General features: G+C 52.0%; 6 protein-coding genes and 1 long non-coding RNA gene across 10 annotated transcripts; 4 read left to right on the top strand and 3 right to left on the bottom strand.

Annotated features, from left to right (window-relative positions):
• Nucleotides 1-12219: 12219 nt before the first annotated feature.
• On the bottom strand, nt 12220-16416 carry LOC122187047 (green-sensitive opsin). The gene is made up of 5 exons (XM_042884240.1): nt 16056-16416; nt 14242-14410; nt 12900-13065; nt 12534-12773; nt 12220-12351 (listed from the first exon to the last, which is right to left on the bottom strand). The coding sequence occupies exons 1-5, from the start codon at nt 16414-16416 to the stop codon at nt 12220-12222; spliced, it is 1068 nt and encodes a 355-aa protein (XP_042740174.1).
• Nucleotides 16417-29689: 13273 nt separating this feature from the next.
• MLN (motilin) lies at nt 29690-33719 on the top strand. The gene is made up of 4 exons (XM_042884369.1): nt 29690-29807; nt 31252-31362; nt 32761-32869; nt 33636-33719. Exons 1-4 carry the CDS (start codon nt 29691-29693, stop codon nt 33641-33643), a joined length of 345 nt encoding a protein of 114 aa, XP_042740303.1. The 5' UTR covers nt 29690; the 3' UTR covers nt 33644-33719.
• Nucleotides 30282-35033, bottom strand: LOC122187113. Its single transcript, XR_006181239.1, has 3 exons — nt 34874-35033; nt 33428-33558; nt 30282-31302 (listed from the first exon to the last, which is right to left on the bottom strand). It is a non-coding gene; the product is annotated as an uncharacterized LOC122187113 (long non-coding RNA).
• Nucleotides 35034-38377: 3344 nt separating this feature from the next.
• Nucleotides 38378-50474, top strand: LEMD2 (LEM domain nuclear envelope protein 2). Its single transcript, XM_042884451.1, has 9 exons — nt 38378-39553; nt 40529-40569; nt 41278-41353; nt 42562-42638; nt 43279-43358; nt 45664-45809; nt 46807-46908; nt 46999-47101; nt 48260-50474. The coding sequence occupies exons 1-9, from the start codon at nt 38476-38478 to the stop codon at nt 48408-48410; spliced, it is 1854 nt and encodes a 617-aa protein (XP_042740385.1). The 5' UTR covers nt 38378-38475; the 3' UTR covers nt 48411-50474.
• Nucleotides 50475-53730: 3256 nt separating this feature from the next.
• IP6K3 (inositol hexakisphosphate kinase 3) lies at nt 53731-66528 on the top strand. The gene is made up of 6 exons (XM_042884452.1): nt 53731-54185; nt 57531-57800; nt 61636-61840; nt 62874-63046; nt 63626-63801; nt 65012-66528. Exons 2-6 carry the CDS (start codon nt 57617-57619, stop codon nt 65474-65476), a joined length of 1203 nt encoding a protein of 400 aa, XP_042740386.1. The 5' UTR covers nt 53731-54185; nt 57531-57616; the 3' UTR covers nt 65477-66528.
• Nucleotides 66529-68474: 1946 nt separating this feature from the next.
• Nucleotides 68475-73773, top strand: LOC122187066 (ubiquinol-cytochrome-c reductase complex assembly factor 2). The gene is made up of 4 exons (XM_042884289.1): nt 68475-68626; nt 72387-72461; nt 72807-72876; nt 73597-73773. Exons 1-4 carry the CDS (start codon nt 68489-68491, stop codon nt 73689-73691), a joined length of 378 nt encoding a protein of 125 aa, XP_042740223.1. The 5' UTR covers nt 68475-68488; the 3' UTR covers nt 73692-73773.
• Nucleotides 73774-74823: 1050 nt separating this feature from the next.
• ITPR3 (inositol 1,4,5-trisphosphate receptor type 3) lies at nt 74824-112978 on the bottom strand. Of its 4 annotated transcripts, XM_042884102.1 has the most exons (59): nt 112883-112977; nt 112349-112770; nt 106041-106111; nt 102618-102739; nt 100804-100890; nt 100494-100652; nt 100272-100370; nt 100068-100151; nt 99032-99178; nt 98749-98844; nt 97559-97609; nt 96865-97007; nt 96633-96732; nt 96200-96360; nt 95353-95494; nt 94990-95151; nt 94670-94842; nt 94425-94544; nt 94086-94268; nt 93747-93998; nt 93448-93592; nt 93136-93283; nt 92642-92838; nt 92390-92519; nt 92090-92147; nt 91715-91880; nt 91434-91598; nt 91196-91264; nt 90650-90775; nt 90393-90515; nt 90028-90228; nt 89435-89686; nt 89215-89340; nt 88823-88948; nt 88586-88706; nt 87677-87861; nt 87441-87589; nt 87141-87249; nt 86928-87018; nt 86541-86710; nt 85684-85858; nt 85418-85602; nt 84891-85091; nt 84383-84493; nt 84017-84112; nt 83703-83804; nt 83394-83480; nt 82682-82792; nt 82087-82279; nt 81097-81222; nt 80428-80600; nt 80147-80311; nt 79494-79686; nt 78484-78579; nt 77953-78077; nt 77584-77749; nt 76697-76857; nt 76050-76211; nt 74824-75703 (listed from the first exon to the last, which is right to left on the bottom strand). In XM_042884102.1, the coding sequence occupies exons 2-59, from the start codon at nt 112435-112437 to the stop codon at nt 75635-75637; spliced, it is 7995 nt and encodes a 2664-aa protein (XP_042740036.1). In that variant the 5' UTR covers nt 112438-112770; nt 112883-112977; the 3' UTR covers nt 74824-75634. The 4 variants fall into 4 exon arrangements, with proteins under 4 accessions (XP_042740036.1, XP_042740033.1, XP_042740035.1 ...); XM_042884099.1 differs by having other exon boundaries at nt 85418-85858; nt 112883-112978; XM_042884101.1 differs by lacking the exon at nt 97559-97609 and having other exon boundaries at nt 85418-85858; nt 112883-112978.
• Between the last annotated feature and the right edge of the window lie 12973 nt (nt 112979-125951).

Genomic DNA, 125951 nt, shown 5'->3' with positions numbered 1-125951 from the left:
CCTTCCCTTCCCTTCCCTTCCCTTCCCTTCCCTTCCCTTCCCTTCCCCGCTTTCCTCTTTCCTCCTCTCTCAACCCAACCTCAGGGTTAGGAGGGAGCATCCATCTCATCATGCTCAGTCCCTCTGCCACCCTCAATGGCCACAGCTTTGCTGTTTCTTTCCTTCCCTCTCACTTTGCAGCCCCTAACCACCTCTCTTGCTCTCTCTGGGCTCTTTCCAAGCACTTGACATCTTTCAGCCTCATGAAGATTCATTTTGCTGCCTGGCCTGCAGGTACATTGGGAAGAACGGGGCTGCTGCTGTATTTTAAGCCGCCTGGTTTGAAAGCTGTGAAAGCAGAACGGAGGATTTAATGGCACGTTAAATATACGACTGATTGTTAGGTCCAATTCTGATTCCAAGGCAAATATGGCTCTGGGAATTAAGGATGAAGATGAGTGTCACTACGAGGTAAATAAAAATTAACTGATGTTGGTATAAACATACCTGCATATTAGAAATGGGAACGCATCTTTGAAATACGCTCAATTAGAGAAGTGAGAGATGTTTGGTGATTTTTTTTATTATTAAAACCTTCATAAACATGGCAAAATTTCAGTGCCTTACAAACAATAAAACCACCCCCATCTCCAGCTCTGCCTCCGGAGCTTTACAGCTGCTGAGTGCTCCTCGCCTATCACAAAAGCGCCACCACAAATTACAGCATTTCCTCCACAGTGGGTGTCCAGGACCTGTGTCCATGGGGTGGTGGCAAGGAGTGACGTCCCCAGGGCTGGTGGCTGGTTCCACTGGATCATTTTCCCTTTGGTTTTGGGAATGTTGGCTCTTGGAGGTGATGGAGGGAGACCTGCCTCAGCTTTCGGTACCACAGTGGGAGTTGAGTCCTCCAAAAGTGGCCCCAGCAGTTTGGTTTGAGGCTCATGGGGTGTTGTTGAAAGCCCTCTCCAGAAGAAATCCCTAACGTGAGGCAGAAGAGAAGGAGAGAAAAAGAAAAACCCCTGTTTCAGGCAGGGGTTGCCTCCAGTGGTTACAAAACTTTTTGCAAACACAGAACAACAAAGAAACGAAACGCGGGAATAATTAAGGATGTAATTGTACACAGGCAACTGCTTAATTAAGCTTTTCCACTTTAAACCTGACAGGATCCACGTGCAAAGGGCGGCTGCCCATCTGTAGGGCCATCTGTGGAGCCGGCGGGGCGAATGATGGAGCAGGCACTGAGCCTGGAGGAGGAGGACAACCTGCACTGGGTTTGGGGCTGGGACAGATGGAGGAGAGGAGCTCAGAGAAGCATGGAGCCATGCCCATGGGTGATGGTTGGACCATGGAACTGCCCCAGCTCCCAGCCCTGCAGCATCCTTCATGGGAGGTGGGTGGTGAGAACAAGCAGAGAGCAAATGCTGCCAAGTGGAAGAATACAGGAGGGGACACCCAACACAAACCCCTTCTTTTGCATATTCAAATTAAGTCATAATGTTGCTAAGGATGTGATTCAGCTTGCGAGCACATTGTTTGTGTTTATTTATCCCCACAGCCATCAAGACTTCTTGAAAACAATAAGCATTGACACTGCCAAAGCTGGAGCTCAGTTTTGATGCTACATAACGAAAATCGCACGCGTTGGCTCTGCTTCACCGATGAGGTGCACTGAAGCAAGCAGCCTGCAGTCTGCACAGCACCTTCAGGTCACCCTGCAGCCAGCACGGTGCGTGGCCGTGGCACAGGGTGGCTGAAACCCCAACCCATGCTCATGCTACCCCCGCCCCACTCAGTGCAGGATCTGGCTGTGGCTATGCCAGACGCTGCTGCCTTTTCTCTCTCTCGTATAGTAGTTATATTAACTCTTTTCTTTATCCTTAACACGGCCTATAACACAACAGAACGCTTTTATAGGTCTAGGAAAATTTATTATGTCCAGGGCCAGGTTACATGGCTCCTGTGCACACGCTCTCCCCACTGGGGTGATTTCTGCTGGAAGTGGCCCCCCAGGGACAGCCCCTCTGCCCCTCAGGATGGAGAGGGGCTGAGCTGCTTTCTCCAGCACAGGATACTCTCAATCAAGCTGCTCAGTTTTTATAAATCCCCATCCATCAGCAGGGCAGATAGCATTTTTCCAGCTTAGGGCTATCTGTTTCTTTCATCACAGCTTTTAGAAGTGTGCCTCTTGCCACAGCTCAGCCCCTGTGCCTTGTCCCCGTGCTTGAGAAGCCCGGCAGAGTGCCCAGGAATGATGCCAGGAGCCAACCTGGGTACCGCAGGGACAGAGCATCACGAGTCACCATGCTGTGCGTGGAGAAGTCAGAGGCATCCAGGGAGAAATTCAATCAGGTGTCCAACAAGGCAAGTATTTCTACTTGACAGGCTGAGGCTGCACTGGGGACACGTTCAGAGAGGCAGAGCCTCTTACAATGGAGCCCAAATCCTGGGAATGGGCATCTTGAGCATTGGTAAGTGACAGTGGAGTGACATGCCTCCATAACTGCATGGAAATGCAGCGTGAAGCTGCCAGGTGGTGGGAAAGAGAGCTGGAAAGGGAATGAGACCCAGCTGGGGATGTGTGCAGCCTCCTTGCCTTTAATAAAGGGCTGCTTGGGCCACGGGAAGGCTCTGTAGGAGTCCTGTGGCTGGTGGGATGTACTCTGGGCTTTAGCAGAGCCAATTTGTTATCTGTGCTGATCTCTAAGTTGGGGTAGGCACCCGAACAGCAGCGATGAGGAGTGATCTCAGCTTAAAAGCCACCATCAAAATTTGCAAAGCCAGCATTGGGACAGGCCGTTGTGTTGGATGTTCTGGCACAAGGTTTTGGGGTGGTATTTTGGAGCTGAGCTCTGCTCCAGAAGTCGGCTTAATTACACGCCCTGCTTGGTGCCATCCCTGCGCGCAGCGCTGTCGGCAGAGCCATCGCTCATCTCGCCCAGGTTTGCTGCGTCCCCCTCTTGCTCTGGCTCTTATCTCCCTGTTTATTGCTGTAAATTATTGAAGTCAGAAAGGCTGACTCAGCAACGGAGGCTGGAGGAAATTTCTACCCATCTATCAAAGTGACGAGTCCCACTCCCGTCTGCGCTCAGCGTGAGCCGTGTCACCTTGCGGCACGCTCGCCTTTGGGCTGGCACTGGTGGCAGCACATGCGCCTTGTGCCTGTCCCACCTGCTCAAAACAGACCGTGAGCATGGCACAGAGCTGGTATCAGGTGCCAGATCCCAGTGTGCTGTGTAGGAAGCTGGGTGTGATGGATCTGGGCAGGTGGTGGTCCCCTGCTGTGCCAGGGGCTACCAGCAGTGATGGGATGGTGAGCTGGGGTCACTGATAAATGCGTTATCTAAACAAGAATGCATCCGTATGCACAGGGAGCTCTGCTGGAGCACCCTGCATGACTTGCTTTGGGGCTGCAAAATTGGAGGTACCCACTGACCTGGGGAGATGGGGCTTGTCCCCTGCCCCATAGTGCCACTCTGTCACCCACCCCAGTGGCCTTCCCATCCCCATGGTGAAAGTGCCATGGTGGCTGAGCACTCAGGGAGGAGAAAGCTTTGTTTGTATGTTTATCCCTCATTAATTTATTGAAGTGGCACAAGGACCTGCTAATGAAGTCTCAAAGATGGATCATGGCTGGGTTGTGTTACGTGGGGCTCGTAGGATAGTTAATTACCTTGGGAAGCTAGAATGCAATGAATACTTCATAAAGCCAAAGCCAACAGTGAATTATTCATTATCCATTTATCAGGGGTGGCTATGATAAACCCTCTGGGGCCAGGGGCTGCACGTGGGCTCTCCTTTCTGGCTCTCAGCAGACGCAGACACCGAATTTCTCCCTGGCTGAGATCCATCCTGATCTCTGAGTCATGCTGATGGAGTGAACCCTGGGGGAAAGGAGCCACGAGATGGAAAACTCACCAGACCGTGGGCAGAACGAAGGACTGGACTGCCGTTAAATACCGCTGCAGTGCGTGGCTCGATGGTGATGGAGCAGCGACGGGGCTGTCACATCCTGGCTGCTGCAAGAAACAGGCTTTGCTGCCATCTACCTCTGCTGGGCTCCCCCGCAGCTGGCTCAGCTCCGTGGGGATGCTGTGTTCTGGGGGCTGCCCCACAGCTCCTGGGAGCCCCAGCACCTCCTGACTGGGGACTGAAGTCTGGATGGAGTCTTGTAATGGCAGCACTTGGGCTTCTTGGTCATCCCCTCTGTTTCTGTTCTTCTGCTCTCCTTTGGTCACCTGGCAGTGGCTCTTGCACCGTGGTCATCAGGCAGCACCACCCCAAAGGCTGCCTGCTCCTCTCCAGTGCATGAGGTTGATGCACTCTAACTTCTGTGCCTCAGGGGGGTAAACCATCCCCCAGACATCCTGCTTTACCCAGCATCTGCCACCAAACCAGGTGTTGTTCCAGCAGGGCATCCAAGGGCAGCGGGTGGTTCCCTCTGTGCTCCCCATTTCACTGTTTTTTGTCTGGCAGACCTGGCAGAGCACATCTAGGTTGGTTTTTCTCCTATACCCGCAACCAAACCAGCTCCCAGCTCTCAATCCTGCCCATGGCACAGGGGTTAGAAGTCCTTTAAGATCCCTTCCAACCGCAGCTATTCCCCGGTCCCTGCTGGGTGGCAATACAGCAGCAGTGGGGTGGCCCTGTCTTTTCCCTCCCACAGCTCTGCCCTCCTGCTGCCCCTATCCTACTGCTGTTTTGCAGCCACCAGCTGACAGCAGTGCTGAGTTCAGGCCACTTCCCTCCCACCTCATCTGCCCAATTTGCAGTTTTGTGTTATCCCCTGAAATCCGTGCTCCCACCGATGTTCTCTGCACCTTAAGGAATATTTAACCACCTGTTAAATTATTTATCTCTCCGAGGTTCCGTGCACCCGGGGCGGCTCGCAGGGCTCCTGGAGAATTAACGAGAGCCATAAATCAAAGAGACGTTTGAGAAATTTCCCATTGCTCGTGCTGATGGCAACCTGGCCCCCAAAATGCCACTTGCAGGTTGAGAGCTGGGCACTGCCACTTGCTGCTATTACTTGTTTAGGAGCTTGTTAGATTTAGAAGTTAAATACACTCCAGGAAAAGGATGCAATACGCCAAGGGCTGGAATTGGGTGGCTGCCACCCCCTAACGCTGCTGCTCACAGTGAGGGTTATCAGGCTTTGCAAAGCACTGACATTGATTCAGTCTGAGGGTGACAGCAGCTGAGAGCAGCTCGTGGGTGGCTGTGCTGTGGGACAAGGGGACAGCAGCATTCCTGGCTGCAACGTACTTGGGTCTGAATGGATCTGGAGGTCGATGCTTGCTCCTGCAGCTCCCAAACCACAGCTGGGGCCAGAAGTGATGGTGAGCTCTCCTGCTCCTTTTCCAGTGCATGGGTGAAGAAGAGAGCAGAGCAGGTGATGGTGCTCCCCTGACGTTCCCCAAAGGAGGCTCTGTCCTATGCTGAAAAGACCCGAATTAAAGCACAGCAAGCTTGCATCAGAGAACTCGAAGCACCATTTCCTGCTTGCACTTTTCATCTGCATTAGGGTGGCACAAGGAGCAGTGCCAGTAATGAGGATGTGTATTGATCTCTGAGGTCACAGCCAGCCCGAAGCAGTGCTTTACTAAAATCCCCTCTGCAGCCAGTGGGCAGCAGCTTTGCCTGGTGTTTGCTGCTCTGACCACGTTTGCCTGTTCCCTACAGACCAGCAGGGACAGGGATGGGGTGAGGTGAGGTCTCTGTTCTGCTGCAGTGCTCAGGTCTGCGATGGCAGCAGCTCTCCTGACTTCTCCCCCTGCAGAATTGGGATCTGTGGGAGCTCAAGGCAGCCCAGCATGGGAGGAGGGTTGCAGAGTGACAAATCCCTGTGCCCTGCACAGTCCAGTGGAGCTGGACATGGCTGCTCCAGTGCAGATCCAGCTCATCATTTGTAGCCCCTATACCAAGAATGCCTCTCCTTTGAGTCCCCCAGTTTTTCCTCATGCTGGGAGCCTTCTGCAGGGGTGGCAGAGGATTCCATCTTTCCCAACACACCACGATTTTCTGCCATCAGCCCTTTTTCCAGCAGGAGCCACCTGCACCACGTCTGCTCCCGAGCAGAGAGGCAGCACCAGAAGCCTGCTGCTCGCTGCTGACCGAAGAGCAAATCACTTCAGCGAGGGGTTTCCCACTGCTGCCCAACCTTTCTGCTCCCACTGCAACATCTTGGTGAGGCTGTGCATGGTTTGATTCCCTCCATTAGCTCTTATACCTGCCATAAGGTGTATGGGGTGCTTGGGACAAGAACTACAGCATCAGGGCACCCTCAGACCCAGGTGGATTTCTGGAGAAAGGACAAATCCCAGTCCCATTTTCCATACACATTGAACCACTGGGCTCCCTGCGATGCAGACACCCAAGGGAAGGGTTTCCTCCTGCCCTGAGCCTTTTGCATCCTTCCTGCTTCCCACCATAGAAATTTGAGTTTCAGTGCATCACATCTGCCTGGCGGGCAGTGAGCCCACAGCAGCCAGCAGAGAGCTGGGGAAAGCACGAAGTAATAGAGGTATTTATTAAAGGAGGGAGGAAATTTATATGCCATTTTTGCTTCTTCAGCTCTCAGTCATTGCCGAGGGGAGAGGAGGAGTGGGCAGCCTGCTCAGGAAATAGCCAGGAGTCTGTTTTCTGCCCATTTGTCAGTCTGATGAACAAGAAAAATATAGGCGGCCTTGATAAAGGGGAAATAAAGAGTCTGGAGGAGGCTGGCGTGTGTCTGCAGGGCTGCTCAAAGCTGAGAACAGCCCTGGATCCATGGGGAAGGCATTCTGCAGAGGGGCTGGTGCCATCCCATGGGGTCAGGCAGAAGGAGAGCCCACGGAGGGGATGGGGATGATGATGAGGATGGAGATGAGGAAAGGGGATGGGGATGGGGACCAAGAAGGGGATGAGGATGGAGATGGGAATGAAGAAAGGGATAGGGATGGGGATGAGATTGGAGATGACAGTGAGGATGAGGATGGGATGGGGATGAGATTGGAGAGGAGGATGGGGATGGGAATGAGGAAAGGGATAGGGTTGGGGTTGAAATTGGGAATGACAATGAGGATGAGGACAGGGATGGGGATGAGAAAGGGGATGGGGATGGGGATGGTGAAGGCAATGGGGATAGGGATGAGGATGAGGATGGAGATGGGGATTGTGTTGGTGCCTGGAGCTGTCGCCATGAAGCTGCCACTGCCTCTTTGCAGAGCTGAGCCAGCCTCCCTGCCTGTTAGCTTATCTGAAGTGCCTGGCATCTACCAGAGAAAAGCACTAGGGAGTAAAAAACCCACCAAGTATTAAGTGCTAATAATTCCCTGCTTTTATTTGCGGTTATCCACCTACATGAAAGAGGCTGGATTTTTGCTGACACTTTCTTGCTGGCAATTGAATGCTGCCTGAATCATCCATCCAGGGCCATTTGTTCATAAAAGTAAGGAATTGCTGCTCGAATCCTTTTATTGCTGCTAACATGACACATGCAGCAGCGATGGATCTGGAGAGGCTTCGTGCAGGCAGGGATGTCCATGCAGGCATGCAGCAGCAATGTGGGTGCTCATGCACCTCCTTTGGGCTCAGCCTTGGGAAGGAGAGGCTGCAGGGCTGTACACAAGCAGGGGGAAATCTGGACCTTACCAAGCTCCACTATCTGCAGCTATTCCAAAAACGCTGTTTGAAGTGGTGTGGCTGCAACTTCTCCCCATGGGGATTGGGGTCTATGCCACCAGGAGTGGGGTGGGGGTGCGATCTGAACCCCCCCTGAATGGGACAGTGCAGAGGGAAGGAGGGATTCTTATTCTTGCAGCCTCCAGAGCTGCTGGCTCATCTGGACAAGGAGATGCTTTCCTCTGGCAGAGACAAATGGATGAGGCCATACCCTCTGACATCCCAGCTTCTGCTTCTGCACTCCGATGTGATAAATCCATCCTGGGAGGAGCCCAAGTCAGCCCTAGGGTAGGACGGGACCTGGATGGGTCCTGCTCTCACACCCCACAGCCTCACATCTGTCCTCACTGCTGCTGGAACCTCCCTCAGCCATGAGGATGCCTCCAAATTAGGGATGTTATTAACTACAAGCTGCTTCTCCCCTGGCTGCTGCTTGCACAAACGATAACCGATTTCAAATGAATTGAGCCAATTACTGCAGTTTTCCTAAAACAGATGACGGCAATACTCTGGTAAGGAGGAGCAATCCCAGCTGCAGCGTGGATAAGAGTTAAGATGCTGAAATGCCCTTTGGGCCCAAATTTCCAGCTGTCACAGTTTTCTGGTCTGTGTCTGGCTGCTTTTCTCAATTGCGTGTGGATTCAGGCAGCAGTAGCCAGGGGCTGAGCCACCGCGGGCTGCAGGAGGTGTCTGCTCCGCAAGCGATTATTTGCTGTCAGTGAGGGAGACTACAACAATCCTTGCTGTTTGCAAGCAAGCAGGGCCTGAAAGTATAGATGCATTTATGGAAAAGGAGAAAGAAATAAATTGTAAGTGATTTTTTGGGGGTTGGGGCTGGCAGCTCCCTGGGACGTGTGGGGAGGAGGCAGCTCCTGCCCCAGCTGTTTAACCACGTGCTGATTCCATGGCTACGCCAGCCCAGTGTGCTGGTTTCAGATACGATCTGCACATGAGGTTCATCAGACTTCAAAGGACAAAAAGTCTGCCACTGGATGCCTTGTCCTTGCAATGGGAGGCACTTCAGTGAAAAGGAAACCTAATGAAGATGAATTAAGCTGAGGTGCGTGAAAATGAGTTAAGGAATCTTGAAATCAGCTTCCCATTTGTCTGCCTTCCCAAATCCTCAGAAATACTCATGTACTTACATCAGCAAACCACAGTTCCAGCATGAGAAGCTCCCATCCAGAGGAATGGGGCCACCCTGCACTGCTGTTCTGCCCCATGCTTGGAGCTGCCTCCAGTTCTCTGGGGCTTTTGCTGGACTCTCAGACCCCAGGATGGTCCCCATCCATGCAACCCATGCACAGCCTCTGGAATTCAGGCTGGAGCTGCTGCACCATCAGTTAGTGACAACCCCCTCAGGGCAATGCATGCAAGTGCACCATTTTGTCATGCTGCCACCTGAGCAGCAAAAATACATAGATACACATCCGAACCAATCTGAAACACGGGGTCAGGAATGTGGGCTACTGCTGCTTCTCCTTATAATCTCCTCTTAAGTGTTCCATCTTCTGATTGCTTTTGTCAGCTCTCTAAATTTAATAAGTGAACTAACCATCTTCTCCTATTGTTCACATATAAATAAGTGCTGGATCAATAAAGAACATCTCTAAGAGCCCCTGGATCTGATGAATGAGGGGAGCGTGGCTGCGGGAAAATTATGAGTTCACACCTCCAATGGTGTTTAAAACAAAGTGTGGGGAAGGAGAAATGGAGACCTGCTCTCATTTGGATGCTTTCAGGCACTGAGATTGGATCCACGAAGGCTATAGGGGAGGCCTTGCTTTCTTGGGGCAGGCTGTGTGGTTGCTGCACTCCGAGCCAAATTGCCATGCCCTGTGAAAGCAGAGCTGCAGGCTGGATGCTTGGAGTGTTCGCAGGGATTTTCTGAGGGAGAGCTGAGCAGTGGGCTGGGTGCACTAAGGAGGCACAGCTATTGCTAAGGAGATCTGCCACTGCCAAGCACCTCTTTGGTTGCAGGGATGGGCCACGTGCTTGTGACCTCCGCTGGCTTTGCAGGGTTTGAAAACAAAACAAAACTACAAAGTGAAAACCTAACTTTTTGCAAAGCTTTTGCCCATCTGGCAAAGCAGCTGGCGAGAGGAGGCATTGCTGCAAGCATCTGCTGCTGCCCGGCCAGCTGCAGCACCGTGAGCAGAACCACTGCAGGGTGATCCGTTCTTCCCCTTCTGCACACCCTCAGACCACCACAGCAGTGTCCCTGCTCCATGGGCTGCTCTCCCTCCCCAGTTCCCATCCTCCCAGCATCACTGCGCAAAGAAACGGTCACCGATAGATGCAATGTTTTATACAAAGCAAGACATGAGAGCCCAGGAGCAAAGGGCTGTGTGCCTACAGAGGGCTGTGTTACCAAGCACGTCGCTTGCAGAAATCCACAGGTGGGATGATGCCAAGTGGGCTTCCTTTGCATGCCACGTGTAAAACAGTTGCCGTGCTTCTACCCCTCCTCCCTCACCTCACAGAAGAAAACGGTGCTGTGGTGGTGCAATGAAAGAGAGTCCCAACAGCCAGGACAGAGGGATGAGCCATTCAGCACAGCTATCAGTGCTGAGACCCACTGCTGCAGCGTTCCCTGTGCTGCGTCCTGGATGCTGGGCTGATGCAGACAGGGTCCTGCTGGGTGCAGGGGGAGCTGGGGCTGGGGGCACAGCTGTGCTCAGAGCTTCTATTCCTGCCCAGGGGACAAGCTTTGGGCTTCCCATGGGTTTGGGTTAATTTGGACCAAAGGAATAGGAAAAACGCGTGGGAAGGGGCATGATGAAAGGAGGGGGTGGGTGTGGGCAGCGGGAGCAGTTGGCATCACCCTTGGTTACAAATTCCCTGACAAAGGGAACACTTTCTCCCTGTCTGCCCATTTGTTAATGCTGCTGACTCTAAGAGCCCTGAGGAGAGGGGAACTCAAACTCTGCAGAAAGCACCCCAATGAGGCTTTATTTAAAGGCTATGTGGGGGATGCTTAAACACGAAAGGGAAAAAAATGATGGCTGTTGCTGGACTGGGCAGTGAGCAGCTCTGCCCCCAGCTGTGATACAGCTGCTCTCTGCCCTCCCCACACCCCTCATTGCCTCCAACTCTTTTGGTGCTAATAGAACCATTACATTAGTGGGGATGATCACTGGTCTCAGCTCTGTGACCTGGGCTCAGTACCCCACAGATCCCCATTTCCTGGCTTTTGGGAGAGCTCCAGGCTCATTTCCAGCAGCAGCACAGCGACTTGCTGGCCAGACATCAACATCTCATCAGTGCAGCCCAAAGAGAAAAGACGAGGACTGAGCATCTTTATTTTTCTCCGTGCTGCTTCTGTTTATTTCCTATTTTTTTTAATCCCTACTTCTCAGCTGTAGAAGTCCTTGTGCTGACACGATGTTATTTATTTATAAAATATGTACAGGAAAGCAGTTGGGGATTGGTGCCACCCTCCAAGGCTGGCGGTGCGTGTCCAGCTGCAGCCAAGGTGAGAGACAGTTTCTGTGCCTCAGAGCTGGGAGAAGGAAAGGGCCAAGAAAGATAGAGACTTCAAAGGATGCGAGCAAATATTTACAGGTTCCAAGACAAAAATATATATATCTACAGTGTTGTCTTGGGGATACAGGGAGTTGGGCTTGAAGCAGAGCCCTCTCACAGCTCCATTTGTTATATTGATTTATAAAGACCGCGGGTATCGATCGCTGCCGGCGGTGCCGTCAGTGGGATGTGCAGCCCCGCAGGGATGGATCCTCTGGTGCTGGGATGGGGCAGCTGGGAGCACTTTGGGCACAGAGTCGTGCTGCTGGGGTTTGCGGTGGTGCTGTCTTCGTATGCTTTGTATTTTTTGGAAATGAGACTCTCCCTTGGGCACCAGGGGAAGGGGGACGCTAACAGGGGAGCAGGGGGGAGAACATTCAAGTTCAGGTTTTCCCACTGCTGTTGCAGTGTGATGTGAACAAGCAGGGATCTCTGCTGGCACTTGGGGTGGGTAGGGACTATCCCCAAATGCGGAGCAGCTCCCAGGAGCTGGAGAAGGGATCTGGCTGGGTTTTGGTGCTGCAGAGATGCTATAGAGGGTGAAGAACATGGGATGGATGTGGCACCCTGGTGGGAGAAGTATTGCTCCTCCTTGCTGCCCACCCTGCAGCTCTGCATGTGCGAGTGGGAACCCTGGGAGAGGTGTTTGCATACACAGCCTGGGCCAGAGACTCAGTTCTCCCCTCTGGACCAGCAGGTGCTACAAAGGCACTCCCCGTTCTCCCCATAACAACCTGGGATTTCTCTTTCCTCCCTTCCCATGTTCTTGTGCCAGGATGGGTTTAGCACAGTGTCAATGAGCAGGGTGTGCAGTGCTCAGGGGAAGGGCTGTGGGAGAGCTCAAAGGGCCATGTTTGCACCAGGGGGACAACACAGGTGGGGACAAGAGATGTAGCAGCAGCAGCGCATGCACAGCTGCTTTGCCAGGCAGGAGCATGCAGGACAGCGGGGGAGGGCTGCAGCGTACAGGGGAGAGACTGAGTGGGACGTGGTTGTGGGTGTGGGGATGTCTCGGTCCCTGAGCTCGGCCGTCACCCAGTTCAAACTGTCCATGGTCTATGCAGGTGAAACTTGGCTGGAGGAGACGGAGGAGACCTCAGTCTTGCTCTGGGATACAGTGGAGGAGACATCTTCGTCACCAAAAGGGTTCTTGCCACAGCAGATGGTGGTGATCATGCAATTACGGAACTGGGAAGATAGAAGGAGAATGTCAGCACTCGAGGATTGTGAGGGTGTGCTGTGGGGCTGAGAACTGCCAGCGGCCCTGAGCTCTGCTGCTCCCCAGGCTGCGATGCAGCTGGTGGGGATCGAGGTGCCCATGGGCACAAGAGCCCAGGGCAGGGGAGGGGCCATGCCCCAGCACATCTCACCTGCTTGTTCATGAGGACGTAGATGATGGGGTTGTAGAGAGAGGAGCTCTTGGAGAAGAAGGCAGGCACTGCCATCAGCGTGGCGGTGAAGTCTGCTCCCTTGTTGGTGAAGATCCAAAATGCCACTACAGCATAGGGCGTCCAGGCCAGCATGAAGCCCAGCACCATCAGGATCACCATCCGCGTCACCTCCTTCTCTGCCTTCTGGGTGGTGGCTGACTCCTGCTGCTGTGCAGCTGCCTGCAGGTGTGGGGCAGAGAGGGGCAGCCCTCCGGTTTACTCCCCCATGGCTCCACACAACCATCCCTGCTCGCTCTGCCCACCCTCTCCCCATCCACCTCTCTGCCCCCCGGCTCCGGGTTTTACCTCTCGGACTTTGCAAATGAGGCGCCCATAGGAGAAGAAGATGACCACGACTGGGATGATGAAGTGGATGACAAACATGTAGATGACATAGGACTCGTTGTGGTAGTCAGGGTTGTGGGTGTAATAGTCGGGGCCACAGGAGCACTGCATCCCCTCCGGCATGTACCTGCCAGCAAGAAATGTTCAGACCATCACCAGGATCCTCCCTGGGGACAACAAAAGGTTTCTACCCTGGGACCACCTGCCCCAGGGATGAGGTTGCTCCCAGAATGGCGCATGTGGGAGCTGCTCCCTGGCTTCTTCTCTGCACCCTGCTCGTTGTCCCATGCTCCTGCCCTTGCTGGCTTTGCAGCACAGATCCCATGGCTTGAACCACGCTGACACACTGCGCTTGGGTGCGCAGCATCGTTTTGTTGTGACACTGCTTCCTCCCACAGGCAGCAGGCTATTTATTTCCTTCCTACGTGGCTGAGCACTTGCCTGCCAGGAGCCACCTGCTCGCTCCCTCTGCAGATGGAGGGATGCTGAGCAGGGATGGGAGCTGCTGGCTCACTGGGGTGAGCTCTCAGGAGCTCAATCCCTGCAGTTGTGTTGGGCTCATGTCATTGTAGCCCTGGCTTAAGGGTACACTGCAATTCAGCCAAGGACCTGCCTGGCCAGGGATGCCGACGCAAGGCTGGATAGGGGCTGCCTGCCTCTGTCCCATCATAGGCTGGTGGTGGTGGGACTTTGCTGCCCCAAAGCTACCTCCTGCCCACGCGCAAGGAAGTGGAAGGGGCTCACTATGTCCCGCAGGGAGCTCTGCTGTAGAGTACTGGTTGGTGCTGGAGCTGCAGCATTAGAGAAATCACCTCCAACTTATTCCTCCCCTGTGCACTGAGTGATGCATCCTGGCAGGGGATGTGGGTGCCTGAAGGAGCCAGGTGTGTGCAAGTGTGAGTGAAATTCACTGCATTGCTGGGAGAAGGATGGATGAGATGCAGGGAAAGCACAGCAGAAATAATGAGAAAAGTCCTGTGGAGCTCCCAGCAGCAATGCTGGGGCAGCAGGATGAATCAGGTTTGCTCAGAGCTGTCTTGTCCACTGGGCTGGTCACTCAAACACCCTTTAGGATCCGCATGGAGAAATGGACACTTCACAGCATGGGTGGGATGAGCAGTGCCTAGAGAAGCCCTTCAGGGCAGGGCATGGGGGGCTGCTGCAGCTGGAGATTCCGAGCCCTCATGAGTCTTACATCTGAGCTCACACTTCCCTGTCACACTCCATTGCCGTTTGAGTGAAGCCCGGGAAGTCCATAAGCACACCTCCTGTCCCACCAAGGTGGTTGTGTATCCCGACTCACCTGGACCAGCCAAAGAGGGGTGGAGCAGCACAGGAGAAGGCCATGACCCAGGTGAAAGCGATGCCCATCATGGCATGGGTGGCAGAGAAGCGGAAGTTTCCCATGGGCTTGCAGACAACGATGTAACGCTCTATGGCCAAGACCACCAGGGACCAGAGGGCAACCTGGCCTGCAGGAGGGGTGGAAAGAGAGAGGGCTTGGTGATGGTGAGAGCTCCTCCAGCCTTGGTCTTCCCTTCACAGGCACAGCAAAGAGAGGAGGAGATTGGGATCAGATAACCAGCATCCTATTAGATAACTAAGAATCTATTGCAAACGTGCAGAAGGTTGGGAGCTGAGAGGAGTATCTGCTCCTCAGTGGGATGCTGGTGATGGAGGAAGGGATCACTGTGGTGTTTTAATCATTTAAAAAAATCAACAGAGAGAATTCCACCTGGGTGTAAGGAAGTGTAATTTCCGGTAAAGGCACCAGATGTGTCCAAACCTGTTGGTGCCTTTCGATGTGTATTTCATGAGTCTTCCACCAGTGCTGAACCGGGGGGTGGTTGTGTGGGTGGGCATGCATGCACATGTATTTATAAGGGATAATTAAACTTCAGGGGATTGGAAGCGTTTAGTCGGTGCTGTAAGCCTGCTAATGCCCCCAGCTGTGATAATCTGCTGATAACTACACCCTGTGCTAGGATTCGCTGGAGACCTGCTGCTCAGCGACTGCTTCCCATCAAGCTTTCCTCCCTGTGCTCAGGAGCCTCCTCTTTACTAGCTAGGAAAATTGTAAGTGTAAGTAATGCAGGATTTCACAACTGGAGATGGTGCAGACCCATATGGTCTCCTGCATTCAAGACAAACCACTCCCTGATCCTTGGCTTTGATCAGGACGCCTTGCTTTGTTTTGCCTAACAGAATATCCATCTTTTGTTCAGACCAGCATCGTTGCAGGAAATATCCCATTTAGGGGAAAAAAAAGTTAAGGCTGTGAGTCTCTGCACAAAGATTTGCAGCTGTCAGATAAATTAGAAGGTGTTGTGTGGGCCCGGATGGCTGTGTGGGCTGGGGGTGCAAAGTGAATCTTTTCTGTTTTGCAGAGGGGCTTTCTGAAGGAAGAAGCTGTAGCTACACTTGTGTCCCTGAGGGAACAAGGAAGCTCCCAAGAGCAACTAAATCAAACGCAAGTGGGGCTGAGCTGAGCAGCTGTTGCTAAACCTGGAATCCTCCTTGCCCTCTGTGCTGCTGCTCTCCTCTTCTGGTAGGGGCTGCCTCAGCTTCTTTTTGCCCTGAGATGAACTGTCAGCACTCTCCTTGTCCTGCAGTCCTGCTCTCCACACCCATTCCCTTTCTGTGTGGTCCCTTTCCCACTCTGGGATATCTCTTTCCCCTTGGAATCCTACCACATGCTTCGCCTTGGAACAAGGCGGTAAAGATGCACGATGTTGACTCCAGGACATTGGCTGGTCATCCCCAGCAGGTCTTTGCTAGCTGTGCAACTTAGATCCAAGACCCCTGGATTCATGCTGGGCAGCTTGGCCAAACAACCCCAGCTTCAATTCTGCAAACCAGGACCCCTCCCATTTCCTTGCAGTGATCGTGCCATAGTGATGAGATAGGTGCTTCTCGACATCAAGATCAAGCTTGCATGAATCTTTTCCATCTTCTAGCCATAGGGAAGAAGCAGCTTGCATGAGGAGCTCTGCCCCATGCAGCCAAGGCCATCTCATCAGCCCCACGAGGTACGGGATTGGGTTTCTAAAGCCCTATAAAGAAGCAAGACCACCCTTTGCCCAGCCTCACTCCCACATCCCACTCTGCAGCCATTACCTCCCAGCGTGGCGAAGAAGCCTTCCACGGCACAGCCAACGGGACCGAAGACAAAATATCCATTCCAGGCTGTGTAGAAAGTGACGGTGAAGCCAAAGCAGGCCATGAAGAGGTCGGCCACCGCCAGGTTGACCAGGATGTAGTTGAGAGGCTGCCGGAGCTTCTTGTGTTTGAAGGTGACCAGGAGGGTGAGGAGGTTGATGGGCAGACCAGTGGAGATGAGGAAGAAGATGTAGCAGCACACAAGGCGGTATTTCCAGGGCTCGGCAAGGTAATACTGGGGGTACTCAAAGGGGCTTCGCACCACCCCTGTCTTGTTGGACATAGGCACGTAAAAATTGATACCTTCTGTCCCATTCATCCTGCCAGTATTATGGCAGCTGCTTTGCTTTTAAAGGTATTTTTTTAATCAGGTGCTCTATGGTAATGAATTTTGTTTCAACCCCAATTACCGGAGGAAAAAAAAAAAAGGGAGAAAAAAAAAAAAAAAAAGGGAGGGAATCCCCAAACTAATGGTAATAATTAAATAAATAAACACCCCACCAAAAGATCCCTCCCCGAGCTCCGAAATTTAATTAATGACTAAGAACACCAGTAAATCCCAGGGGAAGGAGAGGTGGTGCGTTGGCCCCGCGCCGTGCTGGGGGCCGTTGGTGCCGCGTGCCCAGGGAGGTTTTATACCTTTGGGCCTCCTCGAGGGAGGAGGGGGGAGGCCGGATTAGGGGCTAGGCTAAGTTTGTATGACAAGGGCAACAGGATTGAGAGGGGCTGATGGTTTAAGCACCCTCTAAGTAGCCAGTTGGCCCCAAAACCTGCATTAAAGCGTATTAATTGGCAATAAGTGTTTAACGTTGTTTAAGGAGTTGTGGGGAGGAAGGGAAGGGCTTGGGGAGACCCTGAGGGGCAATGGCAGGAGGAGAGGTGGCGAGTTGGGGAGCAGGTCCTTTGGATGACTGATGGGAGAAATGGGTCTCTGCTTGAGTCCATGTTGGATCACAGCCTTTGGGGCATCCCTGGGTGGCTGAAGGACTCCATAGAAGTGTTTGGGGCCTGAGAGGTACCCAGCTCTGCTTCACTGCCCTTGGGAAAGTTGCTGGGGGGAAGAGCAGAGAGAGATTGGCCACACCGTGCTTCAGGTGCCTGGTACAGTGTGAGCACGACGTGGTTTAGGTACGTCTCCATCACAGCTGGGCTCTGCCTATGTGGGTAAGGGCTCCCTACATGCAAGCAGTGGGCAAAGGCAGGAGGGAAAGCTGTGCCAGCCCAAAGGCTGCCATCTTGGTTAACAGAACATCTGGGGGGCAGTTTGGCTGTGCTGCACCCTGCTTGCACTAGAGTGCAAAGGGCTGGATACCCTCTTCTGTCTTCCTCCTAGTCCTGAGGAGGTGGGGATGATCATCTCCCACCTGCACCTCCTCCCCACCCCAGGTAGCTGGGCAGCTGTCTTACTTGGATTGGCAGGGCTTGGGAAGGGTTGGCCACAACACTAAAAGTAGCCTGGCAAGGTACTGCAGTTTGCTGGAGAAGCAGAGTATGAATGCAGTGGAGGAAGGAAAGGAAACCTTGGCGATGTCCTGAATTCCTTCCAGAGATGGTGCAGAGAGAGCAGCACCAGCTTGTAGGCACATTGGGGTGGAAATAAACTTCTCCTGGTCTCTAAGCACTTATCTTATAGTGTGGGATTCCCATTCCAGAGCACACAGGATCATGAAACCTTCTCAGCAGGGTCAGCCGTAGCTTAGAGCACCAATGCTCCATCCTGCCCAAGCTCTTCCCCATTTCTTCCTTCTGGGTCATGGGTGCTCCTTCTCCATGAGACCTGCCTAAGGCGCCTTAGTGAAGCTCTGCCATTAATCTCTGACATCTGGTGGCGTTAATGGCCCTGATCTGTTAATGCGGTAAGCTGCTAGCCTCCTTCCCACTGCTGCCCTCCACCAAGGCAACGTCGATGGAAAAAGTCAACAGTGTCTTGCTGGAGGAATGAGATCTGCAAGACTGGAATGGCTTGGAATCAGAGGGCAGGAGCAAAAGGCTGAGGGGTGTGGGTAGGATGGATGATGCCCTAATCGCTGGCCCACTGATCCATCTGCATGGGTCAGAGGAGCAGAAGTAGGACATGGCAAGAGTAAGTGGGTCACAGCAGCCTCAGGTGCCCTGAGGTAAGTGATCCCATGGGATGTCTGTGCCTCTCAGGAGCATTTCCCTGCTCATCCCATGGAACTGCCAGCCGTGAAATTCCCAGTCTGGGTCTCTTTTAGACTTTCCATGAGATCATCCCCGAGGGAAAGAGGTTTGTGTGGAGCAGTCCTGTGGCTCTACTTCTCAAAGCTTTCACCTCTTTCATGCCTTTTCTGACTCCAGTCAGGATTCTGACTCAGTTGAGCATGTTTTTGCATATAAAAAAGCACGTGCAGATGTGAATCTCAATTCCAGTGCGCCACTCCCAACTTCTATGCTAGAAGGCAACTCTTCAGATAGAAAATATCAGTGATTGTTCATCTTCAAAAGACGTGGACTTTGCTGTCTGTGCCAGGAGCACATGAAAGATCTGTTTTTTTCTCCAAAGCTTTATATAAAAACATGGTTATCTCACAGGGGAGTTCGTTTTCACCTCCCAATGTTTCTTTGTGAGACTTTCTGCCACATTTTATAGTGCCTCATATTCTTCTAAAGGGTAATATAGTTGTACAAAGGAAGCAGGTCTGAGGGAGGAGGAGGTAAAATGAAAGTCTATTTTGGATTGTGAACTGATGCTGTGGGAAAAGATCAGTAGGATTATTATTGGTATAATCGCCATCACCATCATTTATTGATTTCTTTATTTTTTAAGTTCTTTGACCAGAACAAACCTGCTTTCTGCATTCCAGCTAATGCATGGTACGACTTTGGCTTCATGCGTGGCACCCAGACACCTTCCACATGCAGGATTGCCAACAGTGGGACCAAGACAAATTTCACTTGGACTTCTCCCACTTTGAGGAGCTGAACATGGAGCAGGTAAGGAGCCACACGTGTCCTGCTGGAGGGTCTGAACGTGGCTCTGTCCCTTCTCAGCCGTCCTCGAGGACCCAGCTTTCTCCCTCACAGGCTGAGGTTGCTGTTTTGGCTGATCCCCCGAGGTCGGTGTCGATGTGGATTTAGAGCTCTCTGCAGGTCAGCGGCCAGCGCAGCAATGCTGAAGGCCTCGAATCAACTCTGCAGAAGAAAATGACACCAGGGAGGTTAGCTGGTTCCTCCAGGACGTGTCCTGAATGCAACCTCGCTTCCTTCGGTGTCCCTGTCACAGAAATGGAAAGTGATGGCTTTAATTTGGTGTCTCTTAGCAGGGAAACTTTACGGGCTGTCTCCCAGAGAGCTCTCAATTGCTTTCTGTGCCGAATCTATGACAAAGAAAGCAACAGCAAAATCCAGGCCCTGTTTAATGCAGGAGGAGAGGCTTGTTTCTTTGTGTTTGTCCTTAAGAAAAGGAAGGGTTTTCTTCCCTCATGCAGGCTTTTCTGCTTTGCTAAGCTCTTTGAGATGAGATTCTCTTATTCATTGTTTGTCAGCACATTGCGTGAAGGAGCCCTGAGCTTCTCTGGGCTTTCATGTTCCGTGTAAAGCAAGAAATGATAATTATAATCAAATAACCGAGCTGATACGGTTGGTTCATCGGGTTTCAGTAACACAGCCATGGGAGGGGGTGGCTGGGAGCCCTCTGCTGTCTCTGTCCTTGTGCAAGGCAGCACGCTGCTCGCTGCTGCTTGGGCAAAAGCAAAGGAGCAACTTGCCCAGCGAAACATGCAATGATCTGCAGAGCAAGGGGAATGTGAAAGCAACAGAAGTCAGTCCTGAGGCAAGCAGTTGGGCTTAAATTCCATTGATAAACTAATGCACAGCACTTTAAACCTTGGCCACGAGCACCAGATACAAACACTGAATACAAAATGATGCGTTTGCTTCTGTGCTTTTGGATGGTTCTGCAGTGCACTGCTTTGCATCGCTCCACTGGAGGGGCTCCTTCCTCCTCATGGGCATTTGCCCCTGGAAGACCTCACCTCCCCATATCAGATAGCAGCCACGTGCAGCCGCTGAGCTGAGCTGCTTACGCCAGGCTGTGAGCTCCCTTACCAGGAAAGGGGTTAAAGCGAGATAAAGCCAGAGTGTTATGGAGACCATATGGAGGGGAAGAAAACCCTTTATCCTGTAATTGGATTCATTCCCAGCAGCTCCTGGTGGAGGTGAGGCTGAGTGGAGCTGACAGGACGTGATGGGTGAGGCGCTGCCAGCTGCCCCGTCCAAAGCAGGATGTGTGCACACAAACTTGGAGATCAATCCAGGAGATCAAATAGATTTAGATGTGTGGCAGAGAGAAGGAGGGCAGAGATGTGTTTGCAGTGTGGTTTGGTCGGCTGCTCCTTGCCCAGCATGGGTTAACTCAGCTGTGGCTGCTTGCTGCTCCTTTGGACTGGCACAGCTGCATCCACCCAGGACAAGGACCTAGTGGTGCAGAGAGGCTCTGTGCCATGCCCTCGCTTCCTTCCTCAAAACTAAGAATGCACAGAAGCCTGTCTCTTGCATTGCTTTCTGCACCAGGAGCTTTGTGCAGAAGGACCCCATCTCCAGGGTTCCATGCAGGTTCCTTTCACACCCCATCTCCAGGCTCTCACCAGTACAGCTGTACAGGAAATGGATGCACCAGGGCTAGAAGACAGCTAGAAAGCAGGGAGAGCTTCATCACAGCCACCCATACCTCACGTGTGCAGTGCTGGCAAGCGAGCGGGGCGCCACAACCTCCCCCGCTTTTCCTCCTGCTGCTGATCCAGGTAACATCCCTGCAAGAACCACAGGATTTCCTTGGAGAGATGGGAATTCCTTGGGCACTAACATTTCCTTGCCAAGGAGCTGAGCAATCCCGGTTCAATTGCAAACCTGCACTACTCAGCATGGTGCTGTCGACACCTTTAACTAAGTGCTAAACAAGGGCTGTAGCAGAGTGGGCAGGTTTTCAAGACAGCCTCACCAGCCCTGCAGCACCAGGATGGGCAGCCAGCACTGCCCAGCAAACCAAAGCAGCACCACCACTGCTCTGCATGTCAGCAGCTGTGCCAGGGAGCAAGCTGCACGCTGATAAGGGTGATGAGCAATGCAAGTGAGAAGTTGCTGCCTGCTGCTGTGAGATCCTTGCCTTGCAAACTGAAAAATAAAAATCAAATCCTTGCTTGGTTTTGTTCTGTTTTATGGGCTCTTCACCACAAGCAGGAGTTAGAGAGGGGTTGCAGGGAAAGCTAGGGCTCTGCTCTTCAGGCTCTTCCAGGGGCAGACACTGAACTGCAATGTCTGAGAGGCAAAAGGAAGGTTTTCCGTTTAACACCGAAGGTTTGCAGGAGTGCAGCTCCACCACCTTTGTTCTGCAGCACTTTTCCACGGCTTTGAGAAGGGCTGAGCAGTCAGAAAAATGGGGCTTAGGCAAACAGGAATAATCTTTTATTTTTTAATTTGTAAATCCCATTCGAAGTTGAACTCTGTTATTCCTCGGGGCCTTATTGTGGATGCTTGCAGCCCTCTGCAGCGATGCTTTATACACGCTGTTTTGTTTTGTCATAACTGGGTCATTTTTTATTTTTTTTTTCCATTTCCAGTGCACAGCCCTTGGTTCTCTCTGCAGAAATTTGGAGACTGCCGTGAGAGGGCCAGATGGGAGTAATCTTTTGGGGAAAAAGCATGGAGGAAATGTGTGCAGATGGCTTACTTGCTGCTTTTGGAGGAGCCATTCCTGGTGCTCGGTGGGGCCACCTCTGTGCTCCATCAGCTCTATGGATCCGTGAGCAGCCAGGTGGGTGCTCCCAGAAAAGACACTTTGGGTCTTCTGAGGAGAAGCCCTCACACGGCTGCCTTGGCCACCAGCAGAGCTCTATTCCCTGCCTTATGCCCTACTTTGGGGCTCTTATTTCTCTTGGCTGCGATTGAGGCTGGGCACCTCGCACTGGAATTCATTTTTGTCCTTTTCTTGCTTTAAAGCCTTCTAGAGATTTGCTCCAGTCCGAATGTGTCCCTTCCCTCCCTTTGCCCTTCATCCCATAATTGGATTCATTGCTCCCATCCAGCCCAGCCCAGCTCTCCCCATCCCTTTACATAACAGTGCTGGCTCCAGGCTGTGCCTGGCTGAGCTAAGCCTGGTGCTGTGCTTGGCCTCAGGCCATCAAAACCAGCGGAGGGTTTGCACCAATTCCTGTTGCAGGCTGAATCCTGTGCTAGTAAAGCGGCTCTTTTCTTTTACAGTTCCTATTCCCTTCCCATTTATTGCCTCATTTTCCTTCCCACATGCAATCTGTGGTCTCGTGCTGTGGCACATCCCAGCGCTCCCACCAGGACCCAGGGCACGTGCTCAAGAAAGGAGGTGAATGCAGCAGCCCTGCACAGCTGAGCAATGTAACGGCAATATCACCTGGAAAAAATGATTAATTTCCCACTCCTTTCATTAATATTTATTCTCCTTAATTCTCAATCTTTACTGTTCAGCTCTCTAAAGCTTTTGTGGTTGAGAGGCTTTCACTGAGGTTGCTATTCATCACCTAAGCAAAAGATGCACAGATTAAGCAGGCGGTTCATCAAATCTGAGTCCTGTGCTGGAACCATCACCTGCCCCTGCAGATCATTCTGCTTCTGCCTGACTTTTGCAGGGAGTGTTCCCATGGCCTGCAGTGTTTTGCTAGGCTCTGGGTTTCTCTCAGTGTGCTCAGTGTGCACATTATCTTGCCGTGTGCAGCCTTTTTCACCCTGAAGACATCTGACCCTGTTTCCTTGCTGCCTTGCAGAATGAATTGCTGTCATGAACGTCTGAAAGGAGATAAAGCAGCAGCAAACTCTTCTCCCCTGTTGCAGATAAACCACTATTAACGGCTGAGGGTTTCTGGAATGAAAAGGGTGACTCTCCATTGAAAGCAGCGATAAATCCTGGCCATCCAGCATAATCCAGTCCACCGTATCGGGAAATCTCATGGGAGCTGGCAGCACTGAGAGCAGCAAGGTCTTTTCATGCTACAGTTCTCCCGTGGATGGATAATCTCCATGGCATACAACTGCAAATGCTGGAGGTTGGATCCTGAATGCTGTTACCTTTGCTTTTACTCCCCTTCCCTCCTCAGCAAAACCACTGCTGCCTTCTGCAGGAGGACAGGGTGTACCTGCAAACTTTGCCTGCAAAGGGGATCACAGGGCTGCATTCTGTATCCTGCGTGAGCAAGAAAATCATACATCATCTTCCTGCTGATCTGGCAGTGCAAGCAGCCCTGCAAAGCAGCAATTTAATGCACTTCTCAGTGCTTGAGCTTTTCGTCTTGCTATGCTTAACCTGATATATTGTTATTTGATGCAGAACAGTAGGGGCAGGTACAAAGAGGTAGCATGAAAATAAAAGGTCAGCAGGTGCCTGGTGCATGTAAAGGCTAAATTGGTCTTTCATCAAATCTAATAAATATTCCTTGCGAGTGGGGTGGGAAACTCCTTTCCTGAAATGCTGAACGGCTTCCCTTCCTCCAGAGCCTCAGGGCTGCTGGATGAATCCAGGATGGGGCTGCTCGGCGCAAGGGGACTGCAGAGACAGCCAAGGGAAGAGCCAGGCTCAGCCCCCACTGCGCATGAGGCTGCATTTTCCAATGTTCCTAAAAATATTCCCGAGCCTTTAAGTGCAAAACTGGTGGTTTGGATTTGGAAACCCAAAATGGAAACAGATGAGCTGCATCCCATCTTGTTTTCTCACCTCCTCTCTTTGCTCTCTTCACTCGTTCCAGATTGGGGAGAAGAAGGCAAAGGAATGACCAAAAATGAAGAAAAACAAAACAAGGAATCATTTCCCCCCCCTCCCCCCCTCCCTTTTTTTTTTTCCCTGTGTGAGAGGCTATGATGTTTTTATAAGCATAGAAATCTGGGTGTGCTTTATTTCTTTTTCTTAAATGAAATGTAATGATTAGGAAATGGGGTACTTTGGCCCCTGATTTTCCTCTACCTCTTGTGGAGAAGTGAAATCCATCCAGGCTGTGTCCAGAAGCATTTCATGTTATAACCTTTGCAGGTCTGGAGAAGTGGAGGCAGCAGGCAAAACTTCCAGGTGCCTCCACTTCTGGGATGTCCATTCCTGATCAGCACAGGCTTGGTTTGCAGAGAGGCTTTGCAGCACAGATGTGCCAGCCTCCAAACGATGGATGGAGGCCCTCAGGGTTGTCTGCGTGTCCAGAGGAGCTCAATAAGGTGCAGGGATGTAAGCCAGGGCCACCCATGGCTCTGCTGTGGTGGTGCTGCTCCATCTGGAGATGCTGGTGTTGAGTTTTGTGCTTGCAGGTACACGAGTTTGTCTGGGAGGTGGTGTTGGGATGCTCCTCGTCTGCCACACATCCAAAGCCTCCACTTCCTCCCCTATATCTGCACCTGGCAGCACAAGGAACCTTTGGCCATAGGAACCAGGCAGCAGAGTGAGAGGAGAGAGGAACAACACGAGACAAATTCCCCATTAATTCAAGAGATTATTATTAGCTGCTAGAACCAGGAGGGTGAGCTGTTCTGGGGCGTCAGCAGGAGTTAAATCCTTGCTATTGATTCTGTCCCTGCATTACCATGAATTAGGCCACCGAGGAGAAATGGAAGTGGACGTGAAGCAAAAGTGGGGACAGGAGGGGAATGTTTGCATGCTTAAAATATTTATGCTGCAAATTAACATGTGTTTTAAGCCTGTGATCCTTCAGACATTTATCCAGCATGAATATTTTGAAAACTGCATTAAAATTTGCCACTGGTGCTTTATTCATTAGGAGTGTTCAGCAGCCACAGACAGCAGTGCCTGCTAAATCTGTAATGCATCCATGCAGAGACAGCAGCTGGAGGATGTTGCCTGGGCTGTGAGAAAGAGCTTTCTGCTCCTACTTCCAAAGCAGGGAGCCTGGAATGAGTTCCTTACCCACATCGACTTCAGTCGTGACTGCAGATGTCACATTCAGCAGCACATGCGTCTGGTTTTTGACCCAAGCAAAAATAATCTGATGGGAGTGGGGTGAGACCAGCGCTCCCATGGGGAAAGGAGAGTTAGGGACTGGGGGAGGCAGACCCATGCAATCCTGCTGTGGGTCTGGTGGAACTGTGGGAGCAAACCAGGCTCTGCCGAGCACGAAGGTAAGATGTTCCTTCTTGTATATGCCAGCCCCATGCACAGAGGTTCTATAGTGGGGAACAGGGGGCAGCTCACCCCATAGCAGCTATCAGGGCTATTGCTATGGCTTGATATCCAACATTACGGCCTTCATTGGGGGGCACCAAAATCCCTGCCCAGGTGCAGGGCAGAGCAGAATATGGGATTTCAGCTGCTCACTGCTCTGTGCCTGCTGCTGTTGCCTGGGACTGGAGCTCAGTGCTGGCTCCTAGAGCTGCTTTTCATGCAGCCTCCTTGCCAAAAAAACCCCGAGCACACTGCGACTTGGAGGGAAAAGTGCAGGACATGGAGACAAATGCTCGCTGCTGCTGGCACAGGGAACTCACTTTCCCCGGATTCCTTGACATTGCTACTGATACATGGCTTTACAGACTTCGCTGCCACTGCCCGGTTCCTGTTAAATTACTCCCAATTATGGCAGACGTTTAACTTCACAGAACTGCGAGCAACTCCATTTTGCACATCCGTTTTTTGTGAAGCTTCTCACCTCTGCTGCAATATTGCTTCATAAAACCGGGAGAGCTTCCAGGAGCCTGAAGACTGCAAGTCGTTAATGGGGCTGCAGCAGGACAGACTTCTCCCGTTACGATGCTGGGGGTCAGAATTCCAGCTGTGACTTTTATTTTCATGTATCCTCATTCTGCGTCTGCAATGATGTGCCAAGCCTGTCCTTACGGGCAAACGTAAAGGGAAAATGTGGAGGGTGGGAGTCAGGCCCTTATTTTCAGTTCTGTTTCCTTTCCCTTTTGAGCACGCTTGCATAATGAAGAGGCAAACCTGGCCGACAGCACCCAGCTAATTCACATATGATTAATTCCCATTTTCTCTTTTTATTTTAAAGGCTGCTCTCTCCGATGAAGTGGAGAGCTTCATCACAGATGGATGGGAAAGCTGCCAGCCAGACACATTTTTGAGGTAAAAGGGGAAAAGACATGGGAAAGTTTAGTGCTTTGCAGAAGTGACCTTTCCTGGTGATTTGTCACTTCCCAACACCATCTGCTGACTTGTCAGCTGCATCCATCATGACTATAAAAGAGATACTGAAAAAAGTCAATTAAAACAAGGACTGGTGTCAAATGGGCATTGCACAAAATCTGTAGCAAAGGTGGGTAAGGAACAAACCAAGTCAACAACTATTGGTCATCCCCTTTTCATCAGCACACATAGCCACGGTCCCAGGGAGAAAAACTATGCTCACCACTCCAGAAGTTTTATCTCCAAGCCTGCTTTGCTGCGATAAGCTGCAATAAATGCACGGGGATCTTAGTGACTGCCATGTGTCTTAAGGAAGAATTTGGCCCAAATTGAGCAGTATTGATTGCAGTGGCAGTTGCAGAGGCCATTGCGAGGCCCAGAGCTTGGTGTGTGTGTACACATCATATCAACCAGCTGCAACCAAAATGGGTGAGAAAAGACATTTTAAAGGCCTGGGCCATAGCTCTTTTCCTCTTGTCTCCAGCAAATGTTGCTCACAGCTCAAGCATCCACGCAGAGCACCGCTGTGCTCCCCTGCCACATGGAGCTGTTTGATGCAGGAGGCTTTCATTGCTTCCCCAGCTCATTTTTTCCTCTTGCATCTCCCCTACTTGAGGCTGCTGGCTCTTGGGATTCCTCGTGCAGAGCCACCGATTTGCGAGCAGCACCTGGACCTGATCCCAAATCCTCCAGCATCAGCATCTGCCTGATGGTTTTGTGGGACCAAAGGCAACCCTATGAGATCTTAGACAAATCTCTGTGCCTCATCTGTACCGAGAGAGGTGCTGGTGGACAGTTGTGTCCCTGAGGGGTGTTGTGTTCAGGACTGTGAGATGCTGTTATTAAGGGAATGGGCCACAGGAGGACTCAGAATGGACAGATAAATCCCTCATACTGCCTTGGCATCTCCCCACTGTTCCACTCATTTTATAAAGCTTTTGGTATAGCTTTAGCATGGATAGCTTTCTTTATTATATTAATATTTAGATCCTGCAAGGGTGGTTATTCACTGCCTTTAATCAGTGCTTTTGCAATGCCAGGGAGTCAGGCATCATTCTGCCTTGCGCTGATTTTAGTGGCTTTGTTGTTACTGTGATTTGTTAACATTACAGGACAAAGACAATGAAGAATGACATCACTGGACTGCTGACATACCCACACAACAAAAGCTTTATCCTGGGGGGCTCACAATCTAAACAGACAAGTTAGGGGAGGGGAAGTTCTCCAGCTTATAGATGGGGAAACTGAGGCAGAGTGTGATCTGCTCTCAGGGCCTTTTGTGGCTGTGGGCCATACAGAGAATAGCTGCCACCAAAAGACAGCAGCCTGGGGAGGCAGGGATGGGGATCACCCTGGAAACTAGAAACTCTTAAAAGCCTGATGCAGATAAAGGTGCTGCCCATCTGGTGCACCCGTTTCCATGCATGCCAGGCAGCTGCTCTGTAGTGCTGGGGAGTGTGGGCACTGTGCAGGCATGTGATTGTGTGTGGGTATATAAGGGCAGGATCCCAGCCCGTGTGACACGGAACAAGAAGAGGTCTGAGCCGGGCAGCGCTCTCCAGGTGAGTGTTTGTGTCTGTGCTCCATTTCCAGGCTCAGCGGGGTGAGCTGTGTGCTCTCACGTAGGTGCTGGTGTTGGTGTTGGCTTCAGCAGCTGCTGCTGAACATGAGAGAGCTCTGACAAGGAGAGGAAACGAAATCAATGTTTAAGCAAGGGGAAAGGTGCCTTCTGCTCTTCTCCCACGGTGGGAGCATTGATTCCATCAACTCCTGCTCACTGTGAGCACCCATCAGGCACAGTGAGACCTGGGTGCCCTCTTGGGAAGCTGCTTTGAACAGTTCGAACTGAAGTCACAGAGTTCCTACATACAGCAACAGTTCAAATTTTTGGAAGGCATTGCATCAGCTGAGCTCCATCTTGTCACTGTTCTCACACCAGAATCAGGCGGATGTTCACCATCCTGCCTCCAAATAGACATTTCACCCCAAGTTATGCAGCCATAAGGAGAGCTGGGCACTGGTTCACCCAGCCTCATGTGACAGCAGCACTTTGTTGTGCTGATTCTGAACTTGGGATCCTTCTGCTTTGTGCTTTCTCTTTGTAGCTGTGAAGCAAATTCACAAACAACAAGGTACGTATCTGCCTGGAGAGGCACTGAGCTGATGATCTCAGGTCTGGAAGACATGTCCTGCTTACAAACTAAGGAAGGGACATGCATAAAAGATATTTTTTTGACTAGAGTAATGTGCGGGGGTGTTTCTCTGGGGGAAGAGTGAGAATCAATTCGCAGAGGGCTAGTCAATAAGAGATGAAGGAGGTGACTGAGTTTATCTCTTTGTATATGGCAGTATTTTATTGCAATCTTGGAATAAATGAAGCCACACAAGAGATTGATGACACTGAGATAACACCGTGTTATCAGCACATATGCATATCAACATGTTGTATTACAAGGGGGAGAGCCTGAGAAAATCCCCTTTTGATCACTGCAGCAACTCCTGGTTTGACAGCTGGGATGTTGCAGGCAGGGAGGAGCTGCCCTTGCCTGGTTGCTGCATCCAAACCCGCTCCCAACACCCTCCCTGGCCTGGCACGCAGCGATGGATGGGACTGGGAAGTGAGGCAGAGGGGAATACTTATTAACTTCCACTGCCTTCAGTTCAATACTAGCTGATATTTATGTGAAATCTAATTTAGGGGTCAAATTTGAGCTAACAATGTCTTTTTAATGGTGTCCAAACAGAGAGGTTTTTGAAACTAATTAAGGATCAGGTTCCAATCAGGTAGAGTGGTTAAGCTGCGGGACCAGACTTCATTAAATGCATCCAGAGAGAATATTTTAATATTTAAAGAGAGCATTTAATGTTTATATAAGTTCTCTTCCCATCTGAAGTCACTGTTAAATCACTTCAGAAGGTAGCTTTTAAAGCCCTTTATACTTGTCTTTTATGGAGCAAGGCTGGCAAACGCCCTTCGCAGCTCTCTTGGACCCAATGAGGCTTATTAAAAGATTGAGCCCATCAATGCAGGTTTTCAGGGGTAAGAGATACGAAAACAAAATTTAACAACGCAGCTGTAGTACGTTCTTTCTCTCCTGCAGCATCACTCTCTGCCTTGCTGTCAGAGGGATTGACGGGAGTGTTTTGCTCTGGATGTATGCAGGTCTTAAACCACTACAGCTGGAGGGCTAAAGCTTGCAGAACAGAGGAGTCTTTAACAGTACTGAAGGGCTGGGCTTTCAGTCTCTGGAGATATTGCTCAAGAACAAATCTGTTTACAAGAAACGGTTTGAGAGAGAATTGTCAGTCAAGATGCTTCTATTCTCAGCTCAGGAGCATCTGGAAGAGTAAATATACCTTTAGTTAGCCGGTGGCTAAATTAGATTGCAACTGATGAAAAGCCAAAGGGATTTCTCATTAAATGGCCCTCTCTATTATTACCCTGGCATCCTCCTTCCCGCGTTGTGCAGACTCTCGCAATGGTTTTGAAGAAGGCGGCGGCCGCTTTGCTCCTGGTGTACGTGATGTCAATGCTGGCAGAACAGGCTGAAGGCTTTGTGCCCTTCTTCACCCAGAGCGACATCCAGAAAATGCAGGTAATCCATGAGACAGGCACTGGAGAATGACACAGAGGTTTCTTCCTCCTCAGCTGTGCCATGTGTACCTTGCCACTGCCATTCCCTTCATCCCCCTTTCTGTTGGAACAGGAGATGAGACTTCGGCAGTCCCTCGCTCGTTCCAAAGCTGAGGGCTACGGGAGATGGCAGAGACAATTTGTAAGGTGTGAGAGTAGAAAGGAAAATCCGGGACTCCTTTACATAAGAAATAGAAAACCTGTGTAGGATATCATCTGCTGGTAGCAGGTCTCGTTTTTCTTTCTTCTGTGCTAGTGGCTGTAATTTCTGTAAAGGAGCTGCAGCCTCCCATCACCACGTTGATGGGTCTTTTTGTTGTAACAAATAATTAACCATCCTCCAGATGGTTGTCACCTCTGGGATGTGCAGAGAGAATGTTTTCCTTTTGATGTGAAACTAATACTGTTGAAAGCTATCAGGCAGGCAGCCTCAGAGACTGCATCTTCTCCTTAAACACAGCCAAAGGGAGCTTCCCCCGCACTCTGCAATCCATTGATACAGGGCTGAAATCTTTTTTCCAATACCTATTTGCTTGCTGGATAGTGATTTCTTCTTGTGGGAAGCACAGACATCCTTCAGCCTCCTTGAAGGAGAGGACACGGACCCACGCACAGTCCCCAGATGGTTCATACATCGTTACCCTTTTAGCTATGAGTCTGCTGGTGATTGAGGGGCTTCCAGAGGTACGTGGGTGAAATCAGTCTTAGCTTTCTGAGCACACGTTCGAAACAAAGCGAGAGCACAGCAAGCAGTCATGGCACTGAGCACAGACAGTGATGCATTTTTCGTGTCCTGTCGTGTTGGTCTTATCCCAAAGCAACTTTATTTTGTTCTGTTTGGGTTAGGAAGAAAGAGAGGGTCCTGAAGCAAAGCTTAGCCCCATAAATGTGATAGGATGACCTTGCAGACTTCTAAGAAAGGCTGGCAATATGTAATGTATCCACAGAACTCTCCATTTGCAATGAGGGTGTGCAGGCTTCCATTAAACTTCATGCCACTGCGACAGAAGAGAACCAGAAGTGGGCCAGCGGAATAGCTCTGTAAGATCAGTAAATCTCTTCCTGCTGGCAGTGTTGTCCTGCACAGATCAAAGCAGTCATCCAGTACTGTCATGTTTGCTACAGATCACTGCCTGCAATCCTGTAACTCATTCTTTGAGCACTGCAGCCCTTCCTGCATATCAGAATTACGGTCCCCAAGGCCGTGATGACTGCAGCTGATGGGTCTGTTCCCAGACACCCACCCAGGGAACCATGCTGCTCCAGGCATCAGTAAGACCACCAGCTGTTTGGGTTTTGTGTCCTGTTCAAGGCATACGGCATCACTGGGATGCCATAGAGCGTGCTTGCTGCTCCCACGATGCTGTATATCACTGCCTTGTTTGCTCTCTGCTGTGGGGTTGCAGGAAAAGGAGAGGAACAAAGGGCAGAAGAAATCCCTGACCTCTCTGCAGCAGCTGGAAGAGGAAGGCTTCTCTGAGCAATCTGCAGATATCGAAGGAATGAAGACTATCCAGGTATGTCGAATCGTGTGGCTCTAAGGATCCTTTGAGGACATGCAGTGGGGACAAACAGCCCAAGAGATGTCCTGTGGGTCCTGGCTGCAATGAGCACTTGGAGGTGCCACATGAGAAGACAGTGGGTGGTGTTATGGAGCTCACAGTCATGGAAAGCAATATCACCCATTTCCTACCAGTTCTGCCAGGCAACCCAGCAAGATTTCATCAAAGAAGAACTTTACCTCCATACCATAAATTATCTTAGACACTGAGCAGCCTGGACACCCCTCAGACCCACCTAGCCTCTACCTTCGCACAGGAAGATGGAAACAACATGAGGTCTTTCTTTGCCATTCAGGGAATGCCAGCCAACTGCAAGGCAGTAATTTGTAGCTCGGCAGGTCTGATTTTAACTTGTCACTCTTTCAGGCAGCTCTGCATCAGCTGTCTGGTGTTGCTCACCTCCTATCTCACAGCCCTCTGCACTGGCAGGATCTTACTTATAAACTGGGGCTCATACAGCTGCACCCCCCAAAGGCTGTATACAGAGCAGAAAATTGCCAATTTTAGGGATTTAAGTGCCAGTCTAAGCCCTCAAAGGCATGCTTACTTGGTTAGCTAAGTCTGAAAATTGTGCTTTTCCACTTGAATGCAGGGAGCTCTTTGTCCGGTCAGTGCAGCCATTCCTGTGGTCAGCACAACTGGCCTCTGCCAACAAAAGGAGTGTGAAGGTCCAGCCCAAACCACAGGACAGGCAGAGAGGCCACGGAATTCAGCCAACATGCAGGTCAATGTGCAACTGCTTTCCCAAACGTGGTGCACCAGCAGTCAATAATAGGATTTAAACAGCAAGGATTCACAGCTCAAAGCATTAAATAACTGGCACTTCCCAGTACCCAGCGCTCATGCAGCCACGAGCCCTCCTGTGCCTCCAGCCATGACTGGAACAACTCTATTTACTGTGGGTACATCTGAGCCATGGCTCACAGCTGGTCAGGCTGCAGGCAGGGAGATGTCTCATCCTACACCTTTTCTTATGCAGGGTGCTTCACCAGCATCAGTAAAGCTGATGTTTTGAAGGGTCAAAATGTGAGATAGTGGAGGATTATAAGGTGTAGAAATGATTTTTCTTCTTTACAGTCTCTGTTGCCAGTAGTGCCTTTATTTCTGAGTCAGACTAGAGATGATCCAACACATGAAAACTCTGGCACTTTGAACAGAACACAATTGCATCAGCAGTAGATGGGGCTGAGTCCAAAACACTGTTTTTTTTCCCCTGATAAAATGATCATCCTATTCCTCTCACACCAACCCCAAACCCTCAGCTGCCTTGAGCAAAGTGGGGTTGAAGTACCCTGACCTGCCTGCCCATGCTCTGCTTTGCTCCTCCTTCTGATGCTCTTCTTTCCTCTGCAGCTAGCTGTTCCTGTCAGAGCTGGGATGCGGCTCATACTGAGGCAGCTGGAAAAATACCAAGGTGTCCTGGAGAAACTGCTCACAGAGGTGTTACAGGACACCCCAAACGGTACTGGCAGGGGGTTGATTTCTGCCTTGGGAATTCTGCCTTTCTCTCCTCCCACCAGCTCATCATCATGGAGATATTTATATTCCTTAGAAGGGTTTTTGTGTCATGTTTGCTCACTTTACAGAGTCCTCAGATACCCCACTCTCTCTCATACACACACTTCTCTTCTGGGAAGGTTATATGTTCTCTTAGAGAGCTATCTGTGTCCTAGAGCTGATGTTGGCTGTTGGCAGCATTGCAACAATTTCCAGCAGCACTGCTTCCTACCTCCCCACTCCTCCTTCTCAAAAGTCCTTAGTCTTTAGGATGCAATTTCCAGCTGAGCTTATAAGGAAACCTGCACAGGTGAGGCACCTCAGCACCTGCAGCTGTCTATGAGCACCTTGATCCCTACACAGGGGCTTATCATGAGTGAATTAGCTGCAACTAAAGGTGTTGAGTGCTAACAACTCCAGCCCTGGAATCTGCTCCTAGCATATGGGAATTGCAAAAAGAAAAATCCAGGGGCATGATGGATGCAGCTATTCCAGATTTGGAGGGTAATGGGAGCGTTCTTACCTGTGTTCTCTCCAGACCTTGGTCTGATCTGGGCTTAAACGCCCCAACAAGAAGGTCCTTTCATCTCTGTGGGAGCTACTGTTCTGCTTTGTGCTGATTTCAGTTTGCTTCCTTGCTCTTTAGGTGAGGAGCTGAGGAGGAGGAAATGATATATAAAGCATAATGACAAATTCTAAGGACACTTGTTCTTTCCTCTCTTCTCTTTCAGCTGACTGATACCAGCAGCGTCAGAAGAGAAAACGATGCAGCTTGCTGAAACTAAAAGGCTCCACTTATGTACACGAAATCTGTAAAAGAGATTAACAACAAAATCTGAGGTGAGATAATAAAATGCGCAGTGTAATTAAACGAAGGATTTGTGCCTTTTTTCAGCCAGATGGCAAGCAGCAAGTGTGGGAAAGATAAGAAGGAGGGTTTCCAGTTCTAGAGAAATCATCGTCCTTCTGATGAGTGCAAAGCTTGCTGAAGAGCCTGAGTAATTAACCTTTGCAAACTAATAGGTTTTAGGCCTCCCTTTTGGCAAGGAGAGAAACTGAGGCATGATTACAGGGCTACCAAGGTACACTGGTGCCAGGTTAGGACTGGGAGTGCTGGGAGCCTGGTGGGAGTCCTTACCCGGCTCTGCTCACAGGTCACCCCCACACAGCCAGCAGAAAGCAGCTGTGCTCTTCCTACCTGCAGTCTTCACCCCGTCTTGCTCATCCAGGCTACATGAATCTGAACAGCATCACCAGGAACGCTCATAGCCATGATGTGATCGAGACACAGTGTGAAGCAACACGGAGCTCCAACATGATTTCTGGCTCTCACACAAATCTAGATGTGACATCGTAATTCCGCTTGAACATATTGCTCTCCATTTAACATACCTTTGGCTTATTTTAGAGCTGCTTCTCTATACTGGCAGCAGGAAATCTAACATATGTAAAGTAAGGACTGATGAGATCAATGGCATGTACTTGAATATATCCAATTTCAATCCAATTTTATCCTCCTGATCTAACACAAATTCTGTTCTTACTGCGGCTCGTTCGAATAGCTGTGTTTGTGCTAGAACAACATAGACACACTTCTACTTCCTCAGTGTGCTCTCTGCTGCAAGCCATCCCTTGGAGAAATGAAATTTCTCAATGTATAATGCAACATCCAGCACAGAATGGATTCCAGTTTTAATATTTGATTCGAAGGCATACTCCTATTGCACAGATAGATCAGCTCAGTGTAACTGGAAGTTTGCAGGGATTACTGCTGAGGCAGGTGGAGCTATGAAATCACTGTAAAAGAGTCAGAGCGGGTGGAAAATAATACATTCCATTAGGGTAAAAATGAAAGCAACTGCACGTCCTGCTGGGCTAGGAGCTCAGCCAGTGCAAATTAATCTGTGGTAGACTGATACCCAAGGGAGGTCTGGCAGGGAAAGTGCAGGCAGAGTTGTACCATGCTTACCTTGTCCAGCAAGATCAGAGAGCAAGCTGTTGGCTTCCAAGGGGCACTTAGTAAAAGACCCAGATCCTTACCCCAGGCTTAATTTTGCCTTGCCATAGGAAAACAAGAAGAGTTTCCACCTGCAGTGCAAACTGCAGAAGCTTCACTGCAGGCCAGAGCCTTCTCTACTGCATCCCATTTTGCCCTTCGCTTTCACTGAAGAGGATTCTTGGCTGACCTGTGGCACTGAGGAAGGAATACTGCCTAGTGACAGTAAATAGGAAAGTAAACATGAGCCTTTGGGATTTGCTTCTTGGACCATTTCCCACAAGAATGATGTTACAGAACACTTCTATAAGCAGATCCATTAACGTGACTTTACTGAGATGTCTGCCTTTGCTCCGTCACTCCGACGCAGACAAGCCACTCCTGGACTGCAGCAGCACTGTCTGCTTTCAACTCAGTCCTTGGTTGTGTGCTCTTCCCAGTTGGCCCAGCTCTAAATGAACCGTGGGATGCATGGCTGGTTATGACAGTAACCATATGAAGCCCCTTTCTGGAACAGTAACTGAACAGCCCAAATATGCACCAAGTACAAAGGAACCTTCAGCTTTTGGAAGAAAACCCTCTCCAACCTCAGACTTTTGAGTAAAGAGAATGAAGTAGATATTCACCCAATCATCTCATCTCAGGCATGACTGCTGCAGTCAGGGCAACTTCTTTGGTTAACAAGCAGAAAGGACTCTGAGTTACAGGATGCATGTGTACACCCAGTGCTCTAGCAGGTTGCTTTGGTGCAGCTTGTTCAGCAGTACTGAAGTCCATGGCTGCAAGTAGGTGAGGAAGATCTTGCTTGCTCCAAAAACAGATAAATAGTTTCATGGTAGGATGAGCTACTGAACAACTGAGGGAGAGAGGCAGGAAAGGAGGAGGAGGAGGAAGAAAACAGATAGAAAAGACTGAAAGTGGCACCAACTTTCTAACCTAATAAGAGGCTCAGTAGGCTGAGGATATGACATATGATCAAGGGATAAGAATTGGTGTTCTTGGGTCGCACCTGTGCAGCGGCTGTGAGTGACAGGGTGTTAAATCAGCACAGTCGGCTCTCAAGAAAGATTTGACACTTCCCCCAGTGACATATGCAGGACTGTCGGCCAAATGCCAGGGGGTAAGCAATGGGGGTGGGATGGTAGTTTCTCTAGCAGCCCTCCATCAGGGATGGGAAGGTGCATCTACTGCCATGCTTTTTGGAGGATGCAGCATGCTCCCCTCTTCAGGCACCTTGTGCAGAGCTATTTCTACCCCTCTGCTTATACCAGTCCTGCCTTAGTACTTTAGGAAGGAGAAGCAGGCGGCACTGCACGCCTGCTCTTCCCATATGACAGCTGAGTCACTGCCAGCAGGCCTAAGGCAGCTTCCGGGCTAGCAGAAAAGGTGGAGGCTGTCCCCTCTTTGCTGTCCCATCTTCCTACAGCCATCTCAGGGTATTTACAGCCAAGATATTCCAGCCGTGGGCTGGAAACTGGCTTTCCACAGCCAAGGATCTCTGAGCATCACAGCCCATCTGTGGCATCGGCAGGGCTGTGCTCGCCTGGCAGCCTTTGCTGCTGCTCAGGGCTGCGTGGATGATGCCCCTTCTTCTGCACAAAGCAGAAGCTCTGCCATCGGCTTCAACATCAGCACTGTTGGCAAGCTAATGGGAGCAAAAAGATGCTTTTCCATGGGGCTACTGGGCTCTGTCATCTCTGAGTGGCTTTCTGCTTTCTTCTCCATGATAATCAGGTACCTTCAGGGTAGTGATGCTCCCTAAGCTTGTCTTGCTAGGGAGGAAGTGAGAGAGGCAGTAGATTTCTCTCCACAATCTGTTCCAGCTGCCAATCTCCCTCCTGTAAAGGAATCACAGCTTTTCTGCAGTCCTCCAGCCCTCAAATCCCACTCCCATGTTCATCGCAATAAAGGTCATGCAATGCTGGGACAAACTCTGTTTTGGTGCAGCTTCCCTGACCTCCACAGGCAAAAGAAGTTGAAAAGAATCCTTTTTATTTATCCATTCCTTTTTCTTTCTTTCTTTTTTCCCTTTTCGTTATTACTCATTTTCTCCTAAGCAAGAAGAGCCGAGGCAGAGCTTCTCCAAACTGTCTGAAAGCCGCGAGTTTACAGAAACTTCTACTAAGAGCACATTTTATGTCTGTATTTACATTCAACACCACCCCAAACTATTAGCTGTCCGTTGTGCCTCCCAGACAGCAAGCAGGGCAGGCTCAGCTTCGCACATTCACACCTCCATCGGAGCTGAGCATGCCTGGCTTCTCCACAGCATACATTTGTTGTTGCTAACCAGATTAACAAATCTCGGTATCTGGTCGCTCAGGAAGAGCGAGGCGAGCCCTGTCTGCTGCCCTGAATGAAAAGGCCATGACAGCAAAGCAAGCATGAAAAGAAGGAAAGGTGGAACGAAGCCTGGGTGATTTGCCTTGCGTTAAAGGCAATCTGTCCCTAAGGATGCTGCTGCTCTGGGGGACCAGGCGGAGCTCTGGCACAGCCCCACGGGTCGGCATCGTCCGTCCATTACATTGATGGCGATGCGCAGGCAGCCTGCATGCATCCGTCACCACTTTCTCAATTATTTTTAATTAAAGTCTGATACTAAGCCACAGTATTCCAGCCGCTTTCATTACTTTCTTTACAGGTGGGAGAAGGGGGGGAAAAAAAGCAATTACTGCACATCACGGCCGTGCCAAAATAAATTTTCTAGTTGACATTTGGTTTTGCCTTTTGAAGCTGCGGGTCTGTAAGGAAGATCCCACAGATCCCCCCCAGGCCCAGCTCAGTCCTGCCCAGCCCGCAGTGCCACTCACTGGGCAGCGAGGGGGGGATGAGGAAAAGGCCTGCAGCAGGCAGGGAAAGACACTTCCCCAGAAGCGTCAAAAATCACTTTAGGTTGGAGTGAGAGCAGCTCGGCTACTCGCTTGCTTCTGAGTGCTGTGGCTCCCTGCTGAGGCTGCTTTCGCACTTCGCTTTCTGCATTTCTCTCTCTCCTGAGGTGGGCAGCAGCTTGCGCTCGGAGCCCTACCCGCCCTGAGGAGGTTCTCGACCTCCCCAACATGGCGGAGCCACCGACCTGCCTTCACAAGATGTCGGCGCATTCACTCGCCCTTCCCAATATGGCGCCCACCCCGCACTTCCCGTATAAACATGGGACCGGGCGGGGGCAGCATGCGCCCTCCTCAAGATGGCCGCGAGAAGGTTGCTGCTGGCCCTCCTCAAGATGGCGGCCGCCCTTCCTTGCTGACAGAGTGCTTCCGGTTAGGCCTGGCGTCAGCGCCGCGGCCATGGCGGAGCTGACAGACGCGGAGCTCCGGAAGGAGCTGCTGGCGCTGGGCTACCGACCTGGGCCCATCACCGAGACCACCCGCAAGGTCTACATCAAGAAGCTAAGCTGCCTGCGGGCTGAGGTGGCGGCAGCGAAGCGCAGGGGCCGCGGCGCTCCGCCCAGCCCGGGCCGCAGCTCCGGCAGGCCTCAGCAGGCCTCACCCTCGCGGCCGCGCCTCGGCTTCAGCCTCAGCCCCGGCAGGGCCGGCCGCGACGGAGAGGAGGAGGATGAGGAGGATGAGGAGGACGGGATGGAGGAGGACGAAGAGGAGGAAAGAGGACGAGCGCCCGTGTCCCGCTGGGAGGCTGCTGAGGGAGGCAGGCTGTCCTGGGGAGACCCACGAGGGTCACCGCCCGGGCGCAGCGGGGGGCTCGGCGGTAGGAACGAGGGTGGGACATCCCGGGATGGGCTCCGGGGGCTGAGCGCACCCTCCTCGTGGAGCTCCTCCCTGGAGAGGAGCGGGGGGCTCAGGGCTGGGATGGGCTCGTCTCTGGATGATGGCTATCGGGCCTCGAGCTCCTTTCAGTGGAGCACATCTGCAGAGGGGAGTGAGGGGCTCAGCGGCGGGCCGAGGGCGTCCCTGGATGGGTTTGGGGGGCCGAGCCCGTCCCAGTGGAACACGTCTATAAGTAGAGGTGAGGGGCTCAGTGCAAGGGCTGGGCTAGGGTCGTCCGTGGATGGGGTGGGAGGGCTGAGCTCCGTGTCCTCCTGGGGTGCGTCTGCGGGCAGAAGTGGAAGGCTCAGCTCTATGCCCTTTTCCAGTGATGAAAGCGAAGGTCTGACATCCAGGGGCCATTGGGACACATCAATAGGGCGGACTGCAGGGCAGAACTCCCCAGCGCAGTGGGAGACAGCAGGGGGAAGGAAGACAGAAAGGAAGGGGCTTTTCTCCAACAGCTGGTGGGGACGGGAGAGCAGGGTGGCACCCAGCACTCATTGGGAAACCTCAGCAGGATGTAGTGGCTTGAGTTACCCATTCGAGAGGAGAGAGGAGAGCTTGGCGCCCAGCGTTCGAAGGGAGGCAGACAGAGAGCCAAAAACCAGCAGCTGGGGAGAGGGATTGAGCCGACGGCTGCCGTGGAGGGCTGTGAGTGGCACAGGGCTGGGCTCGGGCAGCCGGTGGGATGCATCTGCTGCAGTGGTGACACCCCGCACTCAGCTCCTGCGGTCAGCCCCCAGGCAGCAGATGGAAGGAAAGCGCAAAGGCCTTGAGTTCTACCTCTCCCAGTTCCTTTTCCTCGCCAGCTTGGTGCTGCTGCTGATTTTTCTGGGTATCCTCATGGTGAAGATGATTGGGTCAGGCTGGCTTGAACAGACAGAGGAGAGCTGTACGTGTACCGGTTTAATTGTGTTTTGTTTTTTTTTTAACTTTATTTGCTTTTATTTTCTGATTTCCCTCTATTACTTCCATTGCTATCAGATACATCATTCTCTCACTTGGCATCTCCGTCTCCCTCTCCCATTGCCTTTGGGAAGTTTCATTCATCACTGAAAATAAGTCAAGTGTGTGTTCTTTTTTATTTTTACTTTTGCCTTCAGTTCTTCAAAACCCTGTTGGGTTTTGCCCATAAAAGGAAGCCAGGCCAAGGAGGTGTTTTATGGTTATTGGCTGTGTAGTATAACACCTGTGTAGCTGTCCTGTGTTTTAACATTAGCCTCTGCAAAGCACAGCCCTGCGATGGTCCCTGTGTTGCATTTAAAGCACATATCCCAGCTAGATGGAATTAATGCCACTTCAGGGCTTGGAACTGAAAGAAGAGGTTTGGGTTGGAAGGTACTGGTCCTTAATTTGGGGACACTGCACGTAGATGTATGACCCGTGGCCAGCCTGTATCCAGTTGTTGGGACGGGAGTCAGCTCTTAAACCAGAGGCCACAATCTTTGGAACTAACTGTTCATGCTGAAGTATATCCCCTGTGTTTGCCTTCAGGGACTTGATTTAAACTCTTGTTATTGCCATGGTATTTCAGGTGACCATGGTATGCAGCACTTGAGAATGATCAGTGGAAATTTCCATCTCCTGCCATCTACTTCAGCTGTTAAAACATTCTGGCCACAATTTTTACTTTCCAGCAGAACAGAGTTCATCATTTACAGCCTGGTACAAAACTAGTTTTGTTTCTTTTGCTGCCTTCCAAGGCAGTGCTTTGAATGTGCTGTTTGTGTAGCAAGGTACCGTGTAGAGTAAGATTAAAAACAGCAGAATCAGACTTGATGGTAGAGTCTTTAAAAAAAAAAAAAAAGTTATTTTCTTGATCAGAGCTCTTGTTTTGCAGCCAGCTAACTCTCTTTCTCTCCCATAGTTAATCTCTTGCCTGTGGATTGTGACAAAAGAACAGATGATGTAAGCATATATTTATTTATCTTTAAATATTGTGGATGGGATTCTCATAGAAGAGTAATTATTCTGGGAAGCTTCCACCAGTATCACATCACTGTGAAATTATTAGTTTTATCTTCGTGATTTGATGAGTTGGAATTAATGAGCTCGATTAAGTTAGGATTGTGTGCAAGACTCCAAAAGATAAAACTTTAAATTCCCATTTATGTGAATCAATTTCTTCAATAGTGGTAACAGAAGCGATAAGGATTTGCTGAAGAGGCTGTACCTGCGTTCAGCTTTAGCAATGCAGGATTTAATCCAGCTCGTTCCCTCAACTCCATTGTAAAGTGTTTGCACAGCCCTGTTATTATTTTTTAATCATGGTGCATCACTTGGAAAAAGAAAATTTTGGATTTGGAGTTATGGTTGGTCCCTTGTGACACCTGGGACACACAGAGGTGATGGATGCAGCCTGTCTGAGGGGATGGCTGGTGGTGCAGTGTGAGCTGGGCTCTCAGTGGCACTTTCACGTGATGTGCCAGCTCCACTCGGCCTCAGAACCTGTAGCTGTGTTGCAGCTTTGCTGCAGGTGTGTTCAGTTTGAACTGGTGATGCATAGCTGAGCTAAAACCCCTCTGCTGGCATTTTGCTGTGACGGTGCTGGCTAGTCTGACTGCTGCCCCGTAGCTGCTGGGCTGTTCATGTGTGTTACCTGTTTCTGACTTTCAGTTCTGCAAAGCCAAAGAGAAGGACGTTGTGATGAACATGCTGCACGAGTTGTATAACTACTTGTCTGTACAAGCTGGTGAGTTCCATTTGTCGTTGTAAAACACTCTCTCAGCTATCTGGACATTTTCAACCTTAATTTGAAGAGAGGGATTTATGGAACAGTCAGTTCCACTCATAGAGCTCTGAGAAAGTCAGGTAACAGCAAAACAGAACGAGGTGTGTTTATTTTTGATCTCAGTAGTGCTTAGCTAATGCTATCACCGTGCTCTTGTGGAGTGGTCCTTCTTTGCACTTGATATATTGGGAACTTGAGGTGCAAATCTTCAGCTTTGTGGTTCTTTTGTAACAGCATCTTGAAATTGTCTTCAAGATACTCAGAGGCAGGTAAGTGTAAATCAGGGCGTTCTTACACATGGAGTCGGAGTGACTTAAGAAGTTGTCATCTCTCTGCTGAAATGTGACAGCGGATTATGGGATTTCTTTTAAGTTTTCTGTGCTGAGCAAGGCAGGCTTACTTGGCTAAGGAGCCAACTGACTGCAGGAGTTGAACGCTCTGTACTACGTGTGTGCCAATCCGATCCATAACAAGTGCTGTTTGACAGAGAAAGCTGCTCTAGCAGCAGTTCAGCAGACAGGTGAGAACTTTTCTTTCAGCAAGATGCATAATAATGTTAATCATAACAGTGCCTAAGTTCCATTTTCAAGATTTCAGACCCCAACACTTTTGAATCCTTTGGATTCTTGAGTTTCACACGATTTCTAAAGCTTCAGTACCAATTTTGCCTGGTCTCTCAGCACACTTGTGTGGCCAGCTTTGTGAAGGATGATTTAGAAGCCCAAGTTCCTGGCCAGTATTCCTCTGCCTGGGCAAAGGGTAGAGCTGGGATATAGGCTTCTTAGAAGCATTTTGTGTTGATCACACTTCAACACTGCAGTCTCTGTTGCATAGTGGAAAGCCCCTCTGCCTGCCGTTATGTCAGAGAGGTGGTTATGTATTCTGTGGAAGAGAAATGGTATTTTCCCTCCCTGTCTTTGCTGAGTAGCTCATGCTCTCAAGCATGAGGTTTTCTTGCCCTTCCCCAACCTCTGTCCAGTGGCTGAGCACTTTATTAATAGTCACAATCTTAACCTGCCTACCATATAAATCTCACCTTGCAGTGGTTTTGCCCAGAGCTGTAGCTGCGTTTAAAGGATGTTGTTTCTGGACAGCTGAGTGTATTTCTGAACTGTCAGGGGTTGTTTTTTTCTAAACATTATTTCTGTTTGACTTTTTTTTTTTACCAGGTAATTTTGAATGCGGAAACCCTGAGAATCTAAAAAGCAAATGCATTTGGGTTAGTGAAGCAAGGGACCACGTGGTGGTGAGTAGGCTGTGAGCAGCTGTTGTTGTAACGTGGTGCTATGCCTCTTACAAGGCAATAAATAATAGATACTAAAGCAATTTGCCATTTGTTTTACTTCCCCATCCTGTTCTGATTCTTTCCCATACCTCTGGTTTCCCCTTTGGTTCTCAGCAGTTCGTTTGAAAATAATCTTCCCCTACATCTCTGATTCAAGCCCTGTAAATCTAACTTAATGGTTTGTTTTTTTGCCATGGCCATCAGTCTTTTGTAACCAGAAATTTCCCAGGATTGAGGCCTGGGCAGAAGAAAAATCTTTCTATACCCCAAAGTGTCAGAAGACAGACTGCCTTGATCCAGCATTCCATTTCTTTCATGGTAAACTGTCAGTAAGATTATGTTGTATTTAGTGGTTAGCCTTAACAGTCTGGGAGAGTGTTATTTTACAGAGTGCTTCACGCATCATCTACCAGAGTCAGAAGATTTCAGTCCAGACTGACTTTCAGATTTAGTTTTCCTCCCTCCAGTTTGCAGAATTATGATAAGAATTAACCTAGGGACAGACTGCTTAGAATAAGTTCTCTCATAACTGTTATGAAATAACGTTATTCAGTATTTTAAATGAATGGGAGACTGACATTCTAATGGATTCTTCTCACAGAATATAACTGGTGGTTCCCCACAGAAGTTTGAAGCTGCCCTGAAGTGGATACTGAACAGTAACAAGGATTTAGGAATATGGTAAGTGGAAGCCTGCTGTTCCAAAATGATCTTTCTCGGCGTCGGCTGATGTGTAATTTGACATCCTGTGTGGTGTGCACAAAAAGCTCCATCAGATTTCAAAGATAATCAGAGACACGCTTTGTCAGTGCTTCCAAATAAAACGTATGGTCCTAGAACAGATTGGCAGCTGCAGACGTTCCTTCTCAGTGTGTTTCCCAACCCTTGCAGTGGGGGACATCGTGTTCACGAACACACTGCTCTGCAATGAAGTTCAAGCCTGATGTTGTGCCTGTTCACTGTGACGTTGTGCTTACAGCAGGGCTTAGAAGCGGTGGTTCTGGTGTCTTGGGAAGGCAGCTCGCTTGTTAAACTTGCCTGTGTCCTCGCTGTTCCCCAGACAACTCTTTTATTCAGTACTCTTAGCAAAAACAGAGCTTTGGTATTGCATGGGCACCCTTTCAGCAAAGGGGTTGGGTTGTACAGGTCAGCAGAGCGTTGTCTTCAGGAGGTAACAACCCACGTGCCCTGGGATCTCTTGGGGCAAGTAAGTCTGTGAGGAGGGGAGGGAAACAGACTGTTGAATGGTATCTTTTCTTTAGTGTCAGTTCTCTTTCCGGCAGAATGCACAGTAGATGTCAAAACCAACAGACTGTGACTGCATAGCAGCTTGGTCAGTCACCAGTGGGGCTTTTTGTCTTGGGTTTCTTGGCTGCCACTTGTTTCTGTACATGTGGAATGGCACAAGTGCTGGTTTCTTCAGCTGAGAAATACAATGTTCGGGCCATAATCTGATGAGAGGCTGTTATGCAGTTTCCACAGACATAATTATCTGCCTCTGGGAAGTGTCAGCTGCCTCCACTCCATGTTAACTCTGAAGCCTAACATTTGTTTGCATTTTAATATTGCATAAATTGTATAATATTGCATAATACTGCATAAATAAAATGTATCTCTGATTAAACGAATTGCAACGGTAGTAATACTAGAGCTTCATGGGTATAGTTTGTGTTGATTTCCACTGCTTGATTTCTTGTCCTAAAAAGAATTCTGCAGCTGCTGCTGTGGCTGAATGATCAGACAGTGCCTGCTGCTTTATTCTTGGCGTGTGGCAAATTCCCAGGACAAGACACTGTTTTCTTATTGGCAGGTTTGGATTTGCTTTTTGGGCCGTATTTTTGTACAGGGGCAGTGCTTGTGTCAGGAGCCTTGTAGTGTAATATATTCTCTTTTAATTTTCATAATTAGCAGTTTTCTGGGCTGTTTGCCAAGTGGATCTACTTTCACCAAGTCTGCATGGTGTGCAGAGTGAGTGTTCAGCAGGCTTACCAACCTGAGGGTGGCATTTCTACATGAGATTGGCGTTCTGGGTGCCAATCTGAGAAGCAGAACTGGAAATGAGCTCTGCTCAGTGATTCTGCTGCATGTTTAAAGTATGGAGTGTGGATTGTCAGTAAGATGAGGGGTGGGAAACAGCTGTGTCTGCTGCTGCTGTAGAATCCAGCAACCAAACACAGGCTGTCAGCACTTGGTGAGATCTGCACTAATAAATTGAGAGAATGACATTGTCTAGTAAGTCATTCATTGCAAACCTGGAATGAATTAGCTTGAAAAAAAATGAAATCCCCGTTGGTCTCATTGCTCTGAATCTGGCTCTCGCTAGGATTGCTTGATGCCTGTTGGCTTAGAGGATCTAACAAGGAAACCACATCAGCGTAGGTCTGTATAGAAAGAAGTGAGCTAAAAGCATCTCGGCTGGCACAGCAGGTGTGTGCAAGTGATTTTGCAGGAGGATGTGTTATCGATTTTGCTGTGAATGCTTTTGAGGGTGTGTCCATTTCTCACTGCAGACACAGCTGATGTGTTGTCACTTTCCTAGCTAAACTGTTTATGCTCATCAGCACTGAGGGAAACGGCGCAACCTCTACGGACATTTGCAGTCTCCCTCAACTGCTCTCTCTGCAATTGCTGATGAGTGACTCAGTAAACATTTCCATTTCTCTGTGCTGGGAGGTGGGAATCCAATTTAAAGTTTAATCTTCTGCTCGCTGAGAGGTGCTGTCAGAGAGTCTGCAGAGGGAGATTTCAGTTTAGCAGTGGGAGTTCCAGCCCTGCTGCCTTTTCTGAAGCCATATCCAGTCCTTGCTAAGCAGCCGGTCCCAAAATGTTCTGGAAAGAGGAGGTGCAAAGATGTTGGTGCATTTTCTGTGTGGCGCACAGAACGAGTTACTGCATCTGCAGCCTGCTTCCTCTCCCTCTTTTGATTAAAGACTGCAGTTGGAGCGTTTGCGTTCTTCAGTGAAGATTTTCTGCCTCTTCCCATCAGGTTGAAAGGCGGAGACCCCTCCGAACCCGTCAGCAGAGTGGAGGAGGTGGTCTGTCTGGAATCGGCCCACCCTCAGATGGGGCTCAGCTGCCGTTTCCGTCGGGCGGTGATCACTGCTGTCATGAACCTGTTCCTGTTTTTCTGGTGTAAGTTGTCAGTGTTTCTGATCGACTTCTCCCCTTGCTGGCTGTAGAGATGAACACGCGTGCACCCATGTATTTTTCCAGCCATATGAAACTACTGGCAGAGGTGAAATAAATCTGCCAACGAGTTAATTTCTAATTAACCTTTTTCTGGCAGCAGAAAGAGACCTGTAGCCCTGCTCTTGTGCTGAGTGCTTAACACTTACTTTAAATCAGCAAGCTGATTAGCTCCCTGAGTATTCCTCAAGTACCCATTACTGCGGTCTGCAAAATAAGTATGTTAACCTACCTAAAAGATTCATTTGTTCTTTCTTCTCTTGCACTAAACTACAAAATCTTCTGGACTCTCCTGTAATGACTTGTAGCATTTCAAGTATTATAGGTTTTATGGGAAGAGTCTGTCACGCCCCAGCTGAGACAGAGGTCTTACTGAGCGAGGTGATAATGAGAGATGAGTGCTGGCTGGAGGAGTTTATAATCTGGCCAGATGAGGTGAGGGTGAAAGGGGATAGTTATGTTTATTGTAGAGACTGAGATGCTAAAGTTAGCTCCTGTCGTAACGGGGACATTTGTCAGTGCTAAACCTTCAATTTAGATCTCCTGAATTTTAGGCTGGCACTGGAGCCCCGGGCTTTATCTCCTTATCAAGTAGCTATCTGCAGAGCAGTGGAGCTTGACAGTCTTCCTAAGTGATTATTGTAGGGGAGGCTTCTAGCAAAGAGGTAGCTCTGGGATTTAGAGAATTAGAGCCCCGTGGTCATGCTGATGTTTTGGGGGGGGAGGAAGGTCTTTGATGTGGCCTTCTGGCCACCTCTGCTCACATGCACACCTGCTCTTCTGCTGCAGGAACAAAATGTACTGCTCGGATGCAGTTCCAAGCAGGCCTGGGAAGCAGGGAGGAGGAAAGCTGCCTCCAGAGAGTTGTAAAAAAAGAAACCTGCTGGCACTGAGGAAGTACATGTATGTCCCTACTGAATTCTGTTTGTTTTTATTCCTCTAGGTCTGGTAACTCTGTGGGGGATCCTGATCTTCCTTCGGTATCGCTGGCGGAAGATGGAGGAAGAGGAGCAAGCCATGTATGATATGGTGAAGAAGATCATAGGTAGAGTCCAGTATCTCTGTAAACCAATTAACACTCTCCTCCTCTGTGCAGTGTTGAACTCTCTCCTTCTTTTTCCCTTCTGCCCTGCAGCTGTTGTCCAGGACCACTACAAGGAATGGGAACGGAACCTGGAGCGCTACCCCTACGTGGGCATTCTCCACGTTCGAGACAGCCTCATCCCTCCTCAGAGCAGGTGAGCTTTGCTCTTTTAGAGGGATGTCAGCATGGCATGACTCAACTCAACTCAAAACCGTAGTTACTGGATGACAGACCACGAGCAGACAATTGATGGGAAGCAAGCAGAGTCTGTCTGGCCTTTCACTTCATAAAGGATGTTGATAAAACCCAGGCTATATATTAACCTGCTGCAGATTAATGTGACAGTCCAGGGGGCTGATATTTTTTGCAGTCACACTGGTGTATTGTCATTGTTCTATCACACAGTAATTGGATTTTGTTTTTCCTGGGCCTGGAGCATCTTTTTTTATTTTTTTTTTTTCTCCTTTGTCTAATCTATGTAGGATGCCATCCTGTTTCTCAGCCATCGTGCCTTGTTCTCCAGGCAGGTGCTGCAATCTCACAGAACAAACCTTCCCATGAGCTGAATGGGGCTTTGGGGAGGCTCTTCTGAAGGGATTTTGTACACTGTCTGCCTGCAAAGTTTCCTGTTCAGATGAGGCAGCTCTGAACGGGAGGCAGAGCGAGCTGTCTGATTCTGATGCCTTTTCAGAACGGAAGCACAGTTGGTTACGCCGCAGTTGGTGGGGCAGGAGGAGCAGCCTGGGTTGTGATGCTTCATCTTTGCAAAACGTTTTTTGTTTTTTTAACATTTTGCTTAGACTCAGCTGCTTTGTTCTCCAGACAGCACAGAACGCTGCACGTGCTGCAAAGTCTCAAACATCCTCCCTCTTTATCAGTCGTGATACAACCAGGAGTTATTTCAGCTGGCTTTGATTGATAGCTGTGTAGTACCTAGAATTACTAGACTGGTGCAAAACTGGATGGAGCTCCAGTTTGTGCTCCCTTGTCTGAGAGTTCCCTGTGCTTTGAAGGTGGGGGCAGTTTGCTGATGGAATCCCTCTGCAATGTGAATTGAGCTTGACATTCAGGGCAGTCATCAATTGTTTGTGCTGCCAGAGGGTCTCCTCTTCCCCACTGGTAGGATTTGTGCTTTCATGTCCTGGGCTTGAAATCACCTCTCAACTTGAATTCTGGTTTAATCTCCTTTACTGTCTGCACGGGAAGCTGGCAGTGGCTTGATCAACAGCTACAATTACTGTAAGCAGGAAGGCACTTTGAGAATATAATTATTTTTCTTTTTCATTGCTGGTTTTTTTTTTTTTTTTTGCAGGAAAAAAATGAAGCGCGTCTGGAAGAGAGCTGTGGAGTTTCTGGCCTCAAATGAGTCACGGATTCAGACAGAGTCACACAGAGTAGCAGGAGAGGACATGCTCGTATGGAGATGGACTCAGCCATCTTATGTCTCAGATTCAGAGCACTAAAGAGGAGCAGAAGCAGAACAACTGTTGAAAAGGACCTCTGCAAGGGAGCAGTCCCTTCTCTGGTGGTGGGAAAGAGCAGGTCACGGTCCCAACCTCCTTGGGTTGGGGATTGCACGTATCTGTTTGCTCTTCTTTCTTAAAATCTTCACGTACAAACAAAAAAAAAACAACCAGGGCAATAATGTTGGCTTAGAAAGAAGATGGGCTTGAGCTGGTGGGAAGCTAGAATCACACCAAAGTTAACCTTCCAGCAGATATCTGGCTTCTGTAGGCAAGCAAGCCTAAAGCAGCGTGTTAAAATAACGCGTCCTTAAATGTTGAAGGACCTGAGATCTCTCTGACAATGGTTCTTAAAATTTGACCTCAATTCTGCAAAAGCCAACTGGAGGCAGCATCCAGCATGGAATGTGTTTAAAGGAGGTTGGCATTTCCCATGGAAACTTTAGGGTGGCAGCTGAGATGTATTTTGCTAGCGTTTGTTTTTTAGCAGTGCAGAGACAGCGATGAGAGCACTTGCTGCTCCCCAGCAGGGAGAATGTTTGTGTCTGTTTCACCCTTCAGAAGTGGGGGGGAAAAATAATAGGAAAAAAATAAAATAAAATGAGGCAAAGGTAGTCATAGAGGGAGGGCAGTCTGACGTGCCTTGATGGTTTGGGCTGGGCTGGGGGTGTGGAGGGAAACATTTGTGATCCTGTTCCACTTTTTAAGTCTGCAAATTCTGTGCTTTATGTTTTCTTGGGGGGCGGGGGGAATTTGGGTGGGAAGTGAAGGATATAGGAAGCTTCAGGAAGCGCTTTCTTGTGGCTACAAGGGGTTGCTTCGTGGGCTATTAAATAGCAGCTTTGGAATGTCTATTGGGGCTGAATGTACTTGTTTATCTTGGGCAGCTGCAATGTGTGTGCTGTGGGTCAGAGCAGAGGTGTACAATGCATGGGGTCGTGCATTGTCAGGGGGTGCCAAATCCATGTTCCTGCAGCCTCACGACAGGTGGAAGGAGCAGCAGCCCGTCCTCTGTTGGTGCTGCAGGCATTGTGTTTTGTATCTGCAGTCATCTAGCTAGTTAAGTTTGTTTCTGTGTCCTGCGTAGGACTGTTGTTGTTTTGGGGGGTGTTTTGTTTTCTTCAAAGAAAATATCTCCAGAGTGTGGCAGCTTAGTCTGGGCAAAAATACTGTTAATCTGTTCTTCCCTGTGTCATCAAACCGCTGACAGGACACCGCTGGGACAGCGAGGACCAAATTCATTTCTGGCCTAAGCTAACAAAACCTGCAGAGAGAAGCCAGTGGCAGCGTGTGTCGGCGGTGGGTTTAGCAGCTTCATGAGCAGAGTGTGGATTTTTGCATTCAGCTCTGATGCTGAGTGCATGGAGAGCTTCCCTTCCATGCTCTGCTGGGCACAGGATGGCAGCCAGAGCCCTCCTGCAAGGTTTGCAGATCGGCGATGCCACCCGCAGGGTGGGCGCCCTGCCCGCATCCCAGGATGAAGTCTGCATCTCCTCCCTCCCCCCCCCAGGGTGTTTGGTGGGGCATTCCACCTGTGCCTCCTGCTGCAGAAGGGTGGCAGGGGCTCCTGGCAATACCTGGTGCTGCTCATCAGCCAGGGGGAGTGGGGAGAGCAGCTTTCTGCAGGGAGGCCTGAGGAGTCACACGAGAGCTGTTCTGTGGGGGGTTCACTCCTAGCCCATAGGTTGCTTTTGGTCGCACGTGTAAGGTGTTTGAACAAGAGAGGAGACTCAGGAATGGCCTTCTAGTCGTTTACCACTAAATAGGGAATCAACTGAAGGCAGCCTTGATTCTTCTAAAACATTGTGGTGAGATCTCCACTGTTGTTACAGAAGCTTTCCCAAACACCAGTGCCTATGTAATTAAGCCTTTTTTAACTGTTTGCAGGTTTTGAGTTACGATTGTTTTTAACCATCCAAACACAGAGTGAGGAGTTAAGCATTGCAGTCATGTTTTTTGTATTAAATTTGTTTTGTAGAACAAATCTCACTGGCTTGGTGCTGTTTATTATCCGTTCAGTTTAGCTCTGTAAACCAATATATAAAATAAATTTATTACGAATGATTTGTTACCTTTTATTTCTGTGGAAGAGTTGCAGGCTGTTCCAATTGCTTTTGCTCACGCAGATCAAATAGATCCTGCTCCAAGGAGACGGTGGGTTCTAAGTATAACCCTGAAAATGGCATGGGACTGCATGACAGCCTAATGAGACAGCATGGATCCTTGTGACGCTTGCTGATCTCAATAGCCAGCAGGCTCAAGTGTTGAGTTGCAAATTCAATCTGTGTTCTGGGAATAGGTGGCATTAAGGAGTGCGTGGAAGGCAGTTGTCTCGTTTAGCTGCATTTTGAAGAGATTGACAGCTTTGAGGATTGGGGTACTGCAATTATTAGCTCAGTGGGTTGATGGGTTTTCCTGTGGTCCTTCGTAAAGCGTTGGTTCAAGATGGGGAATGGCACAGAGCTGTAAGGCTGTGGGAACAGGGAGCATCATGAAGTTTCCCACGTTTTTTGCAGGCAGATCTCTTGTGCATTGGCTGTGCAACATCAGCAGCCTCTGCATGAAGTTTGGTTCTCCTCGAAGTTGCTGCATGTCCTGAGCACTGCTGCATCCTCGGGTCGTGGTCCTGAGGATCCTGAGGTCCTTTTCTGGGGATGTGATGTGAAGTAGCAGGTGTCATATAGGAGAGGTGGGGTGGACACACATCCCTTCCTGCCCTTGGCCCCGGGCTGGTGCCTGTCCCTGGGCACAGCACTTCCCTCCTGGTGTCCCAAGGGCTAAGGCTCTTCAAGCAAAGCCATCACACAGTGCTATGAAAGGGAGGATTTTGATATCGAGGATGAAGGCTAGAAGTCGTTTCAGATAATTCACCAGGTACCCAAGGTTTCCAAGGTTGCCTGGTGAGTAGAGCACACGTGGGCAATCCTTGGTGAGTCCTTGGAGTTGTCCTTGGGCTCTGCTTTCAATTCCTCTCTCACCTGAGTGTCACTGACTCACAATACATGCACTGTGGGTCTCCACTTCTTCAAAGTCTGCCCGTGAGACAGCGACAGAGCTCTGAATCATCACTGTGTGACGGGCAGGGCTGACTCACTGCTGTTGGGTGGAAGAAGCGTTTATTAATCTCACCGTGTAGGTCTGGATGACAGAGGGGCAGTTTCCCAGCAGTGAGAGGTGCTGGCTGTGTGACGGCCCTGCTCGTCCAACCTCCTTGCTGGTACTGAGCTGTTGCTAAGGTATGGGACTAAAGGGAGCGTGGGGCTCCAGCTCTCCTCAGTACCTGCATTCCTCCTTGGTGCTTTCACCCAACACGGGTTGCTAAGTTACAACTGAAACATATTTGAGGTTAGGAAAGAATCTTCTGTTTGGTGTGATGGCACATGCTGGGGGCTGTTTGCTGTGGCAGCCCACCTCGTGTCCATGGGCAGCAAGGAAGGTGGCTTTGTGCTGCTCTCACTGCCGCGTTCCTGCCCGCTCCTTGCAGCCTGTGCTGATAGTTTCTATGGCACCAGCAATTTTCCCAGCTTCCCAATCCACTCAGGGAAGAGGGGACAGTGGGTTCATCCCTTCCCTGCTCTGCTTCCAACCTGCATTCGCTCCCACTTTCTTGCAAAGCGTGAGGGTTCCATAAATAGGTTCTCGAGCAGTGGGCCGATAAAGCCATCGCATCCTCTCACTGTCAGGAAGGAAAATATGTACCAACAAGGAATCTAAAATAAAATTTGCCCTTTATCTTTTCATTTCCTGCTTCCATTTAAAGCCTTTCACATTAAATGTTTTGTCTCCTGCTGACATGACAGCTGATGCTGAGCCTTATTTATGGGATGCGGAGTCGGGGCGCTGTGCCAGTTCTCCTGGAAAGATCAGCGTGGACTGGAGAAGCAGAAGCACAGACAGGGAGCTCTGCCCCAGGGCGCCTCCCTCCAGCCCTGCCCCCATCTCAGGCAATCTCTCCCAGGGCTTGTGCTGGAATCTCCACCGTGGTTTTGTTCAACTTCTCAAGAGCAGCCCTCGTGCTTGGGCTGGGATCCGGGTGGCTGTGGGCTCTGCACCTCTGCTGCCCCTGTGTTCCTCAGCTCCTGTGGGCAGGACAACCCTCGGTCTCTGTGACCTCCCCTCTGATGGAGAACAGCATCTGCCCTGCATTTCTTCACAGCACTCCCTTAAGGCTGGGCTCGTGCTGTTTACGTCGCTGCTCCAAAACAGTTCCAAGTGTCCAAGCTGAAGCAACACAGGAAAACATTCAGCGGGTGGCCGGGTCACGTTGGGCCGAGGTCCTTCTGCGGTGTGGACGTTACCAAGGAACCCACTCCTAAGTGAAGCCTGGAATGCACGAGGTTCAGCTGTAGTGGCATCCCAGTGTGAGCTGGGGGGCATTCACTCTTAGGATCACGTCTCCATCTGATGGAGGCTGCGGCTTTCAAGCTGGCCGGGGTAATAATATCCTTGTGTGCCTGTAATTAGTTCCTAATTAGCATAGTTTTAATATGAGGTGGGCTTGCTTTCCCCTTAGAGTGCTCTGTGTTGTACAAGGGGCTGAGTAATTGCCTCTGCAGCTGTGGTGGGGGCACCTCCTGGGATGCAGCAGCCTCGAGCTGTGCTGGTTTGAACGGAGCAGCCACTGCAGTGCTCCTGACATCAAAATGAGATCACTGCAATTAATATAACCATTAAAAATACATATGGCATCCAGCAGGGCAGGCTCTGTACAGGGAGGTGTGTGTGCCAGCACCATGCAGGGCTCCCAGGGCGAAGTTGGGCTCGGTCCTGTCTGCTCCCCTCCAATTAGCGGCAATTACTGCATCCACTGATTGGTTCCTCAGCAGCAGAGTTCCTTCCCACCCTTCCCAGTGCCATCCCTGTTGCAGGCACTGATTTGTTGATGCCCTTGAATTATCACTGCGACTGATGGGGGACGGGGTGGGGGTGAGCATGAGGTGCTCAGACTGCATGTACCCCAAAATAGCAGTGGGTCTTGTCGGGATGCGCCAGGTTGGCTGCAGCATGCAAGGATCCCACAGGGCTGTTTGGGTTCCTGGCAGGTGCACAGCGTGGGGCACGCGCTGTCCCCGCAGAGCTGGCAGGAAATGCTCTGGGACTTTTCCACTCTGCTCCCGGCCTTGGTTTCCTGCATGAGGCTGCTGGCAGGGCCGGGCGCTGTGCCCCAATTCTCTCAGCTGCTGCATTGCATTGGACACAGCACGGCTCACCCCTTCCCAAAAATACCTCTTCCATTCTCAGCCCCATTAGCTCATCGACTCATTTGATCCCCAGCGTCCCCGCTCATTCTGCTGCCTCTTCCCGGCGCTCACAGCTCCTTTGCTCCATCGTTCCCTGCATCATCCCAACCCATTTCCCACAGCAAGCAGCTGCAGAATTGGTTTGCACCTATCCTCATCCCAGCTGCACAGCAGGCTCCAGCCTGCTCCCTTACACCACCATCGCTTCTTTGCATGCACCAGAATAAAGCTGCAGTTATTTCCCTCTGGAGCCATTGCACATGGGAGGCAGAGTGTGGCCATGCTTCATACAGCCCCACACGTGGCTTCCTCAGCCCCAACCTCACCCCATGGCTTTGTTTTCCTTTAACACCAGGGGCTGTTTTCTCCCCCTCCCAACCTCAGCTGTCAGCTGGACATACCGGAGTGCTGCCAGAAATGTTGCAGTGTCAGCTGATGGCCCAAATGTCTGCAGGCTCCCCCTGCTCCTTCATTTCCCATCCTCGAGCAACACCGAGCAGCACTGAGATCCCAGAGCCAGCAGCTGAGCCAGCAGGTGAGGGATGGGGACGGGGGATGGCGGAACACTTGGAGGCACCAGGAGTGGTGCTAGAAGTGCTCCAAGCATGGCCACAGCTTGTGGGAAGGGATGAGGGAGCGAGGGGAAGGCAGCAAGCTGGGGTGTGTGCAAAGTGAGCGTTGTGGCTTCAGGTTTGGCTGCATTGCATTGCTTTGCTTTGGGTTAGCTACAGGGTTGAGCTAAGGTTTAAGGTTGGCTTTGAGTTCTCCGAAGGGTTCTTAGCATTGCTGGAAAGCACAGGGTGGGTTGGTGGGGGGCAGAAGGGGGTTGGGTGCAAGGCTGAGGCTGGACGGGGCTGTGCTGGAATGGGCTCAACAGTACTGTGGGGCTAAGGAGTGTGGAGGAGTGGAGGGAGGTTCTGAGCCAAGTCTGTGTGCACAGCTCCCAGAATTAATGGCTGGAAGGTCAGGGGGGGACAGGCAGGTCAGAGCCCAGAGCTAGGATAGAGTTTGGGTGCTTATATAGCTCTGATTTGTGCCCGAGCAACTGAACGGTGCAGAATTGTTTCTTGGAAACAACTGATGGTGGTGGAAAAGCTGATTATTTTCAGGGCTCAGGAGCAGCTCGGTGCGTGCATCCCAGAGCTGTGCGGATGTGGGGAGGTGACGTCCCCATCCCTCTGCCCATTTGTGGGTACAGTGGGTGCTGCAGACCATGGGGCACTGTGCATCCCCACGCCCAGATCCCAGCATGGGGTTGGGTGCTTTTGCAGCCATTCCATCCAGGATAATTCTGCTCTCATCCCCCCTACCCATGAGGGGTGCTTAGAGCTGGGTTTCATGCCAAGAGCCGAACATTTCGCTGCCGGCGCAGTGCTGACTTTGGCTGTGGTTGAGGAGCCCATTGCTGTGAGCCCTGTTTGGGAACACACAGAGCTGGGAGCACTCGGATGTTCCTTGTGGCCAATGCTTCGAGGTGCTCAGAGGCACAAGGCCAGAAACTGGGCAGAAATGGGGTAATTGGGCTTCGCAAAGCGCTCCTGCAGGCTGTGCTGGTGTTGGGTGCAGGAGCTGGACAGGAATCCCGGTCAACCTGAGAGCTGCAGGCATGAGGATCTCCACAAATTAACAGCCAAGTTCATTTCTTGCCTTTTAATTAAAGCAAAATAAAACAAAATAAAAACCATCAACCCAAGCCAGCAGCACCGTGCAGTGCACAGAGCCTGACTGTGCAGCACAGCACCTTGAGGTGCCCCGGAGTGCCGGCACTGAGCTGGGGCTGTGCTGATGGGCACTTGTTTTCATGGTGATTTTCTTCTTTTTTAATATTCCAAAGCCTTTCTGGCAATGAGACCCTGGGGCAGAGCTGCTCCCAGGACCAGGCTGTGCTTCACCCCGTTGTGAGTAGGGTGGGATGGGGCGGGCGCTTGGAGAACGCCATCTGCTTGGTTCCATCGGGCTGCATTAAAGCTGTGCTGTAAGTAGAGTTCTTTGCACGGCGCCTTCTGATACCAGGCCCCAGAACAGAGCCTGGCATGCTGTGTCCCCAGGAGCTCTGCCCAGTGAGCACTGCAGACCCCCAAATATTCAGCCCCATCTCCACCCACAGCGCCTGCGCAGCTGTCTCACTTTTGCTAGAGGACAAAATCACCCAGGGTTTTGGGTTTTATTGTCAGGGACACAGATTAATCTGCAATTCAGTATATTTTTAGGGCTGTGGATATCTGTTGGCATTCATGACCACTCGAGCTGTAGATGGGAGCTACTCCCAGTGTCCCATTTCAGAGGAGCTTGAGGTCTGCAAGGAGCGAGCTGCTTGCCTTCTGCTTTTCTCAACAACAAAAATCCAGCAAACCTTCATCTTTGAAGGGAGAATCCTCCTTAAAAGCTGCTTCAACTGAATGCAATGCTAAATGCTTTTATTTACTTCTAGAAAGTCTATGAAGTGCTGCTTTCTTCCTGGGCTGCAAAGCATTCATCTGAGGGGGTCGGCTTTGTTCCCTGAGCTGGTGCTGCTAATTGTAGAGCAGAGATTCCACTCTGAGGTGTTCAGTGATGAAAGAATAGGGAAGAGAGGGTGAAAAACCACCTCGGGGGGTGTTGAAGGAGTGAGCTGTGCTGGGAGGAGCGTTCCTTCTCCCCTTGTGCCACCAGCCCACTGCATCCAACTCCTCCAGGTGCAGAACCTTTGCTGTCTGTTAGCTACTGAACTAGGCTATGGAAGGTGGTGATGCTCACGGACAGCCCTGTGAGCTCTGGTGCACGGAAACAAGCTTTCAGAGGTGTCACATTTACTGCACAGGGCTCCTTCAAGCACAAATAGGATGCCAAGCTCCCCAGGCTAGAGGAGTGGGGGAAAGCCTCCCATGTCAGCACTCTGCCTTGGGAGGGCTGCAGGAACGCTGAGCTGCCCTCAAAGGAAGGATAATGCACAGTCTTTTTTTTTCCCCATCAGTTACATTTTGGGATCTGGAATGTCTTATTCTGATTTTAGAACATTGATGGCATGGAACCCTCACAAATGTTAGCTCTGCCATCTTTCTGTCTGTCTCAGTGGCTACAGGAGTCCTCTGCAGAGCAAGAGCATCCTCAGCCCCTTGCAAAGAGTAAAGCAAAGAGGGGAGAGGGTTTGCTGGGTGCAAAGCAAAGCTGAGGTGCTGCTGCTCTGCTTCTGTGCCTTTCCCATCTTACTTCTCCCCCTCTTATACCAGCTCCTTTCTCCTGCCACAGCCACAGGAGGATTCCTCCCTGGGGATGGAATTGAGACCCAAATCCATGTGTTCAGATGGGAGCTGTGGGTGCTGCTGTGATGCATCCTCACACCATGCTTGTGCAGGAAGCATTCCCAGTGCAACGGTGTTAATTGGTTGGGAACATCCCCTCCTGATGGTGCTCTCGAAGGTGTAGAGAATGTTGCTGCCCCCCCGGTAGCATTGAGAGGTGGGGAGCTGTGCAAGGATGGGGGTTTTGCAGAGGCTTTATTAAGAAACCTCATTCACAGGGAATGTTCTGGCTTGGGGAAAGGCTAAGACCATCATTAGCACTGTCTCATCAGGCAAACTGAGGCTGTTTCACAGCAGGGCTGTTATTAATACAGCATATTAATACCCCAGCACTGCTGGCCCAAGGAACGCCCTGATCCAAGCTGGTTTCACAAGGCTGCCGCGTTAATTTGATAGCTCTTCTCAGTCATCCCCTTCTGTTTCCTTTGCCCCCAACAGGTCTAAATCGGGGCTTTTGGGGACATGTCACACCAGGGCTCCCTGCCAGCACCGTGTTGTACACGAGGCCAGGCTGCTCCCAGCCCACTGCAGGCGGTGGCTTTGCAGTGATCCATCCCCCCACCCCTGCCTTCACGCTCTCCCATATCCTCTGCTTGCAGACACCACGTCGAGGAGCTGCACGGGCACGGAATGACCCACACTGCGACCTCCCCACGCTGCTGACCCACAGCCTTGGCCGAGCAGCATGGTGGGGCAGAGCGAAGGCAGGAGGGCAGTGCTCCTGGAGCCCTTCGTGCACCAGGTGGGCGGCCACATGAGCATGATGAAGTACGACGAGCACACGGTCTGCAAACCCCTGGTCTCACAGGAGCTGAGCTTCTACGAGTCGCTGCCCCTGGCCATGAGGCAGTTCACCCCTCAGTACAAAGGTACGGTGGGGAACAGCTTGGTTGGGCTGGGTCTGAGCTGGGAGCCCCTCGAGGAGAGCAGAGCAGGTTGTGCTTGGCGAGGCTGCTGGCAGGGCGCACAGTGGCTGCCTCCTCCACCAGGGCTTGCTTTGGGGACCTTGCTGGATGATGCCACGGGTTTGGGAAGGCTGAAAAGCAACGACACAGAGCGTGGCCAATGCCAAACTGCCCCGTGCTGCTGTGCCAACTCCAAGGGCTGCAGCCAGGCAGACGTGCTGCCTATTTCTGTTATGGCGGGTCAAAGCAGGCTGCATGTGCAGGATACCTTTCATTCCTTTGTGGGTGCTAGCCCTCAAATAGACCTCTTTTTCCATGCCGTTAACATTCCATTAACCCCAATTAGGAAGCCTGCTCCTGCTCAGCACTGTGATGACCTTTTCCTAAGGAGATGCTGTGGGTTCCAGCTCAGGAGCTGCCCGTGCACTTGGGACCACACAGTACAGAGCAGAGCTGCTCTGAAATCGCGGCGTGTGAGAAGGAAGGGCCGGCAGCTGGAGCAGGGGTCAGGGGTGCCTCTGCCCCGTGGCCTTTGGTGTTAGAGGAGGTGAAGGTTTGCGTCAGAAAGGAGGAGAGCAAGGGAAGGGGCAGGGCTCACAGCCGGGATAGAGCCGCTCCTCTGAGCCGGGGTGACATACCAAGGCAAAAATAGCCCGGGGGGACGGAGCATCTCTTTGACGGCTGCTCCACCAGGTGCTGCTTGTGGTGCTCCTGGAAGCACTGATCCTGGAAAAGCAGAGACAAAACTCAAGTCTGTGTGTCTCAGATTTAGCTACTGAAATGCAGAAGCGCAGTGCAAGAGGGTCCAAGTGCATTCCTCCTAATTCTTTTTCTTTTAAGATGCCCCCCCTTCCTTCCTCCCTCCCTTTTGCTGCTCCTGACCCTGGGTTTGGTGAGAGTCGAGAAGCTCAGCTGTCACATAAAAGCTTAAAATATCTCTTGGTCCTTCAGCAGTACAGAAAGGAGCTTCAAGTGTCAGCTGAGGTCTCCCATCCAATCTCTCCCTTCCCCACCAAGTCAGGGGCCTCCGTAGATTTATGGGGCAATATTAAAAAGATGCTTAAGAAAGAAAACCAGGCTTCCTCTGAGCGATTTCCTATAGCAGGTGCTGGGGTTCAGTGCCAGAGAGCTGAGTCCTGCTCTGTTCCTGTTATAAAGACATTAAGCAATCCCAGCTTATCAGTTCGGAGCTTATTAATACCTTTTTATCCTCTCTTTCTATTGCAAGTCCCAGCACAGTAGGGGTAATTAAACACCGATTCTCCTCCAATTTGGCATCAGGGAGACACACGTTATTCTGTGCTTCCGCCGTCCCAGCCCCGAACGCCCGGCACATTAAAGACGTGGAACGTCTGCCAAGGGCCAACATTTTCCCATGGGGGTGATGAGCATCAGAGGGAACAACCCCGAGGTCTCCACCCCCACCCATAGGCATCCACACTCCTCACCTCTATTCTTAGGCTGGGGGATTGCTCAGGGCTCATTGTGTGCTGCTGATGTGACGCACGGCGTTGATCAAATGTCACCATTCAAACCTCACACCCGAGCTGCCCTTGACCCCTTCCAACCCAATGGGATTGCACTGTGGGTGACAATGCAAGCCAAGGACCTACGGACATCTTTGCTCCCAGATAGGTGTTTTCTTCTTGCAACAGAAGAGAAAGTGTTGAGTGCTCATATGCAAAACTGCTCACCCCTTAAGGAAGCACATGGGGAAACAAAGGTCATTTTAAGGCAGAGATGTGGGTTTACAAAGGCAGTTCCCAGGTGGAAGGAGGTGATCTCATTTCCTTGCCTTTGACAACATCCCCATTAATTTTCATGTTAATGTGAGGTATTTAAGAACTTGTTTCATGCTGTATAGAATGTTTTTAGGGCCAGACTGTCAGCACTGCGTAAATGAGCACAGCTCCGTTGACTTGCAGGCATGGAACTGGGGCAGATTTTAAGGTTACACACTGCTGTAGTGCACAGTGCTGTGCTTGGAATTGAGGGCTCCGTTCGCTTTTATTCAGGCAAAAAATATATTTCTTTTCTTCATGTCCACCTCCCCTGAAATCCCAAAGCAAGCATTGGAGCGGGCAGGACTTCTGTTTGCTCTTTTAATCTGCAATATGGATTCCTACGAGCGGGGCGCTGCTAGAGACCATGTGGGTGATGCTGGGGGTTGGAAGCACAGCTCCTGAACTCGTGATAACTGCGAGCAAAGGACCGAGAGAGCTGAAAACATTACTCACCCTCTAATTAAGCTTTCCAGCCCTATAGCTCACGGGCAGAGCAGCCTGCGTGTACTCCTCACTCATTTCAGCTCAGATCTGACCCAACCTCTATGGCACGCCAGTTGGAGTGATGCTGATTTTTACAGTGAGGGAAAGGAATGGCTGTGGGCTGCATGTGGGCTGTGGGGCAGAGGGACCTGCAGGTCCGTGAGGTGTGGGACTGGGGAAGGAATGGGCGCCCCAAAGAATCTTCCCTCAGTCAGCAAAACCCAGTAGCCATGGCCCTGCAAATCCTCCCATCTGTGTTTGCTCACTGTAATCTCGCTTCAAACAGAGAGAAGGCAGTTTGTGTATTTATTTGCTTTGGCAAATTGGCTCGGGCAAAGAGAGCTGCCTTGTTTGTAAGCTGCAGAGACGCATTTCCCTGCAATGACTAACAGACTGCATGAGGATACCCTGGGGACAGCTGGACCCAACCCAGCTCCATGTGCTGTGAACGGGGCCTCCTTCCAGCGCTGAGTTCTGTTGGTCCAACATCCCTGACCGTCCTGTCAGGATCTGCCTTGCTGCAGCCAGACCTGAAAGCATTGGGGCGGGATGATTCACGTGGCTGCATCCCCTCTGCGAGCAAAAGGGCGATGTTCTAAAAGTGCCTGCGCTGCCTTGAGAGGCTCAGACAGCCCTGACAGAGGCTGTGGGAGCAGCACTGCCCCGAGCAAAGGACTGCTGTTATCAGCCTTTCCCAGAAAGGTCAGAGCCGTCTGTTGTGCCAGGCATGGCCATTCCTGTGCTGTCATTTGACACGCGGAGGCAGCGCTTCTGATGCCAGGGATGGGCCAAGATGGGCTAAATACGTGATGGGCTGAGTGGCATTTGTGCCCCGTGATCCTCATTAGAGTCAGGGAAAATCGCGTGGCTAAAATACACAATGGTGTTTTCGAGCACGGAGAGTGGAAATTAATAATCACCAGTCTTGGTCAAGTTCTTCCACATGCGGGTCCAGTCCCTGCCATCATCCTGGTCTTTGCTGCTGGGGGAAGGATGCATCCATGACAACATATGGCATCGCCTTCATTTGCCAGCCCACATGCATACCTCTGCCCTTGCTCCTGTGGGTTCTGCCATTAAATGAAGCAGTTGGCATGCTGGTTGTCTTTGTAAAATTCCTGTTCCCCAGCTCTCCCTTTGCTTTCTACTAATGCAAAGCATTTTCAACCTTGCCCTGTGCTCAAAAGTGCAACTTAAATCCCTCGTCATAAATAAGGCAGGAGCTCCTGGTCCAAGGCAGGGGGTCTGTGCTGGGTCAGCTGCTGCATAACGGAGCCTGAAGGAATGGAGAATGAAGGAACACGGTGTTCAGAGCAGGCAGGTTTCGCAGAAAGAGGGGAGGGAACATTAGAAAAGCTCATGGCTATTTTCCAGAGCCTCAGACTGATAGTGTTTATTGGGTCTCAAATCAGCCTGGGCTCAGCGTGAGGCCACTAAAGTATGAGGCAACAGCTGAGCCCAGGAGGACTCATAGCACCCATGGTGTCACAGGGTTAACCCCGTTCCGGTTTGCTTTGCCTCCTTCCCTTCAGGAGTCGTTTCAGTGCACCTCAAGAAGGACAGCTTTGGCAACCTGACCCTGCTCGCCAGCCCCAACCTGCAGCCCGAGGGCTGCGGCCGCCTGGACAACACCAGCAGTGACATATGGCACAAATACAAGTGGGCTGCCAGCGCCAGCAGTGGCACTGAGCTCGTCAAGAGGTGCCACACGCAGCTCACCAAGACCTTCAAGGACAGGTGAGGGTGTGCCGAGGGCAGGCCGCTCCCTGCTGATGTTCTCCCAGTCCTTGCCTGGAACTGTCCCGGTCCCGGTAGGGTGTGAGGGCAGGAGGGGTTTGGTGGCACAACTGGTTTAAAGCAAAGTCCAGCCTCGGAGAGCAAAAAGTTGCATCCAGCACTTTGGCCTCATGGCTCACCTCCCCCTGTGGGTAGAGCAGAGAAGATTCAGCTATGGCTGAGATGCTGTCGCTCAAATTTATGTTTCAAACTCTGCTTTAAAGCTGCTGCCTCCAAACCCACCAAGCTCCAAAATGAGAGGAGGCCCCATGAGATGAGATGCTGAGCACAGTGGCCCCATTGCTGCCAAGCAGGCAGAGCTCAGCCACACAACTGCACATCGAGGGGGATTCCATCCTGTCCCCATCCCTGGCTGGCTCTGATGGGCATCGCAGTGCTTGCAAGCACAGCCTGACCTCAGGCCTTGCGGAGGCTTTCCAGCAGACATCTTTCATCTCAAATTGGTTCAGAAAAAGCTTAGGTCAGCTGTGACTGAAGGGTGCAATATTGCTCCCGTGAAAGCACAGCCCCCAGCGTGAGCACTTAAGGATTGTGGATGGGCAAGGCCGACAGATGACCCTGCAAGGAAAGCAAATATCCTGCTTGCTCCCCCCCTTCCTTCCCCAAAGCCAGCCCCTCCAAACTGGGAAGCATTCCCATTGTTGGACAATTGCCTGTGTTGTGCCTGTTCGGTAGATAGAGATCCCTGGGCACTGATGCTATGAATGGTGCTTTTCATAGGAGCCAAGCACACTTTGAAATTATAATGAAAGAAAATATTGGCATCCAGCAATAGCTGCCTTTCCGAAAATTACTTTTATGGAGTAACAAAAGATCTCCGCAGGTTGGACATGATGAATAAGTTCCCTCTGAGAGCCCCAGAAAATTTACCTCGTCAAGTTTGAGGTTCTACAAAAGGGAGGAGGGGGAAGAGAGGGACTATTCTCTTCTGGGGCTCATAAACCAAACACATTCCTTTGTGTGTTCTGCCTAGCTGCCCGGGCAGGATGCGACTGAGGACAGACCTTCAGTACTGCACAGATTCACTTTTGGAAGATGCAAACAGAAACCAGACAGAAAAAAACAGCTCCAACCCCTGGGGACTGCACTGTCACAGACAGCACCTGAACCGCATGTCCTCCAAGTATAATGAGAACAAACTGCATCGTATCCTTTTTCCCCTCTCTCCTCCAGCATTGCCTTGGCTGCAGATAAGAGCTCATAATTGAGGTCTGGTTTATTGCAGCAGCACGCACCCCTCTTTTCCACTGTCTGAATAAGAAGGGGGAAAAAAAGCATTTCCCATAAGAGAGCATCCAAGCTTAAGTCAAAGATCCCCTTCGCATACGTTTGAAAAACACAACTATATGGGAATTAGCAGCTGCCTCGCCTTTTATTTTCCTATTACACTTCATTACCCACCAGTCATGTGAGTAATAGTTCAACAACTTCCCCCACACCCATTGGAGTAAGTGCAGTGCTGAGGAGAGGTGCTGGATCAACAGCCCGGGGCTGCGGTGTCACTGGAGAATGGAGCTGTTGCTGCTTTAATTGGTAGGACTGTACTACAGTAAATTAACTGCAATCGGCAGCAAGGGGCCCATAGCAATGACATGTTGGTAAAATTGGCTCAGAAAGTCTCATTACAGTTGTGAGCTATTATGAAGAGCGTCAGCAGTTGCTCTGATTTAAGACCTCTTTCAATTAGAATTTAAAAGTATTGGGTTTCCCTTAACTCATGTTTAGAGTTTCTATTGCTTGAAAACGTGGTGTCGAAATACAGCTACCCCTGCATCCTGGACTTAAAGATGGGAACCCGGCAGCATGGGGACGACGCCTCGGAGGAGAAGAAAGCACGGCACATCAAGAAGTGTGAACAGAGCACCTCTGCATCGCTGGGCGTCCGCATCTGTGGGATGCAGGTGAGGGCAGCCCTGCTCCTCCGGCTGTTCGCCCAACGCACAGCTCGAAACCACACTGCAGATCTGAAGGGATTCTCCCCTTTGTTGGTGTAAATTGAACTCGTTTCATTGGTTTCTGCCAACAAACACAGAGTGCGAGAGCCACCCACGTGGTTGTGCATCCCATCCTTAAACAGGATGCTTCAGGGACAGCATAGGATACGGCACAGGGAGGGCAAACCTTTCCCCGTGCTCTGTTTGACTTCTGGAGATGGGATTACTTACACAGGTGGTGGTTGTCTGTAGGAGCAGCTGAGGATCAGCTTGTACACAGCAGCAGCATCTGCTATTGTGTGCTCAGCTCGTGACACGAGGAAAAGCAGCAGGCATCCCTTGCCCTGCACATGCCTTCACTGAGCTGCCTCATCCTATTGCTGCAAGAAGGAAGGGTTTCTTTCCTGCTAAATATTATGGTTCCTCTCGATTAAAATTGCTGCCCTCCCTCCCAGAAACTGAAACCAGAAACTGAAACCACACATTTTTTCCATTCAACAGTTTTCAAACGGGTTTCACAATGTTCTGCTGCGCCTGAAGGATAATTATGACAACGATGATTACAAAGAACATGCACAGCAATGTAAACAGCGTCGAATGCTGTGTCCCTTCCTGGCCTCTGCCATCCTTCTGTTGATCAGATTATCCTTTAAAATACAACTGGTGTGTGAGCTAATTCTGAATTCACTCTTCCAGTTCTTACTCAGGATTACCAATGCCTCACATACATACAAATTTCTGTCTACATCTTCTTGTCTCTCTGTTTAAGAGAACAGCATTATTGCTGCTTGTACTGAGAGCAGGAACACGGCTGGGGCACTGCTGTACTACTGCAGGCTCCTAACGTAGCCAGAGGGAAAATGCCATAAATCAGTAACGACACGGCAATAACTTACAGCTCTACAGGTTTCACAGAGGAGTAATTTATTGGAATGCAAAAAGAATCTGCACCAGTGGCTTAAATTGAATAGTTTAAATCTCCAGAAAAGACAGGGGGTGGGATACAGTAAGGAAGGAGCCTGCAGTGTGCTGCCAGCATTGCTCCATCGCAGGGGATCCGTGCCCCATTTCTCAGCCTGGGTCCCAAATGTTTAAATTAGGATGAAATCCAGAGCATGTGAAAAAACTGAACAGCAAGGCAGCCACTGAATCTGCATTGTTGCTCTCTTTCCCCAAGGTTTACCAAGCGGATGCTGGCCATTTTCTCTGCAAGGATAAATACTATGGAAGGAAACTCTCACCCGAGGGATTCAGGCAAACCCTGCAGCAGTTCCTGTGCAATGGAAACCATCTCAGAACGGACGTCCTGGAGCCCCTCATCCAGAAGCTGAAAGCTCTGCTCTCCGTCATTAAGAAGCAGAGCTCTTACAGGTTCTACTCCAGCTCACTTCTCATCATTTACGATGGACTGGAGCACAAGGAGAGCACGGCGCCTTTGGATAATCACCTCCAGGGGCACTTCCAAAAAACAAACTGCATCACGTCGCACTCCAGAGTCGACGTCCGCATGATAGACTTTGCCCACACCACTTTTAAAGGCTCCAAATGCAACCACACCACTTACGACGGGCCGGACCACGGCTATATTTTCGGTTTAGAGAACCTCATCAAAATCCTGCAGAACATTTCAGAAGGAAAATGACACGTCCTGTGAGTTGGCCCTGAGAAGCACCGCACTGGGTCCGTAGGATCCTCCCAGCTGCAGAATGTCACGTGCATGGTTTGGAATGAGAGCACGGACAGCTTGCTAGGAAAGTGCAAAAACTGCTACGTGCCATTACTGAACTCAACCGTAAAAAGCAAAGAGCTGAAAGAATCTGTTCTGTCTGCAATCAATCAGAAGATTTATTTTCCTTTCTTGTTTTACTGCTGTCCTTGATTTATTTGTAAGCCAAAAGAAAGCATTACTTGAAAGAGTCTTAATGATAAAATAGGACCTGCTCACCTCCACCACGCTCACAAAGCCGAGCGAGCTGAGAAGATATTGTGCATTTAAGTGAGACTATTAAAATGAGCTGGCAGGTCTTAACAGATGGCAGCATTACTTTCAACTCATGCTCAGCGCTATAGGCTGAGCACAAAGACAGAAGTGGAAGAAAAATGCACACCCTGACATTCACGCTCCACCTGCACAAAGCTGTTCTTGCAAAGCACTTCTCCACACAGCGCAGGTGCACGGTGCTTTGTTCAAGTACAGATATGCCAGATGCTGCAGAGCTCCTGGTTCTGTCCTGCTGAAGGTGTACAAGCAGGTAGATCTCCGACCAAAAGTGGACCCTGCAAAGGGTTTAATACCCCCCGTGGGTCATAACAGAGCATGTTTCCAGAACTTTCTCAGCAAGAAGCTCCTGAGGGGCTGAAGTATGATGATTCTGTCAGTAGTCAAAAAGTCATTCGCATCAAGGTATTTATGCTTCGAATTCAAGAAAAAAAAATGTCAGGGACTGGATATTAAAGGTTACCTAAAAATTCTTTGGTACCAATATAATGTGTGTGTTTGGAGGAAACGGTAACAAAAAAAAAACCTGATTCAATGTTTACAGCTTTTGTTGACAGACTTTATTATGGAACAAAATAATTCCTTCCTGCATGGTGTGGGAAGCTTGAAGGGGAAGTCCTTACACAAGGAACAGGGGTACAGAACCCAGTTACTGGGGAGTGGGAATACAAATAAAGTTGTCTAAGCAACTCTCACCTGTTGTCCATCTCGTTTTCACCCCCAGAGCATCCTCAAATCATGCTATCTTTTCTTTAGGGCTGCATGTTTTCAAAAGAGCCATTATTCCCACAAGTTTAAATACCAGATCTGAAGGCAGAGCCCTTCACTTGTATTTTACTGCATACAGCTGGAGAATTGCTGCAATTTATAGCTGGAAAATTTAAGTCATCTGGCCCAGCTGCATATTTTACTTGGCCTGAAGTGCATCTGGGAATATCTCATTATTTACTGAATATTTCATAGTATTGCATATTTCTTGCCCACAAGCACTGCTGACTATTTAAAAAGCCACAAACATTGCTTCAGCAGTGAAAAGCCTGCATCACCCACTGCCTTGGCTCACACTCACGTGCTGTGGTCAGTGCTGGTTGTGGCCCACACCTCACAGCTTTTGTGCTCATGCAGACCTACCTCAGCCCTTACACTGCTGCTGAGCCTCTGGGGACATGGGATCTGCAAGCAGGGAAGGATGAGGAAGGCTCTAAGCAAGGTGCCAGCAGCTGGGCTGTGTGTGATCCCCAGCCATCCCTCATTTCTCCTGCAGAAATGGAGGCATCCCAGCTGCTTGCACAGGCATCACCCCGCTCCCTTTTTCCTCCCTTACATACCAGCACAGTTTCTGAGTATTTAACCACTGTGAGCAAAACCTCATGTGCTCCGTGGAGATGGCAGAAAAAGGAATTCCTTACTGTGAGGTGGTGGGGCACTGCACACACTGCCCAGTGAGCCTGTGGGTCACTCAGGGCCAGGCTGGGTTAGGCTGTGAGCAACCTGAGTAGGAGGAAAAAGTCCCTGCCTATAATAAGGAATGGAATGAGGTGACCTAAAAGGTCCCTTCCCCCTCCCAACCCTAACTCCAACCATCCCACAGCTCTGTGAACACCAGCCAGGTCTCCCTAGGTTGTGAAGCAGGCAGAAACTGTTGGAAATACCCAAATAATGTATCAGGACGGTATCTCTGATAAAGCAGGTTTTATTCACAGTTGCAGTGGTGGGCCTCCTGCAGGCAGGAGAGCACCCAGAAAACAGCATTCCATCTTTTATGCCCTATTACTCGACGCTTATCTCCTTCTCCCCTAGTTCCTCATTGGCCGAGTGCTTCAGGATCACGATCTTCCTAATGCTCAGCTGAACACACGGATACTGGCAGATTCTACAGATACATCAATTGTTGCAGCTGAGCATGTATTGCTAATTAGTAACTTCTCACATTTGCTCACTCAACACTCGGTCGCTGTTTCTGCACATCTGCTCGTCCTTGCATACAGATAAGCTTGGAAGGAGGACAGAGGGCCTTGATGCCTGCCTGCTGCACCCCAACCTGCCCAGAGCAAGGCAAGCCAGCCAGTGTGCAGCCCTGCCTGCTTTGATGTTTGATAAGTCTGTTTTTCTTTTGCTGAGGGTCTCTTATCCAAACAGAACAGCCCTGCAACATGCTCTCTAGTCCATCACACTATACCTACACTATTTGCAACATTTAAAAACTACTGCATTTTGCAAGCAAGAATTGATCACGTAATCCAGCAGCTGTATTCCTAAAGCATGTTACCAACATAGATGGCATTTCTACCTTTTCACACTACATTTCTAAGGACAAGTTACAAAATACAAACACACTGTGCTCTACTTCAGATCAATCCCTCCCCTTTTTTTTTCATATCTAACACAGAAACAACATTCCATTCCATTCCATTCCACTCCATTCCTACAAAACCAAGCATCAAAGCAGCTATCTCACGCCACGCTGCTGGCCAACGGGCTCCGCGCAGCCCAGCAGCGAGGCGCCTTTTCCGGCCCAATGTCGCACACGGAGAAACACCGCCGAGCCGCACAACACCCGCTAACGAACCACGCTGCGCGGCACTGCGCGCACCCATCCTCGGGCGGCACTGCGCATGCGCGGCTCCGCCCCGCCGCCCCGGTCACGTGACCGTCATGGCGGCCACCAGGTACCGGCGCTTCCTGAGGCTCTGCGAGGAGTGGCCGGTGGAGGAGACGAAGCGGCAGCGCGATTTGGGCGTCTTCATTCGGCAACGCGTGGCTCAAGCCTTCCGCGAGGGGGAGAACACGCAGGTGAGAGCGGGGAGATGCACCGGGAGGGCGGCGAAGGCCTAAGCGGGAACGGGAAGGGGGAGAGCAGAAGGGCGGGACCGCGCATGCGCATTGCGGCGCTCCTCGCGGTGGGGGCGGGGCGGGGCGGGGCGTGGTGCAGAATTGGAACTGAAATGAATGGAAATGGAGAGTGAGGCTGCAGTGCTTTACAGCGTGGGGAGTGGTGCTGGGGAACGGCAGGATCGTGGGGCATCCTGAGTTGGAAGGGAAGCGGGAGGAATCATAGAGTCCTTAGTGATGGAAAGGGCCATTAATGAGCACTGCTCTTGTGAGGCCCCATCTGCAGTGCTGTGTCCAGGTCTGGAGCCCCCAGTACCAGAAGGACAGAGAGCTGTTGGAGAGGGTCCAGAGGAGCCACAAAGATGATCAGGGGGCTGCAGCACCTCCCTACAAGGACAGGCTGAGGGAGCTGGGCTTGTTCAGCCTGGAGAAAAGAAGGCTGCGGGGTGACCTCATTGCAGCCTATCAGTAGCCTAAAGGGAGCCTACAAACAGGAGGGGAATCAACTCTTTGGAAGGGGAGATAACAGCAGGACAAGGGGAAATGGTTTGAAGTTGAGGGAGGGAAGATTGAGGTTGGATGTCAAGGGGAAGTTCTTTGCTATGAGAGTGGTGAGGTGCTGGAACAGCTGCCCAGAGAGGCTGTGGATGCCCCATGCATCCCTGGAGGTGTTCAAGGCCAGGTTGGATGGGGCCCTGGGCAGCCTGGGCTGGTATGAAATGTGGAGGTTGGTGGCCCTGCGTGTGGCAGGGGGTTGGAGCTTCATGATCCTTGAGGTCCCTTTAAAGCTGGGCCATTCTGTGATTCTGTCACCTTACACTGAACAGGGGCATCTACAGCTTGATCAGGCTTCTCTTTGCCAGGTCTATCCTGACGATAAATGTCTCCAGGGATGGGCTTCCACCACCTCTCTGGGCAATCTGTGCCAGTGCTTCACCACCTTCATTCACTGTAAAAGACTTTTTCTTTATATCCACTCTAAATCTCCCCTCTTTGAGTTTGAAGTCATTTCCCCTTGTCTTATCATCACTGTCTGCTGAAGAGTCTGTCCCGTTCTTACAGCCCTGCTTTAGTTTCTGAAAGGCTGTTATCACATCTCCCACAAAGCCATCTCTCCTCCACACTGAATAGCCTCAGCTCTCTCAGTCCATGCTCATAACATCAAGTCCAGATCCACCCAAAAATCAGGGCATGTGCATGTTGTCCAGATGCTACTTGAGCTCTGGCAGGCTCAGAACCATGAACACTGCCCTGGGGAACCTGTGCCATGTCCACCACCCTCTGGTGCAAAACCTTCACCTCACACCCCCTGACCTCCCCCATCACAGCTCCAAGCCGTTCCCTCACGTTCTCTGGTCGATCAGCAGAGCTCAGCACTGTCCATCTGCTCTCCCTGAGGAGTTGCAGGGCTGTGAGGCCTCCCCCCCTCAGCTCATCTGTTGGATAACCCAGGGGACCTCAGCTGCTCCTTATACATCTTTCCTTCCAGACCCTTCACCTTTTGTAGACTTCCTTTGAACGCTCTCTGGTAGCTTTATGTCTTTTTTTGTACTGTGGAGCACACGACAGCCCTCAGTGCTCAAGGTGAGGCCGTATTGATGCAGTGCGTGGTGGGGCAGTCCCTTCCCTCAACCAGCTAGCAGTGCTGTGCTCAGTGCACCCAGGGTAGAGTTGACCTTCCTGACCATCTGGCCACACTTCTGGCTCACATTTAACCTGCTTTCAACCAAGACTCCCATGTCCCTTTCAGTAGGGCTGCTCTCCAGAGTCTCATCCCCCCTGTGTATGTACAGCCAGGGTTGCCTCTTCCCAGGTGCAGAATCCAGCACTTGCCCTTGGTGAACTTCATTTGGTTTTCGATTGCCCACCTCTCTAATTTGCCTGAATCTCTCTGGAAGTCACCTTCAGCTGTGTCATCAGCTCCTCCCAGCTCAGTATCATCAGCAAACTTATTCAAAATACCTTCTAGTCCTACATCCAAATCATTTATGAAGGCACTGAAGAGAACTAGCCTAAAAATGGAGCCCTGGGGGAGTGCCAGTGACCAACCAGCCTGATGTGTCCCCTTTGGGCCCGACCCATCAGCCAAATGCTCACCCACCGTAGGTTGTTCTTGTCTAGCTTTGTGCTGGACATTTTGTCCAGAAGGATACTGTGAGAAACAGTATCAAAAGCTTTACCAAAATCCAAAAAGACAGCATCAGCTGGCTTTCCTTCCTCAACTGGATGGGTGACCTTGTCATAAAAGGAAATGAAGTCAGTTAAACAGAACCTTCCCCTCACTGGGTATCTGATGTGCCCTTTCTTAGCATAGAAGCGCTGTTCCAGATGTGCTGCTTCTACTACAGTGTGCCATTACAGGCTCCTAATTCCATATTGGTCACCAGGATAATCTGCAGCAGACACTGCAGGAAGTGCTTATTGCTTTTCCACACGCTCAGGACAGCTGAATGCGCTGCACCGATTGGTCACAAGATCCCCAAGCTGCCACCGGTCTTGAAAACCTAAATTGATGCCTGCAGCAGTGATGTCAATTTGTATGTATAAAGACTTAATACAGCGAAAGGAAATGTACTGGCAGTCAGCAGGAGGAATGTATGAGAGAAGCGCTCGAGCCTTACAGGATACTCTGTCAGCCAAATGTCTGTTTTATTCACGTGGAGGAAGACTTGCTGATTTTTTTTCCAGGCAGTACTATTTAATGGCTATTTCTGCTGTCATTATGAAAACATCAGCAGGGTCACTTGAAAAGTGGCTGTAAAATATGCGAAGCTGAAAATCACCTGCAGTTTGGTGGCGCTTGGCAGCCCGTCTGGCCCTTATCCCCTCTTCTCCAGTAGCCATTGCATGCTGTAGCAGGAGAGCCTTTTCCTGGGTTCCAAGCAGGTACGGAGGAGGCATTACCCTTCTTGTGTTGAACCCATGCCAGCACCCCAAGGACAGACGAGCTGTGTCATTTTATCCCGCCTTGTTATGGCTGATGCTATTCTTATTCATGTATCCATTTTAATCGTTGGCGTTTGATGTCATTGGCCAGCAGTGCAGAGTTCTGGTCAAGTTGGTCCCCACTATAAATTAGAAAAACAAGACGACCTGCCATACATGGTGCTGAACAGACTCTGTGAGGCAGAGGCACCTGTCGGATGCACCGAGGAGTGTTTTAGGTATTAGCAAAATCTTTCCAACTTACTGGACCAAAATAGAAATCCATTTACCCTACGCAAGCTGCTCAGTGCTGCTTTTCCCTAATCAATTATAAACTATTTTTAGCCTGCACCAGGATTTTCTCTACCTTCCATCCTGGTACCTCATCCCGTTTGATCCTTAGAATGAAACAGGAGGCAAAACCTGCCTCTGAGCAGAGAAAGCTCAGATTTCACAGTGCTGGCCAATAAGCACAAGAGGAAAACCATCCAGCTATCTTCACATTCACTGTGCACTCGCAGTTGAGCTGCCATATCTTTGTGAGCAGAACTCAAGGTCCCTTCTGGAACTTACGTGCCTCATTATTCTTGTAGGCCAAGCTGGCCAGAAGTGGAGGAGAAAGAAAATGCTCTGCCTTCGGGAGCACCATAATAGGGGTCACCAGCATCCAGCATTGCAGTGGAAGCTCGCTGAGCTTCTCTTCTGCTGTCCTTCTCGCAGACTTTCAGCTCAAATGACGTCTTTTGCTCTGCAGGTTTTGAAGTAAGACTTGTGTGATATTTCTGTCGCTTTCCAGATTGCTGATCCTGAGACCTGTGACCAAATGTATGAGAGCTTAGTCAGAATCCACAACAACTACTACAAAAACAAGGTAAGGTTTGTTGTTAGCCATTGCCAGCCCTTTAGTGAGCCAGTCACCACCTGCTGCAGTGCATTGCCTCTTCCCAGCAGGGGCTCTGAGCATACAGCAGGTGAATGAGAAGTCAGATGGATGCTGCACTGCCTGTGCCTTTGGTCTCCCTGGTTTTACTGCTGGCCTTCATGGCATGTCTGAACAGTGCTGATGGTGGTTTTTGCTATGGATGAACACAATTCTTAGTTCTTGACTGAAAATGAGTAGGGCTCTGTTATTTGGTGGCATATTACCTCTTTTGTGCACTGCAAGTAACGCCTTGTTCTGTCTCTCCTTCTCACACCTACTTGCTTGTTTGTGAAGTATCCACGCCTGAAAGACACAAGCTTCACTGGAGTGACAGTGCAAGATTGCAAGATGATCCTAGCAACAGGTACTAATACTGTGACTTGGGAGTAAATCAGTGCAGGAGATAAATTACATTCTGTTCTTTGTGGTGTTCACTTCATCACTTCTACTAAACACTTGTGACTAAAGGACTGATTGGGACTGCCATGCAGGTATATTAGGATGGTTAAAAAGGTGTAAAGTTCAGGCATAATTGAGGAGAGTCTCAGTAATCGATTGGGACAAAAAGTCAATTGTGTTTTTTGCAGTGGGCAGGAATGGCAGAGGGTTTGTGAAGCTCTTTGAGACAGAATGGCAGGAGCTGCATGAAAGCAATCCACGTTTGCTAGATGGCTCAAAAAACTCTTGGCTTCCATTTCATCATATTCAAATTCCCTTCAGTGCTTCTTATCTCGTGTTAGACTTAGAGAAAGCAGGGTACCACAATGCAGAAAGACTCTCAGCCAAATCATTTATTAAGCACGGTGCAGGAAGCCAATGCCGTTTTGTTCTGCTCCACTTCCTAACTTTGACTGTGATGCGTCGCAACTGAATATTAGTTGTTAGAGATAAGGGACTCCCTGCACAATTGATTGAAAGGGAAAACAAACTTGCCTCAGGCCCTGAAATAGAAATTCATTAAGACAAAAAGTCAAAAAAAGAAAACATTTAAGGCAAAGCTCTTATAAGAGGGCCGTCAGCCCTTTGCTTTCCTGCCTTTCTTCCTCTTTCCCCATCTCTCTCTCTCCCCCTTCTCCTTTTGCAGACATTCTGAAACAGATGGAAGACATGAAAAAAGGGACGTGGAGAAAATTGCGAGAAAGGTTTTACGCCAAGAAATCTGAAGAGGACTCGAAGTGATAGGCTGACTCCCAGATTCTCCTCTGTATATATTCCTATAGCTCTGTGTTGCCATGATGAATAAAACCATTCATTCCTCTTAGCAACAGCGTTGGTTTTTTTTTTGTTCAGACTTTATACCCTTCATTTGTAATGTCTGCTCTTTTCTTTTTGGGAATGTAGGACCTACCGTAACACATCTGCAATGAAGGCATATGGGAGCGGTGTAAAAGTTTGAAAGGAAAGAGCTCTGTGTTGTTAGACCAGATCATTTGTATTATAAGACACAGACCATCAGGAAGTGCACAGCAAGGAGGTACAACCATGTAAGCTTTACATCTGCTCGTGAAGACAGCACACAGTAGTGCTGGCAGGTAGCTGTGCTTATCTGTGTTTGCACTGTTAACAGTGAAATGGAGGGAGAGAGAACTTAATGATCACGTTTGTGGTGCTTTTGAGAAGTAGCCTGGGAAGGCACAAGAAAGCACTGAGGTGACTGTTTACCATGGTGACAGCAGAGCAGTGTAAGAAGAGTGCAGATGAGATTTCAGCTGCACACCTTGTCTGCAGTGCTGCATTGCTGTGGTGCTGGCTCAGCTAACAATGCAGATTGCCCCCAGCGGGAAGAGGAGGCTCTGTGTTGGTTACTGCAGATCTGAGGGATGAAGATAGGTTGTCATGATGTGTTGCTCTATAGGGCCGTGAATTAATTTCAGGTGTGATTAGTCCATCGCTGTGGCCTATTTTTATTGCTTTTTAAATCTTTGATGCTTGCCTCAACCTCTGTTCTTGGGAGGCAGAGGCGCAGGATTGTAGCTGGGATGGCTGCAGCACTGCTTGGCTGGGGAATGATGAGTGTCTAGAACACAGCTATGCCAGGACTCTGCTTGGCTCCAGGCAGCTCGAACAGCTGCTCCTTTCTGTATGTTCAAACTCTGTTTTCCTGGCAAGTAGTGAAAGAATTGGAAACTTTGCAGGATGCTCTGATTGAACGCTTCAGAATGCAAGGCTGGTATTCCAGGTAGTTCTTCACAGTAATGTTGTTGGCAGTGGGCTGTGGTACCTTTGGTAAAACAGCCCTGCATTGGTTCACGTATCTGAATTGCTCTTTATTCACAACAGCCCCCCTGCGTCCCAGAGGAAGGGAGGTTTCTTTACCATGTTTAAGTTTTTATTATAACTTCATTTTGTCTTTAATTTAGTTAAGGCAATTTACACTTTAGTTCTTAAGTAACAACAACAACAACAACAAAGTAAAACATTACACCAGAGATGAATCTAAACCACAGGACACCCCTTCACAGTGAACTCCTGTAAACCTGCAGTTTCCTACTACTACTCCCCAGATATTCTTTGTCCACAGAAGGCAAAAGGCCAGTTCTCATAGTACTACCTTAGATTCTCATCCTCATTTGGTGAGCTAAATTATCAAATCCATCTCCTGAGGTTAGCTCCTCTTTTACTGCACCAAAGTGATGAACAGAATTCTTTAAATGGACAGGAAGCAGCATGGAGCAGGTACAGCAAATACGATGGCTGGTCTGCAAAGTTCCACGTTTACTAGCGATGCTCCTGGAATAAGTTAAATACTGCAGCCCTACAGCTAGTTACACTACACCTGGGTGGAGGCCACCAGATGTAGCACATGGAGATAAAGATACAACCCCCCACATTTGCAAAATAAAGAGTTATTGCAATGAGGAATAAAAGTCTTGTATAATTTATCTTCCTCTAAGGGCATGGAGTAACATGTGGGTCCAGGAATCGTGAGGAATCCTCGCCAGCCATTGGTTCCTGAATTGCTTATAAGCAATCTAAGGAGAATATTGACTTGGAAGCCCCTCCACGTGGTCCTGCTTTCTCTGACAGTGATGTCCATGCGTGGGACCCAGGGATAAGCAGCCTCATCATCTGATAGGTGTGTTTAGTCCTTCAGGGGGTGAAGCTGATCCTTTTTCTGTGTCTTAGTGGTTCATGGTATTCTGGACATCCACAAACCCCATCCTTTGTCTGCGCTTCCTCTGCTCTGTCATCTGGAGTTCAAACAAGGACACAAGTGAGGTAGGAAACCAGGCTGTTATTCTGTTCATTAGTGTGCTTCTCAGGTGTGTGACTGACTGGGCTGCTCTAAGCATCTGCCAGAACACGCCATGAGTCGGGCTCCAGCTGATGAGGAGGTATCAAAAAGCACATGACCTGAGTATTCTCAACTCCCTGCAGAAGAGCTAAAAGAGCCCTCTGAATTGTATCCATAGTTAAATAGGAGTGGGCTGGTTCTGCCTCCTGCTCTTGTTGGGTGTCTATTCTGGTAAGGGCAGAGGGTTTTTTGATACAGTGGGGTGTTAATTGGAGCGTTCCTGTTTTTATAACATTTAGTACCTGTTCCTTCAGCTCATTCAGCTGGGAGGTGAGATGGGACACCAGCTTCATCGTTGAGTTGAGTTTGTCTTGAAGATTTCGGATCTCGTTCTGTTCCCCTTCCCCTTCATTGCTGACCAGAGACATGGCTCGCATCCGGGGGAACCAGTCTAGGTTCTTGTTCTGGGACCATGGAGAATGGGAGAGGGTGAGAAGGAGACAAAAGACCCAGTGGGATTTCCATGGAGGTCTGCCTATGCTTAGGGACTAAAGGAATTCTCAAAGGCTTCTCTGCATCTCTGCACATTTCCCACCACCTACCCTTTTAACCTTTTTTCCCCCCAGTCTGGGTCCAGGTTCAGAAGGTTTTTTTCCTAAATTTCCTTGCCTTCCCTTTTTGCCTCGAAATCACCTTGCAATCACAGTCCGTACTGCCTGGCACAATCCTTCTATCCACAGCACACAACATCAAACAGACAGCACGTCGTTGGCTGAGATTGCACAGGGGAATTAACCAGCTAAGAACGAACTACGGAACAGCAACTTTCTTAAATATTTTCCAAAAGTTCCTTCTCAAAACTCGTTGGGTTTTTTTGGCAAACCCAGTGTTCTCAAACATCCCTCTGGGGCAGGCAGGGTGCAACAGGGCTGCTCAGAAAGGACGCTACCTTTATCATCTGAGCCACGTAGCTCTCAGGACCTGTGTAGTCTGTCTTGTTCTTCACTCGCACCAGCACTATGAAGTACAAGTAGTTCCACATGTTGTGCTCGTACTTAATATGCTCCTCAAAGGACACTGTCTTGTTGTCAAACTTGTCCCGTTCGAGTCCTGGGAAAGGCAGTCAAGTGTGGAGAAGGTGGAGAAAGGAGAAAAGGAGGAGAGGCCAAGGTAAGAAGTGAACAAGCAAACAAATGTGAAAGGAAGTACAGATAATTGCCTCCTGTCCCAGGTGTGACTTTCAAGAAGTGCTTTTAATAATTAGTTGGCATTTAGCACATTACAAGAATCCAAAGCAGAGGGAAAATAACCCAGTTGTGTATTCAGGAGGCTTCTATTTAAAGTTCTACTAGCTATGCTTCCTGCCTATATAATCTAAAAGAACAAAATGCACCTACTGGATCTTACAAGAAAAAAAGAAGCTATATTTATGGTTGGGTTGGTTTTTTGGATGCCTTCCTATGACCGAAAGCATTCTGGAACATTTTCCTCTATTCTATTTCCTTAGCAATATGCTTTTTTTCCAGTTGATAAATGCTGGTCCCAGGAGTGATGCACGGCGACAAGAACACCACAACGCAGCATTCAGTGTAACACCTCATTAACAGAAGGCCAGGAGGAACAGGGATAATTTCCCCCCTCGGTTTGTGTCCTTGTTTAAGCCTCCTCACGCTGTAGTGACCCACTGGTGAACAGACTTAAGTTGTGCTGTGAACCAAATGAAAACTAAAAACTGGTTGAAGCTTCACTTCTTCCCTCTTGTCACAGGCTGACCTTAAAGAGGGGAACAATGTGGGGGCAATTCCTCCACATGCCGAGCCAAGGATCTGCACTCACCACATATGAAACAAGTGGTCTTCAGTATCTCTTCTTTCTTTTGCTTCTCGCTCCTCAGGTCAGCAAAGGTGTCAATAATGACCCCAAAGATGAGGTTCAGGACGATGATAATGACAATGAAGAAAAAGAGGAGGTCGTAGACAACCCGAGCAGGAAACAAGGACTCCTGAGGTGGACAAAAGGAAAAAACATGTCTTGCAAACCTCCCCTCCATCCTGCAAGGACCATAGGCTGAGGGTACAAGGTGAGGAGAGGCGTGGGGGTGCGATGGGCAAAAGCACTGAAGGACGGCAGCAGGGGAAGAGCTGGAAGTGATTTTGAGGGAGGAAGGGCAGCTCTGCAGTGGCAGAAGGAAGGGGCCCCACTCACGTCCTTCGATGGCTTGCGCAGAATGTCCCCCACACCCCCTCCATTCCTCAGGCCGTGGTTCAGGACAGTGACAATGCACATGAGCAGCGTGTCACAGGCTCGTTCCCACTGGTCAGTGTCTGCTTCTACAACACCAGAGGGAAGAATAAAAGCACAAAGCCAGAGCACAGAAGGGCAGAAGAACCCCAGCCCGTCCCAAAGAACCCAGAGCTCCGGGATGAGCTGCAGTGATGCAGTGCCCCACATGGGAGCTCCCAAGCACCCCAGCATCTCCTCCATCTTCCTCCTCGCAATGGAGGTGTTTGGCTGAGCATCCCCAAAGCACTCGATTTCCTTAATTAAACTAAACTAAATCAATATTTCAACATTTTTACGTAAAGGAGTGCAAAATTTTGCTTAATAAGTGCCAAAAAGTGGGCTATTTTTTCCATCTTTCAGTCCTTTGTAGGATTTTTCAGAGCTCGCTGACAAACAAGGCTGTAAGGCTACCCTGCTGTTAACAGCACTGACCTTTCTGATGAGCTCACTTACCTTGCAAAGCAGTGGGCTCAGCGGAGCAGCTAATTTTGTCACCACTGCAGGACTCCATGAAGGTCTCCATGTTCCTATGCATCCCCAAGGGGTCATCTGCAAGTAAAAGAGCCCACAGCCTTGTCAGAGCGTCAGCTCTTTGCTCCTGTCACAACTGTTCTTCACCTGCATCTCATTGCAGCTTTCAAACAACTCAAAAAAAATATCTTGATCCCCGTTCTCGTAGCCTTTTCTAGGTTTTGAATCACAGAATGGCTTGGATTGAAAGGGACCTTAAAGATTATCTAGTTCCAACCCCCCTGTCATGGGCTGGGTAATCATCGCACTGACATCCCAACTTTGTTCCGAAAGAGCTGCCAGTTTTCCAGGCTAAGATGCATAAAAACCACATTCTCATCCTTTGAAGTTAAGAGTCTTGGATGCAACAACCAACCAGCTGCTTTTTCAAGGGTATTCTCTCTTTAAAACATCCAGATTTTTTTACTCTAATCTCCAAACTACTGTATTGTAGTCCAAGTATATTAAAAACCTGTACTTTATTCAAATAATCTGAGCATATTTTTTCCATGCTAACTTATCTCTGTGATTGTAAAAGCATACCAAAAAAACTTCAGATGCAAAGAGGAGTAAAAGCCTACCCCAAAACCCTGTGTTATGATTGACACACAAGCTGCTTGTTTTTTTAACATCCAGAGCAACAGTTTCATCAGTGTCATCCATCTTCTGCTCGAGTTTCAGTAAGACTTCTGCAGTGCTACAGAACTCATTCCTATCTGCCCACTTCCTTCTCTGCAGTCCCTCCAGCCCCCAGGCCTTGTTTTCTGCAGCGTGAGATCTCTATGTCAGTGCAGGCAGACTCTTCTCTGCCAGCCCCAAAACCAGCTCCCCCAAGAGTGTGTGACAACCCATCAACGACTGCACCCAGCGATGCAGCCACAGCGAAGGACCCGTGCTCTGCCCAAGCACCTCCAGCCCAAGCACCACGGACACCAGTCCATGGTTTGGCTCACCTTGGGCTTTGCTATCCGGCAGCCGGTCCACCTCCAGGATGAAGTCATCCTTCAGGAACAAGAAGCCCACGATGGAGAAGAGGTAGACAAGGATGAGCGCCAGGAGGGCAGTCAGCAGGATGGAGCGCCCGTTGCGCGTCACGCTCTTGATGACATTAAACAAGGTCTCCTCGCGGTAGATCAAGTCAAACAGCTGAAAGGACCCAGGAGCAAAGAAATGCTGCAGGGTGCTTTTCTGCAACAATGCCTGGCCTACCTACGTCCCTTTTATCCCGAGATCTAGGATCGCTCAGTAGGCACAGACTAACTTTCACATAAAGCACTCAAGTTTTCCATCTTACTGCAGAAGAATGAAATGAACTTAAGCTCTGCAGGAGAGCCAAGAATAGGACGCATGCCCCCTGCCTCTGCCCTCACGTTGTCTCCCTGCTGACCCAGATAAAGTACACAGCAGAGATTAGAAAAAGAGTGATAGCAAAAGGCTGGGAGAGAGACAGTAATAGATGCTGTCGGAAGGCAGAAAGATCAGCCTACGCAAATATTGAAGCACGGGGCATTGCTCTCACTGCTGTTATCGATCAAGGTGTCACAGGAAACTTCTAGCTCCTAACAGCTCAGCCTGGCTGTGTCTGTGCCCCAAACATTTACTGTACCAGGATGCTGTAGAAGAGTTCATGCACAAAGAGCCCCAGGACGCTCGTCAGGATGTAGCCAACGTGGTAAAGAAACTCCACGTCCATGATCATGGCCTTGTAGCCTCGGATGAAGGTCCCACGGTTACCCACGAAGCTCACCACAAACACAATCTTGTTGGTCAGCTGGAGAGCAAGCAGAAACGGGAGGGAGTGAGGTTTGCTGTGCTTTGTGAGTGCAGAACAGCCTCCTGTGCCATCGGACGCTATGCTGTTTTTCTAGCAGCGCTCTGAGAACTTACATTGAGAGCTCCCAGGATGTTCAGTGTGAGTCCAATCCCCAAGTAATAAATTGATCGCAAGATCAGAGCCACCAGCAGCGGTCTGACACCGTACCGCTTGGTGAACAGGGCCATGATGGAGAAGCAGATCAGAATCCAGAAGAGCAGTGAGATCAATGGGGAATCCAGCACTCCTGGGAAGAGATGATCCACAGCAATTAAATGGCATGAGGTTAAATGCATGTTGCCAATCAGACACCATGTTACTGTCCAAAGCATCCAGAAACCCAATATGCTGATTATCTGAGGGAAGGAAGAAAGAAATTGTGCTTGACTGCAGAGAGACGGTCCTTGCTGATATGCTTTTCTAACATCTTTTATCTGAGATCTCAAAACCACGGTAGATCATTAAGACTTCCAGACAGCTGGTACGTATTCTGTCCTTACTTCCCCCATTTTCCAAATAGGGAAAGTACAGCCCAGGGAGAAGAGCCTGTTCCCTGAGAAGGAAGTCGTGGGAGGGCTGGCAACTGAAACCTCGATTCAGTCCCTTGCCAGGACCAACAGAAAAGGCTTTAGGAGTCAAGAGGAGACAAAGGCAAGGAAACACAAGCGAGGGGACAGTGCTCCCTGCACACAGGATCCCCTTTTTCCTCTACTTCAAGGAGCAGAAGCTACTGGGGCACTTACCCATGGAAGTGGCTTCAACATAAGGGTAGAAGAAAGCAATGATTATGTTGATGAAGACAGCCAGGTTGAAGGAAATGCTTCCCCAGAGAGTCATTCTGCGGGAGAACCAGTACATCAGCGGCATGCCTGCGGAGAGAGGAGGCAGACACACATCTCAGCCAACCTCGTGCCAGCAGGGAAGGCTGTGACCTCCCAGACACCCAAACTGAGCTCAGCACAGCCAGTGAGGCCCTCGCTTCACGCCATTGATAAAAGCTTCCTCCTCATCTCTTGTAACAGGAACACAAGTTCAAAATGTCTCTGCTCACATTTTGTGCTTTCTGGGCCCTTTGACCTCCCTTGGCACCTTGGAATCAGATTGGCTTCACTCATCACTGCACCTTCCTCCCTGTCTCCCACATCTTATATCCTCACGCCTTTCCAAACAACAGTGCCTTTGTGTTTGCAACCTGATTCTCTGTCCCAGAGGAGACACAGCCAGTAATTTCCCATCCATACTGGAAACTTGTTTCCTGCTGAATTCCTAAGATAGTTTTGACTGGATCTGCAAGTGTTTTCAGTGCTGCCATGCTACCTCTGAGCCACAGCATGGTATTTATAGTGTGCCTTCTTACTGTTGACTGAGCTGCTGTTATTTTAAGCCAGGAAGTCCGTCCTGGTGCAGCCCTGAAAGCACCTAAGGAGATCTACATCGTGCAAAGAAAGCACCTTTATCAACAAAACGTAGCTGCTAGATGCTGGCTTGGGAGAAGCCAATTGAAAGCAAACAAAGAGAGGGCTCTCTAGGTGAGCACAGCTGCAGGTGTGGAATGTGTTGGAAGATGCTCTCAGGCTATGAGGAATTACATTAACAGGTGTGGGGGAAATACACCTCCCAAGGGCACAAGGAGATCTCCAGTCTGCCACGGGGGGTCACAGCCCCCTCAAAGCACAGCTGCCCCCCGGCTCACAGCTGCTCTGCTGCAAAGGGAAGGTCTGGCTCGCTCTTACTGCGCAGTTTCTTCTGCCATTCCATCTCATTGTGGAGGAAGGACGACTGGTCGAAGAAATCACTGACTTTGCTGCCCTGCTCATCTTGCTCCGTTGTGGTGAAGAGTCGGTACTTGGTCTCCTTGGTGAGGAACTCACAGATGCCAGGCACTGGGAAGATTATCTGCTCCATGCTGCGGTCCAGGCGCACAATCTGCAGGAGGGAAGTGCCTTTACATCCTGCCTGTATCACGCTGGGCTTCCTGCTTTTCTACACCCAGCCGTACCTCCCCAAATCCAAATATCACCACCACTCATCTAATGCTACAACTCAACCCAGCAAACTTCCATGGCTATGCTGGAAGGAGCAACCAAGGACTGGGCTGCCCCACTGCCTGCATCCCATCTGCTCTGGGGAGAGGGAGGAAGGGCCTGGGGGGGTCCATGCATACCCCCATCTCCCTATGGGCTCTGCTAATGTTTCCAGCTCTTTGCAGCTGCTTCCTATGGGCAGCGGGCTGGGAAGGTTCCTGGTGCAGAATAACGGGGCACGAGGCAGCCAGAGCACACGTGGGATCCATCAGCTGTGTGTACTAGCAACCCAAACAGGTCTTGCCTCAATCTGGGACGTGTGCTTCTCGTAGTACGCCAGCGGGTCCTCCTCCTCCTCCTGGACTGGGGCCGTCGACTTCAGCATCTGCGTCAGCTGCTTGTTATTGAGGCTGAGCTGGGAGAGGAGAGAGGGTGAGAGCAGGGACAGCCGGGGGTGTTCAAGTCTAACTGCACTGACAACATCGTTCCTCAAATTGTACCGAACCTGATGAGGTTTCAGGAGAAAGCAAATGAATTAAAGCTTCCCAAAGGGGTATGAGTGCTCCCTGAGGTGACAGACATTCGATTCCCTGCAATAATTACATCCAAAAGCTGCTAATCCACAAATTACAAATCAATGCTCCTAAACCCCAGGGAAATCATATTACTGCTGAATCTTGTTCAGGAGCTGAGGTACAGTAGGAAGAAATGGCAGCAGAGGGACTCAGCCCTTCCTTTTCTGAAGGGAAGGGCAGGAGAAGGGGAGCAGGGGAAAACCTGGCAAGGCACAGCCCATCCCTGAAGCACACAGGATGTCAGCTAGTGCTGAGCCTTCCCCAGGGAGCTGTACAAACACAGCTGAGCTAAACAGATGCACGTGCTATTGGGCTTGCTGATTTGGCTACATGGGCATTTATAAACCTCTATTTCTCCAGTTCACCCTGGGAATACCAAAAGCCACCAAATCTTGGCTGATGAGCAGCGGGGCAGCCTCCATGCCCAAGGACTTTCTGTACCATGGATGAGATGCCCTCCTCCTCTTCCTCCTGGATTCGCTTCACCGGCTTCAGGAGCTGCTGCAGAGACTTGTTGTGTCGGGACAGCTGGAAAGGAACAACAAGAGCTGCATTAGAATGGGATGGAGCAGCCTTTGCAGCACTGGAGTGGGAAGGCCAATAAGCCACAATGCCAGGTTTTCACGGAAGGCAAAAAGCACATCTCCCAGCCTGGCTGGAGGAAATGTAGATAAATAAGATGTGCAAATGGATGAGTGGGAGCCCAGCCTGGTGGGTCACTGCTGTCACAGTAGATTGCAGCATCAGTACCTGCAGTGCCAGTATATAAATGTTGTGGCCAACTTCCCGAGGGGAGACCTCGGCGTTTTCACACTCTTCCTCCTGCAGATAGGCCTTCTTAATCACGTCGACCTGGAAGGCAGCAGAGGGTGGGTGAGCTTGTCCTGGTCCCCTCACCCTGTTTTCCTCCTCAGGAGGGATGCTGGTGCAGAACGGTGTGTGACTGCTGGTAGGGCAGCAGCCAACGTGGGTTTGGGTTGAAACTCCACCAGGACCTGGAAGTGCAGAGGTCCAGCAGCAAGTTCACAGGGGTCCTTCACCCTTCCACCCCGCTCAGCCCTTACCAGTTCCTGCGGGCGGAGGCTGATGAGGATCCGCTCGGCGTTCTCACTGTCATGCCTGCTCTCCATGAGGGCCAAGAGGAGCTTGGAGGCGTTGTCCTGGTGGGGACACAGTCCTTGATGAGAGGAGCTATGCATTGCTCTGCCCAGGACCTCAGGATGGGCAGAAATCCCTTGCATTGCAGTCGGTCATAAATGCCCCTGTGCTAAAGGCATCCAAACCTTCTGTGGTGGGGATGCATTAGCCCTATCCCAGCTCATGTATGTAAGACCTGATGCATGCCCAGTGCCCGCCTCACTCCACAGCTCAGCCCAGCAAGCAGGGAGCTCACACATGTGCCACCCACCCCAGCCCCAGGCTCTGCCCACCTTCAGCTGCAGGACCAGGTCCATCCGGTACTTGCAGAGGGGACTGATGTCGTTGAGGATGAGGGCTGTGATGATGTCAATCCCATTGGACTCATGGGTCACGATGCAGCTCTAGGGAAACAATGCAATGCTTTGTCCCATGGACGCTGCCATCCTTCCCAGCTTCACCATCCAACACAGCCAGCTCCAAAATGGTGCCTTGCCTACAGCACTGAACCAGGAGCCTTAAACCCCTTCTCTCTCCAGCAATGACACCGTTTCCATCATAGCATTATTTAAGCATTATATGCAATGTTATACTGCCCAGCAGTCACTGAAAACCCATGCACCATCCCTGTGCACCATGGTACCCCTTCTCCCCACGCTCTGCTCTCCTTCATGCCCCAAATCCCAAAACTGTCCTTATCCCTGCTGCTGTCCATGAATTCACCCCAAAACCCCCCTTGGGTACCCCAATGGATGGTGAAATGCTGCAGGAACAATGCAGACCCACAACAACATCACAGACCTGGTTCTCATGGCAGGGCCCTTGGCAGTACTCAGTCAGGGTCTCGAGGGTCTGGGTGATGAGGGCCACGTTGTACTCGTTGATGTAGAGGCCCAGCAGCCCCAGCCCACCTGTGGTGCTGCCACACATGATGTCAAGGAACTGCAGTGTCTCACACACCAGGTTGTAGTTGGTCTTGTTGTTTTGGCACCGCAGGAAATTCTGTTGTGCAAAGCCTGCAGTTATGAGCCTGAAGCAGGTCCTGACCCCTCTTTCCAGCATCCCCTCCACAGATGGAGAATCAGGCCCAGGGCCGTTCCTATAGTGTGTGCAGACCCTTCAAGGGCAGCACCTGCTCCCATGGACACAGGAGTGCCCCGATTGGCTCCTTCCAGCATACCGAGCAGAGGGAATGGTGGTTATACCCATAGGAAGCTGAGGCACAGAGTGGCCAGTGCCTGTTTGGACCCAATGGAGGCAGAACCCATCCAACCTGCACCCCAGCCGCATGGCTTCTGCCCCAGCCCCTAGCAGCTCCCAGCACCAACCTGAAGGTCTCGGTTGTGGTTCTCACACAGCAGTTGGAGGAATCGCAGGATAGGCTCCATAATCAGGACCGTCACCCCCATCTCATTGTTCTGCCCCTGCTCCCCGGCGTCGTGGCCCTTCCGAAACCCTAAGGCCAGCGGGTATCGGGAAGGGGTGCCAGGCATCATGAAGGTCTCTCCTCGTCCTAGGGGCAAGCCAACCCCATTAGCATCAGGCTGTCCAACGAGGCAGGCATTGGCCTTGCTGGGAGGACACGGCCCCATACCTTTGGTGCCAGGGTCAGGCTCGTCCTTGTCTTCACGAGGTTTGTTCCCAATGTCACTCATGTTCACGGACACTGTCGACTTGGTCTCTTGCTGAGCCTTCTTCATCCGGTCGTGTAAAACTTTGAAGAACTTCTCGGACTTCTTGTCGCTCGTCATCAGGTTGTAAAAGGATTTCTGGGTGGAGGAAGCACAGTTGGAGTCTCCACCCCAGCCCGCCCCTCTGGTTTGGTAGCCTGTGGCACTTCAGACCTTGGGATAGCCTACCAGGAAAGTAACCAGGCAACTACCAGCCTCTCCCTAAATCTTTTACTTTCTATGCCTTTGGCGTTGCAATCTTTTGGATTTACGGGGGTGTAGCATGCCCTGTGCCTATTCTTCTCCTTTACCCACAGCAGGGCTAGGGACAGAGCAAGCAGCAGTTACAGCAGCTGCAATCTTGGAACCCCACAGGTTTTTGCACATACAATTTATTGGCTTCCCTATGATAAAGAATTCAAGATAACCTACAAGTTATCAACGGAGAGCTGCAACTCTGAGTCATTTTTGTGATACCCAGCAGAGGGCATCAGCATTACTCCAGAAACAGTCAGCAACAACCTGCCCCTTTCAGCATCCAGCCCTGAGCTTTAGCCAGTCACCAAGCTGGAAAACTCCAAAACAGAGAAATGTCTGTAGTTCCTCCCCCAGATGGTGAGCAAACATATGCAGTCCAAACGTTGGCAAAGTCTGCTATCCAGAGGCCAACCAGGGACCAGGGACTGCTCTGCACCCATCCTCCCCATACTGCATATGTCCCCATATGTGCTTCACAATGCACACATAAACCATCCCATGGACTCATGGCCACCACAGGCACCTGGATCTCGGTGTTGCCCCCATCCAGCAGCCGAATGGCAAGCAGGATGCTCTCCTGGAAGATCTTCTCGTTCTTGGTGTTCATGATGAGGTCAGCCACCAGCTTGGTGGCTCCTTCTCGGTCCAGCCGGCACTGGACAGCAGCAATAGCAGACCAGTCCTGGTCCTGGCCTGCAGGAGAGGACACAGATGGATGTGATGCTGCAGTGATGAAGGAAAATAAGCACAGCCAACTCACTACCAGGCCCATCCTTTCTTCTGTCTCCCATGGAGGTGGGAGCACAGAGATCATACACGGGTGTGATCCTACCATGGCTTGGAACCAGGCATTCAAGGCGTGCACGAGCAGCACAGTAAGACACGGAAGGTGCAGGAGAGGGGCACTCACCTCCGCCAGCGGCATCCACGATTTCCCCTTTGGAGCTGGATTTCTTGTTCTGCAGGTAATTGTTCAGGAGCATTTTCCGCAGCAGGTTGCCCTGCCAAGACAAATAAACGTCACAAGGCTCCCAGCGCCAGCGTTGGAACAGAACTGCAGTGGGCAGGAAGCTGCCAGCTGAGCAGTGGAGCTGGGGATGTGCCGTAGGGCCGCGATGCTCACCCTCTCACCATACTTGTTCCTCTTCACCAGCATCTGCTGCAGTGTCCGTAACACCTTGATGCACAGCTTCTCCTCCGTCTCCATCAGGTCCTTGGTGTGCTGCACCAACCTGGCCATGCACAGCAGAGTCACCACCACGTAGCCAAGAGGACAAGGAGGTTCCCAGGGGCACCATCCCACCGCCCCTCCACTCTGCAGATGCACATCAGGATGCACAACCCACCGGGACGCACAACCCACCGAGGATGCAGGTCCCCAACCCATCACAAAAACCCCACGGCAACTGCAAAGCATCCTCACTTGGACAGGAAACCTCCACTCTCGCATCGCTGATACGCCTCCGTGCCCTCCATGAAGAGCAGCTCTGGCCGGTGGAGGACATCCACCAGCACAGAGAGCTCAGCCTCCACAAGCGGTTTCAGGCGGTCCTCCAAGGCATTAATGATGTCCTACAAACCACAGCGCACACCTTTAGGTCGGCGCACAACAGGGACTTTGCAATGCCCACACCTTCCTGCTATCACGCATCCCCGTACCTGCAGCTTCTCTATGATGTTCTTGTAATCCCACTGGTTGGGGGTGGTGGAGACGCGGGGGAAGGTCCGCGTGGCCGTCTTGTAGCTGGATGTGTTCCTCTGCACAGTGCTGGTGGAGCTGCTGTTGAGCAGGGAGCTGACGTGGGCATCCAGGTCCATGGGCAGCGCGATGGAGCGGCTCTTGGCTGCAGGACAGGGGGAAGGGTTTGGGGACAGCCATGAATCATCAGCTGCCACATCAGCTACCGCACAGCCCCAGGCTGGGCACCCTTTCACCTGTTCTTCATTTGCAGCAAAGAAGATATGAATAAAATACAAGAGAAAAGCCCTCCAGACTGGTGGTGCCTGTGCTACTTCCACCCTCCACTCCCCAGTGCAGCACCCATTGCCTACAGCCTCCACTGCCCAGCACGGGGTGGGAAGAGGCACCGCCTCTGGTTTTCAGTTGGAAAAGCCCAGTGCAGAGAGGCTGCAATTACAAAGGGGAATCCTACATCTCCGGCCAGTGTCTCCACCCAGCATCTAAGCAATGCTTTCCACATGGTGACTCAGTGCTAACAACCCTTGTCCTGAGTCAGGCAGCTGCAGGCAGGCTGAGGGCAAAGTCTTGGCGAGAGAAAGCTGCCACATTCTTTCTGGGCTCTGCACCAGCAAGGACACACCAGGAATTCCCCAACCAAGCCCAAGCTTCAGTTCTCCTCTGACCACACCAGACACAAAACACGGAGCTCAAAAGGCACATCCCAGAGACAAAGCTCCCTGCTCCCAGCAGACAGTCTCCCCAGGGCATCCTGCCATGGCTGCAGTAGGAATGATGGCTGTTGCCTGCTGCTGGAGCAGAAGCAGTTGGAACAGCTGCATCCCTCTAGCAGGCAGGGAGCAGAGCATCCCTCCAGCACAGCTCCTTACCGACCATCGCCAGCGTTCGGATGCAGGCCTCCACTGAGCTCTTGTGCTGCTGCTGCAGCCAGGGGCACTCCAGCAGCCTCATGGTGGACTGGAGAAGCTGCACCACAATGGTCTGGTGGGTCTGAAGGAGAGAATGGGCAGCTCTGTATCAGTACAAGGTGCTCGCAGAGTCCTTTTCCCACAGGGTGAGCCCTCTGCTCACTCCATGCATGGCCTGGCTATGCAACACCCCGTTACCTGCAGTGAGGTGCTGTTCTCTGAGAAGGGAGAGCTGAAGAATGCATTGATGGTGTCCAGCACCACTGTCAGCACGTACTTCTCCAGAGTGGGGTCTGGCAGGCGCTTCTCTCGCTTTTTGCACATCTGTGAAGAGAAGGGAGGATGCTGACGGCATTGGAATCAGGTGAACAAGCACAGCTGGACACTGCTGGCACCTTGCTGAGCTGGGGGCATGGGTGGTGACACAGCTTCTGGGTCTATGCCAGAGTGCTGCCCATAATGTGGCCGAAGAAGCCTTTGTCGTGCCCATGCCCTTTGTTTGTCAAGGGGCTTTGGTGACACCAAGCTCTCCCCATAGAGCACAGCAGCCATTGCTGCTGTGTCCCTCCTTCCCAGCCTGACCCACGCACCTGGGCCATGTCCAGGGTGAAGTTCTCAAAGAGAGTCCAGATGTGGTTGCTGGTGTAGATCTCTTTCATCTCCACCTCTGTGTCCACGTAGCAGTGATTGACAAAGTTCACATAGGCCATCTTCACCTGCCAGGGAGGGAGGGAGTGGGGTGCAGGCACCATCAGAGGAATAGAAAACAGAACAAAGCCACCAACACCCTCCTCACTGGGCAGCCCATACCTCCGTGATGCAGTCCTCGTGGGTCACCACCCTCACCACGTCCTCCAAGGGCAGCAGGGATGTACACTTGATCTCAGTGTAGACGTTCTTGCCCTCAGCACACGCAGCCAGGAGGTCCACCAATGAGATGTGGTACATCAGCGGGCTGTTCTCCTCCACCCCATCTCTGGCTGCAGTCATCATCTCCAGCAAGGTGGCCAGCGATGCCTTGTCATTGTAGAAAACAACCACGTCGTCCCCAGCATTGGTGAGCTGTTGGGAAGAGTCACCAGTCACTGCTACAGAGAAGGATGAAAAACCTCACCATGACATCTTCTGCACTGGGGCAATGAGATGGAGCACCCAGGGTGAGGTAAAAGGGTTGTGTATTCGTGGGGAAAATCAGGTGTTTGCAGTGCAATCAAAAATCACAACCTGTAGGATGCCAAAGTGTTTATTGGCTCTCAGACCTTGCATCTCTTAGAGGTATTTCTTCCAACTCCAGGGAGAAATCAACATGTGGTTGGGAAGACTAGTGCCCAAAGGAGAAAATAGCCACGCTCCTCCCAGGAGCCCTGTGCTTACGACCCATGGGCAGGAGAAGAGGTGCTCACCTCGGTCATGATCATGTCCTGACACTTCTTGACGTACTTGCCCTCGGCCTTGATGATGGTGTGCAGGAAGTCCAGGTACTGCACATGGCGGCCGTGGGTGGCCACGCAGTGGATGAAGTGCTGTGGCACCGTCTCGTTGATCTCTGAGCAGAGCTGGTAGTTGTTGAGGAAGATGTGCTGCATTGTCTCAGCCTCCAGGAGCTGTGGGACCAGATAGAGGGAGATAGAGTGAGGCTAGGGGCTGCGAGGCACAGCATCCCCTCCTGTCCTGGTCCTGCCTCCTCTGCGTGTCTTCTTCTGGTTTTTCTATCTCCTGCTCTCAATCCCAGGACTGATACTAAAGTCCTTTGGTCTCCTCTCCTTACCCCTGGGGTCAGGAACAGGTTGAGGTGTTTGTGCAGCAGAGCCTGGTTTTCCTGATTGCCAGCACAAAACTTCTGAAGGAACTGATGGGTGAACTTGAGGATCTCCATCATCTTGGCATCACCCTGAGGAAGGGCAGAGAGGACAAACACTTGGGGTTGGTAATAAACAGAGAGCAGGACCCAGCTATGCAGGATGTCCCCATGTTCCCACCCCTTGCTCCATGCACTTTGAAACCAGCTGGCTTCTGTCCCCCCACCTTCTCATAAGGGATCTGCAGCAGATCCAGCATCACTTTGTGGGCATCCATGTTCTTCAGCAGGCGCTGCTGCTTCTTGCGCACTTGCTCTCCAACTCCGCACATCTTATTCAGCCGCTCCAGGATCTGGGGACAGAAGGACAGTGGCCAAAGGGGAACTGAGCCTGAGAGCCCCAGGCCACCAGCCCTGGGGACCTGCTTGAAACCCAGATGTGCCCATCATAAGCCCAGATGGTTCCTTCAAGCCCAGCTTTGGGTATCGCTCACAGATCGCAGCATTCCACTCAGAAATCTTTCTTGAAGTGTAAAGCAGAGAGCGTTTGTACTCATCACCAACCCCCTACCCTCCACTGTCACAGGGTGAGTCTCATTTGCAAACCCAGGGACTTAATGGGCTCCTTGTGTGCTGAGCTGGCAGGAATGAGCCCTGGCTTGGATTCATTTCTACTGAACCGCTGAGGAGATCTGAAGTTCCCCTCCGTTTCCCTCTCTCCCTTCTCACTGGTGCACCAGCCAGCCCTGGGGTTAGCTTGTGGTCTTTCTTACCCCCTTGACTATCTGATAGTTCTCGCTGCTCTTCTCTCCTGGAGCAATGACCTCTTCATCAGCAGTGTGCTGCAAGGGACAGAAATGGCTTCAGGGTCCCACCACACCTCCCCAAAGCCTGGAGAGTGACAGGACCCTCTCTGCCCTCCTCTTCCCAGAGCACTGGGCATGCTCCATCGAGAGGTCTGTCCCCAGCTCCTCACCCACCCTGGTTCCACATATTGCTCACAGCTCTCACCTCTTTCTTCTCCTTCTTGTTCCCATCCACATTGCTGTCTCCTTTGACGCTGCCTTTCTTGTCCACCCACAGCTCCGATTTCTCCACCATGGTGCGCAGTTTGTCCAGCTCTGACTTGATCACCTTGTAGTTCTCCACATCCTGTGCTGAGATCAGGAGCTGAACCTGCAGTGACATTCGCAGGGACTTCCCTGTGCAGCTGCTTGCAGAATGAGCCCCACTCCCCTCCTCACCCAGATGTCCTCCAAAGGGGCCATCTGATGCAGCCTCTCCAGGGTTACCTGCTTGAAGGTGTGCAAGACCTCCTGCCTCTGGCTGAAATGTTTGAAGAGGAGCTGCAAGGAGCCAGAGATGAGCGGTGGGTAGTCGTGCATTGTCAGGTGGATCAGCACCCGCAGGAACATCCTCCCTCCTTCGTCATCCACCTCCAGCATGCTGCTCGTCTTTCTGGAGCCAGGACAAAAGTGCTTGTGTTAGCATCCACGTGGGAGCTGGCATGCACTCTGTCACCTTTCAGGACAGATGGGACAGCTGCATGGGCCTTCAGAGTTTCATCTTCCTCATCACCTGCAGCTCTGAGCCCCAGCAGCAAGTATGGGCAGGAGAGGGAAGAGCCCTCCAGCCAGGCTAACTGTGCACCAGGGGCAGGGACTCACCCCACACCAAACATGGCCTCTGCATGCTCGCCGATCCGGTCCAAGTTCATTGCTGCAGCTGAAGGGAGAGGAAAGGGAGATAAATGGGGAGACCAACGTGACCCCCGTGCACCAACAGAATTCCTGCAGGAGCCAGCCCAGCTCCCTGCAGACCACGGTCCAAGCACCCATGATGGACACGAGACCCCTCATCCACCCTGCACAAACTTCAATCCCCCAATTCCCTGCCAGTGTATGGATTGCTGCTGGAGCTACCCCCTCCATGTCCCTGGCTGTGCCAGGAGCGAAGGGAAGAGTTACTTGTGGAGTCAAAGGCTGGAGCCGTCCCGTCAGCCGCACTGTCCTGCATGGGGTAGACTTCCACAAATTCTTTCTTGAAGACAGAAAGCAGGTAGGAAATCCTGTAGTCCAGCCGCACATTCAGGATGAACTGGCAGAAGCAGAGAGAGAAGAAAGCAAAAGTGAGTCCTCTCATCATGTCACCTGCTTCTTTGCATCAGAAAACCATGTCTCCCTGATCCCCTTGCAACTTCACAATGCTTCTCCTCCCACCTGCAAGATCTCCAGGATCTTCAGCTTGGTCTCCATCACCACAATGTTCTCATTTTCGACGCTCCTCCCCCTGTCCACGGGCTCTGGGGCAGAGCCAGCACTGAGGCTCGGAGGGCTGAAGATAGACTGTTTCCTGCTCAGCACCATCGTGGACATCATCTGTCCAACGCCCTGGATTGACCTCCTCACATTCTTCCCTGTAGAGTTAAGGCAGACAGAAAGAGAGGCGGGAGAGGACCAACAGAAAGACCCACTTAGACTGGAAAACACTATGGGTGTTAACCAGAAAATGAGCAGGAAGGACTTGCTACTTCTCAGCCTTGGCCAAGGGCTTGACAGGACTTGCCAATGGGTGACAAAGACTCATTTCAGCCCCAGCCCAAGTTTCCATGTGATCAAATGGGTGGCTTGTTTTCCTGCAGCCCAAACTGGATAGCACTGGGCAGAAACCATTTTGCCCTGGGACCATGCCTGCCTACAGAGCACGGACTCACCTGTCACCTCATCACTGTAGACAGCCTGCATCATCAGCTGGGGGTTTTGGACACAGTCGATGATGCCCAACAGCGTGCGCGTCAGGCGCAGCAGCTCACTGAAGCTGTAGAAGCCAAAGTAGATGAGGTTGTGGGCAAGGCTGACGACCTGGGGAAGGACAAGGCAACTCCAGACCTTGCTGTGCTCAGGGACGAGCGGGAGGAACAAACATGGGATGTCACAGAGGCAGCCACAAGGTCTGGATGAGGCCAATGGCCGCCACGGCCAACGCCACATCCCACAACACGCCGTGACACCGGCAGCTCTCGCACCTCGAAGGTGAGCTTGTTCTTCTCCTCGTTGGCAAAGGGCACTGCCTCGCTCACCACGTTGTTGAGGTAGTCCTCCACAAACTCCATGGTGCTGGCAAACTTGTTTTTCTTGTCGTCACGTGAGGCGTTGAGGTTGGAGTCGTAGCTGCGTGGGGAGACAGCAGGGTGAGCACAGGGCAGGAAGCAGTCGGGAAGGTGCCCCCCTCCCGGTCCCTGCTGGTGCCTATCCAGTCCCTACAGAGGATGGCACCTGCCATCCCATATCCCTCAAAGCTGCAGCGAGACCCGGCGTGTCTCACTCTTTGATAGTGATGGCGGTGGGGATCTCAGTCCAGAGCCGTGCAAACTTCACGGGCATCACGAGCTCCTGAGGGTCCCTGTCCACGTGCACGTGCAGCATGAGGTGGCAGAAGGACGCTCGGAGATCGAAGGGCAGCATTTCATCTGCCATGCAGAGGAAGATCAGGTCCACGCCCAGCTGCTGGGAGATCTCCTTGATGGCCAAGTACTGGCGGTCCAGACACATGCGAGCAAAGAGCTTCAGCTGGTACCTGCATGGGGACGAGGAGGAGAGAGTGAGGCTACGCAACTCTTATGTCCTCACCCTGTCTGGGGAAAAGATACCATGGGATTGCCACCTGTAGTAGCTGAGGACATTCTCATCATGGGCATTGCCAGCCCGGGCCTCCTGCGCCAGCTGCCGGATGCTTTTCTCATGGTGGTCATTGTTTTTGTCTGTCCAGGTGAGCCAGACCTCCTCCTCTGAGTACTCGATGCTCAGGTACTCGTGGGTCTGGGACATCTCCTTCACCGGCCTCAGCCTGCGGTGGGAAAGGAGTAAACCTGGAGGTGTTCCTATGGATGCAGCATCTCAAGAGGTGACGGGGGTACTATGGGATTTATGGGGCCACTGTGAGAGCTGGCAGCAGGCAGGGGCAGGCACTCAGCCAAGGAAACCTCTCTGCTGGGCTACTCACTCTGTTTTGATGAGGATGTCACTGTTCTTCGGGTCCAGCACACACTTGCAGATCAGCTCCTGGGTGACAGGGATGGCAATGTGGTTGGACACACACAGGTCTGAGAGGTAGTCCAAAAACCTGGGAATGAGAGCAAGGCAGAGACAGCTTGCTGTGAAAGGGGGGGGGTCCACTTCCAGCCTGCTGCAGCACATCCCACCACCATGCTGCACAAAGCCCTCTGGGCTGGGGCGCAGGACACGCACCGTGGCTCACGGTTCTTGCGCACCAGGCTGACGAAGGTCTCCACCTCGGTCTTGGTGATGTGCTTCTCCAGCAGCTTGCGGTTGTTGTGCAGCAGGGCTGTGATGGTGTCCTCGGCCAGGATGTCGTAGCCAATCTGGGACTGCATCATGCCAAACTGCTTGGCTATGTGCTCCTGGAGTGAGCAGAGGAGCGGTGAGCACTCAAAGCTGTACATCAGGATCTGTCCATGCCCTCTCCGCCCCAACAAGACCTCTTCAGCTTCCTGGAGCTGTGCAACACATAGGTGGGAGGGGGGCTCTTCTTGACACCCCCAACCCACCTGGTTCTTGCGATAGTCGTCCTGGGAGTGCCGGAGCACACGGTAGCACAGCCGGAACATGTACTGGTAGGGAGCATTCTTCTGGTCCGACAGCTCCTCCAGCCGCACCAGGGGCCCTTCCCCACCCTTGTCCTTGAAGGGGGCTTTCAGGATCCCAAAGATCTGTCCAAAAGAAATAAATGCTGCATGCCTTCCACACTGCCTCCCAAGATGGCTTGGCAGAACTCAAGGGCGTGAACTGGAGACCAGTACCACTTCCTCCATGAGCTTTTTTGGAAATACAGTCTCTATTGTGGTTCAGGGCAGGGCAGCAGACCTGAGGACATCCGCCTTCCTTGGGTGCACAGCCCCAGGGCCACTCACCTGCTTCAGGATGTTCTGCTCCCGCATGAGCTTCTGCCTTTCCCGGTTGGGTTTGGTCACCACAATGTCCAGCACGTTCTGGCCGTTGTTTGGGACATCACTGACAAAAAACACCAAGTCCTCCAGCAGCTGGATCACAAACCTGCAAAGGGGCACAGCATGGTGGTGGGACCCTCCAGCCAGGGGAGCCACTTGCACACCCCACCCACACTCAGCTCCCCGCAATGCTGCTGGCACATTGTGTAGGGCCAAAAAGCTCAGGGCCCAGGACTCTGCTGGTTGATCCTCCCCATCTGCGAAAGGCCCGCAGCTGCCCTCAACCATGAGATTTTGCAGCCCCTGCGCTTCCTAAGGAAATTATTGTTGTGAGTCAGGTGCCAGGCTAAACACCACAGGCTTCTGCTTGTGATTCACGGCTGGAGTTTTGTGTGCAAGTCTTCTGCCCCTTGAGTCACAATCACAGCAAGCACTGCAAAGCAGTGGGCTGGCAGGGCAGCAGCGGCTCGCTCCGTCCCACAGAGTATCTCTGTTTGTGCAGGAAACACCAAGAACCCACCCACCTAAAAATAACACCGTGACTAACTGGGCTGCCCCTATCACGAGGCCATCTCCCAGCCCCTCGCTTATTTTTCTAGCAGCAAAGGAGGGGCCGGAGTGGGTCTGTGGTGTTATCTGATTTCCTCGCCAGACCCCTGGGAGAAGCAGGCGTGGATTTGGGTTGCAGGCAGGAAAGCAAAGCAGCGCTGGCACCAAGACCCAGCCAGGGGCCCCATCCCACAGCAACGCTGGAAGACCCTGGCATGGCCCCATTTCCACGGGAAAATGACTTTTATTTTATTTTTTTTACCTCCGGTCGTTCTGGCTAAGAAAACCTTCGTTCATCTTCTCCACCACGTTGGCCAGCATTGAGCTGGCATCATTGGCAAAGTCCAGGTCCCGGATCTCAGACACAGGCACAGAGACAATGGCAAATGCTTCTTTGTCTTCTTTGGTGGGACACGTGCCCAGCTGGGAAGGAACAGAGAAGCAGTGTCACACAGGTAGGGCTGCGCTGAATGTCTCCATCAGCTGCCAACCACAGAGATGACATCAGGAACAGTTTGTCCCTCCTGAAAGGAGGAGGATGGGCTCAAGGTACTGGGGGAGGCTGTGGACTTGGTGCCCATCAGGGTACCTCAGTCCCCAGGTGAAGCCAGGGGAGCCACTGGGTAAAGCCAGGAGGGAAGGAGGATGGAGCAGGGGGATAAATCTGTGCAAGGAAGGAGGGCACAGGGCCGCACCATGAGGCGGATGGGTCTTTCCTCATCAATGTCAATGGGCACGTTGGTGCTTTGGATCCAGGTGTTGGTGCAGAGGTGGCGAAGCCTCACGTAAGAGTTCCTGCAAACGGCACCACGCCTCGGTGAGCGCACCCAGCAAAGCCCCTCCAGGAGCAGACTGGGCCCCAGCGCAGCACACGATCAACCCTCCCTCCCTATTTCAACCCCTCCATGCTGGCACATGTTCACGTACCGTGGGACGAAGGAATCTGTCTTCTGCAGCGTGGTGGGGTCCAGCTCGAAGAGGGAGGCGATGTCGTTCCCGTGGGGCACGGCCACCAGCCGGTACTTGATCTTCTCCCCTGTGTTCCTGCGGCTGGAGCGGCTGCTCCCCCCCTGCAGCAGGGAAACGGCTCTGAGCCAGGTGTGGGGTGACTACCCCACTGAGCCCGGCCTCCCTGCACACATGGCATCGGAGGACACACAGCAGCAACGCTCAGGGCAGAAGCTTTTGCTCAGATGCTGGGCTGAGCCTTGCAGCGCAGAGACGGAGGGGCTGCAAGAGCACAAGCACGGCATGAGGCCACCCCTTCTCCAAACCTCACTAAGGGCAATGAGAAAAAACCCCTGCAAGTCCAAATCACTCTTCTACCAGCGCTTCACTTGCACACCCCCGTGGTCTGGTGATCCAACATGCACTGGGACCCCTTCAACAGATGTGGGCGGGGTCCCCTCGCAAGCGGGACATGGGGATGCTACTCTGCGGTGCGGGATGTGGGGTGCTCTGCTGGGCAGCCCTGCGGTGGGGCAGCCACCAAGCAGGACTCGGCAGCATGGCACAGGCTCTCTTTTGGAGCATTTCCCTGTTTTCAGGCAGAATCTAAGAGGCAGCGTGGTTTCAGGCAGCGGCAGCAGCATTTCTGCTAGCGAGGCTGCACACAGCTCACCGTGGGCGCTGCTTTGGGCTCAGCCACGTCTCCTTTATAACTTGGGTTTTCCTGAAAAGTTAAAGAGGGAGATGAAAGACAGCTATCAGCCCTCCCCCTCGGCCCCTCCAAAGCCCCGAGTGTGGGGTGTAGGCCCTGTTCCTGCCTTGCTTCATCACAGTGAGGAGAGGAAACCTGCCCAGATGGGGCTGGAGGACAGGACCCATCCCCAGTGCAGAGTGCTCCAGCCCCATGAGAGAAGAGAGGGAGAGGCTGAGCCCTGGTTCACAGCTGGGACTCTGCACTGCAGCAGGATGAGCTCCTGCTGGGAATGCCTTGAGGCCCCAGGCTGGGGTCTCGCTGAGCAATGCAAGCCAGGCAGCAGCAGCCTGAGAGGAGATCTTCTTTCCTCCTCCGATGCCACCTGCATGCCTTATGGTTGAAAGTACACCAGTTCAGCAGCCATTTTGGAGGCAGACCTGCCAGTGGCAGAAGGGGCCCTGGGTGACTGCCTTTGGTCATCTTTTGCAATGCTGGAACACCTTTGGCATGGGATGCACCCAGCACCCTCAGGCACAGCCTTGCTCCCCTGGCAGCAGTCATATAAACCACATCCTTTAAGTGCAGAAACCCTTTTGCATCTTTATCAGGAGGCCTTGAGACAATTAAATGGGAGCAAAAACCACCTGGCAGATGGTGTTTCCAGGCTCAGATTTTGTCCGTGCCTCCCCTAGCATCCTGGCTAGGATACCAGAGGATGAGGAAGGGTAAAACTTGGTCAGGAAGAGTTAAACACAGCCGGATGAGTTATCTCCTGCTTCCATCTCACAAGGTTGTGCTGGGACAGTTTGGCCCAGGGTGAGCAAACAGAGGAAAATCCCAGCCACCCCCCCACATCCCAGTTCTGTGTGCCAGGGTCAGAGGGAGAAGTGATGTTGGCAGTGCATGTAGCACTGCAGGGCAGGGGATTTTGGAGGGGACAAACGGGCAAATCCCGACATCGCTCATGGCCTCGGTGTCAGCATCTCTACCTGCAAGGGCAGAATGCTGCAAAAGCAAATGGAAGCAGAGCCAGGTGCTGTCCTGCAAATGCCCCCATGTCATGGCATGAGGGGACAAGGCAAGACAGGACTTCACTGCTCTAAGGGACGGTGCTTTTGCAGCCTCTCAAGACAGGGCATCTTTCTACACCTCTCTGCTTGCCCCCTTACCTCTGCTGCCAGGTAGTTGCCCGTGGCGAGGTGCTTGAAGCGGTACAAGCCATTCCAGTGCCCAGCCCCTCCTCGGCACGGGTCGTGGTGAACCACCTGGAAGGAGCAGAGGAGGGTTCAGAGTGGGGCTGCCCAAGCAAACACCCCAGCAACACAGATCCGTCCTACCTCAAAAGTGCCCACAAGTCAATAAACTTGGCCACGGACCCGAGACAGCCACCGAGGGGCTGGAAGGGGGCAGCCTGCACTGTGAAATCTCCCCAGATACCTCAGCCCCACTCACCTCCACCTCCCAGAGGGCATTGGAGCTGGTGGCTGAGGTGGCCGACTGCCGCAGGGTGGTGCGCAGGAAGACGTGCAGCTTGCCCTTGTACTCATCACAGGTCAGGAACTTCTCCTGCTCGGCGTGGAAGAGCCTCACCACGTCCCCCTGGCACCGGGATGTGACAGTGAGGACACAGAGGCAGCATTCGCTCCGTGCCCCATGGCTGTGGTTCACCTCCTGCAAGCCAGTGCAGCTCCTCCTCTGGCCCCACAGCCCTGCAAAGGGGCTGGGATCACCCACACGTGGCCTAGAGCAGGGTGCAGCTCCTGGCTGCAGGGCACTGCCAGCTCTTGCAGTTCTACCCATCCTATACCCTCTGAATTGAGGGAAAGCACCTTGCACATGTACAGAGTGGTGGGGACATGGGATATCCTTACTCTGCAATGCCATCACTCTGCTTACTTGTGTAAGCTGCTTCTCTCTGTTCCTACTCCCCACTTTGCAACTCTGGAGCGAGCAGAGGCTCCGCTCACCAATGCTGTCATGGCATTCATGCCCCAGCAGGAGGATGCAGAGGAAGCCAGGGATAAGCAGGCGCCTGGGGATGGGGATCTGCAAGGTCCTCACAATCAATATCCATCCAGCTGCTTCCTGGAGGACCTGAACAATAGCTCTGCAGGGAAAATTCCTTTCCCAGGCAGCAGCCAGCCCTGCTGCATGGCTTAACAGCTGAAAGCTCTCCCTGTGGCTAGAAACACTGCTGGCACCATGTGTGCCTCAAATTGTCCTCAAGAGACAACTTAATACAAGAAGGCAGATGGAAACCTGATGCCCTCTGGGGTACCTGCTGACAGTGGGTACTAAAATCCCCAATTCCAGCACACTGTTAGGTGCTCCAAGTGATGAATTCTCCTGCAAATCAAGATCCTTGAGGCATCCTGCCTTTGTCTCACTGCCAAGCAGCTATTTGCATGTCCTGCCTGACAAGGGACCAGCGTGGGGTCCTCTGACCCCATGGTGTCCCCATGGCCGGTGGCCAACCCTCCTTCCTTACCCCCTTCAACACTTCCTCCATGTGGTCACGGAACTGCATGAAGAGGTTGATTTTCCAGCTGGTGTTACAATTGACCGAGTTCACCTAAGGAGCAAGAGAATGAGGTCATGATCCCAGAGAGGGAAATGAAAAAGAAAGAAGAAAAGGGAAAAGGAAAAAGCAGGCAAGTTCTTCAAGCCAGGCCCTTTGCAGGCAGCTCTGTACCTCCTTGCAGCCTGCATTATCAGCGAGCTCATAGTTGCTGGCGTGCAGCGGCTGCCCAGCATTCACGGGGTTCAGGATGACTTTGTCTCCCACAACTACCTGGGAAGCAAAATGGGAACAGGGCACAGAGAATGAGATGGGCACCCGACAGGGAGGTGAGCCCTGGCAGGGCCAACACCAAGAACTCATCTGCTTTGGGGGAATTTCCAGCCCTGCGCTCACATTATCTCCATTGCTCCTCAGCTTCCAGAAGGGTTGGATGAAGAGCCAGGAGCCCTCATTGCCGGTGGCATCCAGCGTCACCCGCATGGCGTTCTTCTCCAGCAGGGCTGGCAGCCGCTTGTTCACCGTCAGGTATTTGTTGCTCTTCATGTGCAGGAGCTGAGGAGGCAACCACCAGCATGAGATCCCAGGGCTGGACCTCCAGCAGGGACATGGTGAGCCCCTTCCCAGCAGCCACCCAACTTGCAGTCGCTGGTCTGAGTGTCTTCCCACCAAACCACCGACCAGCACAGCCCAGGGCCGCCCATACCTGTATGACGCTGCCATATTTCACCACGTCCCCGTGCACCTTCTTGTTCTCCGTCTCGTTCTGCTTCTGCTCCATCTGGGCTGCATGCTGAATGCCAAAAGGAGAAGAGCTCATCATGGTCACAGCCTCCTGTCCCTGGTGTGAACCCTGGGGAACCACCTGCACCCCGAGATATAGGAAGTGCAGGGGACACCTCCTGCTGTCCCCCAGGACCACCATCCAGAGCCATAAGATGGTTCTCAGCATCCGAGGGCTGAGCCCAGCACCTTGCTGTGGCCCTGCACAGCCACATGAAGCCTATGCAAGCTTTAAAATTTGGACAAGCTTCTCCAGAATTCCCCAATATGGGGCAGCATCCCAAAGGGACCTGGGGATGAGCGATGCTTCCACCCAGCAGGGCTGCTGGTACCAGAGACTCCTGGCAGCACCCCAACAAGCATGCAAAAAAAGAAAGCTCCAAGTAGGCAGAGCCATTCCTGGAGCTGGTGGCAGGTCTGTGCCTGCCTTGGTGGATGTGGAGGGGTCCATGCTGGCCAAAACACCCAAGAACTATTGTAATTGCTTGGCCCTGCTTGCAGTAGGCTGAGCCCACCAGCCACTCTCCAAACCACAGGTATTTTCCATGGCAGCTTTGGCAGTGGAAGGGGAGCTGTCAGCATGCATAGAGCAAGGCAGGAATCTGTTTCTGGGGACACAAGGGTGCAGCATCAGCCCTATGCACCTGGGATGGGAAACCACAGTGAGGGATGGGGCTGGGGAAGCATCCATCCCTGTCCATCCTGCTGCAGTCTGCACCCTGCAGGAGGATGGGTTGGGTGGTCTACAAGGACAAATTCTTTTCTCACTGAGTGGGAATGGGCTGCCCTGAGTCTGTAAGGCAGTCTGTCCATGTGGGGACAGAGGCATCAGGGATGCGCACTGGGGTTGGCAGCCCTAGAAGCGTCAGGAGAAGGACAAAAGCCTCCATGGAGCTCAAGCCTGCACAGCAGCACAGGTAGCACCTTGCTGAGCCCAAAGTGCAGCACAAGGAGCAGTGGGATGGAGCGAGGAAATCACAGGACCTCTTGAAGACAAATCCAAAGCAAGGTTCAATCAATCAAGCTCAGAAATGAGCCTCTCCGTCCAGCCATGGCCAGTGCAGCTGCCAACATGACAGGCCCAGCAGAGCAGGGATCTGTGTAGCTGTGTGCATGGTCATGGCAGTGCTGACCCTGTCTTGGTGCCTCCAGCCCTGGCCGGATGCTGCCTCAGCCCTCACTCAGCAAAGGCAAAACTGGGGGAGCACAGAGGCCCAGCTCGGAGCCCAACGAGATGACTTAATGAATCCTGCCTGAGCTTTACTTCTATGAATCATCCTCAGGGCCTCGCCAGCTGTCTGAGGAGATTATGCAATGTTTAAAATGGGCCTTTTCCAAACCTTATGGAAGTCAACAGGAGCATTTCGCTTCCCCAGCCCTTTGGAGCAGGTCCTGCTCGTAGCAGCTCCCCCTGCTCCTCTGCTATGGGGCTGAGACAGCACAGGGCTGGGCATGGCCAGACAGATGCCATCCCTCACCCCAGCATCTCCTCCTCCCCACAGCTCAGTCCCTCTGTGCAGCTCTGCCCCGGGACAAAGATCCACAGCAAGAAGAGGGCAGTGGGACAGCAGACAGACATCTGAATACAGCAAAACCCAGATGGTCCTGGCTGGCCATGCAGCTTTCCAGGAAGCAAAACACCAGAGGGTTTGCACGATGAGAGGTTTGGAGGCCGACCTCTGCCCAGGGACTGCTCACAACTGGATCCCAATGCTGGTAGTCATGAGCTCCGCTCACCTGGAGCTTCTGCAGCAGCACCACGTCTGCGATCTTCTCCTTATCCTGCTTGGTCTGCTTGGCCTTCCAGTACTGCTTCTGGGCGGAGTAGCGGTTCATGGGGCACACTTTGAAGAGGCAATCTGGGAGGAGAGGAAAGCGAGCATCAGCTGCATGGCCTCACAGGGTCCTCCATGGGACCTGGGAGGAGCAGCACTGCTCCAGACACTGCTCCCATCCCTGCAGTGCTCTCCATTCCCCCAGCAACAAGGCAGGCTGGCAGAGGGTCACACTGCCCACACATGAGCTGCAGATCAGAGAAAAGTGAAATTCAGCAGTGACTCCACTTCTTGGAGCAGCAATAAAAGCGTTCCCATCGGAAACAGCCTTGTAATTCGGGGAGGAAAGCTTCATGGGGAGAAAATGTATTGATGAGGCACAGCTGGGCTGCACAAGGAGCAGATCCTGCTGGGAGGAGGAGCGCAGGCTGCAGGACTGGGATAGGAGCAGGCCGTCCCACAGCCCTGATGTCCCACATCCCTGCAGGATGCTGTTCCCATGGTGAAGTGCCACCAGGACACACCAGCTCCACAACAGTCCTGTGACTGCTCACAGCTCAGTGGGCAGTGCTGGAAGCTCCAACCAAGGGCTTCACAAATTGGTGCTGCAAACAGCTGCAGGCCCACCCTAAAAGAGATAGTTGGGTGATGCAGAGGACACGGGTCTGGGTCCTCCCAAACGCTGGCAGTGTGGATGGAACCTGCAGAGTGCTCCAGTTTGGATGCTTTTCCCCACCATGCTGTGGTCAGGACAGATGTCCAGGACCAGGCTTTGTGAATCAAAGCACAGAGCAGCTCTCTGTGGAAATCAGGAGACTGCAGCTGCACTGTGAGCCCTGATTCGGGTTGGAAGCTGTGTGGGGATGGGGGCAGGAAGGGACCCTCAGCCTGGGTCATCCGAATTACGCCTGAAATAGCAGCGCAGAAACTTCAGACACAAAAGGAAAAATCACTTCCATCTCTGGCCCCGCTCCCAGCTTGCTGGCAAGCACGTATTTATTTACCTGGGAGTGACGAACAAACAAGCCCAGAGCACAGTTCTCACCGGCTCGGGATGCTGGTGAGAAGCCAAGTTTCACATTTCGTTTTACAGGTCTGTTTGCTAATGGCATGTCCTGTGCCAAGGAGGCTTTGTGATGCTGGGCTTCTAATCAGGGACTCAGCGCAGCTGCTGCAGTGCCTGGCTGCATTCTCCCACTGCCTCCCAGCAGCACCACAGGGCCACCTGCAGCACCTTGAGTTGTTTTCATTAAATTGCTAATTAGGTTGCAAAAGGACCTGGTGCAAAAGAGAAACTGAGCAGGGAGGGAAGAGATCTAACGTAGCTATTAAGAGATAGAAGCAAATCAAACCCCTGGCTGCTTGCACTCCCTGCCTGCGGAGCTGCTCGACCTCCCTGTCCCTTAGCAATGTGTTGCAAGGAGAGAAACTGAGGCACGGAGTTGGCTGCACAGAGGAAAGCTCCAAAGAAATTCTTGTTGGAATTTGGAGTTTTGGGACCCTGAAACTGAGTACCAAGGATCTTTTTCAGGACAGATGGTGGGCTTAAATCCTGCTGAGTGCAGGACTGAGACATGCTATTTGCTTCTCCCTGATGTACCAGAATGTAAGGCTGGGGAAGAAAACAGAAATGAAAGGCTCCTCAGCGGGCTTGGGCATTTCCAAAAACCGTGTAGGTCTGTAGGAGAAAGGCCCCATGCCCCTCACCATGCCCCAAACCCACTGAGCAGTGTGGGAGCTGAGCTGGGAAGGGCAGGGTCCAGCCGCAGGATATGGGGATGGCAACAGCCCATTACAGCCCTCTTAAACCTCTTGCTACTGCAGCAGGGAAACCGCACCAGCCAGTTGTTTTTACCTCCCTCGCAGTGATAGCTATTGAGAAGGCAAACCGCTCGCTTTCCGGCCATTAAAACAAGCAGCTGGATATCCTGATAGGGTTTGCATGGAGCAGGGCTGAACCCAGAGCAGACCTGAGTCTGGAAAAGAGATTCAGCACCCACCCACATCCAGGAAGGGAGACGCTGTGGCTGCTGGGACCAGGGGAAGGACTGGGGGTTTGCCATGGCTCCCGGCTCTTCCCAGGTGAAAGTCCATCAAGAACAGAGAAGCTGTGGGGCGTGTCAGGGCTGTGGGGCTGGCAGATGTCCTGGGAGCTGGCTCCATGCACAGAGGAGGGGCAAATGGTCCTATGGAGAGGGAGGTCACTGCTCGGCAGAGGGGACAGCACCGGCAAGGCGCTCCGCTGTAGGAAGGTAAAGACGCCCATGGAAGGGGCTGAGGCAGGATGCAGGGTGGGTAAACCAATTTAAAGAGCTGCTTCTTTTTGAGAAAGGGGGTCTGAAATTATGGTACCTGGTGTAAAATGAATGGCTGCCATAAACCAAACCTCAAATCCAGCAGCGTGAGCACTGGCTTGGGGGGTTTCTCAGTGCACAGCAATGTTTCATCCCCTAACTGCCACGCCATCCGCAGGGTGCTCTGGGCATTCAGCCCATCCGAGATGCTCTTTGGGACACAACCTTTCTCCTGTGTTTCGCATGGGGCAGCCAGGCACAAGCATAGCAGTTCCCAGGTAGATGCAGCACTTGGTGCAGCAGTTTGCTCCCTGCACAGCCCCAGGGTCACATTGCATCACCACTCAGCCCCAGGGCTTGCAAAGGTGGGGAGGCAGGAGCTGCTCCCTCCAGCAGCCTGTCTTAGCTTCCCATCTGTCCCAGCCCTCCACTGACTCATTCCTTTTCCACCTGGACTGGCCATCATAGCCCACTCCTGCTCAGGGTTGCCAGCACAGGAAGCAGTGAGCACAGCCCTGAGGAGACAGCCCAAAACGTGACCACTGAGGATGGGGAGGGATTCACCATCTCGCCCTGCATGCCTTGTAAAAGAGCGGCTTAATCCCTTGGTTCACTCTGAGGTGCAGCCAAGCACAGCAGATGTAATTAGTACTGAGTGAGAACAGACCTGCCTTGCAATAGTTTGTCTGTTTCAACTGCAACTCTCTCTGTTCTCTCCTGGGCCCTTTCTTCCCTCTCTGTCCCCTGCTTGCAGCCAGGTGATGCTGCCAACATCCTTAAGGATTTGTTTAGGCACAGTCAGACCCACCTTTGCACAGGACAGCCTCCAGCCACCTCTGCTCCTTAGGGCTGTGGGGTCCCAGGGACCATCCTACTTGGGAGCAGTTCCAAGAGAAGCATAAATGCTCCCAGAAGCAAAGAGAGGATGGTCAGTGGTTTGGCCAAGTGGTGGCCTACAGAAGCTGCCTGAAGTCCTTTGCAAGCAGCACCTCCCAGCTTTGGCGAGCTGGGGCTGCAGTCCCCACCCCTGGCATGGATGCTCAGTTGTTCCCAAGCAGTGACAGGACTGCCCCAACCTGGCCCCATCTCACCTCGAAACTTCTTAGGAGGGTTGTCCAGGTCCCCAGCTGCCGGCTCCACCACACACCGGTCATCCACCAGCCTGCAGGACAGAGCAGGAGCAGAGCTTGAGAAGAGGCAGCAGCAAGGTTCGAGCAAGCAAAGCAGCAAACACACATTGGCTCCAAAGCATCCAAACTCATGTCTTCTGTTTTCTACCCCTTTGCACTCTACCAATATTCAGCACGATGCTCAGCTCCAGCAGCCATTCCTCGGCGCCTGCCTTGAATGCATCATTGCTCCTTGTTCATCACTGCCCCCCAGGTGATACTGATGGGTTTTTCCTTATGGCCCCTTTGGGCAAACACAGCAGCACAGCACTGAGCTGAGTCCTGGGGCCTTTGCTCAGTGATCCATACTGGAGGCTCTGACACCCTCACTCTGCAGGAGTGGATCCTGCTGTGCCCAGCAGAGCCAAATCTGCCTTGGGGTGAGGGCACTGTGCACAAGCAGGCTGCTGCCTGGGCCAGGGGTGGGGATGCTGCCCACAGCTTCGTGCTGCCATCAGTCTGGAAATCTGTGATGAGTTCAGCTTTCACATACTGGTTCTCCTTTCTCAGCTGGGAGCTAACCCTATGGATGCACAGGCTGCAAACTGCTGCAGGAGGTGGCACGGCCCCTGAAATTATTATTATCTGATTGGAGGTGCTGGCTCTACCCATCAGACACAAAGAGCTCTGTGCTTCCTCCCTGCCACCCTCCTCATTTCCCCAGACTCCTGCAGGCTCAGCTTTGCACACTGAGGACCTTCCCTGCAACTTCAGGACATCGCTGCAATGTCACTGAGACCAGCAAAGCCCAGGCAGACACCAGGCATCCCTCTGCTTGGCCCCAGAGGCCCGAGGGCCAGCAGGCGTCGGGTTCTGCAGGAGGTTGAGGCTTTCAAGGGAACACACTGCAGTGGTGGGACAGGCTGGACCCGCTCGTCTGCTTTCTGCCAACCCCTGGGAAGTAAGGCAAGGAGAGAAACCGGGCTGTGCCTGGGGCGAGGAAATGAGCAGCGTGCCCCCACCTGAGTCTGGGCTGCTGGGAAGCGGGTGCAGGAATGCAGCAACTATGCAATCAGGAGGGAATGCAGAGCTGGGGACAGGACAGGTGCAGTGGGCATGTGGCACTGCACTGCCCTGGGGACTCGATGCAGCCGACAAACACAGCAAAGTGCAGCTGGAGCTGAGCATGTCGTGCTGCAGAGGGCTTGCAACAAGAAAAATCCCACTTGCAGCTCCAGCTGCTCTCTGGAGGAGGGGAAAATTCCTCTCCTTCGCTCGGCAGAGAGGAATTTGGCCTCAGCACTGATGGATTGGGACCCCAGGGACCCTGGTGCTGCTGCGTCCTTGGCAGTGGAGCTGGAGAAGCAGCCAATGTCCCAATGCATGGCCCAGTGCACAGCGGGACCTCTGCTTTCACCTTCTATTAGGATCCCAAAATGCAGCCAGGCCTTGTGCTGCAGCACTGGGTGTCGTGGTGCTGCCAGGAGAGAGGTTTGCTGAAGCTGCAGCTTCTGGGGCTCGTGGGGGATTCAATTTAGCTTTCAAGTAAAGAAAGAAAATCAATCTCTCGAATATTTTTGGTGGCAGCAGCAGTTTAATAACTATGAGAAAAGATCCAGATTTTGGACAATCAAAACGCATGAGGTTTTGATAAACGGACATTGGGTGTTTTGCTAGGCAGGGTTTGGCTCACACTTGTGGTTGGGTGCTGGGCTCCCCAGCTGGCCCCTTGCTTCCACAACAACTGGGAAGGAGCTGGGACTGTCCCCATGCTGCTGTGGGCATCTGGGACAGCGAGAAGGGTGGCAAAGAGGGGACAAACCCTCTCACATATCTCACTGCGCAGGAGATATGCAAAGCCTCAGCCCAGCCCGATGCCAGCTGTAGGCTCTTTTGGTTTCTATTACTCTGCAGTGCTGCCTGGCACACATACTACCTGAGTCAAATGAGAGCTACGTAGTGCAGCAACAGCTCTCAGTGAGTGCCTGATTCAATTCCACCACCCCCTACAGGAGCAGAAGGGTGCCTTTATTTTTGCTCTTTAAAAAAACGTTCAATATCTAAGTTCTCCACCATGTCTAAAGGTCTCCAAGGAAGCATCTGACCCACGCAGCCCATTTTCAGCACAGGAGCTTTCCTGTGCCAGCTCCATCTCCTGCAGCTTCTGCACCAAGTGCCACCACTGTGCCACGCAGCAGTGCAGACAGCGACCTGCCAAGCTGCAAGTCTTAATTAGTTAATGACTTCAGAGCAGTTTCTGTGTCTTTAATGCTCCAATTACACACTCTGCAGGAATGCAAAGTATTATTTTTCTTTAAGTGATACTCCGGACTAGCATTATTCAGTTAAGAATTGCTGAAAGCAGAAAGGATCCTGACACGGTGGACATGAGTCACCTGGGTTGCTGCTGGGGCTGGGACGTGCTTCCCCCAGCGCCACGCAGAGCTCTCTGTGCTATCAGAACAGTGGGGCTGCTGGCTTTCATTTCCCAGGTGCTAATGAGAGAATGCCATCGGTGTCTGATCCCCTGGAGGAAGACATTGTAGGCTGAGGGCACTGCTGCAAAGCTTGTGCTTTGCAGCTTCGAGGCACCCTGGGATGTGATCCTGCAGCCCTGCATGCTGCTGCCCGCAGCGCGTGCGAGCATCTGGTTAGCTTTAAGCCCTGCAGCAGTTCCAGCAGGGCTTTCTGCATGCTTCCAAACCGAGCACAAAGTGATTCCTTGGCCTCCAGCCAGCACGAGGCAGAGCCTTTTGCTGGAGGTCAGGGGAAGCAGCTCTTCCAGCACTGCAATCTGCGGCTGCTGGACACTCCTGACACCCCCGGGGACAGCGGCCGGCTGGGGCTGTCCTGGAGGAGAGGAAGAGGAGGAGAGCAGAGCTTGCCACCAGGCACGGGGCTGGGTCAGCCTCTCAGGCTTGGGATGGGCACAGTGCCCACGGGGCAGCCATCCTGGCAGTGCAAATGAAGCAAAAATAAAGCAAGTGAGCCATAAAAATGCAGCCTTGCCCCCGCTGTCCCAGCACCACGAGGATGCTGCTGTTGGCTTGACGAGTGTCTCCTCCCCATGTCCTGACCCAGTGTGGCTGCAGTTGCCCTTTCACCAGCTGTGTTTCCCTCAGCTGCTCCACCCTGTACATCCACCTGCAATCGCAATTACAGCTATCAAAGGTGTTGTTTTATGCTAAACAGCCAACTGCCATCCGGGCGGGTTTGCCACCTCTGCCAGTCCCTGAGCTCCTCGGATGGCAGGGACAGGGCAGCTCAATCCTGAGCAGCATCTCACTGCTCCTGGTTGGCTCCTGCCATTCGGTGCTAGCCCAGCAGGGACACAAGCCGAGATGGGGACATCGCTGGCTGTGGTTTTCCCAGGGCACACAGCATCACCACATCCACCAATGGAGCAGGAACCAAAGCAAGGTCTCCCAGCCCTCCCCCCTGCCTGGCACTGGTTTGCTTGGTATAGATGATGCCCACAGAGCACTCCACCACAGCAGCTGCATCCCCATTCCAGACCCAGTTCCAAAACTTCCTGCTCCCTTAGCACAAAGTCCCAGGAGGTACCTGTGATTTCCTCTGAACACAAAGCTGTTGTTTCCTCAGACACCCTCAACCTGCAGCAGCGAAGCCTGGGCAGCCCTGCAGAGCCCTTCCCTGCCTCAAAGCAAGCTGTCCCACTGCCCCCAGCTCTGCAAAACAAACGCGTTGCTCCCAAGGCACTGAACCAAGGGATGCAACCTCGATCAGCTCCTGCCCCGTGCTTCTCAAATAGCCTCCTCCTATTTGTTCCATCTTCAACATCTGAGCATGTTTGGGTATTTTGGCTCGGCGTTCCCCCATCTTGCTGTGAGCACACAAGCACTCCCCACCCTGCAGTGTGATGTTTTTCCTCCTTCAGAGCAAACACCCACTGCGGGTGCGGGAGGAGTGCTTTGTGCCCCCACTGTGAGTGGGGCTGGGAGCAGAGGTGGAGGTCAGCCGGGGGGCTGCTCCTGCCCCAACCACTCCAGCAAGTCCCCCTGGATGCGTGGAGAAAGGAAACCACTTTAACAAAACTTAAGGCTTAGTGTTGATAAGCAGCCTGGTTCTGCTTCCCTGCTGCTTTCCAGAGCATCCCACTGACAATGAGAAGCAGGGCTGCTGGCTCCCAACATCCCCCCCTGCCAGGGTACCATCACGGCTCAAAAGGGGCTGCTAAGAGCCTGGTGAGATCCCACAGATGGTGGGACTGAGTAGTGAGCAGCCTCATGTGCTGGCTGGTCCCATTCTGCAGCAGGGCATTGCCCTGGGCTGGTGACAAAAGACTCTCCCACTCACTGCTTCTGACCAGAACCAGCAAAACACTGGGCTTACTGGCCTTAATGGAAGGCACAGGCTGCAGAGATAGACACTGCTTCAGACCGAGTGTTTTGCAGCCATATCCATCCAAGAAGAGCTTGTGGTGGCTCCAAACACTGCTGCATCCCAAACGCAGACAGAGCCCTGTGCATCCTGTAGCAGCACCTGCAAGCACCACTGGGTTTGTATTTAGGTGCCATTTAGACCCACATCATCCAAGAAACCCCAAAGAAACACACTTGGGAAGAGCTCACCTCCCTACCAGGCTGCTGGCACAGGGAAGCCCCAGCACCAGAACATTGGGTGCACGCCCTAACAGAGCACCTGGAAACTCTACATCATCCCATAAAGATCCCACTACAGACTCCCCCACCCCAAAACCTCTGCCATAGGGGAGGAAAGATGAAGGGAGCCCTTCTGGCAGGATGCTCAGCCGGGCACGCAGCACCCAGCTGGGGCTGGCATAGCTATTTGCCTTGCAAATGAACCAAATAAGGTCCCAAGCAGGCAGCAGCAGGGTTGGGGAGAAGCATTCTCAGTGAGTCACCCAGTCCATTATCGCAGGAGTGATTTAAGGTGCGGTTGGGTCTCCCAAGTCATGGGGCAAACAGGAAAACAGAGGGTGGGAAATAACCCAGAGAAAACAGAGCCCTGGGAAAAGCAGGTCCAGCAAAAGCCACAGAGGGGCCTGGGAGCACAGCCTGCCTTCCAGATGTGTGTAAGCAGGACTAGAGAAGCACCCTGCAGAAAAGTGAGCCAGAGCTACAAAGGGATTGGAGCCTGAAAGTATCTCAACATCTCTTTGTTCGGCTCCTTGCAAGCCATTGGGACATGCTGCGTGGGCTAATAACCAGTGCTGGCTCTGCTGGAGCTCCTCCACCTCCAATCTCACCACCAGGATGGGAAGGCGCTGAGCACCGAGCACACAGACCCCACCACAGAGACCAACCCCAACGGGACCCTGGGCTGAGGGCTGAGCACAGCGCTGCTGCATCCCACACCCGACGTCAGCACCGCACACAGCTGCACGCACGGGGTTTTGTGCCTGCGCCCACCAGCACAGCTTTGGGCAGCCTCCTGCTGCTGGCCAGGGCATAGCTCCAACGGGCATCATCCGAGAGGCTGCGTGTGCCCCACAGTGGGTGTGTGTACACGTGTAGGCGACGTATGAACGTCTCCAGTTCTACACAGGCATGTGGGAGCAAGTGCATTCAGCACAGATTATAGAGCCGGGCAGCTCCTGCCCCAGGAATCCCATCCAAGTCAGCATTCCTGCCTGATCTCAGCCTCTCCTACATGTACTGTGGGGCAAGTACTAGCACAGACTCACGTCCTAGAAGCAGCATCAGGCTTGGTGCTCAGGGATGCAGGAGAGGTTTGGGTCCCTGCTACGTGCAGCCCAGGGGTTTTGCCCCAGTGTTATTTTAACACGAAAGCAGCAGGGACAAGGGACAGGTCCCTGAGGTCGGGTTGCAAGATCCCCTTCTGTTCTAGCGTGCCTGGGGGCTGCAAGGAGACAGCTCTGCCGTGCTCTGCTCCCCCCAGCCCCCAGCCCTCGAGATGAGCAGCAAATCCATCATTGCCTGGTGCCAGGACAGCAGCCTGTGGCCACACAAGGCCAGGCTGGGAACCCTCCTTCTGCCATCCGCACCAAACCATCCCAATCAGCCTTATGCACAGCCCCACGGACCCTCCTGCTGTTCGAGCCCACCTTAACCCTCTAAAGATGGGAAAACAACTTCAGCCAACGGCTGCTGTGAGCAGCGGGGCCAAATCACGCCCTAACAGCAACCAACAAAGGCAAAGGGGATTCCATATCCTGCCCTCCCCACGTCCAACACCTGTAAAGGGGTTTCAATCCCTTCTTCCCACCCAGTCCAGCCTCGGCTCTGCCTTCCCTTCCCCGTTCCCCCCAGAAGCAAACCCGCAGTGCCGGGACAGGGCTCACTCACCCCAAAGTGCTGATGAAACCATTGACGGAGCCCTCGGCGTACAGGGAGACGATGTCCCCGATGTGCAGGAAACTCGACATCTCATTCATGGTTGCCCTCGAGTCGGCACCGCGTCTCTTCTTCCCGACGTCACCTCCACGGGCACGAATGCACCATGGAACAAGCGGGGCTCAGGATCGTGCCTGGGGGCTCTCCCAGCCCGGCTCTCGCCCTCTGCCCCTCGCCCGTTCCCTGCGAGCAGCGGAGGGGAGCGGGACGCTCTCGCTCAACTTTTACATGTGCCGCGCAGGACTCGAGCCAAAGGAGCCGGGCAGCGGAGGGAGGAGGAGGAGGAAGAGGAGTGTGGGAGGAAGAGGCTCAAGAAGAGCACTGCATGAGATCTGTCCGGCTGTCCGTGCCTCCGTCTCCCCACAGCTTTCTACCTGCAGCCAATAGAGAGCAATCAGGAAGTCCTGCTCGAAAAAGCATGCAAATATTTTTGGCCTGGGAGGAGAACCAGAGCAGCACGGCGAGGGGGGGGGGGGGCGGTGGTACCCAAAATGAGGCCCCACCCTCTGCTCCCCGCCTCCCAGCTTAGGGGAGCGTGGGCTTGGAGGGGATGGAGGGGGTCGGCACCCCACTGCCGCCGGTCTCCGTGTCGCCGAGCTGGGGACGTGGGGCTCTCGGCAGCCAGGCGGAAGCGCTCTGAGCGTTGCCCGCACCCACCCTGTGCTCACCCCGCCGTGCCGCTCCCGGGGTGCAGAGTTCCCCCCCTCCCCCCCTCCGCTCAGCCCCGCTACGGGCTGCGGTTCTCCATCCCGGGCCGGGCTGGGGGGCTGTTTGGAGATGGGGGCCCGCGGGGTGTTGCACAAAAGCGGAGAAAGGCAGCAATGCTCAGGGGAGGAGGCGGCTGCACTTTGCATCCACCGTCGAACTAAGCGCCTGGTGTAGCTGGGATGCGCCCGCTGCCCCCCGACCCATCGTGCCCTCCTGCCCCGCTGCTGTGACCGCCCAGCCCCCCCCTCCCAGCCCCATTTCTGCCCCTCAGGACCAGCACACGCAGCCTCCAGCCTCGCTCCTAAGGCACAAAGCCGCCTTTGGGGCAGCGCTCCCCCCGAGGTGCAGCACAGCTGTCCCGCACCACCGGCGGAGCCAGGGAAAGCCCCAGGTGAGGACAGGCCGGCTCTGGCTGGATTTTTCTCCCCCAGGCAAGTGCTTGTGGCAGGAAAATCCCTGAAGCCCAGCTGCCAGCAAGCCAGCCCCGTGCTGGAGCAGCTGCACCTCCTGCCACCTCTCCATCCCCCTTCCACCATCAACAAAACCTCCCCTTGTGCAATGCACGAGCTTTCCCCCTTCACCCCCAACTACCAGCCCCGTTCATTATGCCCACCCCCCTCATCACTACCGGTAGCTGAGAGCAGGAAGGACCATCCCTCCCCCCCGGTCCCCAAAGCCCCCCTTGGTGCCTGCAGCCCATCACCCAATGCACCAGGCTGGGTGAGCAGCTCTGGGCTCCCCATATAACATCAGTGGAAAAGGAGCATGTCCTCAGAACATCTTCTGGACAGCACAGCTGCCCTAGTTCTACACTTTAATTAAAACTTGACTGCTGTAAAAACAATATTGGAAGGAGAAGGAAAATAAACCATGATGCATTTTCCTCGTTTATTTCTCTCTTGTCCTCTTTTTTTTTTTTTTTTTTTTTCCCACAAACAAGCACACAGGTTTCAGGAGCCTAAACCTTGCCCTAAATAGTGGATTTTATTTTTTTCCACAAGGAAACGGACAGGTCCCCTGGCAGAACAAAGGGGAAAAAAAAATTAGTGCAATTCCTCTGGGGGAGATGCGAATCCAGGTCCATCAGGATTAGCTGCGTTTTCAGCACAGGACAAATTTAGAAGCCTTTATCTCAGGGCAACAGAGGGGGAAAAAAGAAGATCATAAGAAAAAAAAAGTGCCGCTGCTAAAAGCAAATGAAGGTTTCAAAGCAGGAGCTCAAAGAAAGCCCCAGTGGAATCAGAGGCCCAAACTCTGTGCACAAATCAGCCGCTCTGATCAAAGGCACAACACACAGCATCTCGGCCAGCAGCACTGTGCACCCATCCGTGCACACCACATCCTCGCTGGGCACCTCCTCTGCAGGCTCCCGGTGCGCTCATCCTTCCCAGGGGGCTGCTTGTGTTTGTTGAGCACCGAGCGATGAAATCACTAGGAGACGCCAAAAGCTCCTTTGCACTGAACACAAGTTGTGCCTGGCCTGCTTTCTCCTGTCCAGAAGAACACGAGCAGCGAGTCGCAGCCTCTTGCATTCTTCTTTGCATCTCCTGCTCTGGACCAAACATCCCCAACCAACTCCACCGAGGACAGAGAATAGTAAGCATTTTAGTGGTGGGTCCCTGCCCCGCCACGCAGCCACAACCGCAATGCTGACAAGCTCCTGTGTCCCCTCAGCTCGGTCCCTGGGCTGCTCCCAACCCGTGTGATGCTCTGCACAGCACAGCCCCAGGTGAGCCGCGCAGCCCCGGCCTTGGGGATGCTCGCAGGCACACACACTGGGTGGCCGCCTCGCTCCCCACACAGCCCAGGTCCCGGGGAGATAGAGGAGTTAAAAATAAGAGCGTTTCCTTCCTTACCCCCTACTTTAGGCCAAGCGATAAATAAAAACTGGGAGTTTCTGCCTCCCAGAGAGGAAGCGGCTGCGGAGAGGCGGCCGGTGAGTCAGTGCTGCAGCAGCCACCCCTCTCCCAGGCACAGCCTTCATCCCTGGCGGGGCCGGAACCACATTCCTTTCCCATGCTGAAATTGCTCCTTTTGCAGGCAGCTGCTCCAACTGAGGGGCCACATCCCTCCCCCGGCCCCCACTGTCCTGTCCACACGATGCTCCTTTGGCAGAGGTTCCCCTGCAACTACATCTCCTGCAACTCTCCCTGTGATGGCCCTGGGCTGCCGGGCTCCGCAGTGAGTGCTCCCAACACTGCAGTGCACTGTGGAGTGGGATTGGCTACACAAACATCCAAAAAGCCCTCCAGAGCCCAACTGGAACTCTTGGCTGGGCAGGGGCTGATGGAGCACATACAGCACTGAGAGTGGGATGGGGATGCTGGGCATTTGGAGCTGGGGAGTCTGATGGGTTGTGGTATCCAAACAGCATCCCCATGCCCTGCCGGGTCCCCAGCTAGTGTTGGCACTGGGAGTCCCAGATCAAGGTTGGGAGTGCAAGGGTGAAGCTGCATGCAGATGGGAGGAGAAAAATATCTGTAGCCTCCTTTGTTCATGGAGGAGGAAGGGAGACACTCGGGCCCTTGTGTGCATTGCGGGAAGGCTCTGCTGGCAGCCATAGAGAACAGGGGAACTCTTTGCCTAGGAGGAGGGTTTGCCCCCCGTGTCAGCGTGCTCTGGGCACACTCTGACCCCAGTGCTGCCCGTGGATGCAGCACAGAGGCTGCCTGGGCTCTGCCTGCCCTCCACACCCCTGTGTGCTCCTCCTGATTCAGCACCCTGCAGTGAGCAGGCAGGACAGCACTGACTGCTCAAATCCCAAGTGCAAATCCCAAACCTCCCCACCAGCAGCCGTCTGAAAGGCAACCCAAGGTCTTCGGGGCTGGGATGAGCCCCCCGTGGGTGACTTAATTAATGGGAGCAGATGAAAGACAGCCCCCTCCCGCCTTTCCCATCTGTACCTCCCCAGCAGCCCCACAGGAGCAGCCACGCTCCCCCAGAATAGCTCTCAGACAGCATGACTTTGGCCCACATCCTCAAAGGTGTCAAGGCTTTAGGTTATGCTCACAAACCCCACACACTGCACATGCCATGCCCCTCACACAACCCTGTGCATGCTGGGTTTACACCAGCAAGGAACAGAGAAGCCGTCAGAAAATAGGACAAAACTGAGCCATACCTCCCAACCCACCTTTGCTCCTTGCCCATCCTCGGTTCCCCGTGTCTGAGGGCACAGATGGGCACACTCTGCCCCAGGTGGAGAAGCAGGAGCTGAGTGGAGGGGAAGGAGCCCCTGCAGCCCCCCAACCTCCCCAGAAAGAGTTAAGCCAAGCTGGTATTGAAGACACTTTGTACTTGGTTTTAAAAATACAGCCAATCCCCCCGTGGCACAGCGCCATGCAAGTCGCAGGTATATTTCCACCGCTGAGCCAATAACCTTCCCCAAGGGAAATTTAGGCTTCTTATGATTAAAAGGGGAAAAAATAATAACGGGGAATTAAATATAGTACGGAGCTAGAGAACAATTAGTAGTTGCCATTAGCGACACCAGGCCGAGTTTGGGACAAATGCTGCTGTTGTCTGGAGAGCAGCAGGGATGGTGACATTGGGGACTGGGGACACCCAGGACTGAGCTGAACCCCAGCAGCCTGACCCCAAGCACGCAGCAGCCCGCCGGCACCAGCCACACCTCGTGGGCACAATTTTTCTGCCTTCACTTTATCGAGAACAAATGGAAGTGTTTGCACAGGCTTGCAACTTCCCTAATAAGCAAATACGGGTTAATAGTGGGTGGAGCAGGGGCTGGGGCTGGGGTTGTACCCTTGCTGTGGGCACGGAGGGCAGAGGGCAGCAGGGACGGAGCACGCGAGGCAAGAGCCCTCCTCCTTGTTCCCCATTCTGACCCATTTGTTGCCCAAGACCCACAGCGTTGCACAACCCTCCCTTGCAGTGCTGCCTGGTCACTGCCCTGCATGGTGCCTGTCACCTTTTTGTGGCTTCCATGCAAACTTCTGCACAGTTACACAGCAGATTTTTGCTGCACATCAGCTGACTTGTTGCCCACTCCAGTCATGCCCATGTGAGAACAGCACTAGCAGCTCTGCAGGCTCATCCCAAGGGCACACACTGCTTTACCTCCTGACCTCTCCTCCCTGCTCCCCGTGGCCTCAGCGACAGGCGCGTTTTCAAGAGAAACCCCAAGAATATGTGAAACCAGATCAGCTCTGCTCACATGAGCTGGGCTGCCTTTCTGCCTCTCCTTTCTCACACCGGTGTGTGCCATCCAATGGAGAAGCCTGGAGGGATCTGCTGCAAGCTGCTCCAGCCCAGCGGCAGCTGCAGCACAGCCTCCCCTTTCAATCGCTCTTTTGGAGATGGATTGCTGCACCAAGCAGCATTTCCTCTGCCTCCAAGCAGGCCGTGCAGGCCCTGTTCCTGGCCCGTGGTCAGCACACAGCAATGAATGAATGACGTCTTATCGGAGCGTGGAAATGCACTCTGCGGGCACAGTGCCACCCATGTGCAGCACCAGAGGTGGGACAGACTTGTGAGACTGCAGCTCCATCCCCACTGGGATGGGGATGCACAGCCCAGTTGGGACACACTGCAGCACCAGTCCCTGCTGTGGGACGCTGAGATGTCATAAGGGAGAGGGACACAGCAGAGAAAGACCTGGCATGGCCTGTCCTCCCCCAGCTTCCATTTCCCCCTGTGAAGTTTCGTGTAAAATGGCTGATCTGAGGTTCTTCCCTCCTGCTTGGTGTTTTGAGACAAGTTGGTGCCGAGAAGCCTAATTACAGTCTTTGCTGAGATAACTACACGCTTCACTGCTGAAGGAGAGGTTGGGTTACAGCAGGCACGGGGCCAGAGCCAGCTGAACCCAGCTGTGCCACCACCTCCCCGTGCTCTGCTCCATCCCACCAAGGGACAGGCAGACACTGCTCCCTTACAGTGAGGCACACCGAGCAGGGGAGCAGTGATGGAAGGAAGTGTGCTGTGAGGGCACACAGCCACGCTAGTGGCACAGCTCCAGATGGAGGGCGATGCTCAGGGCTGTGCCTCTATCCCAGCGCATGGGGACATGGGTACTCAATGGGGTGAGGTCCCATACACGTATCCCAAAAGTTCCACACTCATCAGCAGAGGGACAGCAGACAAAAGTATTCACAAGGAGAAAGGATCTGCTGTGCCGCAAGCACAGCATGCAGTCAGATCTAACTCATCCCTGGGCAGCAGAAATCCCTCAGCAATTGGGCTGCTGGGAGCAGGCACCCCAGGAGGTGTCCAGCACACCACTTACCATCCTGGGCAGTACAATGCATCTTTGCTTTTGTTCCAGCAGGACGACATCCCCAGATGCATCAGGGTTGGGATGCAAATCTGGGAGCAGAGGGCAGCTGTGCAGAGCAGTGCTGCACCCATGAGCACCTTGCACTGGCTCAGGAGCCCAGCTGTTCCCATGGCTGCAGCTCAGGGTCTGTTTTCAGACCGCCTGCACAGAGGTGGGGAAGATTTCCAGGTTCATATCCCACCCTCATATGCCATAGTACAGCAGATTCCAAGGGCACAAACTGCTTAGGGAAGAGCAGACCCCGCAGGGTGGGTGCTCACAGTTTGGGACCCATGATGTCTTTGTTTGGGGTCAGGCACTCTGGATCACATCACAGAATCATAGAATCACAAAATGGTGCAGGTTGGAAGGGACCTCAAGGATCATGAAGCTCCAACCCCCCTGCTGCATGCAGAGCCACCAACCTCCCCATTTCATAGCAGCCCAGGCTGCCCAGGGCCCCATCCACCTGGCCTTGAACACCTCCAGGGATGGACGGGGCATCACAGCCTCTCTGGGCAGCTGTTCCAGCACCTCACCACTCTCATAGTAAAGAACTTACTGCATCCCCTGCAGCCCCATAGGAAATGCCCCCACCAGCTCACTCCCCTGTCAAGGCTCCCCACTCATTGCTTGGAGGGCTTGGAGCGAATTCTCTCTCCCCACATCCAGAGATTGCTGGACTAAAGAAGTTCTCAGCTTCTTCCTGCCCAAAGCTCATTCAGCAAAGAGAGAGGGGAGGTTCAGGTGTACAGAAATTGTGCCCTATTGGACATGTTTCCACGCTCACTCCCAAATCCATCTCGTCACATTGGGGTGGGTCAAAAAGAGTCCAGAAGCAACTTCCACCAACAGCAGGGAATGCACTGAACAAAGACCTGCCACCCCTGTTTGCAGAAGGGAAGAGTTAGTCACACTGTGCTGAGTGCTGCTGAGTCACCCACAGGCACTGAGCTGTGGGATATGGGATGGGAGAGGCTGCTTGCTGCCTCTCCATGTGAATCAATCCGGGCTGCAAAGCAAGTCAGTGGCAAGCTGAGAGGGAAGAGGAATAGCTGGCAATAGTTTATAAATGCTAACGAGAAGAGAAGGGAACCATAGAGGTGCTTTATTTGCAAGACTGGAGCTGGCTTTAAAAATTATAGGTAACATTATATTGGGTTTTATATAGCACTGAGAGCCCCAAAAGCTATTTCACACGCTGCAGCAATGCAGCTCCTGCTTTCCTGGCTCATAGCAGCATCTAGGCTGGGATTTTTGAGAGCGTCGGCCCCTCGGTGGGGCTCACAGTGGGCACACAGTGCCTGGGGAGCTGATGGCTTGAAAACATGCTGTCCCAGCAGCACAGCTGTCTCCGTGTGGATCATTGGAAGCCCATCCAGAGGCAGGACATGATTGCCTCATTGGACTTTCAAACTGGAACACAACGTGTGTTTGTGTTGGTGAAGCAGAGTGTTATTTATTGTGGATCAAGAACACTTCCCATCTGGCATTTTGTTTTAACACCAAATGTTTGGCTCACCAGTAATGAACATTTCCTCTGATCAAAATCACAGCTCTCAGTGAGCAAAACGCTCCAATGCTCTGGGAGGGAACGGCCCAGCCGAGCAGCACAGCCATGGGTTCCTCTGATGGGGCCACTTCTTGTTCCTTTTCCCAGCCAGGTGCATCTCCAGCTCAGCTTTCCATACTGAGACATCCCTGGTTCGTGTGTCCCACTGCACAAAGCCAACGTGTCCCTATGGGAGGGCTGTGGTTGGGGCAAGCAGGGATAGATGCCCCGACATCCTACGTTTGCGAAGGGATTCAAGTCTGTGTGTAAAAGCAGCAATTATATCTGCATATAAAAGTGGGCATTGCTCCGTCCCGGAGGAGGGAGGGGAGGATTCAGCCCATGAGAAATTCCTGCCCACGGGTGCTACCCCCAGGGCTTGAATCACTTCTCTCATCGGACACACAAGATGGACGATGTCCTCGAAAATGGGCTCTTTGTTTCTCCAACATTTCTCTCGTCTGGGCCGGGGCTCTGAGCCCTCTTTGTTGGTTAAATGACAATTGCTTTCACAGCGATTCCAGTGGTTGAGAGGGGACTTTTGAGGCTCATCTGAAAGAGCTCAGCAGATGCCCCGTGCAGAGGAAGCGCTGCGCATGCTGGAGCAGCTTTGTTTTTGAAAAATACCAGGCTACATCCTTAGTGGTTTCAGATTTGGGGCACAGATTGTCTACTTGCTCTGCGATTTTAGAGCACCTGAAATAATGGGATCTTAGGCTGGAGGCGATCTCTAGAACCTTTCAGCTGCCATCATCATACAAATGGGTCGTAATAAAAAATAAATTAGTGTGAGTCCACAGCTGCCAGCAGAGCTCCATTCCTTCCTCAGGCTGAGGATCCAGATGAATATTTCATTGAAAATATCCTATTATGTTGGCTCATATCATTGGAATATCTGCGCATCTCTCGTTCTTAGCTCAACTTTACAACAGCTTTGTGAGACCGGGAAACCTCAGACGGGAAGTTATTTTGGGCACAGGGCCGCCTAATTCACCTCGTGTCGGTGCAGCATCCCATGCAAAACAGAGCAGGGCTGGGGAATAAGCAGTGAGAGCACGCAGCTCACAGCAGGGCTGCACTGACACACGGGAAGGAACAGGAAATTGGATGGAGCGCCGGAGTGCTCCCATGGCACATCCGTGTCTGCAGCAGCGATAGAACCGCTGCGTTGCAGCAGCTCCCATCAGCGTGAGGAAAGCAGAGAGGCTTGCAGAGGCTCCTGCACGCCGTGCAGGTTGCAGCACTTGCTCTAGCACCGTGTTGGTGTTTGTAAACAGCACCTCTTGAAATACGCTGTGCAGGATGTGGGAGCACCACGTGAGCGTGCAGCTGCTCACCGTGGCGGTGGGCCCAGCTCTGCCCTCATAGAGGAGAGCAGCACGCACCCTGCCCGCTCCCAACACCTCCACACGCAGTGTCAAGCGTGGCTCCATGCAGACCCCTCCAATTCCCACCCACACAGTGGGAATGGCACAGGGATGAGAGCTGCGCTACCCAGGGATGCTTGAACACTGTGGAAATGACTTGGTCAGCTCTAGCAGCCCTCATTTAGCATATGACAGCAGCTGCTTCCCAGGGCAGTGTGTGTAACCCAAGTGACTCAGCAGAGGCAAACCCTTCCTCCTGGCATCTCCTCGCCCGGTGCTGGTGTGTGACACACGGCCTGGCAGAGGGGCACCGCTAAGAATACCCACATTTTATATAGTGCTTTTCTACAGGAAATCCCACAGAAGTTTATTTGGAGCTCAAGGTTTCTAAGGACACATCAAGGACGCAGAGTTCTGCTACCCAGAGAGGTGATGTGGGATGTTTCTATTGACGCAATAGCTCTGCTCGACCCAGAGAAAGTAACGATGGCCCTGGTTAATTTGCCATAGTTAGGGTCCAAAGCGAACACCTGCACGACGAGCAGGGAGGGGATCCCCCCCTCACCACTGTTATTTCAGGTCGGCCAGGAGAGTTTAGATGGCACAGCCCCATTTTGCAGAAGGAGAGCATGTGAGCCATGCTGGGAGCAGTGCGCTCCAACCCTGCAGCCAACGCAGGTAGAAGTCTGGGCAGGGAACCCATGCTGGGATAACTCTGAAATAACCCCAAGGCGTGCAGGGAACGCCTGGAGAGCCGGTGCGGACACGGCAGGCTTTGTCTGGGGCAGGTCGGCTGGGTGTGTGCTTCCTGGCATACAATTCCCAGATTAGCAGGAGTCGGGCTGCCAGCAGCTCCTCCAGCCCTGCTCGCATGGTTTCTCCCATGTGCTCAAACAGAAGATGAAGAGCAGAGGGTCTTCTCCTCTACGGGGGTCCTCCAACCCCACTCCAAAACTGCCTGCAAGATTGTCACCTTTAACAGTCAGGGGACCATCGTGGGCCGAAGGATCACACCTCTCCTTTGCCTTTTCTAACCCCCCAAATTAAAAAATTAATCCATAAAACACCTTAAAAACTGCAGAGAGGAAAGTGGAAGGCATGAAAAAATCTGGAAGGTGGAAGGAAAGAAAGAAAGGAGAAAAACGAATTCAGCAGAGAACTGTTTAATAAGGGAACTTGAGAGCAAAGAGGGAGAAGCAAGAAGAGCTCATTCACACAAAATGTTCAATTGAAACCAACTCAGGTCAAACTTGTCCACCCCATGGGCGTGGTGAGACACACAGGCCTTCTCCAAGGAACAGGAAAGGGAGAAAGCAGAAAGGAAACATGTTGTGCACATGAATGATGAACACAGAGGAAAGAAGAGGAGGAAGATGAAGCACGGGGCTCCTGGGCAGGTTGGGCACAGCAGAGGGGAAGCACTGATGCAGGACAGTGGCGGTGTGGCTCCATGGGGCTGCTCCCACCTCTGCAGGTGCTGCATCTGGGGACAGAGGGAGGATACAGCTGAGCAGCTCTGGGCACCTCCAGCATCTCCCACTGAGAGCCATGGGGTGCTGGAGCTGTGCTGCAATCATCAGCATGAAACCAAGCCTCTTGAAGCCTCCAACATCATTTGGAGACACCAGAAGCATCCCAGCTGACCTCAGGCCTCCAGGCATCCCCCCACCTCACCTGCCCATGGATCGTGTTTGTGCATGGGAACCTGTCTGCAGAGACTCCTTGGAGCTGCTGAGGGCTTGGGGATCAGCCTCACACCCCAGAGCTCCCAGGGGATAGGAGAGGGACAGAGAGAACCTGGCACCCCATAAAACTCCGGGTGCCTTCCTACACACTGAAAACGTGTGCCTGCCCACACACTGCAGCGAGGAGAGGAAGAAAAAGAAAAAAAACAGCAGAGCAAACAACTCGATGAAACTCGCACGGCGTGAAACAAAGAATCCGCCTCTGCACTCAGATCTCCAACAATATTTGGGATTTCCCATCCCCCCATTGTGGCTGCTGAGGACAAGGACAGAACTTTGGGGGGGGGGAGGGGGAGGTGGGAGGCTGCCCCAGGACGGAGTGGAAGAAGCTGTGTTTTTCTCTCTCTCTCTGTCTGTCCCATTGGCACCAACATTTGGGTGATGGGAGCAAAAGCAGCATCTGGGGTTGGAGCACTGGTACTGCCCTGAGCCCTTATCAGCTCTGTATCAGGGGTATTTAGGAACGTGGCATTGGTCCCTGCAGGGCTGTAGGGAGCAGGAGATGGCATGCAACCCCTTGTGGAGAGGAGAAACTGAGGCAGGGAGTGCAGAGCCAGGCTGCTCAGAGGCACAGCCTTAAAACCAGGCCCATCTAATACAAAACCTCACCGAAAGGCGCTGCTGTTTCTGCAGAAATGAACAGCTTTATCTAAACAGATCTGTGCTGCTGGCACTGTGCAGCTTCCAGCACACTGGCCTTGACTTGTTGGAGGAGGTGGCGCACAGCCTGACCCCTTCTGACCAGGTGACAACAAGCAATGAGCACAGAGCACCACAGTGGCTCTCAGCTCCCACACCAGTGCACCAATCGTGTTTTTCCCTTCCAGACTGACCTCAGCCTTCTCCAGGCATTCCTGCTCTGTTTGCTCCCAGCTCTGCCTGGCTTCTCCCAAAGCCACCAGCGGCTGCTCTGCTTTTGGAAAACCTTGGCAGAAGAAAGAAATGTGTCAAAGAGGTGGTCACTGTGCCTGCAAAGCCCTGCCACTCAGGTGATGGGCTTGGCTTTCCCGGGAGATTAGGAAAAAGACAGGACACCACAGTATGGGAAAGGATGGCAACTCTGTACTGAAATATTCTGGATCTACAGGGAAAATTTGAAGGGATTGTTCTGGGAGCAACAGTTCTGCACTGGGATGAAGATGAGGAGGAGAACGGTTTGGGTTTCACTTCCCATAGGCGGGGGTCTGAGGTGATGATCTCAGCCTGCACACCCTGCCATCAGCCCTCTGGTAGGGACACGCAGAACTGCCCTTCCCAGGAGGTGTGTAAAGCAGAAGGTGTATTTTTCAGTTGTTTTGTCCTAAACAAATCACAGCTTGACAGCCCTTCCAACTCCAGAAAGAGACAAGCTGGCATATGCCAGGCTTTCTGGACCCAGCTGTCTGATGAGCACCCAACAGCTCCAATAGCTGCTGTAAGAACAAGGCCTGGATCTTTGTAAAATAATAATAATAATAATAATAATAATAATAATAATAACTGGATAAATCTGGTGCACACGACAAGTGCTTTGCCTGAATCCTCCAATTCTCTCCATCCAGAGTGCAGAGCCAGTCCAGCTGTGCCGGACCCGCCGTCAGCACATCGGCTGTGTGCTGCATGAGCATCACGGCTCCGTATCCCCCCCGCCTTTGGGGGTCGCTGTTCCCATCCTTCCATCCCCGCCGCCCCCCAGCCGGGCGCGGAGACCAGGCGCGGCCCCGCACGCTCCCACGCGCGTCTGCGGCGTTCGGCTGCGTTGTCCCGGCTCGGTTTGAAGTCCGAGAGTGCCACCTGGTGCTGCGAGGGGATCCCTCCGCACGGCTCTGAGGACCCGCAGACCCAGGCGGGACGGACCGACGCGGCCCCGGCGGAAAGATGCTCCCATCGCAGGGGGAGGAGCCCACCTGGACACCGGCAGCGCTGCAGAAGGTTCTGCGGGCAGGACGGAGAGCTCGGGGCTCGTAGGGCTGCTCTCATCCGCCCGCAGGAGCGGCTGCTCCTCGCTTTCCAGCTCTATCGAGCTCCTCGAGGCACAAGCCTGCAGCAAAAGGATTAAAGAAAAAAGACATTAGAGTGGGCAAAACGTCTCCGTGCAATTGGATTCTGATGTAATGCTATTTCCAGTGGCTGATCTTGACAAAACAATGCTACGTCTGCCCTCTGCCAACACCCCAGTTTGCCATCCATAGGTCTCAGAAGTGCTGTGTGCAATGCAGAGGATGTCTTCTGGTCTGGATGGGAAGCTGAGGCAGGCAGGGCAGAGGCTGGGCCTGCTCACACAGGGAGTGAATGACAAAGCCCAGCAGGACTGTGGTCTCTGGACTCCCGGAACTGCTCCCTTAGTTCTCGTCCCCTCGGTTTTCCCAGGCAGAGGTGTGCAGTACAGTTATGCTGATTGTTGATCTGCTTTAAAAACTTACAAACAAGCTCAGGCAGCTCCTCGAACTGCTGTTAAAACACTGACCCAGAGTCCATCTCTGCTGTCTGGAACAAAGTATCGACCGTTTCTCCAGGAGCTGATTTGGTGCACTGCACCCGCTAGCAGAGAGGGGGCCGGATTTGCCCGATATCCACACGGTGCTGCTCACACCCCACACCCATCCTCCAGCTGCATTAAACCACGAACCCTCCCACCACCCCGGCTCCTTCCTGCAGCTCTACCAGGCCCTGCTGCTTTCTCAGCACCTCACAGAGCCCTGGCAGAGCAGCTGGAGGCTCTGCTCACTTCAGGTTCATTGCTCTGCTGCAAACTCGCCCAGGTTTTGTTGTCCGGATTGCAGACACCCATCCCCCTCCTGCTATGGCCTCCTCTGGGCTTGCTCCTGCTTTAGTGCAGATTTTATGGGTAATCATTAGCATCCCTGCTCAGACCCCATTTCACATGAGGATCCACTCTGTGGGGTCATCTCTTGCTTTACTTTGGCTCAGT

This window comes from Lagopus leucura, unplaced genomic scaffold (genome assembly GCF_019238085.1).
Source record: "Lagopus leucura isolate 7727_CA_CO unplaced genomic scaffold, USGS_WTPT01 Super-Scaffold_100043, whole genome shotgun sequence".
Taxonomy (NCBI): Eukaryota; Metazoa; Chordata; class Aves; order Galliformes; family Phasianidae; genus Lagopus; species Lagopus leucura.
This window is presented reverse-complemented; position numbering and strand designations above follow the sequence as displayed.

Excerpts from the sequence above, each read along its gene's own strand:
- IP6K3 (XM_042884452.1), top strand. The coding sequence starts at position 57,617 with ATGGTGGGGCAGAGCGAAGGCAGGAGGGCAGTGCTCCTGGAGCCCTTC. Across the intron at positions 57,801-61,635 it reads GTTCACCCCTCAGTACAAAG|GAGTCGTTTCAGTGCACCTC; the intron begins GTACGGTGGGGA and ends CCTTCCCTTCAG. Across the intron at positions 63,802-65,011 it reads TCCGCATCTGTGGGATGCAG|GTTTACCAAGCGGATGCTGG; the intron begins GTGAGGGCAGCC and ends TCTTTCCCCAAG.
- LEMD2 (XM_042884451.1), top strand. The coding sequence starts at position 38,476 with ATGGAGGAGGACGAAGAGGAGGAAAGAGGACGAGCGCCCGTGTCCCGC. Across the intron at positions 41,354-42,561 it reads CTACTTGTCTGTACAAGCTG|GTAATTTTGAATGCGGAAAC; the intron begins GTGAGTTCCATT and ends TTTTTTTACCAG. Across the intron at positions 43,359-45,663 it reads AACAAGGATTTAGGAATATG|GTTGAAAGGCGGAGACCCCT; the intron begins GTAAGTGGAAGC and ends TCTTCCCATCAG.
- ITPR3 (XM_042884099.1), bottom strand. The coding sequence starts at position 112,437 with ATGAATGAGATGTCGAGTTTCCTGCACATCGGGGACATCGTCTCCCTG. Across the intron at positions 93,284-93,447 it reads AGAACAAGCTCACCTTCGAG|GTCGTCAGCCTTGCCCACAA; the intron begins GTGCGAGAGCTG and ends GTCCTTCCCCAG. Across the intron at positions 92,839-93,135 it reads CTACAGTGATGAGGTGACAG|GGAAGAATGTGAGGAGGTCA; the intron begins GTGAGTCCGTGC and ends TTAACTCTACAG.
- MLN (XM_042884369.1), top strand. The coding sequence starts at position 29,691 with ATGGTTTTGAAGAAGGCGGCGGCCGCTTTGCTCCTGGTGTACGTGATG. Across the intron at positions 29,808-31,251 it reads GCGACATCCAGAAAATGCAG|GAAAAGGAGAGGAACAAAGG; the intron begins GTAATCCATGAG and ends GTGGGGTTGCAG. Across the intron at positions 31,363-32,760 it reads AAGGAATGAAGACTATCCAG|CTAGCTGTTCCTGTCAGAGC; the intron begins GTATGTCGAATC and ends TTTCCTCTGCAG.
- LOC122187066 (XM_042884289.1), top strand. The coding sequence starts at position 68,489 with ATGGCGGCCACCAGGTACCGGCGCTTCCTGAGGCTCTGCGAGGAGTGG. Across the intron at positions 72,462-72,806 it reads ACAACTACTACAAAAACAAG|TATCCACGCCTGAAAGACAC; the intron begins GTAAGGTTTGTT and ends TTGTTTGTGAAG. Across the intron at positions 72,877-73,596 it reads CAAGATGATCCTAGCAACAG|ACATTCTGAAACAGATGGAA; the intron begins GTACTAATACTG and ends CTCCTTTTGCAG.
- LOC122187047 (XM_042884240.1), bottom strand. The coding sequence starts at position 16,416 with ATGAATGGGACAGAAGGTATCAATTTTTACGTGCCTATGTCCAACAAG. Across the intron at positions 14,411-16,055 it reads CTTCTTCGCCACGCTGGGAG|GCCAGGTTGCCCTCTGGTCC; the intron begins GTAATGGCTGCA and ends CCCCTCCTGCAG. Across the intron at positions 12,774-12,899 it reads TCATTTGCAAAGTCCGAGAG|GCAGCTGCACAGCAGCAGGA; the intron begins GTAAAACCCGGA and ends CCACACCTGCAG.